Source organism: Castor canadensis, chromosome 2 (assembly GCF_047511655.1).
Source record: "Castor canadensis chromosome 2, mCasCan1.hap1v2, whole genome shotgun sequence".
Taxonomy (NCBI): Eukaryota; Metazoa; Chordata; class Mammalia; order Rodentia; family Castoridae; genus Castor; species Castor canadensis.
Genome location: NC_133387.1, coordinates 282,002 through 397,539, shown reverse-complemented (window position 1 = coordinate 397,539; position 115,538 = coordinate 282,002). Strand labels below are relative to the sequence as shown.

Genomic DNA, 115,538 nt, shown 5'->3' with positions numbered 1-115,538 from the left:
TCTGTTTGTGGCTGAAAAACTGACACAGGATGCTATGTGAGGCGAATTGCCGGATGGCTAGAGCTAAGACTGATACCTTGCTTGGCACAGATGCTCAGTAAATCACAGTTGTCACCAAAATTATGCTTCCTGACTTTTTTCTTTTAAATGTGCCCATGAATGGAAATGAAGATGGTAATAGACCACAAGCAAAATGAAAGGCTTATCCCATCTGTTAATTCTTTAAGGCAAGGAGCTGGGCTAGTGGCCTTTTTCTCTTGAGCAAGTATATTCATAAATTGTAAGCTGGCCTATAACAGTGCGTGCAAAGTAAATCTCCAACTGCAGAAAGACCGTGACATCAAAAGCTCAGCTGTTAAGACATCACCAAGGCACTCGTAACCCAAGAGCTGGGGCTGTACCTGGCGGACACGAGCAGGGTCTCCACCTGACGTCCGCACCCGAAGCCAAGGCGGGACCGCCAAGAGTCGCTTGCGCCTGGACTCTTGCTACTATTGGCTACGTTTGAAGCTCTAAATACAATAACTCTGAGCTGGAGAATATTTGTATGAATGTTCCTCTTCTCTTGTCCCGTGTGGTATAATACTCTCAATAGCTACTTTCCAAATACTTCCCTATCATTCGGTGGTTTTCATCAGAAGACAGTATACAGGGATATGATTCGTAAGGGGAAAAGCCTTATTCAAATTTAAAGCTCTTTTCGTTATCATCGCTCCCTCTCTTCCTTCTCGGAGGGAGGCACCGGGGCGAGATTGGAACACATAGCACCTGTTCAGCCATGATACAGCTCAGTGAAATGACCAGCTACCGCTCGGCGCGCCACTGCTTCTGTCTTCAGGTTGCTAGGAGTCGGGGACGCGCAGGCGTACTGGGAATGGCCGCGGGGCATGCCGGGTAACGACCGCTTGGCGTTCCACTGCTCTTGCCTGCAGGTTGCTAGGAGTCGGGGACGCGCAGGCGTACTGGGGACAGCCGCGGGGCATGCTGAGTGACGACCGCTCGCGGCTCCACTGTTCCCACCTGCGGGTTGCCACGAGTCGGTTAAGCGCAGGCGTAGTGGGGACGGCCTTGAGGCATGCCGGGTAACGACCGCTCGGCGCTCGACTGCTTCTGTCTGCCGGTTGCTAGGAGTCCAGACGCCAGACCGCTGGAGTGGAGGCCCGGCAGGCCCGGCTAGGCTGAGGGGGAGCTGGCGCTGGCGGGGTCGCCGGGCGCCGGCGGGTTCGTCTCCTGCGTATCCCGCACCTGGCCGGAGCCGAGGACACCGCGGCATCCCGGGCCTGCGAGGAGCGATGGAGCCTGGGAAGGTGGGTGCGCGGCGCTGTCCGGCCGAGGTGGGAAGGCGCGCCCCTCCCCTCGGGCCCGCGAGCTGCGTCCTCATCGGCGGGGGCCGGACGGGGTCCTCGCTCCGCAAGCCTGGGCTTGCGCGGGAGCGTCTGTGCTCGCCGGAGACGGGGGTGTGGGGAAACTGAGGCAGGCGGAGTGTGTCCTTGAGGAAAGCATAGGGCACCGGGAGACCCATCTTTGTAGAAATTAAAAATCCCAGTCAACGTTGGACGGTTCGTAAAATGTGCTTACACGGTAATAGCAGCGTCATAGCATTAACTGGATGTGTCTGTAAAAGAACTTAGAACAGTGTCGTTTTGTTAACATTCAATAAACATTAGCTATTATTACTATTAATTATCATTGTTTCGGCGGTACTGAGTTTGAACTAGGCGCCGTACTTGTTATTTTTCCGATGGCGTCTTGCACTTTTTTCCGAACTGGCCTGAACCAGTATGCGCATACCTTGGCCTTCTGCCTAGCTAGGATTACAGGTGTACTTCACCACCTCCAGCTTGCTTGTTGATAAGGGTTCTCACAGAGTTTTTGTCCTGGATAGAACCAAAATTCTCCTGATCTCTGCCTCCGAAGTGGCACTAAACAGCCACCACTCTGGGCATGCTAGTATTGTTCTTGTTTTCTATTGAGGAGCTTAGTTTGCATACATTTTCATCTACTTTCCCTCTTACTTTTCTGTTCCTTCCCTTTTTTTTCTCCATGCCTCCCTCCCTTTCTTTTTTGGTACTGGGGTTTGAACTCATGGCCTTCACCTGAGCCACTCCACCAACCCTTTTTTTTTTCTAATGAGTTTTTTCGAGATAGGGTCTCACGAATTGTTTGACAGGGTTGGATTCGAACCGTGATCCTCCTGTTCTCTGCCTCCTGAGTAGCTAGGATTATAGACGTGAACCACCTGGCTCTGTTGCTTGCTTTTGATGTTGATTAATTCATGTCATATCAACCCAACCATCCTTTAGCTTTCCTCTAAGTAAGATTAGGAAGTTACTGCTCTAAATTACCCTCCATTTCTCCTTAAGCCTAACACTATCCTGACCATCTTTTCATGTCTCCATGAGTTGTTTTGTAGCTAGGTTTCTGTGACTGGTTTACAGGTTGAAGCATCATGATTATGTCAGTAGAGTTCACTGTAGCCCCAGACAGTGACTGGACCAGTAGAGAGAATGCAGTTCTGGATCCCTGAACTGCCTCTCAAGGAGAAATGATCCTGCTACAGGGTCAAATGGACAGTCTTTTCTTACATTCAGTTTATGTGCCACAGTGTAGTGTACTTCATATTTGGGTTATGTCTTTCTTAAGTGGCCTGTTGGTTTTCCATTAGCTCCTCCTCCTCCTTCCCTTCCTTTTTCTTCCCTTCCTTCTCCTCTCCCTCCCTCCCTCTCTCTCTCTCTGTCTCTCTCTCTTTCACTGCTTCCACTAGTTTCTATTATCACTTTTATAGAAACATCTTTTATTTGAGTAAGATGCCTGAACAACAGACCAGTTAGGAAAATAGATTCTAGAGAATAAGGCCCTATGCATAGCCCCCACTCCCTTAAAATAACCCTGGGGGTGGGCATTTCCTTTCCTCCTTGGGCTCCTCAGGTATAAAAAAATGTTTTGGCAGCTCAGTTTACTGTCTGGACGTGGGGTACCATGTCTACCTTCTGTATCTGAGGGTGCAGCAGTGGTAGATACACCCCTCCCCCCACTCCAGCCTATCCCAGAAACATTTCTACCCCACCCCAGAGTCTGTGACCAAAATAAGAGCAAACAGGTCTCCTTCGTTGAGGAGCTATACAGGGCTTAAGAAAGCACACACTTTCTGTGCTTTCAGAAAGTGTGTGTGAGGTATTTGGCAGTTTAATAATAGAGGAATGAAGCTGGATATGGTGGCGTATGCTTGTAATCTCAGTATTTGGGAGGCCGAGGCAAGAGGATTGTGAGCTAGAGGCCATTCTGTGCTACCTAATTAGTTCAAGACCATCCTGGAAAACACATTGAGACTCTGTCTCAAAAAAAAAAAAAAAAAAAGAAATAGAGGAATGAGCAGGACTGGAGAGGCCAGAGAAATCTAGCAGAGAGATACTGTTGGGCACTGGTCTCGTGGGAGAAGGGAAGAAGGAGATAGACATAAAAGTAGATGAGAAAAGTAGGACTCCACTTCAACTGCTGGAGTCCTGGAATGGGCCAGAACCAACAGGAGACGGACTTTATGCCTTTGCCTTCCCCATATCACCGTCCCATAGCTGGCTGCCTGCCTTCAGCCTCCCCAGTGTCCTCTTATCCCTAGGTGTAGCATCTGAACTCAGATCCTAGCAGACAGGGTCTGCTCCAAGTCTAATGTCCCTGATCGTGTCTCTGGTGACTTGGCCATCTCCCACATCTGCCCACTTCCCTCTCATGGGTCACGGTCCTAGATGCTGCATCTCTACCTACCAGAGAACTGTTTTGTCCTCAGTACCTCCTTTCCCATTCCTTCCTATTTCCCATATGCTGGCCAGGAGGGAGGGCAGGGGCACTTGATAGTTAGCCTCTCCTGCCCTTGTCTTGAAGCACTCTGGGTTTGGACAAAGAGCAGGTCAGTGAGTAGAGCAAAACTGCCAGGAGCAGAATATCCATGAGGAACCTTTGCTCAGAAGTGGCCAGCTCCTGGGGTAGGGCTTCCAGGATGGTAACAAGAAGATGTCAGTCACCTTGTCCTCTAGATGGTGCAGAGGCCCAACCTACTGCCAGAGCTGCACCCAGCCCAATGTCTGGAGGTGTCAGGTGTGAGAAGATCTTACAGTCACCCATCTTTTGCCCCTGTAGGTGACTCTGGCAGCCACAGGCACAGACTGCCAAGATACCTTTATGGAGTTGCAAAGCTAGACAGCTCCATGACCTGGCTTGGTATTGCTGCAGCTGCAGCTGCCAACCCCTCCAACACTGAGTGTAGGGCCAGGGAGCAGAGCAGTACCCAGGCTCCACTTGCCTGTGGGGCCCCTGCTTGACATGTCAGTGCTAAATCCCACCATTTGCTGTTCCAATGGAGGCCCTGTTTCCTCCTGATGAGGTAGTCTGGACTGCTCCTTGTAAGGCAGGACGAGGAGGAAGCCTATGGCCATTCTTGAAGGGGAAACTGGAATGTCATGTGCAGGGCCACCAAGGCCTCATCAGTAGCAGGGGGTCAGGAGACAAGTGGACAAGGGGACATCTCCCATGCAACAGCTTACTAGGTTCAGGGCTTTCTGGTGGGAAGCTGAGGCTTCATGGTTAGCTCTGGGCCAGGGAAGCACACAGATAGCCACCAGGCCACACAGGAGGGCAAGTGCTACCAGCAGCACCTCCAGCCCCATAAGCACTGAGGTCTCCGAAGCTACTGCCACACCAGAACGGCCCCCATGGTGGCTGTGGTAGCTCCGGTGACTCAGACCTTAAAGTGGGGGGGGGGTCTTACTACATAGTGTGTGCTTGGTTCTGGCCTTGCCTATTATTACTGTCTTTATTTGGTGCTGGGGATGTAACACAGGGCCTTGCAGATGTTAGACAAGTGCTCTGCCATTGAGCCATGCCCAGGCCCCTCTTCTACCTTATTGATTATTTGTAATATATGAAGCTAGAAGTAGCATATAAGCTAGAAGTCTCAGAAGATCTTTCCCAGGGCTTGTGGACCTCTCTGTATTTGTGGGGTGGCCCAGGATAGGTCTGCAATTTCTTGGATCCACTGTTTTCTGCTTTATTGAAACTTCTCCCCTTGTCAAGGCTAAGTAGGAAGGAAACTTTATACTCTAAGAATATCTTTATTATCCTGATAATACTTGTTTAAGAGTTTGGCTTAACATAGAATTCTAGGCTCAAAATAATTTTCCTCAAAATTTGAAGGCATTTACTTTTGTATTTTAGCAGCCAGTTTATTTGGGTGATTAGGTATCTTTGTAAGTAATATTTTCCTTCTTTCCAGAATATTTAGGATCTTTATCTGTGTTATTCTGAGCATATATGGCTGTTTGCTGCTTTTTTTTTTCATTCATTTCATCCCCCATGGGATTTTATTCTGATACTTAACACATGCATACGTAATTATTTATTTTTTATTTAGCAGTGCTGGAAATGGAATCCAGAGCCTTGCACATGCTATGCATGTGCTCTCCCACTGAGCCATCCCTCCTGCCCCCATCCTTAAGGGACATGTTCTGGTAGGTAATGGATACTACATTAGACTCTCAGTTGCAAGTTGGTCATTAACTTTTTAGAACGTTAACTCACTGGTCATTAGAACATGATTATGTAGTTTTTATAGTGTTACATAGAATTCTTTGTTTAGTTTATTACATAAAGGGCTGGTGGAGTGGTAGAGCACCTGTCTAGCAAGTGTGAGGCCCTGAGTTCAAATACCAGTACTGCCAAAAAAAGAGAATAGTTTATTTCATAAAGTAAGGGGAAGATAAAAGGTTATTGCAATGAAGCTTCCGAATATTTTGGGTACTGTTTATTGTAACTTTGATTTTACACAAGCTTTTCCTTCAGTGGTTTCTGTGTACTTACTCCCTCACATAATTGGCATCTTTAATATAAGCAATTTTGTGGGGTTTTTTGTGCTATGATCATACCAAGTTTATGTAGTTATAGCAATTATTAAAAAGTTTGGATTGGCGATAGAGCTCAATGCTTGTTTGCCTAGCATGCAGGAGGCCCTGGGTTCCATCCTTAGTACCGCCAAAAAAAAAAAAAAAAACAACTTAATTGTGAGCTGGGTGTTAAATGTGGCTCATGTCTGTAATCCTTGCTACTTGGGAGGCTGAAATCAGGAGGATCGAGGTTCAAAACCAGTCTGGGCAAATAGTTTGAGAGACCCATCTCCAAAAATAACCAGAGCAAAAAAGGACTGGAGGTGTGGCTCAAGTAGTAGAGTGCCTGCTTTACAAATGCAAAGCCCTGAATTTAAAGCTCAATCGCATAAAAAAAAATCATTAATAGTGTGTTTGCAGGCTTTACCCCTGGATAAGAATGGTGAGAATTCTTTTCAATAGTAGCTCATTAAAAACACTTCAGGGCTGTGGGAAAAGCTCAGTATTGGATGGTTTGCCCTGTGTATTTTTTTATTTGTTTTGGCAGTACTAGTGTTTGAATTATGGCCTTGTACTTGCTTGGCAGGTGCTCTATCACTTGTACCAGCCCTTTTGCTTTGATTATTTTTGAGATAGGATCTCACGTTTTGCCCAGGCTGGGCTGGACTGCTGTCCAGGTACGTGCCACCAGGTACAGCTGTTTGTTGAGATGGGGTATTTTGAACTTTTTGTCTGGGCGGACCTCTTAACTTCCATCCTTCCAATCTCTACCTTCCAATTAGCTAGGATTACAGGTATGAGCCATTGTGCCCTGCCACAGTGTGTATGACTTTTATTAATTTTTGTACTCTGTGAAGTTTTTGAAATTTCTAAATTTTTCTGTTACATATTAAGCAGCAATGTGAGTTTATTATTATACAATTTATTAATCATAGGTTAAAAGATGTAAAAATATATTTTTTGTGTATTTGGGCTATCCTTAGATTACAGCAAATTTCTACCCTTTTTCTTCTGGCATGAACTATGAATGGTTAACTTTTAGGGACTGTGCAGTACCATTTCTTACTGTTTTTAGAAAGGCTGGATGTTTTAGAGTAAATGCTGTGGACTCTCCAAGTGTTGGTGTTCACTAGTCCACTTGTGGGGCTCTCTGAGAACGGCTCAGGCTCTCGGTGTCAACGCTGCAGCCAAGACCCTGTGATGAGGGTCTTGACCAAACCTTGATATGACTGTGGCAGCCTTAGGCCGAGTCCCTAGGATAACCAAGACGTCTTTTGAATTCCAGTCTGGAATTAGGGCTGTCAAAATAATTTACTGTGTGCTCTAGCTGACACCTGAGGATATGTCCTTGACCTCCTTTTCTTAAGTTTACTAAAACCATCATAAATGTGAATCCTTCCTTGACCCTTTGAGAGGTCTTTGTATCTACAGCTCAGGAGTGTCTTTCTTAAGCACCTGAGGGCCATTCCTTTGAAATGTGATGCTCAGAAGGGAAGGGCCTGTGTCTCTACTCTGGAGGACAGAATCCTAACTTAGATACTTGTTAGTTAGCAGATGTAGTTTGCCTAACCGCATTTACCATGGCTAATTTTTCACTTGAGACATCCATCTCTCTGCATTCTCCTCTTAAACCCTAGTCACCTCTGCGCAAACAGAAGTGGAGCTCAGCTCTGTTCTCTGCTGTCCTGTTTTTGCCATTTTCCTGTCCTGCTTTGTTTACCTCTGATATCTCTGCCCTCCCCATACTTCTAATCTATCAGCCATGTCTAGAATGGAATCAGGCTGAGGTTCCTTTCTCCTCTATTAACTAGACTCAGCTATCAGAATTTCAGGCATCCACTTGCTTCACATAGCAGCCCCACATGAAGACTCTAAATTTCAAATACATGTACCAAAACCAAGGCTGCTCACTATATAGTAGAATATTAGAAACAGCCTCATGTTCAACAGCCAGGGGCCAGACGAGTAAATCATGGTATATTGATAACTGGTGGTTGCAGGGAATAATCTCAAATTGAATGCTTGAAGTCAATAATCTGTTTTCTTCCTGGCAACTTCACTACCAGGGTGCCATCAGTTACAGCCGGATAATAGAGAGGATGAAGAGCAGCCAATAACCTGAACTTAGTCGTAAGGTGTGTTTCAAGTGGTAGAGTGCCTGCTTTGCAAGAGTGAAGCACTGAGTTAAAATCTCAGTCCCACCAAAAAAAGAAGAAGAAGAAACCCAATCTGATGGATTTCCTAACATTTTCACTTTTTACGTTTGGAGCTGGTGGCCAGGAGTCTTTCTGCTGTTCCCTGACTAACCTAGGCTGTCACCTCTTTGGCACAACTATGTTGAATTTGATCTGTATGCTTAGAACAGGTCATAAGGTAAGCCTCTGTGTCAATCAAGCACTTAACTCTTTGAAAGAAAAAACAGTTAAAAGTGTTGGGACTTTACTTAAGTGATAGAGCACCTGCCTAGCAAGTGTGAAGCCTTGAATTCAGACCCCAGTTCCTCCAAATAAATAAATAAAGTTTAGAAGCTAGAAGTTAGTTACCCTACTTACAACTGATCATCTTGTACCATCTGTTGTTATGAAACAAAAAAGGAACACAATCTAGTGATTGACCACGAAAAATTTAGTGGTTATGTTGCAGGAGGGCTCAGACAGAGACTGAGAGGGCAACAAAACTTTCAGGAAGCAAGTTTATTAAGCAAGCCGGACTCAGTGGACTCAAGTCCAAAGGCTGATTCCTGAGAACAAAGGGAGCTTTCCTTATATACCATTGGGAGCAGTTTACAGAAATGGGTGTTGCAGCTTGTCCCATGCACAATCACATGTCATTTCATTGGCCTCTCTAACCTCTGGGGTGAGGTGACCCTTCTCTGGTCTCCAGGTAGCATTCCCCAGCTCTGGTTTTCCTTTGTTTCACTGTAGCACTCATTAATGTCTCTTTCCCCTCCCTGACTTCCCCTCTGATGCTCGGACCCACTTCTGGGTCAAAGAGCATCACCTTAATAAAGTCTGCAGTACTAGGGGGATTAAGCAGGGTAATATCACACATGCTCTAAAGACAAGGAATGTTGTCTCTGTTAAGGTCTTCAACCCACCTAGGGTTGAGAACTAGCCCCGAATAGATTTTTGGGACTTTATCCCTTTCAGGTCTGCACAGAGATATGGGCAAGCTTTTTATCTTGTTGGTAACATCTTCACTCTTTTTTTTTTTAATCACCAGTCTATAAACAGCAGTTACTCAGATTGAGATTAATTTAGCTTACTCTAAATTTAGGGGAGTTAGCCAGTGGGTAAGGTGGGGCTCTGTGTAATTGGGAGACCCCCCCACCCACCCCCCTGGCCACTAAGTCTTCTAGTAGCATCATTATAAAACTTTTGTCCCAAGCAGACCAAATCCCCTACTGGAGTAGAGAATTGGCCTTTTGTATGAGAGATACAGTTATTTCCAATAATAGAGGTTTTTAGGAGCCAAATACTCTCCCTGAGGCTAGGGAGAGTGGTTTCATTAAAGGGCTGTTAGCTCTTTTGCCTTCCGTGGCCAATGGTCTTTCATATTTGTTCCTCCATAAGCATAACACGAACTTACCTTTTTAACTGAAATGAGAAACTCACTTTGTATCTTCTCATAAAAGGAGTGAAAGACCTGGTATGAGGAGCTCTCATGAGTGATCATGATGAGTTGAAAATGCAGCAAAGTACTGGGGTCTGTTCCCTTTCCATAGATTAAAATGCCAAACTTTTTTTCCAACTTCCCAGCCTGTTTCATTGAGGTTGAAAATAGTGAAATTTACAGGGTTACAGGCACCAAGAGTGCAGTCAGGGGTGGCTTCTCCTTTTTGTTAAAGAGTGGCAGTTCCATGTGAGGTATGGACCTCCCCTTTAAGCCAAGTTACCCACATTGCACAACCCCAATAAGGGCAGTAGAGTTGTTCATGGTACACACAGCCGGATGTTGTATTGTCATCTTCTGGGCATATATACTTGTCATCTAACCTATAGGTCCTTTCCCAGGCTAGCCCCCCACAGTTTGCCCAAGGCCCAGTGTTTTCAGCTATTGTGGCACACACATCAAAGTATATGGACACAGCTTTGTTGGGGTCATTAACCTGGTGTGGTTAGTGAGCTTCCTGGTGCTGGTGAAGCGTCGGACCTCTAGCCATTGCTCCTGAGGGCAGTAGATGCGGTTGAAACAGATATACTGACCATCATGAAAGCGCACTGAGTAGGTGGTATGGTTATGGGCGCATGACCCAGCAATGGTGCCTGCACAGTAATAATAAGTATGGAAAACCAGAGTTTTGGTAACAGCACTCCCTGCTTGGATGGTATGCATACATGAGTCACAGTCCAAAGCCTGGGGGTCCCAAGGTAGAGAGCTGACCAAAATTAGCAAGAAGAATATGTGGAATAGACTCATCCTCAAAGGTGAGATGGGCAGCTCCTCAAACTTCTGCCTAGACTAGTCAGCTTCTGGAGTGACTAGAGCAGGGCTGACATCTCATTGTCCGTGGTCTCCTGGGAAGCAGGGTCCTGTAGGAAAGGGTGATCTTGTACGGTAAGGCTGGGTCAGGGATGCACTCCCATGCAAAGGAACCTGGCTTCACTCAGCTATGGTGGATCCCGGGAATGATCTCTGCTACTTTAACTGCGGTGGGGGTGGAGAAAGCAACAACAAAAGGGCCTTTCCAGTGGGACTTTAGCAGTTGAACATTTTATTTCTTTACCCAAACAGCACCCCCTGGTTTATAAGGTGTATGGGAGGTGTTAGGATAGCAGGGAATCTCTCTCTTACCCAGTCATTGATTTCTGAGAGAGTCAACCCAAGGGCCTGTATCTGTTGTCTCAGGGTGAAGTCACCTGTTTTCTTAAGGTCCCCTCGCAGGGCCTTGACTAAAGGGGATGGACGCCCAAAAAGAATTTCAAAAGGGGAGAGACCTGTCCATTTGGTGGGGCTTGACCTCATCCTGAGCAAGGCTGTGGGCAGTAATTGATCCCATTGTAGGTGGGTCTCCTGGCATAGTTTTTGTAGAGTCCTGTTTATACATTTTATTTTTTTTGAACTCTGGGGGCAGAAGGCCGTGTGTAGCTTTTTAAGTTATTTTTAATCTCTTAGCCATTAACTGTACCACCTCATCAGGTATTTCGAATCAAGGGATAATTTCTTTTAGCAGGCACCTGGCCACATTTTGGGCTTTCTCAGTCAGCCTTCATGGAACTGCTTGACAAATGTGGGAGCCAAGGACTCAGGTATGGCAATGTGGCCATCAGTAAACTTCCACCATCCATCTGATAGAAAATTTTCTCCTTCAGTCTCAAACCAAGCCTGTTCTTGTGAAGTATACTATGGGTCCCATTCAGATAAAGGGTATAGGAATGAGGCTGAAGTTTGTCCTCCTGTGAGGGCTGCTCGCTTGGCGTCTATCAGTCTTTTGGTTTCCCTGAACAGCTGTTGTTTCTTCTTTCTGGTGCCCTTGGCTACATGACTGCTACTCGCTTAGGGGCCCATATGGCTTTTAGTAATTTTAGAATTTTTGTCCCTTTTTAACACTTTTTCCTCCAAGTTAATGAACTCCTTCTTTATATAGGGCTCCATGGACATGAATGGTAGTGAAGGCATATTTAGAGTCTGTATACCTGGCAAAACGTGTGCTTTTCCAGACAAAGCTGTTACCATCTGTGAAATACTCAATGTCCTGATGAGTAATGGGCTGGTTGGTCAAGTCTGGCCGGCTAGAGAACACCTCATTCATAATCTAAACAGTCATGCTCGGTGGGCCTGACCTATAATAGGGTGGCTGGGTTTAGAGTCTTAACAACCTCTAGTCTGATACATGGGTTTTTCCATAACATGCTTTGATACCTGACCATTCGGGAGTTTGTTAACCAATCATTTCCTTTATATTCTATGAGAGTCAGAACAGAGTAGCAAACTCAGACTGTGAGTCTTATCTCAAACAAAGTAAGTTTGTCTGCTTCAGCCACCAAGACAGCAGTGGCTGCCAGGGTGCACAGGCAAGGTGGCCAGCCTCGGGAAACTGCATCAAGTTGCTTTGATAAATAGGCCACTGGGTGGTGCCAGGAACCTAGCAGTTGGGTCAAGACTCCTGCAGCTGTCCCCAGTCTTTCATGTACGTATAGGAAGGAGGGCTTCATCACATTTGGCAGGCCCAGAGCAGAGGTGTTTGTGAGTGCCCTTTTAATTTCTTTAAAGACCTTTTTTTTCTCCCCATACCATGGGTTCCTGTTCTTCCTTTGTGGCTTCATAAAGGGGTTTTGCCAAGGGAGAGTAATTGGGGATCCAGATCTGGCAGAAACCTGCAGCTCCTAGAAATTTTCTAATCTGTACAGTGGCACATAAAGGGGGGTAGGGACTCCACTAATTTGGGTTTCTCTGGCTTTTTGCATTTTTTCCTGTACTTGGAATCTGCTGCCACCCTGGCTACCATAACCCTACATGCTTTCTCTAGGCAGGGCTTTAGCCATGTGGGCTGACTGAGGACTTGCATCCTGCCAGCAGTCAATGTAAGGAACCATTACATGACCCTTGGGTAATTTAGGCTTCCCTACAACCACTTTAAAAACTCTATTAACCTTATCTAATGACCCCTCCAAGGGCAATCCTACACCAAAAGTAGACCAGTCTTTTTCACAGAAGGTCCTAAGCATGCCTGGAGTCAGCTTGACCCCATAATCTCCATTAAATCCCCTCTTAAAGTTCTAGGGGGGTGTTCTTACTCTGATCTCCTCCCGTTCCTCCCGTTTGCCAGACATCTAGACAAAGGTAGAAGGGCTAAGGACTGTGGAGAGGAGGTAAGGGGTCCTCCTCTCTAGCACATGGGAGAACAAATGACACCACTTACTTCATCCATCTCTGGCCACTCCTCTCGTGGGGATTTAGGCGTCTCTTGGCTGTAGTGAGTCTCATATGAACCCTGGACCAGAGGCCCTGTTAAGGCTCACCCTAGACCATATGAAATCCGTGGACCTGTGGATTGGGACTCTGCACTCACCTCATAACCAGGCTACATCTCAGGCTCACATTTTCACAAATTCTCACACAGCCCAGTACTTCCACTCTGCTCCCTAAACCTGAAAGACACGGTTTTACCCACCAAAAGGCAGTTACTAGGGTGCCTTTTGAGAGTTGATCAGACTCCCCATTCTGCCTCCTGAGGCACGCTTGAATTTGAGCTCCCATTCTTCCCAGTCTGATAAGCGGGGCTCCCAGGTTGGTTCCTGAGCCTTTCAGGTTCCTTTGTGCAACTGGAACTCACCTCCTCAGCTTGCTGGGAAAGAGGCTCCCTCCCCTGGATCGACATAGTCTGATGGCGCCTGGCAGGGGCAGCCCTCCTGGCAGGCTGGGGATGCTGAGCCAGTGACAAAGAGGTGAAAACACCACCTTCCAAATCCTGGACGAGTCCCCAGAAATGTTGCGGGAGGCTCAGACAGAGACTGAGAGGGCACCAAAGCTTTTGGGTGCAAGTTTATTAAATAAGCCGGCACCAACTTAGAGGACTTGGGTCCAAAGGCTGAGCCCTGAGAACAAAGGGAGCTTTCCTTATATACCACTGAGAGTAGGTTACAGAAGTGAATTATGTATGCAGCTTGTCCCACACACAATCATATGTCACTTCATTGGCCACTGTAACCTCAGGGGGAGGTGACCCTTCACTGGTCTCCAGGTAACATTCCCCAACTCTGGTTTTCCTTTGTTTCGCTGTAGCACTCATTATCTTATTGTGGGAAATGGCAAGGGGAACAAAGTCACTGAGACTACTTTGCAGGAAGCAGGAATTTTTATTACACTGGTGGACTCAGGGGAGATAATTTCTCAAAGCCCTGAGCCCCGATCAGTGTCAGAAGATGAGTTATATAAACACCCCCCAGATGGTTTATGTAACCAGGGTTTTTTTTGCAGTAGATGGTTCACAGGTGGTCAGAAAGACCACCAGTTATAGAGAAACCAGTTGTAGAGAAACAAGCTGGTACAGAATTTCTCCTCTACCCCCCCCTACAGACTGGTCACAGTTATATGAAACCTTGCAGAGCCTAGCTGAAGGTCTGTGACACTTTTGAGCTTTCAGAAAGCTGCTTGTGGCCCCCAGAGTAGGGAATTCAAGGCAGATTCTAGATACACAGTAAATCCCAGAAAAATAGCCACGTTGGCTCCAACAATCTCCCTTCCCCCTCCCTGCCTTCCTGCCACAGTTAGATTATTTTTTTAGGTTCTTTCAACTCATTATTTTTTAATTATTTCTATTTGGTGTTATGTCACATAACCAGGAAGATTTTTAGTGATTTACTCAGTTTCATTTACACTATTTCTGCTTTTCATTGAATACACTTAAGAAACTCTTCTGCTACTTACACCTTTAAGGCAGTGCTGCTTATGTTACGAACTGGCTCACTGGATCCTTCTGTTCTATCTGGACAGGGATAGGCATTGTGGGTAGGTGGAGAAGCTCCTCCAGCTACTCCAGACACTTGGTGGGTGCTGCCCTTTAGGGTTGCAGCTCCCTTGCCTCCAGGTTGGGCCAGGCCCTTGACAGCTCTCAGCTACAGCAAGTGTCACAGTTCTCACGCTTAGGGGCTTGGGGCCCAGAGCATTAGGCAGCCTGCCCACAGTGGTGGCAAGTGCTACAACTCTCTTCCCACAGCCAGGGTCCACACTTTCTTCTCTTTGGCTCTCCTTGTCACTGCTGGCGGCTCTGATTGTCTGCTTTCAGGTCTAATTAGCTGCTGTCTGCTCTGATGCTGCCACCGCCAACATCAGCACTGCTCCTGTCACTGACCCTGGAAGGATGGTTCTGGCTGTGCCCCCCACTGCTGACTCCTCTGCCACTACTTTTCCTGTCTTTTCTTCCTGTTACCAACCCAGCCACCCTACTGGTGATAAAAATCAAACATAGGCAAAGAAGACCACTCTAGAGAAGTCTTCATTAGGCCTAATGCTGCAGCACAGGAGGGTGTTTCTAGGCTGACTCAAGTAAGCTGAACAAACCTGCTTATCTAGTCAGAAAAGGGTGTGGCAAGGTTGTCTGCACCAATAATGGCAGTCCCCTTGTGCAAATGAAGGACAGTGTTTATACCAATCACAGGTCTTCTGTTGGGCTATCAAGGAAGTGCTCCCTCCCTGACCTGGGAGGAAATGGCTGCAGGATCATCTAGAATTCACTGAGGCCATGATGAAAAGAAGTCCAGCACAATCCATATGCTGGACAGTGTCTTCAGGAATTGGAGTCATGCCCCAGCACAGTTTCCCCCAGGTGTACATGGAGGGTTTATTGCAGCTAGTGCTGGCATGAGGACTACCAGCTGCCTGGCTGACAGTCCTTGGCACAAGGCAGCCAGGGCACTATCAAAGGGTTGCAGCTGTCAGTTAGGGAGTCAGATCACCCCATCCCCCAACATCCCAGCACACTCAAAGGAAAAAGTATAAAAGGTGCTCACCATAAAGGCTTATCATCATTATTAACAGGGTCTCACAATATCTAGACTCCTCCCCAGTACCTCAGGGAGAGTCAGTTTCCAACCCCAAACCATGTGTTTCTCTTAAGGGGAAAGTTAAAGTAAGGATAAACACTGTCTTGTTCTTCACAGGAAACCGTCCTTGGTTGGTTCTCCTTAGTTGAGACTACTTTTATCGTACACTTGCCTGGGGAGATGGGCTGAGTTACAGGTGGCAAAGGGTACGCTTTCTGGGCAGTTAGTGGCTGTGTCAGGGTAGAAGGGGTACCACAGAAGGAGAAGCTGAGCCTCTACCTCTAAGGAGCCTATGCTCAACTCACTGGGAAGTCACATAGCATCTTTCACCCAGCTCTCTCTAGAAGTGAGGCTTTGAACCTGGCACACATTCCTGGGAAGGAGAATGGGTGGAGAATTAGTGGAACTACTACAACACCTTGTTTTTGATACTGGGGTTTGAACTTAGGGCCTTGCACTTGCTAGGCATTTTGCTTTAGTTTGCATATTTAGATGGGGTCTTGCACTTTTGCTTGGGCTGGCCTTGGACTGAGTTTTCCTATCTTCGCCTCCTGAGTAGCTAGCATTACAGGTTTGTACCCTCATTCCTGGCTGATCTTTATCTTTGTGGTGCTGAGGATCAAACACAGGGCCTTGTATATATTCTCTACACTGAGCTGCATCACCAGCCCTCATGGCTGGTGGTTGTGAGGTGCTGTAGTCCTAGGGGACTAAGACCCTCTCCACACTGGAGGTTATCATTAGTTGGGGAGGTGTGACTGGACTAGGGTATAGCTCAGTGGGAGAGCACTTGCCTCGCATGTGCTGGGCTCTTGGTTCCACTTCTAGTACTGCATAAAAAGAAAAAGACAAATGGAGAGATGTGGTCTATGCTTGAGGGGAGGTGTAGAGGTGTGATCATTCGCAGAAGAAAGATGGAGAGGATGCTAGAAAGCTGATCCAAGCAGGAGTGAACACAGTGATAGATGGCTGGTGCTGGGGATGGACGCAGGTTTCTGGAAAATGGGTGCTTGTCTTCTGTTTCGATCATCATTGTTATTTCAGTCTGCATGGTGCTTATTTGCTTGGAGCTCAACAAGTATTTGCTGAATGAGCACAGGTACCCTTTTTTTTTGTTTTATTATTCATATGTTCATACAAGGCTTGGGTCATTTCTCCCCCATGCCCCCACTCCCTCCCTTACCACCCACTCCACCCCCTCCCTCTCCCCCCCACCCCCTCAATACCCAGCAAAAACTATTTTGCCCTTATCTCTAATTTTGTTGAAGAGAGAATATAAGGAATAATAGGAAGGAACAAGTGTTTTTGCTGGTTGAGATAAGGATAGCTATACAGGGAGTTGACTCACATTAATTTCCTGAGCACAGGTACCCTTGTGGGACTGAGAGACCCCTGAGGTTGGGGCTGCACAGTTCTCCAGTACAGAGGTCAAGCTTGGGATGTCACTCAGTGGGCCCAGGCAGGCCTCTTCCATATTGGCCCAGTTTTACTATGCACCTTGCTATGTCAGGACTCTAGAGATGAGTGTATGTAGCTGCTCTTTGCCTCAGTGTCCTCATTTGTAAAATGGAGCCAATGACCTTCTTAATGGGACTATGGGATCAAATTGTGTACTTGACTCGGGGAATCTGGAAGCCTTAGACATTAAGTCCTCTTCTGTTTGTCTACTTGTACTTTCCAGATACTAAAAATACCAGTAGCATTTTTATTTTTATTTTATCCTTGTGTATTCTTGGACTAGGAGTTGCAGAACACACAGCTTAGGTAGCTTAGTTCTGCTCCCTGGCATCTTGGGCCTCAGCTGGCTGATGTAGGTTTTGGGGGTGGTGTCTGGTGACTCATTAGGTGGAGTCTCTCAGTCTGGCCACCAGTGCTAACTGGGGCCTCGGCTGGTCTTGGCCAGATGTCTGCATATGGCATCTGTCCCCTGTGGTTGCTTCTCCTCCTCACACCTAGGTTCCTGAAGTGGGTAACCCAAGGAGGGCCAGTTGGGAACCACATTCTCACAGTGTTCCTGTGTCCTAGGATGGCCAACTGCAGCCGGAGGAGCACAGACACCACCTGTCTCTACAGCATTTGGGATAAGAGGGATTGCTGTGGCCAATTTTGGAAAATATAATCTGACAAAATATATCTTAAATCCACAAAATACTGTCCTTGATCTGTTGTTCAGCTGCCATTATAAATTGTTTTCTCTCTGTAATATTTAGTAGTAGTCAAAGGAATACATTCTTAAAAATTAAGCATAGTTTTTGATTTGTTTTTTTTTTAGATAAGGTCTTTCTGTATAACCTAGACTGGCTTTGAACTCATCATCCTCCTGCCTCAGCCTCCCACATGTGCAGTAGGTAAGAAATTATTTTCTAGGATATCAAAAATTAATCACCATTGATTCAAATAGTGTAATGTAAAAGTTCACTAGCGCTCACGCATTTTTATTTTAAACTTTAAAAATTCTAACTGTATACTTTTCTTTTTAGAAAAGAAATAAAGATGACACTTGGAAGGCAGAGGACCTCAGAAAACACCTTTGGGTAATTATTTTAGAGACTTAAATTGGGATCCAGATGGCACCCATTATGGCTTTCTTGGACGGTTTTACCTGGTGCACACCACTGCACAACTTTGATTCCATGAGGTGCATTTCAGATATTTTGACTCAAAGATGAAACGTGACCTGTTTGTCATCCAGCCTGACATGCCCACCAGCTCCTGGGCCCTGCCATGGTTTAAGATATACCTGTGCCTTTCTGGGCATGCAGTTCTTAGTTTCAGGGGTTGGGAGAGGGGCTTAGGGATTGAGACCAAGTCCTCCAAAGAGTTTTATAGTAAGGTCTTGCTCTGTATATAGCACCAAGGCTGTTCATGTCTCAGCAACTTTAAAATGCAGCTTCATTATCTCTCTGCTACACGTACTATTTCTTCCCTCCCTCCCTTCTTCCCTCCTTCAATTCCTCCTTTCCTCCTTCCTTCCTTCCCTCCTCCCTCCCTCTTTCCCTCCCTCCGTCCCTCCTTCCTTCCTTCTTTTCTTCCTTCCCTCCCTCCTTTCTTCCCTCCTTCCTTCCTTTTTTGGCAGTAATTGGGGTTTGAAATTGGGACCTCATTCTTGATAGGCAGGCACTCTACAACTTGAGGTACTCTGCCAACTCCTTTTTTTGGGGTGTTTTTTCGAGATAGTGTCTCCTGAACTATTTGCCTGGGCTGGCTTTTGAACCATGAGCCTCCTCATCTCTGTCTCTTGAGTAGCTAGAATTATAGGTGTGAACCATTGGCTAGTATTTCATTTTTTGCAGTGCTGGGGATTAAACCCAGAGTCTGTGTATGCTAGGCAAGTGCTCTACCACTGGGCTCCATCCTAGCCTATCTCCAGCCTCCATGCATTTTTTAAAATTTGATTTGCCAGTGAACATGGCTGTCTCTGACACATGGGTGCCAGTCAGCAGTTATAGGACTGCTAAGTGTGACTCCAGCATATTAGTATTCTAAGAATATTCACCCTTTTTCCCCACATCCTGCTGGGACTGGAAAGCACTTGGGGTCAGTGTTAAAAGGTTCTTCAGATGAATATGATTTCCCAGATAGTCAAAGTTAGAGAAAATGTGCTTTCCTGGTCAAGGAACACCTTTTTGTTGTTTTAGGCTGTTCAATCAGGCAGTCCCAAGGAAGAGAAGAAGCACAGAGAAAAGAAGCTGCACAAGGAGTCAGATGTGGATCTCATCGAATGCAAAGAGCACAAGTACAGGGACCCAGACCGGGATGTCCGGCACAGAGAAAGGATGGGTGAGAGAGACCCACACACCTCTAAGGAGAATCCTCGTGGAGAGAGAGACCGAGATAAGCACAGGGAAAGGAGAAAAGATACAAAAGACCGGGAAAAAGAAAAGTTGAAAGAGAAGTATCGGGAACAAGATGCAGAAAAGTCTTACAGTCGAGGAAAGGACAGGGAAAAAGAGAAGGACAGGAGGGCGAGGAAAGAGGAGCTCCGGCAGACCACCACCTACCACAACCTCCTGGGCCGGGAGGCGTGCGATCGGCAGCTGCCAGACCGGGTGGAGAAGAAGAGCCACTCAGGTGTGTCTCTGGCTGTGTACCAGTACGAGGGTTGCCAAGCTGTGTTAGCATCTTGTCAGCTGTATTGCTTCTAAAAGTCCTTACTGTTTAGACCATTTTCCTTTTTACGTGGGTTCAGTCATCATTTTGCTTTCTCTTAGAGTTTTCATGAATGTTTTAGCTTTGGATTTGAATTCCCAGGCCCCTATTCTCTCTCTCTCTCTCTTTGTGTTTGCTACTTTGATATTTTAAATAATTATTTAGTCAATGAAGGAACAGTTTTCCCAGTATTTGATAAGTTTTCCCTTTGAAATGTTATTTATTTATTTGGCAGTATTGGAGTTGGAACTTCAGGGCTCTCTACCACTTGAGCCACTCCACCAACCCTGGTTTTTTTTTTTGGAGTGTGTGTGTGTGTGTGTGTGTGTTTGTGTGTGTTGGGTTTATTTGCTCAGGCTGGCTTCTAACCGTGATCCTCCTGATCTCTGCCTCCCAGGTAGCTAGGATTATAGGTGAGCATCCCTGGTGTCCTGCCAAAACGTAGTTTAGGTTTAGTAGCTCAGTAAATGTTAGTCCTCTTCTGTATAAACAAAAATAATTCTCTTTGATAAAAGATATTAAGCAATATTCAAGTATTTGTTTTCAGTGGTATTTCAAGTATTATTTGTACAAATTCATAGGAATTCTAAGGTAAAGATGTATACATTTTCTGCTAAATGGAAGTTTCTTCACTATGTTTTGGTTGTACCGGTTATACATATGTCATACACATTCAAATTAGCCAGCAGAGGTGAAAGGAGCTCATTAGAATAATGAGCTGTAACTCTTGGCTTCAGCAGAGGGTTGGCTGGTGGGCCTGGCTCAGTCTGCACTGGCTCAGTGTACACAGTTCTCGTTTTGATGTTCCTTTTTATTTCTAATAAAATCTTTCTCAGATCACTTTCTTTTTTGCCCTTATTTTGCAATCCATTATTTAAGATACATTGTGCTGGAAAGACTAATTATGTAATTAAACTCTTTGACTTTCTTTCTGTCCTCGTTCGTAGGCCTGTTTCCTCACCCCTTTTCCTTCTGCATCTCCATGGGTAATGGAGCTTGGTCCTGGGACCCCTTCTCCAGCTACCTTCCTCCTGCCCTGACTGGTTCCAGTGTCATGGTTTTAAATAGCACTTACCCATTAGATTTCCAAGTTTTAATTCCTTGGGCCTCATTCCTGAGTCTCAGGCTGTGCATCTCCCTATACTGCGATGTCTGCTGTTCAACCCACGTTGAACTTCTGGTAGCCTCCTTGCTGCAGTGTCCTCATCTCAGCTGGCAATACATCCTTCTGCTCCTCAGGTCAGAAAACAGGGACTGTTCTGACCGTGCACTTTCTCTTTCCGTTTCTTGGAGAATCCGTGGGCTATACCTCTGCAGTACGCCTAGAACCTGACCCTTCCTCTGTGTCCCGGGCTCCCAGCAGAGTGAGCAGTGGTCAGTGGATACTTTCTGAATGGATGAACTTTGTCTCAGTGATCCCTGAGTGTTTTATTTTAATTTTGCTCTCATCTTTTGATTTTCTCTTCTCCTCCTTCTAACAGTATACTTTAAAAAAGTGTTTTGTTTTTGTGATCCAATCTCAAAACAGTGCAGCCTAGGCTCTGACTCATGATTCTCCCACCTCAGCTTCCTGATAGCTGGGATTACGGGTATGCACCACCATGCTGGCTAACAAAATGCTCTATAAATAGTTTCTTTTTGATTACCATGTAGTAGTTGTATGCATTAACAGGGCTCAGCGTGCTATTTTAGCACAGGCATAGTGTGCTGAAGGGTCCAGTTTTCCTAACTGCAAGCTACTGACCTGTTGCTTATGCAGATGCAGAGGTGGAAGCTGGTTTTCCTTGTTTGGTGATGCTTTGCAAGGAGTCACAGTACCAGGGTGATTCTGGTCCACCCAGCCCTGTCTGCCACCCCCACAGCCAATGCCTCTGCTTCTTGCCAGTGGGGTGACTGCACTTCACTTGGCTTCCTCAGTTGTTTGGCCCTCATGTCTTCTCTGTTTGCTCTGTAGTGGGGATGCCAGAAGGCTGAAGGAGCTGTGCTGTTTCCTCAGCCACCTCTAGCAGGGATGTCCTTGGGGGTTCACAGCTGGTTGGGACATTGGCCCCTGGCTGGGTTTTCTTCTCAGCCAACTCTGCTCCCCATGTGACCCTCTCTGTTTTGGAGCACAGAAGCCCTGCGGGCACTGTGTTGGGGCTAGCACCCTCTTGATTTCCAGGGTTGCTCACACATTTGCCAGCTTGCTGCAGAAGTGAACTGGGAGAGGGGAAGAATTAATTATGTATTTCCTAGATTGCCTTTTTATCCCCCTCTTTATTCCATCTTAAGTTTAGAGCCTGCAGCTTGTCACTCTCAGGTTTGGAGAGTATGTTTAACATACATGTTAGTAAACATAATACTTGCAAGTAAAGTCTATAGCAAGGTGCTAGATTTTTTTGATAAAATTTGGGAATATTAAAAATGTTTTTTTGTTGTTTTTAGTAAGTAAAGTACGAATTGAAGAGAAAGAAAGGAGGGATGAAGATTCTGAAAGAGGAGATGAAGACAGGGAGAGACGATACCGAGAAAGAAAGGTACGGAGGCTAGGCCAAGAGGACTTGCGCTGCGGTCATCCGATCACCAGGTGCTGCTGTGGAGTCTGCTGAGAAGGGTGCTGATGCAGCATGCTGAGTCCTGTTATGTGCACACGGTGCTCGGGTTTTCTCCTCTCACTGCCCAGGTTGTTTCTAATCCTAAGGGAAAGCCTTGGTTATTTTAGAAAGTTTAAGAGATACAAATAAAAATGCGAAAATAAAAGCTATTTCCCACCCAAAGGTTATTAATGAAAAATTTAGATATGTATCCTACCAAGTTTATATATAAGTGTGTACATGGATATATAATTTTTTCTTAAGTTGGACTTTTATTGCTTTATAACAGTTTAAATGAATACATCTTGAGTGTTTACCTGAGTTACCATGTTTCTTTATGGTATTTTCATATTCAGTGATACAGATGTATCAGTTCTCTTGACATGTCTGCTGCTTTGAACACTTAGGTTTGAAATTTTTATTATAAAGACATCCATAGGGTAAACTTTTTACATTTATTCATAATTATTTGCTTATGATTAATTTCCAGAAATGAACTTGGTAGATCAAAGTAAGTGTAAACTTGCCCCATTTGCTTTCCATCCAAATTATACCATTAGACTGTCATTCCCTATCTCCTAGGCAGGAATTGGGCACTATTCATCATTTTCAATCTTGTTAATTTGATTCAGAAGATAATGAAATTTCAGAATTTTTTTTTTTTTTTTTTTTTTGGTGGTGGTGGTGGTACTGGGGTTGAGCTTAGGGCTTGTGCTTGCCAGGCAGGCTTTGTACAGCCCTGAAACATACTTTTGATTTTTAATTGACACCTAGTAGTTGCCCATACTTACAGAGCACAGTGTGACATACAGTGTGCAGTGACCAGAATGACATTTGGCACATCCATCACCTTAGGTATTTATCATTTCACTGTGTTAGGAATATTGAAAACCCTCTCACTGGCACTTTGAAATATTCTTTTGTTGCCAACCTTAGCTATTCTGTGTGCTGAAGAACATGACAAGCTATCCTCCTGCACAGCTGCCCCCTCTGGGCATTTTCCTTTTGTTTTTGCCCTTTTTGGTGGTATTGGGGTTTGAACTCAGGGCCTCGCACTTGCTATGCAGATGCTGTACCACTTGAGCCATGCCCCAGTTCTTTTTGCTGCAGTTATTTTTTAGGTAGGGTCTCATGATTTTTTATTAGCATATACTAGTTGTTCAAAGGGGTTTCATTGTGATATTTCCATGGATGAGTACAATGTGCTTTGATCAAATTTACCTCCCCTGTTGTACTGCCCTCAATCCTTCTCTTCTCCTCCCTTTTCAAATAGTGTTTAGTGGATTTCATTATGCCATTTTTATATGTATATTTAATGTACTTCAGTCACACCACCCCACTGCAGTTCCTCTTCTTGCACCTACAGGTCCTTCCTACAATAGTCCCCTTTTATACTCATATCCCATTATCATTATTATTATTATTAGTAGTAGTAGTAGTAGTAATATTTTAGGTCAAGATTCTGCATATGAGTGAGAATGTGTGATATTTGGCTTTTAGAGCTTGGCTTATTTTACTGAACATGATAATCTCCAGTTCTATCCATTTTCCTACAAGTGACATGATTTCATTCTTCTTTGTGTCTGACTACTACTCCATTTTTCTTCTCCACTTATTGGTTCTTGGGCACCTAGACTGATGCCACACGGCTTGGCTGTTGTGAATAGTGCTGCAGTAAACATGGGTGCAGGTTCTCTATTGTATGCTGACAACACTCCTTCAGATATATGCCCAGGAGTGGTTTAGTAGGGTCATAAAGTAGTTCTATTTTTAGGTTTTTTTTTTACTTTCAGAGTGGTTGTACTAATTTACCTTCCCTTCAACAGTGTGTTAGGGTTCTCCATCCCATGCATTTGTTACTGTTTTTTTTTTTGGTTTTTTTTTTTTTGATAACTGTGATTCTGACTGGGGTGAGATGAAATCTTAGTGGTGTTTTGATTTGCATTTCTGTTCTGTCTCAGGTTTTTTTTTTTTTTTGCCTGGGGCCACCAACTCAGTTCTGTTCTTCCTCCATTGTAGCTGGCATTATGGGCATGAGCCACCACACCAATCCTGGGATTTTTCTCAGAAGAATTTACTGCCCTTTTGTTAATTACCTCCTATGTTAACTTGCTTACTTTCTAGTGACTTGTCTTACTGGCTTTTAAGCACACTGTAGAAGGCTGTTTTGAATTTGACTTGTGGGATCTTTATTTTGTGAGAGCATACTGTGAGGCAGACAAGTGTGTCCTCTTGTTGATGGCGTTCTTGGAGAGCCCTGTCCTCACTCCTGAGTTACACAGGTAGTTGTCTGTGTTTTCTCCTGGGTCTGTAAATTGTTTTGTTTTGCTTTTTGAAAGCATTTATTTTGGCAATGATCTGAATCAGTACCTGACTTTTTAGAGCTTGGCCAGAACATTCTTTTTCTTTAGGAGATTACCACGTCAAAGATGATCAGGGTGGGCTAGGTAGGGAGAGCTGAGGGAAGGAGATGAAGGAGACTTTTGGGGTCCCAGAAGGGGCAAAAGGATCACAGGGAACAAGACATGAGGAAGGGGTGTGGACTGAGTCTAGGGGCCCTTGCTGGGATGAGCAGAGGGGACCCTATGGGAGGGATCAGGTCAGGTATGTCCTGGGGTCTGATCGGGCTGCCCCGCTCCTAGAACTGAGCCTGAGCCAGAGCACTGATCATGATGGTTGTGGTATGGCTTGCAGAGGGGTCTCTAGTTGCTTATGGAGCCTCCATGGCTTGGGTGTCTCCAGTTTACAGAGCCTCCACAGTGGTTTGGGGATGTGGAGATGATTAAGGGTCCCTTGTCTTCAAGACTCCACCTGGTGGGCATGTGAGGGAGAGATTCTATATTCATTACAGGAGAGTAGCTGCATAGTGCCGTCATCCTTATCAAAGAGACACCTTCCTGGAAGAGCCACAGACATCACAGAGGAACTGCAGGGCTGTAGAACTGAGGGGCACAGGGCAAGAATAGGAATGTGATGGAGGAGGAATGACCAGATGGTGATGAGGGACCGTGTGGTGAATGCTGTACTTGCTTTGCTGAGTCTATGAGTCATCTTTCTGTCACAGTAAAGGAATACGCAAGATACGAATTTATAAAGCATTCACAGTTCTGGAGGTTTCAGTCCACGACACATTGGCCCCATTGGGGCCTGTGGAAAGGTGGTATATTGTAGGAGTGCATGGTGGAGCCAACCACTCCCAGCCCAAGGCAGGGAACAGAGAGAAAGAGGAAGAGGATAAGATCAGGGTCCCCTTGAGGGCATGCCTCAGTGACCTAAGGACCTCCCACGAGGCCTGCCTCTTGCAGGTCCACAGCATCTCCCAGCAGTACCACCAGGCCTTTAAGACATGGGCTTCTGGGGACATTCAGGAGCCAAACCAGTGCACTGAGGAATTTGGATCTTGTCTTCACATTGGAGTGAAGGCAGCTGGGCTTTGGTGTCTCTGTTACATTGTAGGGCTGAGTGACCAGCAGTGGTGTGAATAGGGAGTTTTCTCTTTCCAGAAACACAATGGGTTAGGTTTTGGGGAAAACCTGACCTCAGGATAGAGGAGTGAAGGGGGAGTGGTGGGCGTGTCATTTCCCCTGCTTTCTCCTCATAACACGTATGAATGGAAGACATGTTCATCTGTGATTTGCTCACACATGTTTTGTCTGTTGTGTTTCAAAGCTGCAGTATGGTGACAGCAAAGACAATCCTCTCAAGTTCTGGCTTTATAAAGAAGAAGGTGAACGAAAACACAGGAAGGCACGAGAAGCAGATCGAGAAAAGAAACATGGAGAGAAAAGCAGCACAAGGGAGAAAAGAGAAAAACATTCAAAAGAAAAGGGGAGCTCACTCACTGCCAAGGATGGGGAAGAGAGACACAGGGAAAAACGGCACAAAGAAGGCCTTCGTCTCGATGATGACAGGCACCGAAGTAGCACGGATAGGAGAGAGAGATCATCAAAAGAAGAGCACAAGAAGAGGGATTCCAAGGTATCATTCTCCATGCCTGATTGTATTTATGTCATCCTGAGGTCAACATTCCAGAGAACAAGTTGTATCTAAATCTAGCCAGATAGTGTTAACATTGTTGCCTTATAGTTGCTGTTGGTCACACCTGACAGAAACAGCTGAAGGGAGAGTGATTCTTTTGCTCACAGTTTTAGAGGTTTCAGTCTATCATGTAGGAAGGTGTGGTGGAGCAGAGCAGCTCACTTTACAGTGCTTGGGAAGCTGGCAGCAAATGCCTGCCCTGCAGGTTTTCTCCTTCTCTGTCTTGTTCTATCCAGGCGCACATTTAGGGTGGACCTTTTATCCTTAGTGAATCCTCTCTGGAAACACCTCACAGACACACCTAGAGATGAGCTTTACTAATCTCTTAAGCAGCTCTCAAGACAATCAAGTGACAATCAAGATGAACCATCACAAGCAATGTTGCTAAAAATGTGTTTCAAGTCTATGCTGTGTGATCAGTAGAGGGAGATTATTGGTCTTTTAAGAAATGTGAACTCGGGTCTTTTGGTTATGTCATGAGTATACTTTTTTTTTTAAGACAGGTTTTGCTATGTTGCCTAGCTGGTCTTGAGCTCCTTAGCCTCTTTAGGAGCTGGGAACACAGGTGCATTACGCAGCACCCAGCTGTAAATGTCGTTTTAATAGATGAAATCTATCATGAAAGTTTGAAGTTTAATTAAAAAGGCTGACACTTTAAAACAGAAATTAGGCAAACAACTTATAAAAGTTAGTTTCAACCAGAATTGGTAGTATAAGTTTGCAGAAAATCAGAACCAGAATAAAAATACGTGAGTATTGATTATAGAGGATCTAATTTCCTTTCATATGTACTGACATCATTGCTGTAATCATTTAATGTTTTACCAGATGCCATTTAGTGACTTTTGCTCTCACTTGTGGCCTTTGCTGCTCTGCTTTCAAAGAATGTCAAACTGTTGTGAGTTTGCTGTCCTGTGTCTTGGAGATGCTTCCTTTATTCGGAAGCAGGTCTGCTCAGGAGGTCAGGGAAGATTCAGACCTGCATGGAAAGGCTGGATTTTCAGCCAGTGCTCGGGACTTTGGGTCTGCTGATGTGAATACACACAGTTGATGGCCATAAAAGCACACATGTGTTTATTGTATGAGCCCCAAACAACTGGATTAAAGCCAGAAAAGGTCTGTGGTAGGGACAGGTTGTTAGAGTCCCAGAGCCTGCATGACCTCTGCCCAAGGCCTTTTCTTGCAGCCATTCTGATGCTTGCTCTTACCTGAAGCCCACAGCCTCCTTCTGGGTCAGGATGTCAGTCAGTTTCTTAGCAGTTGTAAGCAGTGCCTGTCTGCCCCTGTGTATAAGGCATCTAAAGCCACAGGCTTCTCTACTCAGCCACACAGGGTGTTCACACCCTCGAAAATCAGAGCAAGGTAACGATTGGGAGGGAGGTCCCCAGGCTACATTCTGCTGCTGTTCTTTTTTTTTTTTTTTTTTTTTTTGGTAGAACTGGGGTTTGAACTCAGGGCTCTGTCTGCACTTGCAAAGCAGGCACTCTACAGCTTGAGCCACACCTCCAGTCCACTTTGTTTTGATTATTTTTGAGATGGGGGTCTCATGAATTATTTGCCTAGGCTGGCCTTGAATGGTATCCTCCTAAGTAGCTAGGATTACAGGTGTGAACCACTGGTGCCCAGCACATTCTACTGTTTATAACGCCTCTTTACCTAGACCAAAGCTTTCTAATTTCCCCCAATGTTTCATTATGAGCATTTTTAAACATACAGCAACTTTTACAGTGAATAACGCTATCTGTGCTACTTAGACTTTGCCACTGACTTCTCACTCACCTGCCTGTTGTTCCTTCCCCAGATCACATATGGTATGTTTAGGTCTGGGCTTTGTTAAGCATGCTGAAAGAAATGGCCCATTAAGAACATTATTCTGCATCTTTATCCCACCACTGCTTCAGAATTAGTCCCAGGAACAGGTTCTTCCTTCTTTACACAGCTAGATGTGTCTGTGTGGCCGCTGTGTACCAGGCTGTCAGGTGCTAAGGTGCATTTGTGAACAGATTGAAGTTTGTGTTCTGATAGTTGGAGCATCTGTGTACAAAGAAACAAGAAGTGCACAGTGTGACACAGGAGTGATTGTTAATCGTCATATAATTTACATTTTTCTGTGCTGACCTCCAGGTACTTACTTGGCTTAGTTACTGTGTGAGCCCAGTGTTTGGTGTACAGTAAGCCTGTCTTAAGCCTGTCTTGTCTGTGGTTTTAGTGCATGCAGTTTTGACCATGCAAGGTAAAAAAATTTCGAAGACAAATGTTTTGGATTCTTGCATATACTTTATGCAGCCCAGTTGATGTAGAGAAGCTTTCAGTCCTATGTTATCGTGTACTGTGCTGTTTCTCTGCCCTTAATTTTGTGCAAATCTGCCTCCCTAAAAGCAGGGTAAAAGTTATATGCTTAATTGAAATGATAAAGTGAAATGTTAGATTTATTGAAAGGCATCATGTCTTTAGTGGAAGTTGGGTGGTGTTGCAGGGAAAATGAGCTCTGTGGGTTCTGAGTATTCACAACTTTTCCTCAACAGTGGTCTTCTTGGAGCCATGGGCACTAAGGGTCTACTGCACTTATTGCAAGTAATGTAAAGTTCAGGGGGCATCACTAATAATTATCTAGGTCAGCAGATGTAAGCCAGGACTGCTCCCAGGTCTGTGTTCTCCTTGTTAACACTCACTTTTTCTATATGATGGTTTTTTGTGCTGGGGCTGGAACTTAAGTGTTTTCTCGATTTTTTTTTTTTTTCCTACAATAGTTTCAAAGTTTCAGGTCTTATATCTTTGATCTACTTTAAGTTTATTTTTGTACAAGGTAAGAGATCAGGGTCTACTTTCAGTCTTCTACATGTGGATATTCAATTTTGGGAAATGTTTTTTGATATTGGATATTTAATAGCTATCCAGTATTTCTATGATGTGGTCATAACCTCATTTTTAAATTAAGTAAACAATTATTGAACATTCAGGTTAACATTGTCTGATACTATAAATTATTCTGGGATGATCAGGTTGAGATCTCACTACATCTTTGTTTTTTAGAATAACTTCTTAGAACTGGTAGGTCAAAGTTGTAAATACTGCAACTCTTCCAAAGCTTTGATAATGCTGCTGTCATCTTCCACACTGAGGGGCCCAGCCCTGCCCTTCTGCACTGGGTCCCTGTGGACCTTCCCAGGGCTGCGGCTTCTATGACCTCTCGCTGTTGCCTGCTCCCCCAGGTGCCTCCTATCAGGGACTGGCCTCCTACTTCACCCCCACCAACATGCTCCCCTGGGTGCCACATGTTGAGGACTTTCCCCTCCCCCCGCCACACTGCACTTCACTCCTTGTGCCTCAGCTCAGACTCTTTCCCATAGTCCACCTGCCTGCATTGATTTACAATTTAATAGTTTTAATTTTATGTTTAAAATTCACCTAACTTGAGAAGATTTTAAGTTTTTTTATGTCAGTTGTGTGTTTGAAAGTTCACAACTGTGAACATTTGAGGAACTCATCAGGTTTGTCACTAAATAATGTGAAATGGATGACTATAATACTTGCAGTTACTGAGGCGATAAATAGACACCTGTTAAAATACTTCATCCATTTCTTTTACATTAGTTATCTAATTTTTTAAAAATACCTATAAAATAGCTACTTTAAAATACACTTGTAGAGTAGGTTAAACTTTGAGTCCATGCTTGTTTTTCAGAGTTTAGTAATTGTACTTTGTATGATATACAACTTAGTGATTATGGAATTCTTTCTTTCTTTGATAGAATGGTGAACACAGAAATCAAGGTGCACGTTTGAAAAAAGATGGGACTTGCAGCCAGTAAGGAGCATATGTTCTGTTGACTTAAGTTTAACACAGTTCTCATAGAATGCCTTAAAAACAAAATTTTCTGTTGGGTCTAAGTATAGATGGTAAAAGGAATAAACTATAGATGTAACTCCTCCAAATTATATTCCAGGTATTCGAGAAGGACTTGCCAACTCGTTACACACTCTAGTCCTGTTTTGCTTGTTGTTTTAGTGCATACAGACTTAGAAACTCAATACTCACTTTGGGGAGAATAATTCATTTAGGAGTCTCTTACTGCATGGGTGGGCCCTCTTGACCTCAGCCCCCTTCTAGGGACCAGCAAGCCCATTCTGATTCACAGCTACAGAAGTCACCCCGTCTAGTGTTTTTACATGGTGAGTGAGGAGGAATGTGCAAGAGCTGGCACTGGACTAGCCAGAACTATGATACCAACACCTACTTTATGAAGATTAGAGATTGTAGTTTATGCATAAACTAATTTTGTGTACAAGTTCTAGATTTTATTTTATTTTTTTTGTGGTGCTGGGGACTGAACTCATTCTCCTAGGCAAGTGCTCCACCATTGAGTCACCCCCCAGCCTGAGCACTAGATTTCAATTTGTTGTTCATGACAACCATAGTCATCAAGTTTATATTTCTTTTTCATGCATTAGGGAAACTTTTACAAGTTTGAACAAAGCTAGGACTTAGACCTAGGGGGTCAAATCCCTAGATTTTAAACTGCAGATCTGCTGGCATATGCAAGGAGGCTTTGCTCCATTCTATGATTGCATTAACCCACATCATGTTGAATTGGTGAGTTGTAAAAACTGAAAATCTTTATTTTAAGTACCAACTAATGTGTAAGATATAATTAAAAATAGAAAATGTTTCTATTGGAAATATAAACATTATTGTATTAAACATAACATAGTATTCAGGATTGATTACTATAAATTATAATTTCTAGAATTTTTAAAGAACAATACAAGGTTAAAATGCATAGACTCTTCTGTCTATTGCAGATATTTTCCATCTTGAGTAACTGCTGAAATGGTAAAAATGTTAGGGATAGTGTAGCATTCATAGTCTAATACAACATGGTTTTCTAGCCTTCAGTACTTCTTAATCATATCAAAATATTGGTAAGAATCTTCACTGAGACTGAAAACATTTTATTAATTTAATTTAACTTTTTTTGGAGACAGGTCTCTCTCTGTAGCTTAGGCTGACCTTGAACTTGAGATCCTCCTGCCTCAGCCTCCCAAATGCTGAGGTAACTAGCATGTACAGCCATGCTTGGCTGGAAAATGCTTTACTCATTAAAAAGTATGTTTTGATTTTGATCATGTTTGTTTTTCAGGCATGCAGATAATTTAGTGAGGAATAATGGAAAAGATAAAGATTCAAGAAGGAAGGTAAGACAGTCTGTGCTGAGAAATGTAGGTTTTATTATTCAAGGTCAGCTCTGGGTCTTAGTTGGGATCCCTCGAGAGCAGAGCCTGAGACAAGGCTTGTGTGGGTGGCGAGACCCACCTTGGATTAGAAGATTCACACAGATTGAAAATAAGAGAACGGAGTGGCTGTGCCAATGCCAGATAAGATAGATATTGAGACAAACACCTCACAATGATCAAAAAGTTAGAGCAGTTCACTTTAATTGAACACAAACCTAGCGAAAGCCCCAACATATAAGAAGCAAAAATAGTTCATGATAGAGACGTTAGCACTGCAATTTGAATAATGGGTGGAACAACATTTCATGCTAACAAATTAGACAAGTTAGATGCAAGGCAGAAATTCCTAAAGGCATAAATAAGCAAAACTGCTTCAAGACGTGCTGGCTGATGGGTCTAGTTTCCCACATTGCCTTGCCCCATGGCTGCTCAGATGCCGGTAGTTTAACACTTGTCATTGCACCAGCACCCACTAGTGTCCCCTCTCCTCATGGAACTGCTTTCCCCTTTAGGTTGCCTGTGGAACATATTTATGCACAGTGGAAATTGAAACCTGTGCTGCTTTTCCCCACAGTCTTCACTTTTACGCCACTTAAATAGTTAGCACAAACGTTGTTTTCATAATGATTTTTTTTTTGATTCAGGGTCTCACTGTGTAACCCAGACTGGCCTCAAACTCATTATCCTCCTGTTTCTATCACCTGAGTACTGGGATTACAGGCATGTGCCACCACACCCAACTCATGATTTTTTAATAACTATAAAATATTACACTGTGGAGTCGTGATTATTACCAGTCCCTTCTGATTTTTAGTTTTGTTATTGCAGATAATGTGGCAAATGTATTTTGATTTCCATCGAGTTATTTCTAAAGAGTAATTTTTCTGTCTTTGAGGTTATCTGAAAAGCTCATGAGAGAATCCATGTTTCTGTGCAGCTCTTCATTTTATGTACTTCCACACACACATGGCTGTACGTGAAGTAAGTCATGTAGTCATGTGGCACCTGATGTCCTGCTGTGGGCCTGTTCTCTTCACCCAGTTTAGGGGAGGTGGTTGCCCACAGCCCTTACCACAGGAAAAAGTGAGCCCTGTAAATATTTCTTCTCCTGTGATCTTTTATGATCAGACATTATGTGTATTTGGGAGGGTTTTTTTTTTGGTGGTGATTAGTATGAACACATGTGGAGCTGCTGTTTTTCCCAGTTCATTGTGGAAATCTCTCCAGTTTGAATGATGTAGATCCACTTCCTTCCTTTTGTGGATGAATTTCTTGAAGTAGAATGTGGAATTATTGGATGGAGACAAGCAGATTTTTTTCCCTCTCTTTTGTTTTCCAGTTTTTCTAAGCTCCACATTGGCCTTATTCACTAGAATTATAAGCCACAATTATAATTTAAAATTTTCTAGTAGTCACATTAATAAAGTAAAAAAGAAATTATTTCAATAACATAATCCAATCTAAGATAGTATCCTTTTAATAAAGCCAGTATAAAAGTAATTCATGCCATGCTTTATTTATTTTTAAATTTTTTTATTAGGATGTATTCGTTGTATAGGGGGTTCATTATGACAGTTCCAAATATGCTTTACATTGATTAGATCTTCCCCACCATCTCTCCCCCTCCACCCTTCCTGCTTGAAGTGGGCTTCAAGTAATTGAAGAAGTTTAATTGTTCTATTTCATGAGTATTTGAAGTTCAACAACCACTTCCCTCACCTTAATCTCCTTTGTTCACCCTCCCCCGCCCACAAGTACCTGTTTAGCAGCCCTGTTTTTAAGTCAATGTTCAAAGGGTTTCTTCATGTATCCCTGCTGTGAGTATTCTTTACTGTGGTCAGTTCAACCCCTTTCATTACTCTCCCTTACTCCTTCCCTCCCACCTCCCATTTTTAAACAGCTTTCAGTACATATCCTTTTATCCTCAATGAGGTATTTTAAATGGTCTTTTTCCAGAGGACTGAAGTGTGTGGTGTTTTCTCAAGAAAGCTGGCAGAGGGGATCCTGAGTCATCTCTCATGGTTAGATCTTGATTACGGCATGGTTCCATTTTTCTGCAACATCCAGTACATTTTGTTTTCAGGGTGTTGTCAGCAGCATATGCCCTGTTTAGTTTGGGGCCCTGCTTACTCACAGTGGGTGTTGGGCTTCTCCTTTGTCAATGATTGGTGGCTTTGATCTGTGCAGTCTCTCACTGGTATGTGAAGCAGGGTTGTGACTTCATGTGGCAGAGAGGTTAAATCATGCACTTCACAACGCAGTTCCTGTTGTGCAACCTGTGGTCCTGACTCTGAGCGCAGTCCCTCTCTGTCCCCTGCCTGACTGTGCTGTCCTCTGTCCTCTAGCATAGCCATGATGATGGCTCCTCAGTGTGGAAGATGGCTCAGCGGCAGGGAAGTGAAGAGTCAGTGGTAAGCCTCTTTATTGTTTCCTCATGGTCACTCACTTTACTCACTTATTAGTGCCATTATCATTCCTTTTAGACAATAGAACAAATAGGAAGGGAAATGAGATTGTGATGTCAAATTTGCATTCACTTGTTTGAAGCCCTGGTCATGTGGAGGTCAGTCTTGGTGACAGGATTGCTGTGCACACAAGGTGCACAGCCTGCTCATCATGAAGGAAGGAAGTTATGGGAGTAGAGCCAACAGCTCAGCCTTTTCAATATTGTGCTGTGTTTACATGGAAGCAAGGTGAGAGTTTTGAAGAAGCAAAATAAACCATTAGCTGGGCATGGTGGTGCATGCTTGTAATCCATGTACATGGGAAGTGGAGATCAGAAAGATCATGGTTCAAGGCCAGCCTGGACAAAAAGTTAGCAAGATCCCGTGCATCTCAACCAATAGGCTGGGTGTGGTGGTGCACACCTGTCATCCCAGCTATGAGAAGCAAAAATAGGATCATGGTCCAGCCCTGCCTGGGCATAAATGTGAGGCTCTACTGGAGAAATAACTAAAGCAAAGAGGGCTGTGGGAATGGTGCAAATGGTAGAGTACCTGCCTAGCAAACCCAAGGTCCTGAGTTCAAATTCCAGTACCAACAAGAAAAAAAAAAGAGGGAAAAGCCATAAGTGACATCACTCAGGCTACTGTTGGAGAGAAACAGACAAGGCAGCAGATGACTTTCAGAAATACATGTGATACCAGAAGATCAAGGATGGGCTAGAGTCCTCCTGTGTGAGGGAAAATGATTCCAGGTGCCTTGGAAGCCTCCTCTCTATAGAGCAATGAGGGGCAAAGCAGCAGTGCCCTCATGCAGGTGACGCCCAGAGGGCAGCACTTTCTTCTTCTTGTTCCCCAGTGTGGCTTAGCGCTGCATAGCAGTGACAGTGTCTGCCCTGTGCCCCATTCTGTCCTTACTGGCTGAATGCTTGGACTATGACCCAGTGTCACTGGGTCCTACTGAGCTTGGACAGGAATAAGAAGTGTGATTCTGGGCTGCGGGTAGGGGTGTGTGTGTCTCAAGTTGCCTAGCAAGCACAAGGTCCTGAGTTCAACCCTACAGCACCACTAAAAAAAAAGGTGTGATTCTGCTGGTTTTTGTGTAAAACTTTTGTACAGTATTTGTTTTATTTTTCTTATCCATCAGCACATGTTTACTGAAATAGTAAATGTGACATCATTTAACATAATGCATGGTGGCTTTACATGACAATACACTGAGGACCTTGCATATTTTTATGAGTATTTTTTAGAGCAATTTAAAGAGCGGAAGGTATAGGACTTCCCTTATCCCCAACCCCAGTGAATGTGCAGCCTTCCACCAGAGGGCAGCATTTGTCACGTTACTGAAGCTATGTCGTGGTCACGCAGATTCCTTGGTTTACATTGTGGCTTCCTCTTGATGTAGTGCATTGTGTGAGTTTGGATGAGTGTGTAATGACATGTGTTGTTAGAAAAGGAGCCCCGTCGGCCCACACGCTCCTTTTCAGCAGCAGAAGAGTGTCTTGAGAATGCCTGGGAGTGAAGCCGCACTGGCCAGTTTGTGTCCACCTAAGAGAGCTTGTCCTGCGGCAGCCGGTGTTTGGCAGTGCACGGGTTTCCTCTCTGGTTCACACTCTGTTCTCAGTGCAGCTCTGGTTCTGCAGGTCGGCTGCTCTCCCAACTGCAGGCCTGTAGGACGCTGTCAAGTCTGTGTCTTCTCTGTCCCTAGCTGTGTTCCCTGGCAGGATGCAGAGCAAGACCCTGTGTCACGGCAAGGAGGAGCCAACACTCTGCTCTCCTCTCCTTCCTTACCCCGTCCCCAGTTTTTAAAAGTTAAAAAGCCCATTCCAGAGTGTTAAACACAGGACACCAGGCAGGCGAGGTGGAAAATAAAAATCTCTCTTCCAAATTCTCCTGACCATTGTATGCTAGTAGTGATCTGTGTTCACATGGAATACCCTTCAACTCAAGTGTTTAAGGTATTTAAATGTCTTCTGCGACATCTCACCTCAAACAAGAACAGGTGACTCTTAACCTTTGCTTTTTCCTTGGTTTTAAAAGATTTTATTTCAGAGAAGTTTTTGTGTTTACAGAACAATTGAGCAGAAACTGCAGAGTCCCCATGTACCCTGTCCTCTTCACCGTCCTTCTGTTAACCTCAGCATTGGTGTGTACATTTGTTGGATTTGATGAAGTCACGTGGACCCGTCACTGTCACAGAAAGTCCACATTTCCACTAGGGTTGGCTCCTGGTGTTGAACATTCTGTGGGTTTGAACCAATATATAGTTGTATCCGTCAGTACAGTCTCATACAGAATAGCGCCACTGCCCTCAAACCCCCTGTGCTCCATCTGTCCATCCCTCCCTCCCCCAGTCCCTGGCAACCACTGAGCTTTTCACTGTCTCCACAGTGTTGCCTTTTCCAGATGTCACAGGTTGCCATCCTCCTGCGTGTAGCCCTTTCAGACTGGATTCTGGCACCTAGTTGTGTGCCTTCAGGTTCCTCTGTTTTCTCAAGGCTTGACAGCTCATTTCTTTCGGTGCTGAATAATATTCCTCTGTCTGATCGGCCACATTTATCCATCACCTACCAAAGGGCACCTCGGTCGCTTCCAGTTGTGGCAAGTGTGAATAAAGCTGCTGCTAACATCTGCTTGCAGGTTTCTGTGTGGACAAAACTATCTTCTCACTTAGTGATGCCAAGGAGCATGCTTGCTGGATTGTGTGTGGGGAGAGTCACTTAGTGTGTAAGAAACCTCCAAACTGCCCTCCAAAGTGGCTGCACTCCCCCAGCAGTAACTGGAACTCCCTGTGGCTCGACGTCCCCCCAGCACTTGGTGCGGCCAGTGTTCTGGGTTTGGCAGTTCTGACAGGTGTGTGGTGGAATCTCATTGTTTTGTTTTGTATTACCTAATGCTGTAGGATGTGGGGCACCTTTTTATATGCTTACACATCATCTGTACATCTTACTTGATAAAGTGTCCGATAAGGTCTTTGGCCCAATTTTTAAATTGGGCTGCTTGTTTTCTTACTGTTGAATTTTAAGAGTTCTTTGTATTTTTGGGTAACCATTTTTTTTTTATCAGATACACCTTCTATAATTATTTTCTCCCATCTGTGGCTTATCTCCTCTTTCTCTTGATACTGTCTTTCACAAAGCAGAAGTTTTTAATTTTGATGTTATCAGTTTTTTCTTTCAAGGACTGAGCTATGAATCCACATTTCATATGGGTTTTCCCTATGTTATCCTCTACGAGTTTTACATGAAGATGTGATCCGTTTTGAGTTAACTGTTGTGGAGGTGTGAGATCTCTGTCTAGATTCATTGTTTTTGCTCCATGGGATTACTCTTGCTCCTTTGTGAAAGATCAGTCGACCGTGTTCCTGTGTGTTTACGTCTGGGCTTCTGTTCAGTTTTCTTGATCTGTATATCTGTTTTGTACCAATCACAGTCTTTTTTTGGTGGTGGGGGGTACTGGAGTTTGAACTAAGGACCTTGTACTTGATAGACAGGCACTCTACCACTTGTGCCACACTTCCTACTCCACAAGGTCTTGTTTGCTGTAGTTTTGAGGTAAGTTGTACCAGGTGGTGCAAAAAACGATTGTTCTTTTTATCTCTCCAAATCAACTTTAGAGCCAGTTTGCTGCTCTAAAGTAGCATATTTGAAAGTAACTTGTTGGGATTTTGGTTGGGATCACACTGAATCCATGGAACAAGTTGGGAAGATCTGACATGTTGATGGTGTTGAGACTTCCTGTCCGTGAACTTGGGAGAGCTCTTCATTTCTCTAGTTCTCTAGTTGTGCTCAGCAGAGTTTTGTAGATCTTGCAATACTTTGTTAGAGTTACACCCGAATATTTGATTGGGGGTGGTAATGTAAATGTTTTTAATTTCAGGTTCTACTTGTTCATTGATGGCATATTGGAAATTGATTGACTTTATATATTGAACTCATCCTGGAAGCTTGCTCTAATCACTTAATAGTTTTTCTTTCTTTTTGTCCGATCTTTGTCCTGCTGCATTAGCTCAGATTAGTGAATGGGGACATCCTTGCTCTGTCCCTGATCTCAGTGGAAAGTTTGGGTTCCTACCTGAATGTGATGTTTGCTGGAGATTTTTTTTTTTGGCTCTTCTTTGTTCAGTTAAACTGTGCTCTCCTCATGGTTTGCTGAGTTTTATCATGAAGGGGTGCTAGATACTGTCATATTCTTTTTCTACATCTATTGATAAGGTGACTTTTTTTTTAACCTGTTGATTTGATGTGTTATATGTGTTTTTGAGACAGGATCTTATTACGTAGTTCAGGCTGGTTCTGAACATGTGATCCTCCTTCCTCAGCCTCCCAAGTGCTGGTATTAAAGATGTGCACTACCACAGCTAGCAGATTATATCAGTTTTTGCTTTTTTTTTTGGTGGAACTGGGGTCTGAACTCAGGGCTTCAAGCTTACAAAGCAGGCACTCTATCACTTGAACTGCACCTCTAATCCTGTATTGATTTTTGAAAGTTTAACTAGCCTTGCCTACCGAGGATAAATCCAGCTGATCTTGGTGTATAATTCTCTTTGTAAATTGTTGGGTTTAACTTGGTATACATTTGTTGAGGATAATTGTATCTATATTCATGACAAATGTTGATCTTGTGATGTCTTTTTGTGGGTTTGGCTTTAGGGTAGTGCGCCCTCTGCTTCTGTCTTCTGAATGGCTGCAGAGAATTGTGTACTCTGTTCCTGAAACCTTGGGTGGAAGTCAGCATGCGAGTGCTTCTAGCAGCATCCAGGCCTGGTGCTTTCTGTGGCAGAAGGCTCTTAACTGTGGCGTCCCCTCGTTTGACACATGGGTTGTCCATGTTGTCTCTTTGACACATGGAACTATCCATGTTGTCTCTCTCTGGTGTGCATCTTGGCAGCTTGTTTCTTTCAAGGCATCAGTCCATTTCACCCATCAAATTGTGGGCACAGAATTGTTCATTGTATTCTTTGGGCATCCTTCGGGTATTCATGGGATCTGTAGTGTTGTCCTCTTTTTTTTTGTTTCTGACACTGATCATTTGGGTTCTTTCTGTTTTTTCTGTAGTTAGCCTGGCTAGATGCTTATAACTTTATTGATATCTTCAAAATCCACCTGGTCCTAGGCAATGAAGTATGCTTTAATCTTTTGGTCTTAGGAGTGTAGATGGGAAGAGTAAAATATGTTTATATTTGGGAAGTTGGAGCTGAATGTCCTAATTCAAGGCACTAGACATTTGTGGCATAATAAATCAATTTCATGGTACTGTTTACTATTAGGTGCTAGAGGTAAAAGATCACATTCCTAGTTGGTGGGTTGTGTGATAGAACAGTTAACTGGCTTCTTTCCAAGTTTGTATCTTCATCTTCTGAATCTTCCTCTCTATCACACTTACTGCACTACATCCACACTGACTTGTCCTCTTTCCCACCCACCCTGAAATTGCTCTCCCTCCCGTGTCTATTTACTGTGGATGACACAAACATCTGCCCATTTCTAAACCTGGATACCTCAGGGTCATTTTACTTCTTATCTTTAAGCCCCAGTCCCTATTGTTTTCCTGGACTCTTACAGTGGCCCTTTGACTTCTAGTTCCACCTCCTTTGCACCCTGCGTCTATCCTGCCCAGGAACAGATGATTCTATCACAGACTCCCCAACTCCAGGATGAAGCCGCAACTCCTTTGGTGGGACATGGGTGGTGTGAGCTTGCTCTCTCTCCTGGTTATTACTGAACCTAACTGGGCCTAACTGGACAGCGACAGGAGGTTCAGAAAGGACCAGGATAGACAAACAGAAAGTTGGGGCCAGGTGTGTTGGGCGCTTGGGTGTAGATGCACAACAGCCTCATTGCTTCTTTTCTCTAGTAATCTCTTCATTTACTCTGCTTCTTTTCTCTATCTTTATTCCTTAATGCCTTACTCCTTTGCTATTCTTTAAAACCTTTCTTCTAAAGTCTTTCTTCTTTCTATTCTTTAAAACCTCACTTCTAAAGTCTTCTTTTCTGTTCTTTAAAGTCTCTTTCCTTAGACTCACACTGTCCCATGTTTTCTCTTAGCTGTTCTTTAGAATAATCTCTTTTAAAGTCTTTGCCCCCCAACTTGCACTGTTCCATGTTCTCTCTGCAGCTTTCTTAAAGCCTCAGTGCTCAGACTTGCACTGTCCCATGTTCTCTTTGGCTTTTCTTTAGCTTAGCTTTTCTAAAGCCTGTGTATAAAGTTCTCAGTGCAGACTTTCTATCAACCCCTCTTTAGCAATTCTCCTTCAGCAATCCTTTTCCCTTCAGCAATTCATTTTCCCCCTTCAGCATTCTCTCTCCAGCAATTTCCCTTCATTCAAAAAGCCTTCCCCCTCAAAAAGCCAAAAGCCAGAAAAGTTAGAAGCAAAAACCAAAAGCAAAAGCCTTGCATCCTCCTTCAGTCTTTAATACCTGGTGGTAAACAGGGTGGAGCAGCAGTTCTTGGGGAGGGGTGTGACATTGTAACAAGAGGAACCTGCACAATTTAGGAGAAACAGCTGTTCTGCATTTTCCTCTTCTGTGGCTGGGGCTATGCCAACCTCAGCCTACAAATAAACATCTTAGGAAGAGCAGTGAGCTGCATCTCACCTTGCTTATGTCCAGTTCTCATAGGTGTCTCATAATCCACTCTCCACACATGGGGTGTTGTTATGACTGTCTGCTGTATCTGGTGGGAGGTTGTAATCTCGTGTGGGGATGGGCAGGAGGGGCTTAGAAGATCCTGGCATGTGATGTGAGCGGATCACCAGAGAACAGCATGGGAAGGGCAATGCAGATAGGAATAAGAACCTTTTGGAGAAAACTAGTTTTCTTTTCTTTCTTTCTTTTTTTTTTTCGTATTATCCGGAATTGCCAGGGCCTGCTAGGCAGGCTCTCTTCCACTTGAGTCATGCCCCCAGCCCTTTTGTGGAGTGTCCTAACTTTGCTGGGCTGGCCTGGACACTTGTGATCATCCTGACTCTGCCTCCTGAGTAGCTGGGTTACAGGTGTGTGCCACCCCACCTAGTAGAATAGGAGTTTTCTAACTGTCTGTTGCATTTCTGCTTCCTTATTGGCCTGGAATCCTGGAAAGAGTTGCTTCCCTATTTTCCTGGCAAACTGTTTCCCTTAAGATGTTCTGTGTTGCCTCCAAAAACTTCCAGAGCCCGTCTGTGCATGACTCCTCTACAGGACTTGGAGAATTCCTCTGTTTTTACTGGTAGAGTGATGAAGTGAGTGGCCCAGCACACTGGTACTGAGTGCCAGGCCAGGGTCTGTGTTACTTGCCCTTGATTCTCTCTGTGGGCCTTTCAGGGGTGTTCCAGGCATGTAGTGTCCATGGCAGAACTTGGGCTGATGCTGTGCTTGTGCAGTTTTGTCTGTCTGCTCTTAACAAGAGATATGTGCACCACAAGTGGAGGGGTTTCTGGTGAGAAGTGGTGCTGAGTGTTTGCAGTTTAGTTGTACTATTCAGGGGCTTGTGTCCTGAGAATTTAAGACATTCCCCCCAAAAGGCTGTGTTTATCAACCATTTCTCTTTTTGGTCACATCTCTAAGTTAACAAGGTTATTCCTTCCTTACCTCGCTCCCTCCCTCCCTCTCTCCTTCCATCCCTCCCTCCTCCTCCTCCTTCTTCTGTATACTTGAAATCTTCCTTTGGCTACATTTTTAAGAACTTATTTTTAACTAGTACAAAAAAACATAAAATTGTACATTTTAGTGGGGTACCATACAATCTTTGATACATGTATACGTGGTGTAATGCTTAAATCAGGTTAACACATCTATCTTCTCAAACATTTATCATTTGTTTATGGCTTTCAAAATCCTTGTAGTTTCAAATCCTTGTAGTTTTGAAATGTACAGCATATTCCTGTTACAATGGTATTTCTTATAAGAATTCAAGTTGTGTTAGTTTTATAAATATGTTTTAAAATAGCAGCATTGAATGAATCTCAGAAAACATACACATTTTCTAACCTTTTTGCAGTATTCAAGTTTATGATTGAATTTGTTTGTTTCCTGTTTGATTTTGACCTCTAGGAGGTTGAAAAAGAGGACAGTGATGTAGAGAATGCTGGAGCCGAGGAATACCCAGCTGGTGCTGAAGACGACTTTGTAGTATGTATAAAGATTAAAGTGTTCTCAGCTTAACAATAACTGATTCTTACACATCGCTTAGGTACAGTACCTTAGCAACCCTTCTCTCTTCGGGTTGCTCTGAATGCTCTGTGTCTGATGAGGTTTGATTCAGGTTAGTTGTCACCTATAGAAAGCTTGCTGTGCTTTCACTGGTGACAACAATATGATGTGATTCAGTGACTTGATCACTGCACTGCATCCAAACACGTGTGTGTGAACTATAAACACGATTCACATTCTTAGCAGGAATGATTGCACATTATTAATTGCTTTTAGTGTGCATGGTTGTATTTAGTGGTTCACTTTCAGAGAAATGAATGAGTGGTCTTCACAGATTTATGATTTAATAAGGTTAAACCAGTGAGCTATAAAGCCTTCCTTAGCTGTGATGAGAACTTTGCCCATCTCAGATTACACATTGTAATGTTTTTCTCTGCATGAGTGTTACTTAGCTCATTTGTCTTAAAGGTCCCAAAAAACATTGTTTGTAGGACTATGAGGACGACTTTGAGGTTTGTGATGGAGATGATGATGATAGCAATAATGAACCTGACTCTCAAGAAAAAAGTGAAGAACTTCTTCCAGCCCAGAAAAGGGAGATACAAGAGATCCAAAGAGCCATCAATGCAGAAAATGAGAGGATTGGCGAGTTATCTTCCAAACTGTTTTTGAAGACAGGTCGAATGGAGTCTGAAAAGGAATCGTGGGCAGGTATGTGAGTAAACAATAGTCACTGCTCGCCATGTGCGATGGACCATGTAGTGGGTTGCTACAGAATGTTGGTCAGGGGCACGCAGCACAGTGATGCAAATACCTTGTTCCTCTGACTCCTGCAAGCCTCTCCTGGGAAGGGATTGTGTGGATTATGGGTCATCTTGTGCCCAGCACCGAGTCCTGAGGTGTTTGGGAGCCGACAGTTACTGTCCTCAGCGTGCATCTGAGCCCAGACACCTGTGCTACCTTGTGTTACCTGCAGGCACAAACTTTGCTTCTTCCTGGTAGTGCCCTCCTTGAATTCCTACCAAGGAGCAGTCACAGTTGGTAGGAGGCTCAGGCCACGTGTCAGAAGAGGAGAGCACCTGGGCAGGCAGCAGGCCGGGTCAGTGCCACAGAGGCTTAGGGACACCAGTAGAGCAGAGGAGAGCCTCGTGAGGTGGGCAGCAGGCCAGATCAGAGCTACAGAGGCTCAGAGATGCCACCCGACTTGGTCTGTGAGGAAGCACACCTCGACAGCCTTTTTACCAGGAATTTCCCTTAGGAAATTAGGGCTATATTTTTCCTAAGTTCTTGGCCTCCAGGCATGATGTGCCAGCTACTTGGAAAAGTAGGAGTAAATATTTTAAGATGACTTAAAGGGAAAACTGACATCTAATAAAGTATTAACTCTAAGAATAGTACTAAACTTAGAATAGGACAATATGGAAATATGAGTGGATGATAGATTGCTTTACATCACCTTGTAAGGTCATCAGTAATGAATAAAATTAATTAGTAATTAGTTCCGTGTAGTACTATGGATGAGAGTCTGGAAGAGACCATCACTTATGTTTTGTGCCTGCTATAGAGGTAGTGAATCTGTCGGGGATGGGAATATTTGCAGTGTTCTTTAAATTTGTATCTAGCAATTTCTTTGAGGCAGGGGTGCCAGCCCTGGCAAGGTCCTGCCTCATTTTGGCTCTGTCAGCTGACTGAGGTCCAGGACTGGCTCCAGATCCCTCTGTGAGGCAGCAGTGTGCCCGGACCCTATATCACCATTGGGCTCATGAGCATTTGCACTCACCTTCCCTGAGCTGCTGAGGAGGGAACAAGATTGCATTCTTACAGTTCCTCATTTTCTTAGCAGATTTGTGAATAACCTTTTTGTTGTTGTTCATTCCCTACGTTTATGCTTAGCATGGTATTCTATAAGCCTGATTTACAAGATAAGCTTACAGTCCCAGTATAGGCAATTAATTAGTTATGCTCATACATGTTGTGACCAGACAGAGCTGCTGTCCTGGCTCTGTTCAGTGTTGAGCAGTGCACATGACCAAAGTGGAAGGAAAGGTTGGCACAGAGTCCTTAGTGTGCCTGTGAACATGGTAAGTTAGCCTAAATAATAATCACTTTCCCTACACTTGTTTTAGCTATTTTGTATTTAAGCCCCAATTCCCTTACTCTAGAATACAACAGTCTCCCCTCATCCATGAGGAATGCGTTCTAAGACCCCAAGGAGATGCTTGGAACCATGGATAGTACCAAACCCAATGTGTACTATGTTCTTTCCTCTACACACATACCTATGATAAAGTTTAGTTAGTAAATTAGGCACCGTGAGAGGTTAACAACAATAATAATAAAGGCAGCAATCGTAACCATATACTGTGATAAGAGTCAGGTGAACATGGCCTCTCTCACTCTCATGTGTCCTGTGGTACCGTGTTCACCCTTCTTGTGCTGATGGGAGATGATGCAGTGCTGCCTGTTGAGCTGAAGTGAGGTGAGGGACGTGGACACTGATGAAGCCTTAGCTACTGTTGACTTCTCACGAGACAACCAGGAGGACTTGCTTTGGGTGGCCCTGGATCACTGAGCTGTGACGTTGATGGTTGGATGTCAGGGGCAGACAGTGTCGATGGCCAGGGGTCTCGCATCGTTGAAAGGTTTTTTTGTGCTTCCAGAAGAGGCACGTCATTGCAGTTGAAGACCTGCTTGAATGGTGTCTCTTCTCCTCACTCTGCTGGAAGGCGGCAGCAGTGATTTTTACATTTTCCACTCAAAACCTCTCTCTGAGTCTGGGTAACCATCCTCACTTGTAGTGAATTGTTGGTGCCTGTCATTTCAGGGGATCCCTTGCTTCCTGAAGTCTTTGTAGGCTCAGTGCTTAGTGACACAACACATTGCTGTAACGGGGAACCATTTTCTGTTCATGTCTTCCACCCATAAGATTAATGCCTTTCCAGGTTAACTAGGCCCCTGTCATGCATGTGCTGGTAACTTTTGCAGCTTGAGGCACAACAGCAAAAGTAGTAGGGAATTTCTTTTTCTTTTTCACATTTTCATAGCTAGATTCATCCCAACTGGAGTTCTTAGCAACCTCAGCTTAGGGTTTTTTTCTTTCCTTAAGTTGGAAACTTTATTTTCACTTTGAGGAAGCACTTCATATGCTACTGCTCTTATGCTTTGGAGCTGTTATTAAGTAAAAAAAGGGTGACTTGAGCACAAGGCTTCTGACACCAAGACAGTTGGTCTGGTAACAGCTACTCAGTGACTAAGCGTGTGCAGCATACAGAGGTTGGATGTCTCAGCTAGCACAGTGGGAGGCTTCATTCTGCTACTCAGAACAGCATGAAATTTAAACTGAGGAATTATTTATTTTAGAAGTTTCCATTTAATATTTTTGGAACAGTTGACTGCAGGTAACTGAAATCTCAAAAAATGAAGCCATAGTTAAAGGGAAATTATGTATAATCTTTTCATTTTTATTTCTTTCACAGGTTGGGTGGGGTGGAGGCAGAGGACTGCATTCTTTGTGTACATTCTTGAATATTTCTAAAACTCAGTAGTGTGATGGTACATAAAATAGATGGTCAGTAAATTTTGCTTTGTTTTTTGGAAGTGTTAGATGTAGTCAGCATGAGAACACTCTGGTGCTCATGGAGGCTTCTTATTGTTATTTGTCAATTTCAGGTGAAAACTTACTATGATTGTCATATATGCCTCTGAGTTTTTACTCTTGATTTTTTTTGGCTTGAAAGAAATACTTCATTGTCACAAAAAAATAGCCTTTTTTTTTCTTGTACAGATGCAAACAATTCCCCTTCCAGAGCCCCTGTTTGTGGAATTTTTGTGGATTTCGCAACAGCCTCACACCGTCAAAAGAGTCGGAGTCAGGCCCTTAAGCAAAAGTAGGTATATTTGGAAACTTTCCAAGGCATTATGGGTTTGTGTGTGTGTAGTGCTGAGGATCAAACCGAAGACCTGTGCACACTAGGCAGGCACTGTACCTCTGAGCCATCTCCCAGTCTTGCAGTGCTTTTTTTATGCTTTTCTTTGACATACTTTTCAAACAGAGCTTTTCATTTCTTGCAGTATTGACTGCTCACATATATTCTTCAATTTGCACTATAGTTCTTTGTGTTCAGATGTTATGCAAGTGTGTGTGTTTTGTAGTAGGGGCTTGCATGTAACAACTGTGGTAAATTCCAGGCTGACTGTTGAGGAGACACCTTGGGAGTCCATGGCCTGGTTTAGCTGAAGCAGAAACACAGTCACACATTTGCAAATCTGGTGGCAAAAACCCACTGAGTGCAGTGATTGCAGTGATTCTGGCTCATGTTGCACTGCAACTCTGTGTGGTGGTGAAGGGAGCCCTGAGGTAGAACATCACTGCATGAGATATTCAGATGAGGAAGCATCTCATCTGAGGACTATAGCTATTAGTGACTGAGAGGACTATAGTTAGCAAGGACTGAGAGCGCTGCAGCTGGCAATGAGTGAGAGCAATGAATGGGGTAGAGCACGTGTATTGAGTAACTGCTTTTATTTTTGCCACCAGGCCCTTGCTTCATGTGTATTATCCCAGAATCTTACCCTGTCCCTTTTTACAAATAAGAAGAGAGGCTCAAAGTCATCATTTGTTGATCAGTTGTGCTAGTCAGCCTTTTGTTGATGTGCCAAAGAACCTCAGCCAAGCAACTTAAGGGAGGAAAGATTTATTTGGGCTCATGGTATCAGAGGTTTTAGTCTGTCATGGTGGGGAGGACATGGTGGAGTAGAGTAGCTCACCTCATGGTGGGCAGGAAGCAGAGAGAGAATATATGTGTTAGTGGACTTTTCTTTTTCCCCTTTTAATCCACCAAGGACCCAGACTATGGGATGTTGCCACACCTTCAGGGTGGGCCAGCCCCCTTAGGAAATCCTCTCAGATGTATGCAGAGGTGTACTTTACTGATCTCCTAGGTCTTCTCAAACTATTGGAGTTGATGATTGAGATTAACTATCATAAGTCCACCCCTTGTCAGCCTGACACTCCAGACATTTTCTGTAACCATAACATTCCACTGCTAGCTCCAAAAGGCTGATGTCTGTCTCATAATGCAAAATGCATCTAATTCATCTCCAAGAGTCCCCATAATCTTAATAGTTCCAACATTGTTCAAAAGTCCAAGTTCAAAGTTTCTTATTACTTAAGACAAACTCTTGCTGTGAGTACTTGATAAGTTTAAAAAGCAAGTTGCATTTTTCCAATACATGCTGGGACAGGGCAAACATTCCCATTCCAAAAGGGAGGAAAGTGGGCATAGATAGGAGGGGTTGGGCCACAGCAAGACTAAAGAATAAATCCCCTAGCTCCATGTCCGGTAGTGGGGGCACATGGAGGCATGGTATGCACTCCCAAGGGCTTGGGCAGTCTCACCCCTGTGGCCTTGTTGGCCACCCACATGGCCTCTCTCTTGGGTCAGGTCTCTTTGCTGCCTGTGGCTTTCCTCAGCATATGTTCCGTGTTACTGTCATCTCCAGCCTCTTGGTGTCTTCACTGCAGCTCACACATTGCACCCTCCAGGGCTGCTCCAGGAATCCTGACCCAGCCACACATTGCCTGACCTCCCAGGCCTTCCTTAGAAACCTGGTAGAAGCCTCTGCAACCCCATAACTCTTGTATTTGTAGTTTGCCTGCAAACCTAGCATCATGTGAAAGACGCCAAGGTCTTCCACCAGCTCGAGCAGTAGCCAGGCCCCTTGGACCATGACTGAGGCATCCTCTGAGTGTCTGTGGCTGAATGTAGGGGAGCCCTGTGTGAATCCCAGAGCTCTCTTCTCAAAGCAAGGCTTTGCAATGAGTTAAACCTCTACATCCTTGGCCTGTAATAGGTGGGTCTCACTGATTCCTGAGAGAGAGAGAGAGAGAGAGAGAGAGAGAGAGAGAGAGAGAGACCTACATCTCTGGGAAGGCCCTCACAGGCATCTGGGAAGGCCCTCACAGGCATGCCCAGAGGTGTGCTCCACCAGCCTCCCAGGTGCTTTTTAGTCCAATATGACTGACAGTGAAGACTGACAATTGCAGAAGTAGGGGTGGTTTTGGACCCAGACTTGCTGGATGCCAGAGCCCAAGTCTGCAGATACTGAAAATTGGGGAATCTTTACTAAAGACATGTTCTCTAGTCAAGTCTATTACATTAAATAAGAAATGAGATCGCAGCACAAATTGAAAGAATAAACTTTCAAAATTGGTTTAAAATCAGTATCATCTAGCTCCATTATAGTCTTACTAGTCAATATTACTTGTTAAGAAGTACATATTAATGATTCATTATTAATGAATGGAAAGTTAAATGTTTCACAGCAGTTTTTGTCGCTTTTATATTTTTGGCTTCCTATTGAGGTTGTAAAACTAAAGTTTCTAACACTATGACTAGATTTTTTAAAAATCTGATTTAAATTCTCGGAAAGCTACATATGGTTAAATAGTTTTTATTTATTAATTTCTTTTGTAGTGGTACAGATTAAACACAGGGTGTGTGCAGGTTGGGTGAGCACTCTACTACTTGAGTTGGGCCCATGCAGTCTTCTCTTTTTTATCTTAAACTTTGAGACAGGGTCTCATTACAGGTGTGTACCAACATGTATGACTTTTATCACAATTTTTAAAAATCCATAAATGATCATTGTTGTCTGTTGTTTAGGCATATATAAATATGAGATAAAATTTTATTTTAAGAAGCAAGAAAATAAGCAAAAATTCAATATAGAAATTGCTGTTGGCAGTGGGGACTGGGATGTTTGAGGAACGAACCCTCAGTAGACAAAGCCCCAGTTTTCTAGTCCTGGGTTAAGCAAGTCCAAGGATATTGGTTATATTGTGGTATGTCATGTATACATCTATACCTAAGTTGTATTGTTTTTTTGGTTCAAAAATTATATTAAAGATTTTAATTGGGCAATTTAAGAAATCAAAGGCTGATTTTTGTTGAGAACGTTGAAGATGTTGGAGTACTTTACAGCACAGTGAATGAGTTCTGACATGTGTATTTGTGTTTTTTAAGGAAACACAGGTACAGATAGGAAAAGACTGCAGGAGCACTTATTCCACTAGATACATATTTAGTACATTGACTTGAACTTTGGGAGGAAATAGATACCTGTTTTATAATATACCAAAGATAAATTCCAAATGATAAAAATGAGAAATGAGCACAGATAATGTAAGTCATGATTTCAATACAGGAAAGGACTTCCTCAGAATAAAAGCAATTTTTAAATATAAATTAGTGGATTGTACCTCAAAAATTAAGTTTCTGAAAGTTACACTAGTCTATGGATTTGACAAAATTTAATGATAATTGACAAATTGGGACTATTTTTGCAAAGTTTATGATAGAGGTTTACTATCACTAATGCATAAAGTGTTATCATAATTTAGTTAGCCAAGATGAATATCTCTCTGGCCATAGGTCATATAAACTTGAGATCCAGTCAGGAAAGCAGAACTGTTGTGGGTATTGAGTGGCTGTCAGTAGACAAATGATCTGTGTTCTGTTTAATGAGCAGTAGAGAAATGTGTGTTCACACAAAGGACGGATGCTTTCTTTGTGGAATAGGCATGGTGTTAAAAGATGAGAATGATTAAAGTGTTGATGAGGCTGTAGAATGAGGTCGTGGCCCCATCTCTGTAGTGGCAGTTTTCTTTGATGGATTGATCATCTTCCAGAATGGTGGATACTGTTCAGGAGCAAACAGTATCCTGAGACTGTTCCTGTGATGTGAACGAAAAGAATGAGGACAGGACTTCTGCCTCCTTCTGTGATGCAGCAGTTTGTATCACAGAAACCTCCAGCTAGAAATGACTATAAAAGCTGGATTCAAAACAGCAGTAGCCTGCAATCCCCCAGTCAGTGGATTGAATACACTAGTAGCACCAGGGCAGCTGAAGTTGCTGATCCTGAGAGAAGTGAGCAGGCCACATGGACCACTCCAGGGACTGCATATGTCTACAGGCAGCAGAGAGTGACAGCAGAGAAGTTGTGATATTTGTGCAGGGCTGAGGAGACAGAGCTGAGCTTAGGATGTTCAAGCAAGAGAATCCCTGGTGAAACCCCAGGCTTTGGTTGAGGAAGAAGGACAAATCTGAAATCAACCTCAGGTCATCCCAATGCCTACTAATCTCAGCGTGACCAACCTGTCTTCTGCCTGCCATGAGGAAATTAAACAATTTGTGGAGGAAAAGTGCAATATCCAAAGTTTCTAGTTTTTTTTTCTATAGAGTGTGATGTTCAGTAAATTACTAGGACACACTAGGAGTTAGGATCTGAGACCTAAATAAAAGGCCACGAATCGAAGTCACAGACTGGAAGTCCTAATATGGCAAAGATGTCAGTTTCTTCAGAATTAAGTATAGGGTCAACACTGTTCCAACAGAAACCTCATCTGTGTGTGTGTGTGTGTGTGCATGAACAAATTTGTGCATTTTAGGGTGTTTATAAACTTTCTTTAGAAATGCCAAGTCAAGAATAGTAGAGACAGTGAGAAGAACAAACATAGAGGCCTGGGAGTTACACGTCAAGGTTAATTGTGAAGATTGGTAGTTGGCACGAGGAAAGTCAGATTGAGTTCAGGCACAGACCTAGACACATGTGGTCACTGATTTCTGTGCTGCTGCAGTGGTGCAGTATGGAGAGGATAGCTCCATAAGTGACACTGGGGCCAGTAGATGAATGTATGGCAACAAGGCGCTGATCTCCTGCCTGTGCCACATGTATGGAGAGAGTGTGATGGGCCACTGTGAGTGGAATGCTCTTCACTTGTAGGTGCCATGTGGTTGAAGTATTTTAGGAGATAGAGGACTGGAGGCAGTAAGTTGAGAAGTTGGGAGGATAGTCAGGAAATAAGATGTTGGAAGGGTGACAGTTATTGGTGAAGACCCCGAGAGAGAGGAGGAGGAGAGGGCCAGAGCAAATCAAGTTATTGAAACTGGACGTCAGTAGCTCATACCTGTAATCCTAGATACTCAGGAGGCAGAGATCAGGAGGATGGTGGTTTGAAGCCAGCTCAGGCAAATAGTTCATGAGGTCCTATCTTGAAAAACCCTATCACAAAATATTGGGCTGGTGGAGTGGCTCAAGGTGAAGGCCCTATTAGGGCTCAAGGTGAAGGCCCTAATACTGAAAAAAAAAAGTTATTGAGATGCCTGGATTTTTGGAGGAGCATTTGTTCATTCACTTGTTCAGTATATGTTTAGCAAATGAAAGAGACAAAACCCTCTGCCCTTGCAGAGCTTGTGTCTGGAGAAGAGGAGAAATCAGCATAGGCGATGAGCAAGGAGTTGTAGGTGAGGCTGGAGGAGGCTAGTAGAGGCCATGTCTTGGAAGCCTGTGGCCAGTGGGTTATTAATGTGTCAGATGCTGCCAGAAGTGAAGGTTCTGTGGGAAATACAGGCTGCTGCAGCCTCGGGGACAGTGTGGGCTGAGAACCTGGACCATGTGCCTGTCACAGCTTGGCTCATGTTACAGAAATGTCACCCTTGTAACCAAGACACAGTAAAGCAGTGTGGATTGCTGTTTGGAAATTCTGGGCATATGTATATTATAACTCTACTTCATGTCAGCTTCAGGCAGTGATCCATGTGCATCATTGATCCATGTGTGGCTGTCTTTTAGTGTGTGTGTGTGTGTGCGTGCGTGCGTGTGTGTGTGCGTGTGTGCGTGCGTGTGTGTGCGCGTGTGTGTGTGCGTGCGTGTGTGTGCGTGCGTGCGTGTGCGTGCGTGTGTGTGTGCGTGTGTGTGTGCGTGCGTGTGTGTGCGTGTGCGTGTGTGCGTGTGTATGTGTGTGTGTGCGTGCGTGTGTGTATGCGTGTGTGCGTGTGTATGTGTGTGCGCGTGTGCGTGCGTGCGTGCGTGTGTGTGCGCGTGTGTGTGTGCGTGTGTGTGCGCGCGCGTGTGTGTGCGTGCGTGTGTGTGCGTGCGTGCGCGTGCGTGTGTGCGTACATGCGTGTGTGCGTGTGTGTGCGTGCGCGTGCGTGTGTGCGTGCGTGTGTGTGTGTGCGTGCGTGTGTGCGTGTGCGCGTGCGTGTGTGTGCGTGCGTGTGTGCGCGTGCGCGCGCGTGTGTGTGCGTGTGTGTGCGCGTGCGTGCGTGTGTGCGCGTGTGCGTGTGTGTGCGTGCGTGTGCGCGTGCGTGTGCGTGCGCGTGTGTGTGCGTGCGTGTGCGTGTGTGTGCGTGTGCGTGCGTGTGCGTGTGTGTGTGCGTGCGTGCATGCGTGTGCGTGTGCGTGTGTGCGTGTGTGTGGGGCTGGGGTTGAACCCAGGGCCTCACACAAGCTGAGCACTCTACCACTGAGCTCCACCTCTGGCTCCTACTTAGTTATTTAAATAACTTTTAAGTACCTCAAACTCCAAACAAAAGTTAGTTTTTGCCAATTACCTACGTTTATTCCTAAGATTCCTTTGGCCCCCTTCCCACCCACCACACTTTGCTGAATATTACTCAGTTTAGCTTTGGTCTCACTTCCAATTTGTTTTAAAGGACACGAAGTGCAAAACTACTCCGGCTTATCGATTTAGATTTTTCATTCACGTTCTCTCTCTTGGATCTGCCTCCAATAAATGAATACGACATGTATATCAGGAACTTTGGGAAAAAAAATACCAAGCAGGTAAGTACAACATGTGCTGAGCACATGACAAAATGCAAGTGAAGTACAAGAGGGTTGTGCCTTCTTGTATCGTTCTAGAATGTTAAAATTTGGGAGTGGTCTGTGATGTTGTTAGAAAGAGAAATGGCACTCATTAATGGGCAGTGGTGTAAACGCAGTCTAGAGACGCCCCAAACCTTTAGGAGCGGGAATAAATGTCCCATGTGATGGGGTTCAGTGGTTGGGCGGCAGTTCCAGCCTTCAGTGCAGCTTTACCTAGTAAGATGATTTGTTTAACCCCAGACAGAATGCCAACTTTGGATTTGTTGGGTTCCATATGAGTACGCAGCAATCACACTTACCTATATAAGTCCTTATAATTCGAGGATCTCAAAGTGTGTAACACTTCCCGTGCTCTTCCTCAGCTGGACTCTCTTTAGTTTCCAGTCACTTCTGTGTGATTCTCTAGTGCCTTTCGATCCCTGGTCTTGCCGTGCTAGGCCATTCTCTGTCTTGCTTATGCTATTCCTCCCTGCCCTCTCTCCAGCCTACCTGACACTCCCCAATGTCAGGGCCTGTTTTCCAGGTCAGTCCCTCCCTACACTGAATTTCCTGTCCTTTTCCAGAGTGATTACAGTCTAACCCATAGAACTGAGTACTTCCCCACAGTGTTTTCAGTTAGTCATGAGGTCGTCTAATCTCACGCTAAAGCTATAAAATTTGTGACATCAGTTGTCATTTCTTCCTGTTTTTCTTTGGTTCTGAGGTAGTCTCAGTCTTCATGCTGTCTATTTGTACACTCAATGTCTAATAATTTTTGCTGAGAGGAAGGTCACAACATGAAATGGAAGTTCATTTTCAGTGCTAGTTCTGCAGCTGATTCGCTCTGACTTTGAATAGATATCTAGTTTCTTTACTTGTTTTCCTCATTTTAAAGCTATTAGTAACAAAACTGTCTTTACTGAAGCACATGCCTTCTTGAAATACAAAAATTAAGTTTGCTTTTGCAAAATCAGCATGTTAGAGAAAACAGCATGTGGGTAGGCTCAGGGCAGTCCTTTCAAACTAAAGCTAAGTTGTTTGGTATGACTTTCAGGAAACACTTTTGAAAGGCCTATAGTTATCAAATTTTTCTGGCATAAGCAGTCTTTGCAAGATCATTATTTATGCCATGGTACTTATGTTGACACAAGCAAAAGACTGCTTAACTTTTAAACTTTATTAACTTACAAAATTGTAACTTTTTATTTATAGTAAACAAGTTGCTCTGAAATTGAAACCAAATGTAATCCCAGGATACCTTTGTTTTTAAGGCATATGTTCAGTATAATGAAGATAATGTTGAAAGGGAAATTCAGACTGAAGACATAGAGACCCGGGAAGTATGGACCCAGCATCCAGGAGAAAGTTCCCTTGTTTCGGGAGGTAACACCTTCCTGCTTGCGAGTGGCAAATGTCAACTATCTTTACAATGTTTTTGGTTTCGTATTTACTTCCTTTCTTTTTTTTCCTCATTGTGTGTTTCTCTTTGGTGTGACTGTTAGTATAAGACTATGAAAATGCCCAGTATTCCTTTAAAGAAACAAACTAGCTTTTGCCAACAACCAAGATTAGAGCTGCTGAAGTACAGGAAAGATTGAACTTGCCCTTGCACCCTGGTCTGGGCCAAGACCCAGATCCGTAGCACAGAGGGAAAGAGTCCACATTCCAAACAGCCACCTTTTCAACTAGACGTGTGGGACACGTCTGTTCTTATCAAAATACAGTTTTCATTTTTTAAGTTCATTCTGCAAGTATGCCCCATCAATATAGACCATAGGTCCCTGGAGTGCATGGAATACCTGCTAGGTACTCTGCTAGGTACTCTGAAGCTTTTGCCTGTTAAATACTTTTCCGGTTGTTTTTGTTTCTCTATGGTGGGAATTCCCTGTCCTTAGGTTAAGCCTTACCTTAAGAAAGTGATGAGTCTCCCTGATCTGAATGTCTAAACACTTAGATAATAAATGGGTTCATTTAACTGCTTTCCTAACACATTTAAAATAATATCAGCTGATAGACTTGTGTAACTGAATATGCAAATAGATCTAGAGAACACAGTGCATTTCCTTTTAGGACTCTTCATACTTATCTGTAAGACCTCCGTGAACTCTAGACGTGTAAGGCATGACTATTTTAGAGTCAACTTTGTTGGTTTAATTTAACTGTTTTCTAGGTAGTGAAGAAAGAGTTGTCTCTGATGCCACAGTTGTACCAAAGATCAATACTCCAAGGTTATCTAGCTTTCTCCGGGCAGCATGTCAGGTACAGTCATGTTACATGCTTATTTAAGTGCTCAGAGTTGCACTATTTATAGAAACTTAGTTGCTACTAAAATCTTAGAGCCTTTATAGCTCAGGTAAATCCAAACTAGTTATTCCTTTTCAAGTATTATTTTCTTACAACTTATCAGTGGTACATTTATTAAGCCCTTGTCTGCAAGATGACACTGGGTAAGTGTATATCACTGAAAGCTGTGAGTTTGGGTTAATAACTGTTAACCCAAACATATTGTTGACAAAGCAGGCCTAGACCTGTGGTGTTTGAATATAATAAATTCACTATTTTTAAAACTGGTTATGGAAGTTTTCAAAATACTTACAGAGATAAAGGGACTGGTATTGTGAGGCCCCAGGTACTTCAGTTGATATCAACTCATGGCCAATTCATTTCCTCTGACATCTCCTTTGTTACTTACCCCATTATCCTACCATCCACATGATAAACTATTATTAAACTTATCTCAATCATCGTAACTTTTCCTGCATAATATTTCAGTATAAATACTAAAAGAAAATAATCGTTAAAAATATTATTCATAATAATTTTGAATATATTAAAGTATGAAGTCAAGGTTAAAATCTCAGTTGTCTCATAAAATTTTTATATGAGCTCAGAATTTAAATACAGAGCAGAAATAAACATTGTTAAACTTTCACATGTTGAATTATTTTGAGCCTATGCATCAAAGTCTGCTGTGAACACCTGATAGTTGCTTTGTCCCAATAATACTCATATGTAGGGATCTGTGGTTTAGAAGTATAATTAAAACGACATAGCTCTTTATTATTATAAGATTTTGATTTAAGGTAACACTCTTGGGAAATGAGAACAGACAGAACCTGGTTATAATGTAGGTGGAATGGGAATATTGGATGGATAGGGGATGAAAGAACACTAGACAAGGGTCATCCAGGGGACATCCCTGATTTCACAGGCCTCAGTCCATACTAAAGGCCTATCTTTCTTATACACAGTCCTCTCAGTCCTCTCTAAACCTTGTCCACTTCTCACACCAGTCCTGTCAGTTGTCACTAAACCTTGTTCACTAAGCCCTCTCAACTTCCTTAACACCAATCCTGTTGTTTCTCTGACCATTGTCCACTTCCTCATGCCAAACCTGTCCTCACTAAACCTTGTCCACTTCCGCACGACAATACTGTCAGTTCTCACGAAGCAGTTCTTGCCTTCCTCAAACCGTTCTCATCAGGTTCCGCTTCCTTACCACATTCCTGTCAGTTTTCAATCCTCTTTCTTCCCTCTGCACATCCTAAGGATATACTCTGTTAGTTGCTGTGGTTTAACACTGACTTAGGATCCCAATGAGAATGAAGGTAGTGTTTTCCTAATGCTTCTCTATGACCATGTTCATTTAAGGGTTTTGGATATTCAGCCCTTTTCTTTCTCTGGACTTTCAACAGTATATATTTGGTGAAAATAAATTTTAAGTGAAATAATGGCTATCCTGTGGCATTTATTTTAATTTTTCTTCTTTTATTTTCTATTACTGTGCAGCAAAGAATGCATTCATAAGTTACTTTGATGTGATGGAGTTAAGCATTATTTGCAGAAATAGAGACCATGAATAGGTATTTTTTAAAAAAAGATAGCCTTCCCACTTGTCTTTGAAAGGTGGTGGCTGTTTTGCTGGAAGAGGACCGCTTGGCAGCTGAACCCAGCTGGAGTCTCAGGGCTGAAGACAGCACTCTGTGCATTAGTGACAGCTCCTCTCAGTTGAACACCAGCTTGCCATTCCTTCAAAGTAAGAGGCCTTTCTCAATGTGGTTTTAAATCAAGCTACTAAACATTTAGTTGAAATAATGATCTTTAATATGGGGTTTGTTGTACACAAAACAGAAAGATTCAGTTTCTGCAGAACTGCAAAGTGAATGGCCATGTTTCTTGTTAATGTGTTTACTCAATTCATGATTAATGATTTGCATAAAAGCTGATTAGAAGAGGGCTGAAGTGAAATTATTTTAAATGAGTGAAACTGAGGTTGTCTGTATTTGTTTTAAATCTTTTTTTCCAGTTAGTCAGGTTTTTTCTGACTTCTTAAAATAGAAGAAAGAGTTGGAATAGCAGTTTAGGCCGAAGTTGCATTTTTATGTAGATATAGGTAAAGAGCCTTTAACACAGATCTGCTCAGTTAGAGTTCTACGTTAATGCATGGTTATAGACAGACAGTGCTAGACAAATGCACTGTCTAGTATTGAACACAGATTGTAACTGCATGTAACTGTTAAACTCAGTTTAAGCAAACTGCATTTGCAAAACTAAATTTAAATTTCTTTACCTACTAACAACAGCTTTGCCCCTCAATAAAGTGGCCAGTGAGGCAGCTTATAGCAGTTGTGGTCCTGGTTTGTGTGAAGCCAAGACAAGATGGGGGGCAGGCCCATCAGTGAGCTCTTCCTCAATGGATCAGGGCATACATGTGCATGTGTCTCGTGTGAAACCTGGGCAGTCGGTCCTGCCTGCTGTTTAGACACTGACTCATGTACATTTCTCTATACAGCAGCAAAAATGACATTGCTATTTAAAAAAAACTTCATATTCTTTGAGTATTTTGTTTATCTTGAACAAAAGCATCATTCTTTAGAAAATAATAAATCACTGTACATGTAGCCCTGGAAATACTGACTTCCACAGTCCCACAGCCACCAACTCAAATAAACAGTGGATCATGGACTGTTCTCAGGAGCAATGCAGAGCAATGATAGCGGATATACCTAGAATCTTTCATCAAAATTAATGTACATTTGCTCTTAAAGGATTTCTTACATGTGACAGGAGAGGATTCTTGTTTGCTTATTTTTGTGTTTTAGTAAAGTAAATATTGAAATAAAAGAAGGAAAGTGAGATCAGAGAGAAGAGAAGGAGCTGTCAGAGCAACAGCTCATTTTCTCTCTGTGAACTGAGAGTCGTCTCACATTATTTCCAATCTGTGGTCAAGGGTACTGGCACCCCAACCTTCATAGCACCCACTCATTACCGTCACCCCTTCTGAAACATGTCATGATCCAAGGCACCAGCCATGCCTGTTTTTCTTTCATTTAGGCAGCCAGTGTCTCTGGTACTCTGGCCCCACTGTTGGGGCTGGGATTCAGGAGTGAATATGTCAGACAGAAATCCTGGAACTTATATTTTGGTGGGTCAGATGGCTTCAAACAGTAAACATGTAAATTACATGGTATTTTACAAAGGGATAAATTCTAAGGAGAAAAGTGAGGATGGCTTGTGGTGGAGAGGGCCACACTGTGAGAACCAGAGGGGATGAGGACCCAAGAGATGGGGGTGGAGGGAGCAGGAAGGGGAGCTTCCTGCAGAGGGTGGTAGCAGTGGGTCCCATTTGTGGCACTGATACTGAACATGATGTGTGTTCCTAAAAATCACCACACTCTAGAAAACTGCCAGTGAAACTTACAGAACTTGGGGAAAAGTCTTCCTAGTGTCACATTGACAATAGGAGCCCAGTGAAAAAGACAGCAGACTTTTGCACTTGCTAACTGGTATAGAAACACTCCACTGGTGGTCCTGTGCATGGAGAGGTCCTCCCATGTGCTTGAGGGGGGGTCTGAAACCTAGCAGTTGTGTCTGTGGGGAAGCAGTGGGGGTTCCCTGATGTGTGAGGAAAGTTTGACCCTGAGGTGGATAGTGTCAAGAATTGTATGCAGCAAACTGAAGAGCTGCTGGGTGTGTATAGTGCTCAGGTCAGCCACATATAGCCATCAGTTGCTGTAATGTGTGAAAGCTCTTGGGGCAAGGCAGCTCTGCCAACACTTAAGTCCTAGAACCTGTTTTTGAAGTGCTGTGCCATACTTTGAGGATGTTGTAAAGAGAACTGAGCATTCTAACAGTGAGTCAAGGCAAAGGGTTGCCACCCTGAGCTTCTGACTCTCACACATGTGTTCAGGGAGCTTAGATTTTGTACCAACGGCTGGCAGATGAGAGGAAGCAAGTAGTCCTGGGTTGCACTGTGCCACATTTGAAGGATTTCTCTGCAGCCAAACCCCAAGGTCAGGGTGGACACAATAAATGGCTGTGGCCATTTATAAAAACCCAGATTCACATCTGTTCAGCTTCATTAAGTTAGAATTTATCTGAATGTTCTGAAGTATATTAATTTTATATGGATTCCGTCAGATGGTTAAAATGCACAAATGTTTTTCTTAACTCCAGATCGGAAAGTATCTTGTTTGCATGCCTCTCGAGTACAGAGGCAGATGGTGGTTTCTATTCATGACTTACCTGAGAAGGCTTTCGCCCCGTTGCTGGACAGCAAACACCTTCTCTGCGTGTGGGACATTTGGCAGCCTTCAGGGCCCCAGAAGGTTCTGATATGTGAGTCCAAGGTACACAGAGGAAGACAGTTGTACGCTTGTTGGGAGGAGGGTGGCATGGAGGTCATTCCCTGTTTTTCAGTGGCCTCAGCTCTACACAGGTGACAGATATAGAGATATGTTTTTTTTTGACTTTAGAAATTCCAAGGATCAACTCAGACTGAGGGGCCAGGGTTATCACAGAGCAGCCTTTGGGACCGCTGAGAATCAGGAAATGAATGTAGTCACAGGTGTAATGAGCACATTGGCCACCTAACTATGGCTCTGGGACCCCAGAAGCTCACTTTTTGCTTGCACTGCATGGGTTCTGGTGTTTCTGAGTTTTACTGTCCTCCTGATTTCTGAAAGGCACTGATGCCAAGCCTTGCCTCTTTGTATGTCTCTGGTCCTCAGTCCCCAGCAGGTCCAGTGCGACTGATGCCTTTCACATTTGCTTCCTTTTTGGTTGGTTTGACCTCAAAACCACTGATTTCTCCAAGTGTGGAGGTCATCTTTTCATGTGTCAGCTGTAGGGGCTTGAAAATTAGAACTTTTCAACATAAGATATAAATAAAATGACAAGGGATGGAATTCCCATTGTTGAGGCACAACTAGTTGTGTTGAGTGGAGATATCATTGAGCATGTTTTATGTACCCCACTTTATGGTTGTGATCATAGCAGTCCTACAGGCGGCTTTGTTATCTGGCTTTCCACTTGAGAAAACCAGCACTCAGCAACTTAAACTTTATTGATGTGCAGCACTCCATGTTTTACTCATGCCTCACAGCTTGCTGGAGGGAAAATGTTGGTATGAGCATTCCTCTATGTAAAGTGTTGAACACCATGCTCAGTAGACTTAACTGCTGTCAGCACTGTTGTCAGGTTTTTCAGCCATCAGCTCTCTGCACTTTCCTTCTAGGTCACGTGCTGCTGCTTCAGCCCTTTCAAAGCATTCCTGCTGTTTGCGGGAACTGTGCATGGCTCCGTGGTCACATGGGACTTAAGAGAGAACTCCAGGATACATCATTACATCAGGCTGAGTGATTGCTTTTGGACGTTCAGGACACCAACATTTTCCACAGGTCGGTGTTCTCTGCCTGCCAGTCCCATGTCTCTTGACAAACCATAACAGTTCTGAAGTTTTAGCTATTTGCGTTTATTCTTTTGCACTGTCCAAGAGTGGGATCTGATCCATGGGCAAAAGAGGCACTTGATGAATAGAAAAAAACAAAATCTACCCACGTAATCCTTACCAGTTATCTACCAATTAATCCTTACCCAGTAGCCAACACTGATTGGAATTTTCCTTCATTTTAAATTTGTGGATTTCAGAAAGTCTGCAGCAAAATTCATTTATTTATTTATTGACTGACTGATTGATTGTGGTTCTGGGGACTAAAAATATCCAAGGCCTCCTGCATGCTAGGCAAGTGCTCTGCCACTGAGCTATGTCCCCAGCACTGAATTTTAGTCTTAAATTAGCTTAAGCAATATCGGCATGTGTGTTTTTTTGTGGCATCGCTCACCAGTGCTTGAAGAAGTAAAGTAAAATAGTTCTGTGCAATGAAGGGAAACAGACTAGCCTGCTGCCTGCCAGGATCCCTGTCCTTCCAGCCACACAATGAGCAGCTTTATATTCAGCAGCTCCTTTAATTCTTACAACAGCTTTATGTCCCAGGGGCTCAGAGGAAATGCCAGTCAAAAGGCCAAACTGACTATATGGGCAGGACAGCCCCTCCCTGTGGGCACTGGAGGATCTTCACTCACTCAAGCTCTCCTCTGCTCTGTCCCTTTCCCTGTTCACACCCGGGAGCAAACCACTCCGAGCTCACACTTGCTTTTTTCTCCTTCCCAAAAGCACTGGTCTGTTTTCTGGCCCATAGTTTTGCTTCCCGAATGTCAAAGAAATGGAGTCCTGCAATACCCTAAGGCCTTTGGCACTCCTGTATTTTGCTACATGTTGCTGAAGCTCCTTCTCTTCTTTGTGGGGTGCTGCTTCTCTGTATACATGCCCCACGGTTATTCACTCACCTGTTGATGGACATTTCGTCAACCTCAGTTGCTGGTGATTATGAATAGTAAGTTTGCTCCGAGGGTCTGTATCCAGGTGCTGGTGCTGTGTTGCACTCCCAGCAAGTATGACAGTTTCAGTTACTTGCATCTTCACCAGCTCTTCGTATCGTCAGTGTTGGTTTTTATCTTTTAATTTTAACTCTTTAGTACATGTAGCAGTATCTCATTGTGTTTTTTTTTTTTTAACTTTCCCTCCCTTAATGGCTGATGATGTCGAGCGTATTTTCATATGCTCATTTGCCAACCATGTATCTTCATTGGTCATGTGTGCTCAAGCCTTTTGCCCACTGTATTGGATTATTTTCTTACTAAAGTGTATGTGGTGCTGGGATTGAGCCCAGGGTCCCACTAACCCTAACCACTGAGTTACACCTCCAGTCCTTTAAGTTTTAAGAGTATGTATTGTGGATATATCTGACATGTATTTTATATTTTCTCCCAGTCTGTATTATCCTTTCCTTTCTAATAACATCACCTTTGAAACTTGATGAGTCAATTGTCAACTTTTTTCTTTTATTTTCTGCTTTTGGTGTCATGTCTAAGCAGTTTTTGCTTAACTGAAAGTTACAAAGATGGCTTGCTGTTCTTGCTTCTAGAAATTTTGTAATTTTAGGTTTTATATTTAAGTCTGTGAGCTATGTCTAGTTAATTTTGTGCCTGATGAACTTTTCTTTCTTGAGGGATGATTTGGTGGGCATACAGTTCTGAGTTCACAGTTCTTTCCCTTCCTCTTGCTTTTCTGACTGCCATGGTGTCTATCTAGTAAGAGGTCAACTGTTAGTCAGCTCATCTCTCCCTGTATCACGAACCATTTTCTTCTTACTGCATTCAAGATGTGTGCTGGATATATGGCTTTCATCAGTTTGATTACAATGTGTGTTATCCCTCCCCTCCCCTCTCCTGCTCCTGGACACTACTGATCTTTTTATTTTCTTCATAGTTTTGCCTTTTCAAGAAAGTCCTATAGTTGTCATCATATAATATGAACCTTTTCAGATGGACTTCTTTCACTTTTTATGTGTCCATAGGTTTCCTTCATGTTCTTTCATGACTTGATAGCTAATTTAAAATTTTTCTTTCACATTCTTAAGTTTTTATTCACCTTGATGAAAAATATATCCTTGTATGGATGACCCCCAGGTTTTTTTTTTTAATTCATTCACTTAAATAAATGCAGGAAGCTTATTGCTGGCCTGTATTTATAAGAAACTACAAAACCATCTTTCTAGGCAGCTGCACCGTTTTGCATTCCCACCAGAATTGATTGTGTCCTTGCCAGCATTTATTGGCCAGTGGTCTGGACTTCGGCAGTTCTAATCGCTGTGCCTTGTTGTTTAATTGGCATTCCCTGATGATACATGACCTGGCATCTTTTCATTTGCTCATTTGCCATCTGTGTATTTTCTTGGGTGAGCTGTCTGTCAAAATCTTTGGCCTGTTTTTAATTGGTTGTTTGCGTTCTTGTAGTTGAGTTTTAAGAGTTCTTTGTATATTTTGAGTAAAAGTGCTTTAATCAGGTTTTGCAGATATTTTCTCCCATTCTGTGACTAATCTTTTCATTCTCCTATCTCAGTAGCCCTTTAAAACTTTCTTTTCCTGTTCATTCTTCCTGAAGTTTTGACACCACAAATATATTGCATATCCGCTTATGTACTGTATTTATATCTGTGTTATATGTAAAAAGACCACTTTTTTTTTGTTTTTTTTAAGCCCCACCAACCAATTTTTTCCCTTCTGGGGAGAGTATGTTTATGTTTATAGGCACCATATGGGTTTTGATTCAGTTATAAAAGATACCTTTTCTTAGTAAGGAAAAGGACACACAGAATTTATTAACATGCCTCAGGCAAATGAGTATTAGGCTCTACAGATATCTTTTAAAACTTCTCATTTTCCATGCTTATTAAGTCACAACTGCTGATGTTGCTAATAAACCTTTGAATCCAGCAGTCTTTTCAAAAGACTAAACTTCTAAGGCATGTGCATTTGTCCCTGCATATTGATGGAGTTGGCTCAGGACCGTCAGGTACCAAAATTCCAGGTGCTTCTGTTGTACAAAAGGAGACGGTGTTTGCACTTTAAGTCTCCTGTAGATGACTGCCTTATGATCCTTGTGGCTTAAATGCTGTGTGGCTAGCTGCTACACTCTACTGCTGAGAGAATGAAGACAAGAGCACTGTTTATATCCAGGGACAAGTTTTTCCTGAGTATTTTTAATTCATAGTTGGTTGAATCCACAGACGAGGAACCCATGGACATAGGCCAATTGGGTAAAATGTTACTCCATGGCAATGCTCCCTTTGTTTTCTTTTGCCCTCTAAATGTAGTCAGTAAACCCACAAAGTTAAATGTGCTCTCGGTAGTGAGAGCACAGGTCCTACACAGGTCCTGCACCAGAGGCCTGTTCCCCTCCTGGAGCCCAGCCCCTCCGTGGTCATGTGCCTGTCCTCCCCAGGGAGCCCTGAAGTTCTTTGCCTCAGTTATCCCACTCTCATTTTATTTCTTGCCCTTTTTTTTGGTCTGTTTCTGTTCTTGAGTTTTGATTCTGGGTATTTTTGTTTTGTTTGCTGTCTGTTTTAATCACATTTTCAAATGTTTTTTGAAGAGATTTGATTCAACTTAGACTGTTGTGCTTGGTTTTTTTTTTGGGGGGGGGATGTTTATCAGCTGAGATGCTGTGATCTCTATTTTTTCATTACAGTAGCTTTAAAGGGAATTTTCCTGATCTTTCCTGCTCCTGGGTGTTTTGCAGGTGGATGTCCTAGATGAAAAAAGGCTTTGTTGTACTGATGTCTCTAATGGAGAGTGTGGCTCATGGTGATGCGGTGCAGAGTCCCTTGGCCTTGGTTTTGCCTGCTCCTGGTTTTCCTACCTGGCAGTGCCCTGAGTCTGGTGGGCTCCACTCTTCCCTGTTGACATCCTTCTTCCTAAGTAGTGGTGCCCTGAGCCCCTCCCCGTGTCCTCTTTGCTTCCCAGCCCCTTCCCCAGGACTCCAGACTGAGTCTCCTCAGTCTTTGTGATACTCTCGCTCCAAACCTGTCAAGCTGGCAATGATGGGGCAGCCTCATGCTTTGCTGTTTTTCCCTCTGGCATCTTGAGGTTGTGGTCTCTGTTTCCTTGTAATGGGCATGATTTTTAGACCCAGAAACACCTCTATGTTTGTCCATGTATAATGCTGATTGTATTTCTATGACTTATTACTTGTATGTGGATACTCTAGATGGGATCCTTACTTCAGTAAACCACCGAAGTCCACTTCAAGCCATAGAACCTGTTGCCACGTCTGTCTACAAAAAACAGAGCTTCGTGCTTTCACCCTTCTCTGCTAAAGAAGGTACTGGTTCCCCATTCCCTGAAAACCCTTCAAGCAACAGTTAGGAAATGTGACTTCCTCACTGAAAGTCAGCTCCTTCATGTTTCTGTTTTCCTTAGAAATGTCTGGTTTGTCATTCCACATTGCTTCCTTGGATGAGAGTGGGGTGCTCAATGTGTGGGTGAGTAGGAGGTCCAGGGTCACATGCATGGGCAGGGGTGGGTGTCTGGGGTGGAGAATAGCCTCTGAATTGGGGGAGGGGTCAGGGAAGAATAGGATGGTGAGATAATTATCTAAGATGGGTTTATTAGTGCTGTGAAGCAGGTATATGAAATTTTATGCATGGTGAGTTTGGGACCTGACTGACAGCTCAGTGGGATCCTCCCATGGGCCTTTGGGAATGGAAGGGAAAGTGGAACAAGGAGTCAGTGCTGTGAGGCTACTACAGAGTTCATGAGACCATGGCTATTGAGGAAGTCAATGCAATTACATTTTTAGGACCTAATAAAGTATGCTATCTTAATTAGAGCTACGCTTTGCTTAGATGATTTAATAATGATACAACATACCAATATTCATTTCAACATTGTATTTTTAGGTGGTTGTTGAATTACCAAAGGCAGATATCGCAGGTTCAATGAGTGATTTAGGTAACTATTATATTAAAACATTAACTTTAGTCAATATTTGCTAAAATGAAGAAATTAAAGATATCAATACCTGCTTTGAAAAATATGTAATTAGCTACCTGAAAAATGATCATTAAAGTTGTGCATTATATAACTTTGTTATTATTGGACAGGTACCTCATTTACTAAAGAGGTCAAATGATGTCTGATGGATGCTTCTCTCTGTAGACGGATGTTGTCACTTCTGTTCACAGCTGAGGTTCATTCTGCTCTGTGAGATAGGCTGAGGACGCCTGCCTTTCATGCCTTCCCAACACACTTCAGGTGTCTGGGTCCTTGAGTCCTCATTTGCTTCTTTGGGATTTTTTCCTTGTGGCTTGGATTTACCCAGTGCATACTAGTGGGCCAAGTGTGGCTCTCCAAGGCCACTTGGAGTGGGTGATAGCTCAGTGGGCTGGCATACCTTGCTCAGAGCAGAAGTGACTAGCAGCAAGGTATCTCCCACAATTTTTATGTATGCAGTACAGTTTTTAGTTGTGAGAAGGGCTTGGACATCCTGGAACAGTTCAGTCATGCTTCATCCTATATCCCCACACTTGGTTCTCACTTTGTTTTTGTTAGGGTGTGTTCCCAGGTAGATCTGGGGGAAAGCATGGCTGCAGTGATAATGGTTGTGCCCCTCCTGCCCAGACTCAGGGAAGAGGGTTCTGTGTGGTGTGGACAGGACCTTGCATGTATCCTGTTGGGATGTGGTCCTAGTATTGTGGTTTTTGTGGATGTGGGCCAAGACGAGGGGCAGACCTGCTATGGGTGCAGGGCGGTGCCACATCTGTGCGTGGCAGCTTAAATGGTCTTCTATGACAGCTGTGATGGTGACAGCCATTGCAGGCCTTCCCAGCTACAGTTTGAATTTGTTCCTACATGCGTTTAAGTCAACTGCTCCCAAAATGCTAGGCAGAATTTGGATCCCAGTATACATAAACTCTACTTCTCCCTCTGCAGTCATGAGAAAAAGGAACCCGGTGCTGGGACAGGTATGGAGGCAAAGCCAGCACGTGGCTAAGGGGCGGCATGTGGTTGCACACACTTGAAAAATAGTTAGGTCTGGGAACCACAGCTCTGTGGGGTTTGAGGGAGGAAGTTAGGCAAGTGGGTGGAATGGTGGGGAGGTTGGAGGAGAGAGGGTCCCATGTCCATTCCTAGGAGAGGCTCCTTATGGACATTGGCAGCACAGGGCTTGCTGTGAATTCGAGGTGTGTTAAGTATGCAGACTGCCACTGCCTTCTCAAATCTGAGATGCGAAAGCTTTGGGGTCTCCATCCACTTATCTCTCATAAAGCTCTCCGCAGGCAAGGCACCTTGCCCCACTCAAATCAGGGAGGGAATTTATATTTTAGCATTGTTTCTTAACATAGCTATGTAAGCAATGAAAAATGATTCCACTACTGTACTTAAATTCTTGCTTAACTTCTATTACAAGGTACCTGTGTTTCTGGCTTGTCTGTTTCTAGGTCTGATACCTGGAGGGAGGATCAAGTTGGTACACAGCGCTGTGATCTACTTGGGTGACAGGTGAGACTGGGCCACTATGAACTAAATCACTTCCTGTCATCTCAGAAAGACCTGTTTCTGGCAGGAAGAAAACAGCATTCGGTAACTGCATACATTATAAATACAGTCAGTTTTTGCAAGAAAGGTGCATTTTCTCACATCCTATTTTTGTTATTTATTAGTAATGAGTCAATGTAATAAAGGCAACTTCCAGGTATAGAGCTAATTCTTTTTGATAAAAAGTGTTTTATAGCTTATAAACTGATACTACTTGACTTCTTTTTTATCCCATTTTAATACAAACAACGTTAAACTTCAGTGAAGTTATAGGAACCAGAAACATTGGTAGAAAGTTTAATTAAGAAATTTATGTTTCTACTTTTAGTCATATAACAACATGGGATACAAATTCTTAATAAGTACTCTTAAGAAGTGTTTTTTGTGGTTTGTATATGTGCCATGTGGATTTATTTCCAAAGCTGTCTTTCCTTACCATTTACTGGGAGATGACTGTCAACATGTGAATTACCCTTGAGAAACCCTTGAGCCTGGTTTCTTCTCATCTCTGGTTCATCTTTAGCTCTGAGTTGTGCTTATCAATTCCTACCTGCTTAGAGATTGCAAATCACTTGTAGTTGACTTAAATATAATTGTGAAAGTGAATCAATTAGTTCAACTAGTTGTCTGATACATTACAGAGCCAAATACATGTGGGCTAGCCCCAGACCCCCAGTCCGGATCTCTTTAAGGATCTTAATACCTCTGCTGTGACCTTCACTTCATACCTTGCATTGCATTTTTTTTAAGCTATAGATTTCTCCAGGACTTAACTACAAACTCATCAAAGGAAAGTAATGTATCTGTTGCTGTATTTCCCCTAAAACTCTTAGCTGTGTCTTCTGAGATCTATGAGAAAGAAGGACTAGGCATGACTGGGCTGTGAGGAGTGCCCTGACTCAGTGCTCCCTGGCTCTGAGACCCACACTGGTGGGCCTTTGTGCCCTCTTTCTGCAGTTATGGGACGTCCCCAGGAGGACATGTCACCCTGGGTGAAGTAGTTTTAGCTGCCATCCATCCTCATTATTCCTTGTGGGCCCATTGCTGCAGGTGCACCTGGGGTGTATTTCCTCATCCATGTGGTTATCACACAGTGTGATGTGTTCTGTTGGGGTGTACACAGCTCAAGGTGGGGGGACAGGTTGGCGCTGGAGTGAAATGGTGACTTCTTGGGGAGGTGATGACTGAATTTGGCTTTTGAAAGGTAGAACAAAGGAGCAGGTGGCCTGAAGAAACAGTAAGTGGAAGGGAGGGCCCAGGGGTTCGATGAGAGAGGTTCAAGTTGGTGACAGACTCTGACAAGAACACCATTGTGCTGACAGTTTAGGCATTATTGTAATGGTGACAGGAAACCATCTAGGATCCTGAGCCAAGGAGTGGCATGTCTGCTTTGTGTTATAGAAACAAGTTGGCAAAAAGCATGAGTTTGGGACAGAGGAAGGGAGATTGGCTCATGTAGTGACTGGTAGGAGAGGCCTCCTGTCAAAGGGTTGGATATGAATTAGAGAGGAGGAATTGGTGACAACGGGAGGGAAGAGCCTGGTTTGGTCACTAGGTGCCACTCTCCAGATGAAGAAAGTGGAGGTAGGGAGGAGGGATAGGGCAGGGTCCCCAGGTTAGGACGACAGAGCTGTGGAGCTCATAGACTCAGGAGTCATTAGGACATGACGAGTTAGGAGAGGAGCTGAGGCAAGTAGGTTCCCAACCTTTTTTTTTTTGCAGTATTGGGGTTTTGAACTTAAAGCCTTGTCCTTGCTAGGCAGGTTCTCTATCCCTTCTCTCTCTCTCTCTCTCTCTCTCTCTCTCTCTCTCTCTGTATCTTTCTTCAGATATTTCTGAATAGGTCTTGCACTTATGCCCAGGCTGGCCTGGACCACTGTCCTCCTATTTATGCCTCCCACAAAGCTGGAATGACAGGCACAAGCCATCACATCTAGCTTTTATTGGTTGAAATGGGATCTCACTAACTTTTTACTCTCAAACCATGATCTTCTTTAGCTCCACCTCCAAAGTAGCTAGGACTACAGGTGTGAGCCACTGTACCCAGCCCAGATTTCTAACTTGTGACAAAGGCAGCATAGCAGATGGAGCAACTGTGGGCTCTCTTCCATAACAGACAATGCTGTATAAAGGGAAGTTTCTTAAAAGAAAAAATCTAAATGCTAGAAACAAGGAGGGAAGTGAAGTTAGAGTCATAAGATTTTATTCTGATGGTGACAGTCCAGAAGCCAGGTTATCAGACCTGGGCTGACTGTCTTAGGCCTTTACTGTGTACCTGCAGCTCAAGCCCCATGCAGGACCAGTGATGCCTTGAGCTTGCTTGATTCAGAGAGCTGAAGCTGAGGCCCCTTCACAGGACTCTGGGACCTATTGCCCCTTCAGTGTGAAGGCAATTTAGATAGCTTTTCCCTCAAATGAGGGCAAATGGAAACTTAGAAGAAGAAAATCCCAAGCTGGGTGCAGGTGTGGGAACTTGGAGTTGAAAGGTGAGCATCAGTGCTCCAGACCAGTGGCTTGGTGGGTGTGAGGACAGCTGCCTGGTGGGAGGGGACCCTTTTATGAGCTGGGGTTCACAGAATTCCCACAGGTGCTCTGCCAAAGATGAGTTCACAAACAAACGTTGCAGGGGCTACAAGCATGAGGAAACAGTCCAGCATGGTATGACAATCATGGAATTGGAATTGATTAGCACACTGAGCACTTGTACACCCCAAACCTGTTTGGAAAGAACTGTTGAGTGTGTTGATAGATCAGTGGAAGTTATTACACAACCAGGAACAGAAATAGAAACAGGAAACAGAGTGGTTAAAATCACCAGGGAAGTGCAGCATGGAGGCTCCACTTCTGAGGCGGTGCTGGAGTGAGTGTTAAGATGTCATCGTCCTTAAGGTTTCAAAACAAGCCACGTACTCATCTTTGCCTTTTCTTTTCAGTATTTCCCGTAAAGACAGTGAATTCTGGGGGGACACGCAAACACTGAGTTTCAAATTTCTGCCTTCAGATCCTAACCACTTTATTGTTGGCACAGACCTGGTAGGTAATGTTTTACTGCTATCCCAGTGCTTGTTCTTCTCTCCCAGAGTTACCTTATAAATTTCTTTATATAAGATTTGTTTACTGTTTGCTTTTATTATGATTTATATATTGTTCCGAAATTGTGTCTAATATTTTTCTTTGGTCTCTCTTGGTCTTCTTATTACTAGGGTATTATAAGCCATGGCACGAGACAAGACTTGAGAGTATCTCCCAAGCTGTTCAAACCTCAGCAACGTGGTGTAAGACCAGTAAAAGTCAATGTGATTGATTTTTCACCATTTGGAGAACCAATATTTTTGGTAAGAAAGCCACTTTTTCTTTTCTTGCTATATAGAAATCCATCCAAGACTTGTGTATGCACGGCAAGCATGTACCCCACACTGAGCTACATTGCCAGCCAGAAGTCACTTCTTAATGGTGTTATTTGCCTATTTGAGTAGCATAACATAGTGACCCAGTGGAAAACTTGACAGTTTATCATTTATTGGGTGACAAATGAGTCATTTATTAGCCTTCAGTGGTCTTAATAAGAAATGTGACATTAATGACAAAGTCAGAACAATTCAGAAAATTGACTCTCTTAAGAAATAGTTTGTTCAGCTGCAAACATTTTAGAATTGAACACCCAGCTCTCATGGTAACTAATGTAATCCTGAGAGCTAACGCATTCCTGTGGGGTGGGTACCAGTCCCTGATGCAAGGCCACGACCCAGTGACCTAATCACCTCCTGTTAGGCCCTACCCTTTAAAGGTCCCACCACTCTCTATACCATTCTGTTGCAGACCAAGCCCCTGGCACATGAGCCCTGGGAGACAAGCCTTATTCAAGTGATCTGTGATATGTCTGTTTTTATGTGCAGCCCCAGAGTTCACACTGCTGAGAAGCATGTGTCTTGGGGCTCTCTGTGTCTGACTCAAAAGGTTCCCCACCCTACTACATGTGCACAGATGATTCAGCCTAGTTCTCATCCCTCCTCCCTGTGTGGTTTTGTGATTTATTTGAACATAGGTTTTTAAATTTGTTTCTGCTTGTATTTTGTTTTAGAATTTGACTTCCATTCTTGATTTTTTCTTTTTCTTTTTTTTTTTTTTGAGTATGTGAAGGATTAAAAAGAGAAACAAGGAATTAATCTTTTCTTCATAAGTTAAAAATTTGGTTTCTTACTAAACCCACTAAGTTTTGTTTTATTGGAATTTCAATTCAAGAGGGATATATAACCATACCATGGAATGTATGCAGCTCTTTAAGACGTACTGTGGAAGCAGCCTTAATGGCCTGTGCTTGAGCCAGCAATGCCCGGCTATGTTAAAAGTAAACATTACGTACCCAGCAGATGCACAGGTAGCCTCTTGGGAGTGGGAGGAGTGCTGCGAGAGAGTCCCCAGGGTGAGTGTTTACTTTATAACTTGTGAGCAGAGAGTTAATGATTTAATTTTATGTTCAGAAAACAAAAATAAACCACATTCTTATTGTAAAAGTGAAAGAAAGCTAATGCACTGAAAAGTTTCCCTTTTTCAACTAAGATTTAGTTAAAAAAAGAAAGAGAAGCTAATAGTTTCCACACCCTGGTGGCAGGCCGGCTGCGCAGATGGGAGCATCAGGCTACACCAGCTGATGTCTGAGTGGCCACTGGCACAATGGGACGGCAGCACTGAGGGCCACGCTGTCACCAGCCTGCAGTGGTCCCCGACGAGGCCCGCCGTGTTCCTGGTCCAGGATGATGCATCCAGGGTCTACATCTGGGATCTCCTTGAGAGTGACCTGGGCCCTGTGGCCAAGCAGCCCATCTCTCCAGACAGGTGAGCCTGATGCCCAGGATGGCCACCACCCTCACCCATGGCCTTTCAGTCTATTTAATGTGTAAGGTTGCACCCTCACCCATGGCCTTTCAGTCTATTTAATGTGTAAGGTTGCTCTACTTTAAAACATGCCATTTAAGTTTAAATTAAATTATATTTTATATATCATTTATATATTTAAAAGTAATTAAATGTTTGTAGAGAAGTTTTAAGTTCACAGCAAAACTGAGAGGAAATTAGAGACCTCCCATGGCCCCTCTATCCCCCAACAGCAAAGCTCCCCTCTGCTGACACATCACAGTCACCCAGAGCCATTTCACACAAGGCTTCACTCTCATTGGTGTTCTTCTGAGGTATTGGATGGAAATCTTACATTTAACCCCAGATAGTCCATTGGATCAAAAGATTCATAGTGTAATCATCCCCATCACTATCATTCTAGAAGCAAAGGAAGAAACTCTTTGTGACCTCCTTAATTACGTTCATTTGCCAGTCTTACAAATTTAAATTTGTGTCTGAGTGATTTACAAAATATTCCTCCTAGCTTCTAGCCTTTTTTTTCTTTCTTTTTTGAAACAAGGTCTTGCTGTATATCCCAGGCTGGCCCCAAGTACTCAATCCTCCAGTCTCAGCCTCCCCAGTGCTGAGATTACAGGTGCACCACCATGCCCTGAGAGGTGTACACAGGACTTCTCAACTCACATAATTTCACCCTCATGTCATCCTCTGCTCAGACCCTCCAAGGTGCTCCTATCTTGGTCACGTAGTCTCTGGCCTTTTTGTTAGTTCATGTGAAATTCATTCATGTGAATTTGAGATTTGTAAATTATCACTGATACTATGGTTAAGTAATTCTTTGTCTTTGTGGGTTTTATTTCAAAGTAGCAGTATTTCTAAAGGTTTTCATTATGAAGGGTTCTCTCTTGACTATTCACCTATGTTTTACATTTCTTGAATTTATTTTTTGTCCATGAATTCTCCTATTCTAAAGGTTTGTGATAACTGGAAACTAAATCTCACTGCCCCTTTGTAAAGGAAAGAGGAGGATAAAAGTGCTCAAAAACAGATTAGGGTTTGATAGAATGTTAGAGATATAAAGAAATTTAAGAAGTACATTGATTAAGTTCAAGTGATTAACATGCTGATATTATCCTAATCATTAGAACATGTGTCAGGAGGGCTGGGGGCAGAGCACCTGTCCAGCTAAGTGTGAGTTCAAACCCCAATGTTGGGTTCCCCAACAGCGGTCAGCACTGTGTGGTGCCTAACCCTGGCCATTGTTGAATACCACTGTGTTGTATTACACATGGTTTCCACCCTGGTGGCAAATCAAGCTGAGTTCAGATATTCCCAGAATGCCTTAGGAATCCTGATAAGGACTGTGGCCCAACTAGGCACAGCTGGGGTGATAACTCCAGGTTCTCTGTGGGGATGGTGCCAAGCCCAGCATTACAGGATAAACAGTAGTGAACCAGACAAAGGTGGGTGGAAAGAGTCTCCAAACAGCAGGAGGGAGGAGGCCCTGCCAGTCTCTGGCTACAGGCACCCAGCCATAGGAAGGTAGAACAAGGATTGGTTTGGAGAGGTTCTGGTGCCAGCAGCAGGCCCAGAAAAGCCATTTAGCGGGCCTGGACACCTTCCTGCTGATCACAGGAAGGGTTTAAGAAGGGACAAGATCACCCTCTGATGTATGTTTCTGAGAGTTGCTGCTGCAGGAAGTAAGCTTCCAGATGGGGCCTGTGGTCATGGGGATGTGGTGTGGAGAGGGACGTTCAGAGGTGTCAGGTGGCCTGGGTTTCTCACTAGGTCACCTAATGGGTTGAAGGGGTTGCTATTCACCAGAGTAAAGTTGGATGGAGGTGTCTTGTCAGGGACAGGTGTAGGCTGGAAGGCACATTTTGTGAACATTGGCATTCAACTGTGGTTGAGATCCGGAAACAGGGAACTGAGGTGCTGGGGACCCCCACACTGGGGACCCCACTGCCAGGGCTCTGGGGTAGGGGAGGGCAGCCTGGTCCTGCTGGGAGGCCCTGCTGCTGGAGGTGTTCTTTTCCAGCAAGGGGAGAGTTCACCCTTTACTGGGGCAGCTGGAGCCCCTCAGGCCTATCCACCACATTGTGCCCTTGTCAGTTGCCTTCACAAGTGGTCAGGCCATCAGACCTCAGACGCAGAAATGTTTGAAAACATTTTCTATAGACTTTCATATTACTATTTCATTTTACTATTTTTACATTTTACTATTTATATAACCTTTCATTTTACTATTGCTTTCTTTAGAATTGCTTTTCCATCCTTCCATCTCACTCCTCTCTTGGAAGACAGGCATTTTGGAAGACGCAGGTAACCAAGAGTCCCGCACTATGCACTGATTTCCCTGCTCACGTCCTCTCTTGCCTGCAGGCTGGTGGCCATGACTGTCATGGGAGAGCCAGAGAAGGCTGGGAGCAGCTTCCTGGCCCTGGTGCTGGCCAGGGCCTCTGGTGCCATCGATGTTCAGTACCTGAAGAGGCAGTGGACAACCCCAGAGGCAGATGAGCAGAGTCGGCTGCGTCTGCTTCTGCAGGAGGCCCTGTGGGAAGAGGGCTGCAGCAGGAGTGATGAGCACTGCCAGAAGAGTGTGTTCACGTGACATGCCAACTTAAAAGTTGCCATCACAGGCACCCGTGTATCTGTGTACGTAGGATGTGTGCATTCTGTACATAATTTATCTTATGGGATGTTACCATGACATTCCCAGTAAACAAATCACTATTTTTGGATGGAAACAAGTTCCCCTTTAGAATATGCTAAACTTCAAAGGAAATATTGAGTCATGTCCAGACGCCTTTTTCTGAGAGTATTTCAAGTTATTTTTGGAACAGCTTTAAAATACTGTCACATTTATTACTAGATTTTAAACAGTCCACGATGAAAATGTACTTTAATGGACTATTTTCTTTTCATGCATAAAATGATACACACATGTCTAAATGAAAAGGAATCCTCCACTGAAACGATGTCTGCCAACTGTGTTTCTTAAACTTGTCCTGGGCACTGTCTTGTGGTTGGAGTGTCATCTGTGGAGTTGAGTCAGGCGCATCTATGTATGCTTTAATACTGACATTGTCTGTCGAGAAATCACACAGGCGAAGAAGCTCTCCTGAAGGCAGCATCACAGGTGCAGCACTGGGAGAGTCCCTTAGTCCGCCCTGTGCAGCTGTGCAGTTTGTAGAGGTAGAAATTGCTGCTCACAGTTCAGAGATGGGACGTCCGAGGTGAGGTTCTAGTGAGGGCTGCTTTCTGCCTCCGGGATGTGCCGGGTGGTCATGTTCTTAGGGGGCGGGGCTGGGGGAGGGCGGGGTGTTGGTGCACTCCCTCCCACTCTTTTACAGCATCACTAACCCTTTCTTGAGGGCTCTGCCTCCCCAGAAGCCCCATCTACTAATACCATGGCCCTGTGGATACTGGCAGGACACCCACCTTGAAACCCTAGCAGGAGGAGAGGAGGATTAGGGTGAAATGGGGGAAAAGCATAGAACAGTGTTTCTAGCATCCCCTGTGCCCCTGCCTGTGCGGGGGTCTGTGGAAGAATGTGGGCACTTCCCAGCCAGACATGGAGCATCGTGGATCTGGGAGGTGTCTGGGAAGCTGCCACCTACGTATTACCTGACGTGGATGTAGCTGGCTCTACCCCCGGGATGACTTCCCCCTTCAGCCCCTGTTCAACCACTCAGCAACCCATCAATCAGCTTGTGCCCTCTTTTACACTGTTTTAAACCACATGTGTTAATCATGAAAACGACTGAGCCAGACTAAGTGGCCTTCCCTTCCTGGTCCACCCCACTCATAGAGCTCCTCGTGTGCAACTGTGCAGGCCTGTCTTGGTGTGTACACGCACACAGTCTGCACACAAGCACACATGCATAGGCAGGGCAGCATGCACACACCATAGAGGACTAATGCTGCATTTGGTGAGCTTCTCTTCCTAATGGTTTGGAGGCTTTGCCCTCTGCTTTAGAGGTCACTGAATCCCATGAAGCAGTGGACAACCTAGGCAAGCCCAGAAGGTGGCCTTGCTTTTGTAGGAAGCCCTGTGGGAAGTGTTGCTGGAGGACAGTGTTCATGTGATAGCCCCTGTACTGACCACAATGCTGGGCACATGAATAGATGCTTAGCAGAAGACTGGAACTCACCGCCCAGGCGGGAGGGGTGAGACTCTGCACTGGCCCCGTCTCTGCTCTGCTTCCTCCTTTTGTGACCTGCAATAATTGGTCTAGAGTGTTCGAGATTTATGTCATAGGTTTTTAACTCTCAGATCCCATCTTATTTAGAATTAGAATTAATAGTCATCCTTTTTATTGGGACCTCTCCCTGTGTTCTGGTGAAGTATGACAAAGTCAGCCACACGGGGGCAGCAATGTCCAGTCAGCGCCTCAGGTCCGCTTCGTGATGGCTAACACCTGGCAGGCGGCCTTAGCCTTTCAACTCAGAAACATGAGTAAATAAAAGTGATGTCCCTCTTCGATCAAATGTGGAGAAGTCCTTTTCCTGAGCATTGAAAAGACTGGCTCATGGTGGACATTTAAAATGGTGTTTCTCACAAGAGTTTTTATTGAAGTCCGCCCACTGCTGCAATCCCTCCTTCTGGGCCTCCTGCTGCAGTCTTACCCCTTCCCTGCTGCTACAGTCCCTCCCACCACTTCAGTCCCCCCTGCTGCAGTCCCCAGGCCTCTTGAGGGCAGCATGGATTCACTGAGAGTCACTGCCAACACCCATGTGACAAGGAGAATCATCACAAGGTCACACGGGAGTCATGGAGACCAGGCCTCAGGGATCCTCCAGCTTTCTGTGGGGTCATGGCAGACAAAGCTTCAGAGATTCTCCAGCCTTTGGTGGGGTGGGTCTCAGCCTTCCCCCTAACACAGCGAGCAAGCTTTGCCAAGCTAAGAATCACATGTCCTGGTTTTACCTGCAACACTCAAGAGAACCAGCCTTGGGCTGACAGTGTCCCTTTCTGGAACAGTGCCTGGCCACCGCTCCTGTAAGCCTGTGGTCCTGCTGACAGATGGCCAACCTGGGATGGCATGGCAAAAGGAGAACTGGGCAGCAGGAGGGTGTGTGGGCAACTTCCTCTTCCGGGTCAAGCCCTCCCAGTCTGTGTTGCCCAGCAACCATTAAGCCCAACAGATCACTTCTGCAAAGTGTGGGGCAAATTTAGGGAAAAACATTTGGCTTTCTGGAAGTATGGGCAGTGGTCTGCCTGTTGACTGGATTCCTACCATGCTGTAAGTTCTGCCTCTCACAAGGCTGGAAACAACCAACTACAGGGAAATGGTGTTTAGTGGGTGACCTCCCTCCACCTGTTACCCCTGTGCACTGCAGGGTTCCTGGCGTGCAGCAGGCATGGGATGTAGCATTCAGAGGTTACACAGGACACAATTTGGAGTCTTTTCTGCTAAATGAGAAAAAGTAATAGTTCTTGACGTCTTAGGGTTTTAAGGGTGCTCTGCCTCCCCCCTTCTCTGCTGGCGTTTGGAACCAATTGCACAAAACAGGCACAAGAGCCAGACCGGTGTGCTCAAATACGGTTTGGGGCTCATGAAGCTACCTGGAGAGTGTGCCTTTTGGTTACTGCTCTCCGGGCTCACTGACTCAAACCCCAAATCAGAAAGGTCTCCTGAGTAGCCATGCCAATCCTGGGGCAGTCTACTATGCACAGCACAGAAGCATGGAACCCATGCCCTGAACACAGATGACCCTGAGGAGGGGACAAACCTGCCTGCCCACTTCTGCAAAACTCGCCTACCACCAGACCTAGCAGGGAGGGGCAGGGCTCATGATGTCCATTTAGAGTGCCTCAGACCCTTGACAATGTCACCAGGGACCAGACTCTTGATCACACATGCATTTTAATGTCACATACATGCTTTGAGCTGCTAATTAAAGTCCTTGGAACTTTTATGAAATGCACAGCAGGGCTCATCCCTGCAGCTGGGACCTTATTTTTTAATGTACAGCAGGTTTTTCTATGTTGAAGCCAAGGCTGAGAGCCACTTCCTCTGCTTCTCTGTCTATACCTATCTCCTATCATGTATTTATCATGTATCTATTGTCTATCTGTATCGACCATCTGTGTCTGTCTTTTTAATTTGTCTGTCTTGACTTTGTATCTATTTGTCTATCGTATTTATCTATGACGTCAGTCTGCCATCTATCATCTGTTACCGATCATCTATCTGTGTATGTAATCGTATCTCACCTTTCTCCCTCATCTGTGCATTTGAGACATTCTTACATTCTCAGTGTCTAGCACCTACTCTTGGGAGACCTTGTGGAGATTTAAGCAGCTGGGCTATGGTGTACACCTCTGCCTGGATTAGTCCTACCTGCATCAGAGATCTGAGGTTGACAGTTTGGGTCTTGGACTGGAGTCCTCCACTGCAGCAGAGTGATTCTTTCTCTCACACACTTTCCTGATATGCTCTGTGACTTAAAAGAGGGACAGATGAGGCAGATGAGCAGGGCACAGGGTGCAGCTCAGCTCCGCTGCAGACCAGTAGTAGTCTGTGAGAGAAGTAACCATTTTGCAGATTTCTCTGATTCATCAGTTTTCAGTTCTTACCTGGACAATTGCAATATCCTCATGGGAAATCCCCGGGGACCCTTCCTCAGGTGACCGTTGTATACATCTGAGGCCATGGTGTGAGAGTCAGCTGGACTGCGGGCTGGAGCCAGGTGGCTCCCCTCAAGCCTGGACAGCATATACCTCCTGAGTCTCTGCCTGGACAGCCTTCCTGGGGTCTCCTTGTGGAGCCCACAGTCTTGTTTCACTGTTCCCACAGGATCCCCACAGCCTGAGTCCCCATCCCACCTAAGAGCACCTCTGTCTTCCATAGCTGTGGGGACATGGAAGTCATCTCTCTGACCTCTGCTAGAGTAGGAAGCAGGTGACCAGGTAGTGGGCAGATGGCTCTGGGCAGCAGGGCAGCCCTGGGGTGTGGTCCTTTGGGTTGCTCCAGCCCCTGCCACAGTGCTCAGCCTCTCTGGCGGACATGACTCTGTGGGGGCCTCTCAAGACTGCATCTCCTGCTGTGAGCTTCCAGTGTGTCCTGTTGTCTGCCTTTGGCCATGTCTTCACAGATGCCCCACCCTCTCTGAGTCACCTTTCCAGCTGCCCCCCACACACCTCCCAGGGCATCCTGCATCACTGCACATTGTGACCCTCAAACTGTGTTTGTAGGTTTGGTTATTTGTTAAGGCAATCCATTTTTTAAGTTTTCACAGTACTGGGGTTTGAACTTGGGGTCTTGTGCTTGCTAGATGGGCATTCTACTACTTGAGCCTCGCCCCCAATAAGACGATGTTTTACTTTGACAGCTTTCCATTCAATTCTGTGCCATCTAGATAATTGAATTACACAGAATATCTGATGCTCTGGGCATTCTGCTTCCCTACTTTTGTTTTGCTGCTCGGCAAACTGGAAGCTGGAAATGCATCTTACTTCGTCTTCACTTTGGCCAAGTTCATATCCAGTCTTCGCTGATATTGGAAGAACTGTGTGTGTTTTGCTGCGACCTGTGGCCAGTTCCTGGGTGGCACATGTTCAGGGGGCAGGTGCTCTCCTTGGAGTGTGGCACTGCTGTGCCGTGGCCAAGGAGAAGCATCTGCTGGGTGTCAGGTGAGCAGGTCACCTTGATGGCCTATGACCTGGGAAGACCAGGATGGCTGGTCTCTGTTCATGGCACCCACAGAGCTGGACACACCTGTGTGGGAAATCTGTGGGTGGTGACGGGTGTTGTGGGTGGTGTTTTCAGGCTGGGAACCAAGCAGTGCACCCAGGTACTCCTGTCACTCTTAACAGCGGACGGGTTGTCAGAGGTGGGGTTGGAGGAGGTCGAGGTGAGCTCCCCTCTTGCCCTCTCTGCCTGGCTATCTGAGAGCCTCCTCTGTGTCCTACCTGTTTTAATGACCAGGCCTGGCCTGCATCCGGGGTGCCTACACCTCAGGGAATGTGAACTTGCAGGTGGTGGTAAGGGAATGGCTAGGGCCTCTGTTCTCACACCTATTTTAATTTTTTGAGCACCCTCCACACGGTTTTCCCTAATGGATGAACTGATTTATGTTCTCACATAAATCAGCATTTGCTGTCTCTTGTATTGTTGATAATAGCCATTGTGATTGGACTGAGATCCCATTGTGGCTCTGATTTGCATTTGCCTTTTGATTAGGGAAGTTGATAATTTTTCATGTGCCATTAGTCATTTGTGTGTGTCTTTTGAGAAATGTCTACGTAGACCTGTTGCCTGTTTTTAATCGGATTGTTATTATTTTCATTATTTTACTGTCAAGTTCCTTAACTATTCTGGAAAGGAATTCTTCATTGGATGAATAGTTTACAAGTTATTTCTTCCGTTCTGCAGCTACCTCCTTCTCGCTGACTGTGCCTCTGGCTGTGTAGAAGCCCTGTGGTTTGAAGGAATCCCATGTGTCTATTTTTGCTTCTGTTTCCCGTGCTTTGGGCACTTATGCAGAAAATCCGTGCACATCCCAATGTCCTAAAGCATTTCCCCTGTGTCTTCTACTTGTTTTAAGACTACATTTAAGTCTTTAATCCATTTCAAGTTGATTTTTGTTAGATGCTTTTAAAAGACTTCCAAGGGGATTAAAAAGAGCTTTAAACTGCTAAAAGGAAGAAAGGGGGGGGGGAGTGTACACCAGAGATCTATCCCAAAGCCACTGCTGCACTTTTTATGCAGCAGAAAGTGGTGCAGGCCCCCCCTCCCAGAGGACTCTTCTCGGCAATTTGCCAGAGCCATACTTCCCACCGCACCCATGTCTTCCCTCCGCCATCCCAGCTCCAGGATGAATGTCTGCAGACGTGGGCTTAGGCCTGGCCCACCCTCCTGGCAATCCTGGGCTCTGTGGACTTCTCTGACTGACCTCATCACTGACCAGCCCTCAGGTGAATAGTTTATGAATATTTCTTCCACTTTCCCCTGAATTGAGTCAAATCGAACTGACCTGCATCTCTTGAGTTTGCTGGATTGCTTTCTGCATGGAGGTTAGAATAGAGCAATGCTTTTCAATAGGATGGTGTTACTTAAAAACTGTAAAATGAGTACAAGGTTCTGGCTCATATCACTACTTGGATAAGATGTAAGCTGTCATGCATTATGTACTTGTTAAGAGCAGTGCACTTTATATATATTCTTAAATTATGTTTGCTTTTTAGTTGTAAAAGTCATATTTATACAATGATAGCTATAGTTATATTAAAAATATAAATAAAAAATTACAGTCCTCTCCCCAAAGGAGAAATACAGATATATAAAATCAGGTCCTGTCCAGTAAATCTACTATGATTTGAAAACTCAGCCTCCTGTTCAGTTTTGCTGTTGTTGAGATGCTCTGGTCCGTCCTTGGTGAAATGTGGTCCTGCCTCGTCCCAGCCTGTGTGAAGCCTGGAGATAGCTGCGCTAGCCCCGTCTTCCTCCTCCTGAGACTGAACTGTTCTGTGCTGCTGACACCAAAGTCTCCCTCTCATGGGCCAGGAAGTTCTGCAGTGGCTGATATTTTGGGGGTGATCTTAGAAGACATTTGAGAATGGACAGCACACCTGAGGGTGCCGTGACCCCCTCATGAGGGGTCACTCATGAGGTCCTGAAGGAGTATGTCAAAATGTCAGAGGCCACTAGGTAACACCTGGGCCATATTACTTAGGACCTGATGGGGCATTTTTCTTCAACATGCTCCCAGTGCCCAGTGCACTGCTCAGGACTCTGGAAGGACTCACAGCCCTGCCCTGAGCTCTTCCCAGAAAGGATAGGTTTGCATGGACCCATCTGTGCTGACCCAGGCTGTGGCATGTTCTGAGACTTGAGTCTGTATGCACCTTTAACAACCGGATTAGTCAGGCCTGGGCACAGGGAAAGTCTCCCTGAGTCCTCACAGGAGTGTGTGTTCTAGTTATAGCTGTGGGACAATGTCCCATCTCTCACTTCTGTCTACCTCAACACACAGTCGCCTGGTATGTGATGTGAGCAGGTATTCAGGGAAGACTTGGGCACCAAAGATGGATAAGAAATGGTCCTGCCTCACGGTGGGGTGGCTGGATAAACCAACTCCAGCATGAATCAGAGGTCCTGCCTTCAGAAGTATTTTGTTTGACCTTTGGACTGTTGCATAAACGTTTGAATAGTTTCCACAAGACAGGGCCCTGGCTCCGCACCGGTCTCCCACGCTCTCCAGGATTCTGTAAGCTCTGGGGCTGCGACCTCTGAAGTCTGCCTCTGTGGCAGTCTAAACACTGTCCCAGGGGCGCCACAGAGCAAAGGGCTGGCCCAACTGGAGACTGGAGGTGCAGGCATGGAAATAAACATGCACTATTGCTCTGAAGTCTGGTGTCACCTTGGGGACTTGGGTGGCTGCAGCAGGTGTGGCAAGCGTTTCCTCCACATATTTCACTGATCTGAAATCACCCATCCCTGTACTTAGGCTTGTCAGATTTGGCCTGTGTCATGGGGCTGTGAGATGATTCCAAGTCTGTGGGTCCAGGCAGTAGCAGGGATTCTGCTCAGGTGTGGGATTCTTGCAGGAAGGTACTCAACATCTCCTGATTGTGGGGCAACTACTGTGGATGAGCTACTTTTTCTGTATTCGTTTTGTTCTCCTGTGAATATTCATTCATGGACCATTAAAACAAATCTGCCAAGCACCTCCTGAACAGAACATGAAGGCAGGAAATGGCCACAGAGACACCCCGCTACCTCTCGTCTGTGGGATTCCTCCTTGCAGCCTTGGCTAATCTGTGCCTGGCTACTGTGCCCATTTCATGTGCTCCATAGTCAACTCCTCTTCCTCATGCGGGTCTGACTTAGCCAGGAGATGGAGGATAGGGAGGGCCTCTGCAGTCCCAGTCACACCAAACGTGGTTGGTGACGGACAAACACTTTCCCTCCACCTTGTATCTGTGATCCTAACATCCCTTCCAGAGACAGAAACATTACAGTGTGTATTTTTAAGACTGGCATTACTCTGCTCACCTGTGTGCAGGACTCCAGGTGTGGGAACACCTCCATGCCCCAGGGGTTGTGTGTGTCAGTCACTGCCTCTCCTCTGTCTTTTGCTCCTTGGTGTGTGGGAAGTGCCCAGTTTGTTCAGTGTCACATCATTGAGCAAAGGAGGCTCTCCCACCATTTGCCCCCAAATATACCCCTGCTGGCATCTAATGAAGCCCTGGTGCGCAGGGCTCTCTTCAGCCTCCTCCCATCTCGGAGTGAAGGATTCCTCTGTCTGCCTTGGATAAGAGGGAACCCTTGGCTCCTGCACGTGCCAAGGAATCTCCAGGAAGAGATTCCAGAGACTTGTTCTTCAGGTAATGTTCCTCCCATGAGCTAAAGCCCCTTCCAGTGTCTCCTGAACCACACTAATTTTGAGGATATTCCTAAAATTCCCGATTTCCAACCTGACATCCTTAGCATCTGCAGGATGCAGTGCCATGGCACACCCTTCTTATCCCCATCTCATTGCTTCTGCGTCCATTCTGCTGGGGAGGAGAGGCTCTGGTCAGTCAGCAGTGAGCTCTCACGGCTGCCCAGCAGCCAAGTTACAGTCTGTTACATGAGTTTGTCCTAGGAACTTTGTGACATATTTTGAGATATCTGGAGAGGTCCACCCTACAGTTTTATTGTGAGCCATAGCCAGGCAGTCAATTGCATAACCAGTGACTCTAATTTTGATGCATCAGATGGAAGATATTTTGAAATTGGTCAAAGTCCTAATTAGGGATTGGAATTGGGATTACTGTGTGAGACTGTGTGGCACCACAAGGGCCAATCATCCGAGTAGAGACAGGTCCAGGACAGGGCCCCGTCAATGCACCATCCATCCACCCCTCGGGCAGCACCTGTACCTGCTTGGTTTCTGTTGCATCTATCATAAGAAGCCCCTTTATTCCAGAGGAAGCAAATATTGTTCTTTATAGAGCTCCCATTATTCCACCTGACGTCCTGGATTCCAGCCACTTACTTACAGGAGGTCTCCTCGCCTTGACGCTTTGCTGGCTCCAAGGTCAGAGCCCTGATCCATGCATTGACTGGCTGTTGGTTCCTGTGGAACACTGGCACCAGACTGGTCTGTGAATTGACCTGGCTGCATCGGCATCTTGGCTCCACATACTAGAAAGCTCAGAGTAATTTAGACATGTGGTTTGGGGTTTAAATATTAGACCCCCCGCCCCACAGTAATTAAGTAGAGCGTGTTTCTACTTCACCCCACCTCTTGCATAAATGTTTATAAATAAAATTTTTCCTTAAAGTGCTCAGAGTTCAATCTTGCCAAGGAGGGCAGATTGGTCCCTGTCATTGTGGTTTATCCTGTGGTCAAGATGGCTTTCCTGCATGCCTGAGGAGTCTGCTGGTGCATGTGGACCCCAGCTGACCTTCAGCTGCAGGATCATGGCTGGGTCCCTCTGACCAACCCAGGTGGGACAGTTCCATACAGAATCAGCAGAATTGCTCCCACCTTTGTTTTCCTAGCTGAGACCTGAGCAAAGTCCTGGCTTAAACTGAGACCTGTCCTTGTAAGAGCTTAGATTTGGGGTGATTTATAAACACCTTGGGTCCTAGAAGAAAAGTAAGACGTAGAGAATGAAATGAAAGAAGAAAAAGGCGTGGTGGAAATCTGACATGACAATAAACTTCCTTTACCATCATAGCAGGCAGAACTGTTTGTATTTATGTGCAAAGTACCTAGCATTGAACTGATGGCAGTTTTGTTAGTGGAAGGAGCCGGGAAAGCCAAGAGCACCTTTCCCACCACTTGAGGGTGGCATGGAGTCCAGTGCTAGTTGGTACCTCTTATTGCTCTCACAGCTTTTCTGGTTAACAACTGTGCCTCTTTAGCTGTTTCACAGCAAATTATCTATGGAAAGGGGTTTTCCCTGCAGAATTTATACAGGCCTTGGGTTATTTGTGGGTTTTTGGAGGGCGGGGGTGGGAATTCCCAAAGTTCTGAGTAGTACTTCCCACGTGAGAGGTGTTCAGCGTGAATGAGTCTCTGGTATCACTCAGCTATGTTGATAACTGTTCATTAAAAACCAATTTTTCTTCCAGGTACAGTGGTTCATGCCTATAATCCCAGCCACTTGGGAGGCAGAGATCAGGAGGATTGGTGTGCCTATAATCCTGGCTATGTGGGAGAGCATATAGTCTGAGGCCAGACCTAGTAAAAAATTGAGACCCTGCCTGAAAAACAACTTGGGCAGACAAGAGCTGAGGGTATGGTTCAAGTGGCCGGGTGCCTACCTAACAAGTGTGAGGCCCTGAGTTCAAACCAAACAATTTTCCTCATCGTGCTGTGTTAATGTGTCTTTTACCAACAACGTGCTAAATGAACCAGCCTAAACAAGGAGCCATGCTCATTTTTTTGGGTGTCTAAAAGGGATGTTCTGTTGGCCAGTGCCACATAAATGGATGACTGCAATTTTAACTTCTTAGCGTTTTCTTAACCAATTGTGAACAGAGCTCTTTTCTTCTGAATTGTCTTAATTTGTGCACAAATGGTCCTGGCTTAACCAGTGGATACAAACTATGCTTTTCTTAGCTGGGGTTTCAGATCTATTTCTTCAGCACTAACATCGGGGTCCGTTCATTGCAGACTTGACCCCAGGGAAAATTCCCAGTTAGGAGGGGCTTGTGGGGCGGGGAGGAGGTATCATTTGAAGAAAGGTGGCTTGGAGATGAAGCACAGTAGGCAGGGGGTTGGGGGTGGTGATGAGTACAGGGTGGAGGTAGGAAGGAGGAGTGGGGGCCCATCTGCCCCAAAGCCACCCCTGTCTCTTCTCCCAAGCCACTGATGCTCCACACCCCTCTTGGTTGTCCTGTCCCCTGGGACACAGCTCCCAGGTACACTCTCTGTGGACAGACATGGGTTCCGGCTTTATCTCATCTTCTGTTGTGTGTTTGTGTCCAGTGACATGTGAGACTCTCAGGAGGTAAAAAGAACAAAGAGCAGAGGGAGTAAGTTCAGAGAAATGCCAGCCTTGTCCCTCATGCCCAGCAGGACAGGACCCTCAGGAGCTCCTGCCCCACTCTGTGCCTTAATTTCCATACTCCCTAACCCACACAGCGCCACAGGGCTGCAGATGCTGTCCCCACATTTGAGCTGTCTTTGGTGGTGGCTGTCATAGAGGTGTCAGCTGCCCTCTGCTCCTGGCCACACAAAAGTCTTCCTAATTGGATACTCCCTCCAGAAGAGGTGAGGTCCCCTCCCTGGGCTGCTAGTCCTCCCTGCTGGGTGGCCCCTGAGAACCTGCCCTCCTATGGTTTGAAGACAAAGCACATCCCTCCCCAAAAGGCTCATGTGTTGAAGACTTGGTCCCCAGTGAGAGGTGAGCTAACCCAATGATGAGTTCATCCTGAATGTGCTGTTGGGAAGGTGGGCCTGGTTGGAGGACATGGGTCATGGAGAGCAAGTGTTTGAAGGTCACCTCTTCCCATGAGGTGAGCAGATTTCCTCGGTCGTGCCCTGCCACCATGTTCTGCCTTACCAGCAGCCCATGGCAATGGAGCCAGCCAATCGTGAGCCAAAACAAGTCCTCTCTTGAGTTGCTTACCTCAGGTATTTCATGACAGTAACATGGGTTCAGTTTGACCATGAAGTTGCTTACTGACTTGGCAAGTCTGCATTTTGAATGGCCTGTTTCTGGGCTGTTTTATATACGTATATAGGGTGTGTGGTATGGTGTGTGTGTGCTGTTTGGTATGTGTATATGTGGTGTATGTGTCTGGTATGTGGTGTGTATGTGTGGTGTGTGGTGTGTGTGGTGTGTGTGTGGTGTGTGTAGTAAGTGTGTGTGTGGTGTGTGGTGTGTAGTGTGTAGTGTGCGTGTGTGGTGTGTGTGGTGTGTGTGGTGTGTGGTGTGTAGTGCGTGTGTGGTGTGTGGTGTGTGTATAAGTGTGTGTGTGGTGTGTGTCTGGTATTTATGTAGTGTGCATGCATGTGTGTGGCGTGTGTGACGCTCACATTCTTTTCTGGTCACTTTATAATGGGGCAGAATCCCTGTTGTCTTCTGTATCCACAATCTCACACACCCTTCTGCCTCAAACAGTTCTTGCTGCTACGCTGACTGAAGAGGCAATGTGGTGAGGGCAGTGGAAGAGGGCTTTTGTTCTTCCTGTAAGCTCCACATCGGGGTTCTGTTCCAGGCCACCCATGAAGAGCCTGGTGCTATTGCCCACAGGGCCCACCTTGGACGCACTGGTTGTCGCTGGCTGCATTTCCCTGATGACGTACATGAGAGCCAGGCTGGGTAGGTCCTCAGGCCACTTTCACAGAAACCACAGCACCCCTGAATTGTGGCAGCTGGCTTTGTCCTAACAAACCAGGCTGTTCCTCCAGGAGATTTACACAGGACAAGACCTACCAGAGTTGATGGAAATGAACAAGGACCAAGATGGGCTGAACTTCGGCTCAAATTAGTCCTGGCAGTGTGAAAGATCAGACTAGCACCTTCAGGTCCTCATACGACAACACATTGTGGTGATGACAGAGTTTAGATGACCACGTGACCAGGCTGAAGGCGCCCGGGTGCTGGGAAAGCCTCTGTCTTGGGTCTGCATGGCATTTGTGCAGATTGGCGTGTGAGCCTACTGTGATGTAGCTCAACGGTGTGGTGGGCCATCCAATCCATTGACAGGCACCAGACCCAGCAGGTGAAGGAAGGACAGATGCCCTCTCTCTTTTCCAGCCAGGACTTTGTCTTCTGCCCTAGACAATGGAGCTCCTGGTTCTCAGGGAGCTGCCTCTGGCTGCTCACAGATGGCAGACTATGGGGTTTTCTCACAGTCCTAAGAGCCAGTTTCTGCAGGAATGTCCACCTGTTGGCCCAGCTTCCTGAAGGTCCCTGACCTATGTGATTGTTGACACAGCAGCGGGTACTCTGAGTCCTAAAAGTTCATGTTATGTCTAGAACCGTGAGTTGACCAAAGGGAAGTTCAAGCAATGGTTCTCTGGGTCACTGAACAACTTGCTGGTCTCATGTGTGCACAGGGCATTTGTATGGACAGAGCAACAGATCTTCTCACCCCCAGAGGGGCTCCGCTGTCTTATGTATGTACCTCCGTGACCCAGAGACACTGAGAAACTGCTCAGTCCTCCTACTCAGCCTGTTGCCTTAGTACTGCCTGGGTGCCTGGGGCCATCTAGAGCCTCATTCCGAATTTTCTGCTCAGAAGGTTTCAATAATTCTGTCCCCAGGTGCTAAGTGGTCTAGAAACACTTTGTGCCTTGATTTTTTTTTTCTTTGGTAGTACTGGGGTTTGAATTCAGGGCTTCACACTTGCTAGGCAGGTGCTTTATCACTTGAGCTCCTCGTTAGCCTCGTTTTGTACCTTGAGAGAGCAGTTGATATGTGCACTTGTGCACACGTGCATACGTGCATGTGTGTGCATGTACAGAGCACACACATGCAGTGCACACAGTTCATGCATGCATGTGCTTACATGTGTAGGCACTTGTGTACACATGTGTAGCATGTATGCAGACGCCTGCACACAACATACATTGCATACATATGCACCGTTATCACACACATGCACATTAGTGTGTGCATATTCATGAGTGTGCATGCATCTGTGAGTGTGTGCACACACATGCATGCCCCTTTTTGGTTTTTCTGAAGTCCTTTGTCCTCACCTTGTGGCAGAGCTCAACTCTAACTGCTGGATGTGCTGATCACTAATTCCTGTTGGTTTTTGTGAACAGGGATCCCAGCCTTTTTAGCAGATCCTTGATCTCAGCAGCATTGGGAAGTGGTCTCCTATTCCAGCTACTTTTCTCAGGTTGGCACTTGCTCAGTCCCAGTGAGTCTGTGTTTCCTTTGTGGATTTATGCTTGTGGATCAGTGTACACATGTGAGTGCGTGTTTTATTCAAGTCTGATTGATGGAAAAACTCTGGAGTCTTCAGCTCATATAAGCACCTGGCAAGTTTTCCGCTGACAAAGTTCTCAGCTCTGGACATCAACCTCCTCCCATTTCTTTTCTCCTGATGTCAATGGACAGAGCCACTTCTCTTGTTATGCTTTCTAAAAGCACAGCAGACTTTCACTTCTACTGGAATCTGCAAGGAACATGAACTCAAGGGATTTATTAATATGGCCTGTTCTGGCCTGTTTTCTGTCTTGTTCCATCTCCCCATTCTTAGGAAGAAGAGGGGCCAAAGGATATTTAGGGGTTAAGGGTTAGAGCCGGGGGTCAGATACGGTGGGGTTCCAATCTTAGTCCTGGCCTGGTCTGGCTGTGAGTGCTGGGCGAGGTCTAGCCTCTCTGTGCCTGGGTCCCCTCTGTCCTTGGTCCCTCTGAGTTGCTATGTAGGTTAGATGTAATGCTTTAGCACACTCTAGGCCTCGGATAAACACAAGCTTTAATCTGTGTCAGCTTTAAAGAACAAAGGTGTGTCTAAATATGGTTATTTAACTTGAGAAAGCAAGGCTGAATCTATTAGCATGTTTGGCTCAAGTTCATGCATGAGAAATCTACGTATTATCCAAAAGCAACCCAGGGTTTGGTGTTCCCACATCAACAAAACAACAAACACTGACCCTAAAGGCAGGAACAGCCTAAAATAAGATTTTCCTTTAAAGGCTTCCTTGGTGGCCTTCTTGGGGCCAGCGAGCAGAGGTTGCCTTCCCAAATGCTGCCCAGAGCACGGCCTCAGTACTATGGCCTCTTTCACCTGCAGGGTCTCTGGCTGCTGTTGGTTTGTGTTCTGCCTCCCTTGGGCCCAGAACAGTGTCTGGCCCTCAGCAAATGACTAGAGAGCAAATGCCTAGGTATGGCCTTTCCCCTGACTGCTGTCCCTTCTGGGGCCCAGCTGAGGGTCTCAGATGTCATGTGGCCACCATAGGGGAACAAGGGAACAGAGAGGAAGGGAGCAAGTTCCCCTCCCAAAGTGGCACAAGGGGGAGGCAGTCACTCTGCTCTTCTGGAATCTTGAAAATGGGGTGTTGGATGCTGAAGAGGGCGCTGTTTCTCGTGTTCCCTCCCTTGCTGGAGCGAGGTTTTCTCTCTCACTCCTTGGTTATTACTGGACCTCACTGGGCTTAACTGGGGTCGACTGGAGATTTTACAAAGGACACAGAAGAGACAGAAATTTGGGGTCAGGTGTGTTGTACTCTCGGCTGGAGATGCACAACCCTCATTGCTTCTCTTGTCCATCTTGATTCTTTAAAGCCTTGCTCCTTGTAGTTCTTTAAAACCTTCTTTTAAAACCTTGCTTAAAACCTCTTTCCTTAGGCTGGAACTGTCCCATGTTTGCTCTCAGCTTATCTTTATCTCAATTGCTCTTAAAGTTTTTTGCTCCAGGCTTGCACTGTCCCACCTCTCTTTATCCCTCACTGTGCACTGTCCCGGGTTTTCTTTGGCTGTTCTTTAGCTTAGCTTTCCTAAGGCTATGTACGAAGTTCTTTCTCAGCTTTGCTTTCTGAAGGCTATGTTAAAGTTCTCGGTGCATATTCACAATAGCCAAGTTATGGAAACAGCCAAGATGCCCCAGCACTGACGAATGGATTAAGAAAATGTGGTATCTATACACAATGGAATTTTATGCAGCCATGAAGAAGAACGAAATGTTATCATTCGCTGGTAAATGGATGGAATTGGAGAACATCATTCTGAGTGAGGTTAGCCTGGCTCAAAAAACCAAAAATCGTATGTTCTCCCTCATATGTGGACATTAGATCAAGGCCAAACACAACAATGGGATTGGAGTTTGAGCACATGATAAAAGCGAGAGCACACAAGGGAGGGGTGAGGATAGGTAAGACACCTAAAAAACTAGCTAGCATTTGTTGCCCTTAACGCAGAGAAACTAAAGCAGATACCTTAAAGCAACTGAGGCCAATAGGAAAAGGGGAACAGGTACTAGAGAAAAGGTTAGATCAAAAAGAATTAACCTAGAAGGTAACACCCACGCACAGGAAATCAATGTGAGTCAATGCCCTGTATAGCTATCCTTATCTCAACCAGCAAAAACCCTTGTTCCTTCCTATTATTGCTTATACTCTCTCTACAACAAAATTAGAGATAAGGGCAAAATAGTTTCTGCTGGGTATTGGGGGGGGAGAGGGAGGGGGCGGAGTGGGTGGTAAGGGAGGGGGTGGGGGCAGGGGGGAGAAATGAACCAAGCCTTGTATGCACATATGAATAATAAAAGAAAAATTAAAAAAAAATAAAGTTCTCGGTGCAGACTTGCTATCAACCCCTTTAGCATTTTCCCTTCAACAATTCTTTTCCCTACCCAAAGCCCCCCACACCAAAAATCCCAAAGTAAAGCCCCAAAAGGCAAAAGCAAAAGCCCTTCTTCCTCCTTCAGAGTCTTTTATAGCAGCAAACAGGGCGGAGCAGGGGAGGGGTGTGACATTGCAATGGGAGAAACCTGTGTCCCTGCTTCTGTGAACACAGCTTAGGGGATGCAGCTGTTCTGCCTTTCCCCGTTTGTCTCTGGGGTCTGTGCCTGTTTCAGCCTACAGGTGAAAGCAATTAACTGCATCTCACCTTGCTTGTGTCCAGTTGTCATAGGCTTTAATCCGCTTCCCACAGGATGTGAGAACTAAGAGTTTGTTAGGGACCTGGAAATTCCCCCATGTTTCGATAATAAAACGCAGCACAGGTTAAAGAGTAGCTATTGCTCCTGAGAGGGAAGCTTGAGTTCTAGACAGCTTCTCTGTAGGATTCCTAAAGGAATATTTTGTAAAAATTGGGTGGGCACTGATTTGGGGCACCTTTAAGTGGAGTCTGGAGTACCACATGACAGCCTTGCACAGCTCTGACCACGTCACGCCAATCATGGAAACAACGGTGCACAGAGTCCTCAGTGTATTCTGGCTGTTGTGCTCGGCGTGAGTGTGTGTGTCTAGTGTAATTGAGTGACTGTCCTCACCAGTGTGTGTACGAGGCTGTCAAGGCACAGAGGCGGCATTGAAGGCTGCATGACACAGAGCTGCCCCTCGTGGCTGACTGGCGTGATTCTAGGGTGACTGGCAGACTCCCCCTAGCTCCTGTGCCTGTGGCAGGGCTGACACCTGCTAGGAAGTGGATCAGGACAACTCTGTAGCATCTGTTCTGGTGACAGTGGCCTGTTTGCATGGGCACAGCCATTGTGCGCCTCAACACTGCTCCTGGTTCTGTTACTAAGTTCTGTTAGAAGTCCCCACAGAGCTGGGGACAGTGCCCCTCAGCCTTGATGGGTGTCTCACAACACTGTGGAAATGCTGCTTCTGACTGACGCAAGTCAGTTGCAGGGTTGCGCAAGGGCTCAGTCCTCCCCCATTGTAGTTTCTGTTGTTTCCTCAGCGTACTTCGTGAACCTGTGGTATTGGACACAGAGCATTCTCTAAGGGGGGCTGGCCAGTTGGAGCCTGACTTAGGGATGATGTACCCCACATATTTTGAATATAATGCAAGAGTCTGGGCTTCAGACACTGAAGACGTCCTGCAGAGGACCTGTGTTATTTACATAAGTGAAGTGTGATTGCACTTCTGTGGCGTTTTAAAATGAAAAGGTCACTTCCAAGAGGCGTTTTCACTAGCATTACCTGGGACCGTCTCACACTGGTCAGAGGGTGCTGTCCCTACGTGACTGGGGCTCACCATGCACAGGAGCAAGGCAGGGACCCTTTCACTCAGGAGATGCCGTGAGTGTGGCTCTGACCACTGCTCCCCTACCTAGGGGCCATTGCCCTTCTCCCGGCCGCAGTGTGACAATGACATTGCCATGCATGTTATGTCACCCTCATTTTGAAAGGCGTTCTGAACTGACATTCCAAACCTTTGAAGGTGTCGCTCGATGGTCTGCTACCTCAGTGTTTCTGATAAGGAGAAATTTGCTGTTTCTTGGGTTTTTAGCAGTTTGATTATGGTGTGACTAGGTGCTTTATTTATTTTTTGTACTTTATTTATTTGAATTTTTTTATTCCTTTGTTGTGCTGGCTGGGGGTGCATTGTGGCATTTATGAAGGTTCTTACAGTGTATCAAATATATCATACTTGAATTCACCCCTTCCATGCTCCTCTTTATCCCCCCATTCATGGAACAGTTTCAACAGGTATCATTTTTGCATTTACACACACATGTACACATTTTTTTGTACCATATTCACTCTCCTCCCTCTTTCCCACTGATGCCAACCCTCTCTCATGGGCAGGACCTGTTCTACCCTCCCGTTCTCTGATTTTGTAGAAGAAAAAAGAGAAAAGATAAAAGGAAAAACTTGACATTTTTGCTAGTTGAGCTAAAGATAGCCATACAGGGAGTTTGCTTGTGATGTTTCCATGAATATATATGTTATATCCCAGTTGGTTCATCTCCTGTATTCTACATTCTGCCTTCGTCTCTTTCTTAGGGTGGTTTCAGCTGGTTCAAGATTTCTATATTCATTCTTGTATAGAGAGCACATCACCCATATTCAGGTTCTTAGTTTCCTTCTTTTACCCTGCTCCTCCCATGTGTGACCTCCCCTACTGTGACCAGTGTTTCATAATATTACTATGTTTATATTAGATCTATATTCCCCATATGAGGGAGAACATGTGACTTTTGGTCTTCTGAGTCTGGCTAACTTCACTTAAGATGATGTTCTCCAGATCCATCCATTTACCTGCAATTGACAAAATTTCATTCTTTGTGGCTGAGTAAAATTCCATTGTATATAAAACCACATTTTCTTAATCCATTCATCAATAGTGGGGCATCTTGGCTGTTTCCATAGCTCATCTACTGTGAATAGAGCTGCAATGAACATGGGTGTGCAGGTGTCTTTGTAGTGACCTGACTCACATTCATCATCCGGGTACATCCCTAGGAGTGGTGTTGCTGGATCACATGGCAGATCTAGTTTTATTTTTTAAAGAAGCTTCCATACTGTTTTCCATAGTGGCCATACTAGCTTACATTCCCACCACCAGTGTATGAGGGCTCCTTTTTCCCTGCATCCTTGCCAACATTTGTTGTTGTTTGTGTTCTTGATGATAGCTATTCTAACAGGAGTGAGGTGGAATCTTAATATGATTTTGATTTGCAGTTCCTTTATGACCAGGGGTGGTGATCGTTTTTGCTTTTTTTAGCCATCTGAACTTCTTTCTTTAAAAAGGCTCTGTTCAGTTCATTTGCTCATTTCTTCATTGGGTCATTGATTTTTTTGGGGAATTTAGTTTTTTGAGCTCCCTGTATATTCTGGTTATCAGTCCCTTGTCTTATACATAGCTAGCAAAGATTTTTTTCCCCATTATGTGGGGGGTTGCTTCAATTTAGAGACCATTTCTTTTGATGTGCAGAAGCTTTTTAATTTCATGTAGTCCCATTTGTCTATCCTTTCCCTTAGTTGCTGAGCAGTTTGAGTTCTACTGAGGAAGAAGTCATTGCCTAAACCTGTTGCTTTCAGAGTATTCTCTGCTCTTTCCTGTACTAACTTCAAGGTTTTGTGTCTGATACTAAGGTTTTTAATCCGCTTTGAGTTGATAATAATACAGGGTGACAAACATGGATCTAGTTTCAGTTTTCTGCAGGCTGATATCCACTTTTCCCAGCAACGTTTGTTGAAGAGGCTGTCTTTTCTTCATCGTAAATTTTTGATGCCTTTGTCAAAAATCAGGTGGGTGTAGCTGTGGAGAGCAGGTTATGAGAGCCAATGAAAACTGGACATAAGCAAGGCAAGATGCAGCTCAACAGTTTTTCCTAAAATGTTTTTCTGTAGGCTGAGATTGGCACAGTTTCAGTCACAGAAGAGGGAAATGCAGAACAGCTGTTTTTCCTAAGTTGTTTATGTTCAGAGAAGCAGGAATGCAGGTTCCTCCTGTTACAGTGTCATGCCCCTCCCTGAGAACTTCTGCTCCACCCTATTTACCAGTGGGTATAAAAGACTCACTGAAGGAGAATGCAAGGCATTTTTTGCTTTATGCTTTTTGGTGTGGGAGTCTTTTGGAAGGGAAAAGAATTGCTGGAGGGAAAAGAATTGCTAAAGGGAAATTGCAAAAGGGGAATTGCTAAAGAGGGGTTGATAGAAAGCCTGCACCGAGAACTTTATTCACAGGCTTTAGAAAAGCTAAGCTAAAGAAAAGCCAAAGAGAACATGGGACAGTGCAAGTCTGAGGGCAAAGACTTTAAGAGTTATGCATATGCAGTTTTTAGGCACGGCTGTTGTTGTCTGCAAGTCTGAGCACCAAGGCTTTAAGAAAGCTAAAGAGAGACCATGGGACAGTGCAAGTTTGGGGGCAAAGACTTAGGAGAGATTATGCTAAAGAAAAGCTAAGAGAAAACATGGGACAGAGAGAGTCTAAGGAAAGAGGTTTTAAAGAATAGTGAAGCAAGCTTTTAAAGAACTGTAAAAGAGCAAGGCCTTAAAGAATAAAGATATAGAATGGAAGCAGAGTAAAATGAAGAGAATAATAGAGATAAGAAGCAATGAGGGTTGTGCGTCTTCACCCGAGTGCCCAACACACCTGATCCCACTTTCTGTCTGTCTGTCTATCCTGTGTCCTCTCTGAATCTCCAGTCGCCACCGATTAGGCCCAGTTAGGCTCAGTAATAACCAGGAGTGAGAGAAAGCTTGCTCCAACAAGGGAGCAAGAGAAAACGCTCATTCCACATAGCTGTGTGGATTCATAGCTGGGTCCTCTATTCTGTTCCACTGGTCTTCATATCTGTTTTTGTGCCAGTACCGTGCTGTTTTTATTGCTATGACTCTGTACTGTAGTTTAAAGTCAGGTATTGTGATACCTCCAGCATTGCTCTTTTGGCTGAGTATTGTCTTGGCTATTCGCAGTCTCTTGTGTTTCCAAATGAACTTTAGGGTAGATTTTTCAATGTCTGTGGTCAGTGTCATTGGGATTTTGATGGGAATTGCATTGAACGTGTAGATTGCTTTTGGTAGTGTAGCCATTTTTACTATGTTGATTCTACCAATCAATGAGCACAGGGGATCTTTCCTCCTTCTGTAGTCTTCCTCGATCTCTTTCTTTAATGTCTATAGTTTTCCTTGTAGAGGCCATTCACACCCTGTGTTAAGTTTATTCCTAGGTATTTTACTTTTTTATGGCTATTGTAAATGGAATTGTTTTCCTATATTCTTTCTCAGTGTCTTCATTGTTGGTGTATAGAAAAGCTACTGATTTTTGCAAGTTTTGCTACTTTGATGAAGCTGTTTATGGTGTCTAGAAGTTTTTTGGTGGAGTTTTTCAGGTGTTTTAGGTATAGGATCATGTCATCTGCAAATAGAGATATTTGACTTCTTCCTTACCTATTTGTATTGCTTTTATTTCTTCTTTCTGTCTTACTGCTCTGGCTAGGAATTCCAAGCCAAGACTATATTGAATAGGAGTGGGGATAGTTGGCACCCTTGTCTCCTTCCTGACTTTAGGGGAAATGGTTTCAGTTTTACCCCATTAAGTACAATGTTGGCTGTAGGTTTGTCATATATAGTCTTTATTATGTTGAGGTACATTTCTTCTGTTCCTAGTTGCATCAGATCTTTTATCATGAAAGGGTGTTGAATTTTATCCAAGGCTTTTATTGCATCTATTGAGATGATCAAGTGTTTTTTGTCTTTGCTTCTGTTAATGTGGTGTGTTACATTTATTGATTTGCATATGTTGAACAATCCCTGCATTCCTGTGATGAAGCCGACTTGGTCATGATTCATGATCTTTTTGATATGCTGTTGAATTTGATTTGCCATTGTTTTATTGAGGATTTTTGCATCTATGTTTGTTTATTAAAGAGATTGGCCTGTGATTCTATTTGTTTTTTTTTTTTTTTTGGTGTCTTTTTCTGGTTTTGGGATGAGTACAATACTGGCTTCATAGAATGAGTTGGGCAGTGTTCCTTCCCTTTCTATTTCATGGAAAAGTTCAAGGAGATTTGGTATTTGTTCTTCTTTAAAGGTCTGGCAGAATTCAGTGGAAAATCCATCAGGTTCTGGACTTTTCTTTTTTGGGAGACCCTTTATTTCTGCTTCAGTTTTACTACTTGTTATAGATCTGTTTAGGTGGTTAATATCCTCTTGGTTCAGTTTTGGATGATCATATGTATCTAGAAATTTGCCCATTTCTTCTAGATTTTCCAATTTATTTGAATATAGGTTTTCAAAGTAGTCACTGATGATTCCCTGGATTTTCTTGGTGTTTCTTGTTATCTCTCCTTTTTCATTTCTGATTTTATTAATTTGTGTCTTTTCCCTACTCCTTTTAGTCAGATTTGCCAGGGGCTTGTCGATCTTGTTTAGTTTTTTTCAAAGAACCAGCTTTTTGTTTTGTTGATTTTTTTGTATTTTTTAAATCTCTATTACATTGATTTCAGTCCATATTTTTATTATTTCACTCCTTCTGCTTGTTTTGGGTTTAGCTTGTTCTTGTTTCTCTAGGAGTTTGAGATGCAGCATAGGTTATTTGAGATATTTCTGTGTTTTTAGTATATGCAGTCATGGCAATATACTTGCTGTGTCCCATAGGTTCTGATAGGTTGTGTTTTCATTTTCATTAAATTCCAGGAACTTTTTGATTTCCTCCCTTATTTCTTCTGTAACCCACTGATCATCGAGTAATGTTTTGTTCAGCCTCCAATTATTTGAGTATATCCTGCTTCTGCTTTTTGTTGTTGAGTTGTAGTTTTATTGCATTGTGATCAGATAGTATGCAGGGGGTTATAAATTTTTTTATATTTGTTGAGATTTGCTTTGTGCCCTGAGATATGATCTGTTTTGGAGAAAGTACTGTGGACTCCTAGGAAGAATGCCTATTGTGTTGCTGCAGGGTGGGATACTCTGTAGATGTTTGTCAGATCCATTACATCGATGGTGTCACTCAATTCTAGTCATATATTATTTTAGTTTCTGTTTATCATGGAAGACTTTTATTCCACCATCAATTTTGAATGATAGTTTTGCTGGGTAGAATATCCTAGGGCTGAAATTGTTTTTCTTCAGTGCTTGAAATGCCTCACTCCATACCCTTCTTGCTTTTAAGGTTTCAGTTGAGAAATCTGCTGTTATGTTGATGGGTTTACCTTTATATGTTATTTGATTTTTCTGTCTTACAGACATCAAAATTCTTTCCTCGTTCTCTGTGGTAGTTGTTTTAACGATAATATGCCGTGGGGAGGTTCTATTTTGGTCATGTCTGTTTGGTGTCCTGGAGGCTTCCTGAACCTGAATGGGCATCTCTTTCTCGAGATTTGGGAAATTTTCTGCCATTATTTTGCTGAATATATTGCATATACCTTTGGTTTGCTAGGTGCTTTATTTTTTATTGGTTTATCCTTGCTTGGGATTTGCTGAATTTCCTGAATCTGTAGACTGTTTCATTTGATGAAATTTGGAAATACCTTTGGGCATATCCAAAATATGTTTATATCCCTCCCTCTCCTCTCCTGGGACTCCTGTTGTTACACATGAGTCATAGACCACTTGGTACTGTGCACAGGTCAGTGGAGCAGTGCTCAGTTTCTAAAAGCATTTTTTCTCTGTTTCAATTGGTATAATTTCTAGTGAGCTGGTTTTTCTTTTTCCTTTTTGGTAAGATTGTAGTTTGAACTCAGGGCTCTATTGACCTATTTTTAAGCTCACAAATATTTTGGTGTGTTTAATCTGATGTTGATTCTGTCAATCTAAAAAAATAGCAAGAATAGAGAGGGAGTCCAAAGAATGCTGACATTTACTTGGGAATAGCAGAGTGTCCTAAAGGGAAGGTGATGCCATTATAAAGTCTGAGTGTATCCAGGGGGGTCTAGGCAAGGGAAGGTTTTTAAAGACAATTCTGACACAATAGTCTCTGGCCACAAGGACTGATGACCAGGGTGGCGTCAGTCTGAGTGGCACAGACAGTTCCTGGGCAGACATCCCATGGAAGGGCTTTTTGTAAGGGAACAAGAGATGTGGTGGCCTCTGCAGGCCTGGCAGGGTCTTTACCATGGACAGTTGTCAGGCAACACACAGACCTCTTACAGGTCTCCAGTCTTCATTCGCTTTTTCACTTTTTGTTAGGGTTGACATGTGGCCCCATTTTGATTTTTGTAACATTCACCTTTCTTTTACAATAACATTCCATGAATTTTAAAAAATATTCAGCTACTGTACTTTTCATTTCTAGTCCTTTAAAAAGGTGTCCAAGTAGCTTCTAAAATTTCAGTCATTGTGTCCATATTTTCTTGTAGACTCTTCACCTCATTTATCATTGCACTGATTTTAACCCCTTTTCTATTGGTTGGAGTGTCTTGTTCATTAGAAGGTCTCCTTCTATTGGTAGATTTTTCTCTCAATCAAGTCACATTTTCCTATTTCTTCCAGACCACTTTTATTGTACACTGGAGTTAGGATGAATGTTGCAGAGACTCTGGGTTCTCTCACCTTCTTCCTGAGAGTTGAGTGTGTTCTAGGAGGTGTCTGTTACTGCCAGAGCACCTTGAAATTTTGGAGCCTCGGTCTTTCAGTTCGTCAGGACAAATCTGTTGTAGAGCAAAGCCCTGGACACTGGTTTGCAGTCTCAACCACCAAAGCTCCTCCGGAGTTTCCAGGGCCAGTGTTTGCTATGCTTGGGCTGAGACTGAACTACAGAGCTTCCTAGTCTGCACAGACAGTGCCTTTCCCTAGCCCTTCCAGCTCCTTCCAACCACTGTGCCGCTCAGGTTTCAGCCCAGGACTTGGGTTTTGGGGCTCCTTGTGACTCTCTGACTCCCAGAATTTCCCTGGATACCCTTAGAGAGGCAGTTGTTTTCATTCTGTTTCTCTCACTGGAGAAGCTGGACAAGTTAACTTACTGTCTTGTGTTTTCTCTTTCAGGATCAAATTTCCAAAACCTTCCTGTGCCTGGTCACCCTTCAGAGCTTTCTGCCACCTGTGTACACATTCACTCAGAGGAAGCCGGTCAGACCTGGGTCCGCACAGGTCAGATCTGGGACTTGAGTACAGGCGATGGACCTGACTCAAGCCCACACATGACTGCATGGAGGGGGATTTGACAGTGAAGGCCCTGGCCTCTCTTGTGGCTGTTATCAGTGTCTATGAAGTCTCTAAATACCCACCTACCTTGCTTGGCCTGTCTGTGGACTCACTCTGCAAGTCCTAAACTGCAGTGCGAATGTGAAAAGTAAAGAAGGTACACGTGTGGAAAAAGGGCAGCCACGATTCCTGCAAACTTGTCCCTTTGTAGTGGGACTGCCACTCTGCCCTACAAGAGGCAAATATCTCCAATCCTGAATGTGGCTCTAGCTGATGTGATGTTAGCAGAAATGACTTAAGAAAAGCAGAGCTTGGCCTGTGATGGTTTCCTTTTCCTGCTCACATCTGGAGCCCTGACAGCAGGATGTGAACCGCCATGAGCTTGTCTGCAGGAGAGGCCACTAGAGGACACAGCTCTCCACTCACAGCTGGCCAGAGCCCATATCCCAGCAAGTCGTGTCTGCCTGCAGTTGTGAGAATGTCTAGCTAAAGTCCAAAGGAGCCACCAGCCGAGTCCAGCCCAGATGGTGACCCAGAATTATGAACAATAAAGTGTTTTATGTGCTTCTGGTGCATTTTTCCCCAGTGGATGACTGAGGTATGATGAGTTGACACATTTCAACCGATCCAATGTTGAGAGGTATTTGAACTTCTTAATGTATTCATACTCAAGACATATCCCAGGATCCATGGCCTCTCATGGTTTATTTAGAAGTGGACATTTGTTCTCTCTTACTTGGCACACAAAACAGTCTTGCTTTTCAATCACTTCTCAGGTTGAAAGAGTTTTGGAAATATGGGGCTAGAGGTATATTAAAGAGCTTTGTGTGCTGCAGGACTTCTCAGAGACGTTAGAGGGTTAATGTAAAGTGTGATAGAATAAGAATGTAATTTATTACATTCATGTAGCTCACATGTACACATCACTTGTACACATACTTCATATAGAAATAACTTAACAAGTAATGAAGCAAATTTAAATTCTTTAAACCCATTGCTACCCTACGCCCTCCCCTTCTGACACCTTGGGACCAGACATCTGTTGAGCTGTATTGATTTCTTGACTTGACCTAAAATGTCAAAGAACATATTCTAAAACAGAGTGCAGGAAAATAAAACAAGAAATTAAACTGAAACAGGGAGGCAACGCCCAGCTTAGGACAAGTTCCGCAGGTCTGTAAGGAAAATGCTGGGCCAGTGACTTTGCTGTGAGGTCCTTCGCTACAGTAACTGGGACTCTATGTTAACAATGGCACCAAAACCTGTATGTTCTCCAGTCTGGAGAGGAAGTCTTTGCTATTATTATTATTATTATTATTATTATTTTATAAATATTGTATCTTGCCATAAGGGAAATGTTCATTTTCACAGTGGAAGAAAATTAAAGTTAGCTGCTGGAAGAGAAACCCCAAATTAAGCACATTTATATTATGGATTTGTGGAGACTTGAGTTTTGAAAAATGTCCCTAATCACGTTTTCCATGACCCAGAAATGGCGTTTCTAATTTACAGTCATAGTTTTCAGCATTGAAGACCCTGGTGATAATGGGAAAAAAAGCATATTAAAACTTCAGCAAATTAGACTGGATCTCTTCCAGCAAACCCAGGGCACTTTCCCTGAGGCCCCAGACTAGAAGTCACCACCTCCTTGCAAAGCAAGGGTCTTCACTGAGCCAATTTTGTCCTTATCACCTACCTTGTGTTTCATGTGGTTCCTATTCATTTTCCATCATTAAAGTCATCCATGGTTATCGATTTCGAAGGCTCAGATGGCAGCTGGACTGAGGCCTCTGCAGTGAGGTGGGTGGGGCCTGTTTTCCCTGAATGATGCTCTTGGGTGAGTTCATGATCACACCCAGTGTGTACCTAGGCTCACTGATCTGCTCTGACCCCTCTCATCGTAGCAGACACTCCCTGCTGTCACAAGCACCTTGTCTTCCATGACTCTGCACATGTGATGATTTCCCAAGGAGCTCGGAAGTTGCCACCTCAGTCCCTGCATGCATCAGTCATCTCGTTCTACCCTAGGATATTTGCTTTGTGCATATTTAGGGTGAGGACTATTTTTATTTCAGCTCCGAGGGGACTTCTTTCAGCTTCTCCATGCTGCAGTCTAAGTGGCCAGTGGGTCTTGTCCACCTTCACTCTGTCCTGCCATGTGCCAGATTCCACAAGCCTCCCTGCTGTCTCCCTAAAGTAGGAACCACCCCTTTGTGGTGAGGAGATGGTGGCTGTGGAGGGTTTTGCAGGGCCCAGGGTGAGGCTATCTATGAGGCAAGGCAGGGCTCCACTGCAGCTGTGCCTGGCTTCAGACAAGCCATGCTGGCCTAGCTTCCTTGTCAAAGCTCTCCTGGCCTCTGCTCCTCCCACTGTGGAGCAAGCCACTGCCATCATGTCCCCATGGGAGCTATAGGAAGGGGCCCAAGTCCTTCTTCAACCTGGGTGTCTGCCCCACACATGTAGTGGACACTGGGGGTCCCTGCAGAGGAGCACAGTGGCACTCTGCTTCCTATGCTCCCAGGAGCCCCATCATCTCTTCCATGGGCGTCACAGCCAAGGCTGTGTGAGGCTCCAGGAGTAACATGGGGGTGTTGGGCCTGTCCTCGCACACCTCCTGGCAGTTTCCATCTCTGTGTATCTGCCAGGCTTGTCCTGTGGAAGGCACATGTTCTCCTTCACTTTGGAAGTACACTTTGGTAGTGAGTGTTGGGAGGAACCTTGGAGTGTGGCCTCTGAGCTGGGTTTGACCAGTGAATAGGAAGTGGCCTGGGACAGGACATTCCAGAGTGAGACATGAGGCAGATGCCTTGGGACAATGTAGACCCTGGTGTGGCCCCAGTGCAGAGAGCGGGGAGATGAGGTTGAAGCTGAGTTGTGTGCCTTGCCCTCGTGCTGGGCCTGACTGTGAGCCAGCTGGGGGAGTCGGGTCAGCAGATACTGCAAGCAGGGTAGAGTCTTGGTGAGGTGTGAGCAGGTGAGGGGCACGGGGCTACTGTAAAGGACAGAGCAGGTGAAGCCCAAACAAGGAGTTGCAGAGTGATCAGAGGTGATGCAGAGCAAGCTCACGGGAAGCTCTGCGGTGGTGGTGTTGAGATGGCTAACGATATCTGGACACAGGGACAACACTGTTGTGCACTGGGCCTCCCGAGTCCTCAACTTGAGTAACCTGTGGAGAGATGAAGAAGTCGAACGAAAACTCGAGACACCCAGAGTGCTGATGGGGCTAGAGGGGGCCTAAGCACAGATGGACACAGAAGGAAGGACACTGGCCAGTGGTAGTGACAAGTCCCAGGTTAAGGCAGAGGTGGTGGATTAGGACTCACTTGGCTGACTTTGGACACTGGAAAAGAAACCACCAGGGCCCAGGGATGGGAGTGGGGGTGGCTGTTTGCAAGTGGGGTCTGTGGACACCTGGGAAGGACTCACAGATTTAACTAAATGTGGCCAGCGAGGCAGACACACAAGCTGTACCAGGAAACAGCTGTGGGGATGGGTGGACGGGAAGTACCTGCGAAGTTTTGGGTCCTTTCTCTTCAGTGGTGGGGCCTGCTGAAGGTGGCCTCTAGGGCACTGTAGCCTCCTCCCCATGCTAGCCAGTGAGGGCTGGAGTGACCGTGAGTCTCTCACCTGGCTATGGCAGAGGCAGTGAGCAACCCAGCTGCTTTCCTTGGAGGGCTTTGCCTGGGGGCAGGGTCAGTTGGTTTCCACTGAAGCTGCAGACATGAAGATGGGTGAGTTGTGTTTTCAAGCAGCAGCTCTGGACTCACTTCTGTGCTGATGCTGGACTGTCTCTGTGAGAGCTGTCCCAGGAACCACACATCTTTTCAGACACTTCATCTCCGCTCTGAAATCTCTTTAGTAGATGCTGGAGGTTTCCTGGAGAATGTCCCCCAGGACAATTTGCAGAGAATGTGGCCCCTCCATGCCTTCCCAATGCTGATCTGTCAGCGGGGAGCCCCAGGCCGTGTGGGATTAGAGATGAAGGCCTGAAGGGGGCACGTTGTGGACCGTGCTCTCTCGGGGAGCTGTGCCGTAAGAGAACAGTCCTCACTCCCTTCTTGACTTTTTAACCAAGAGCCGACAGGGTTCCTGGGAGCTTTGGGCCCTGGCAGGTTTGCCTGTGGGGGTGCTTGGTGTCCTGGTGGGGCATCTGCTTCCTCTATAAATCTCTCCTCATTCTCCCCCCGTGCCTCCATCTTTTCTCAGCCTGGCCAGAGGCTCCTAGTAGCTGTTGCCAAGGGTTACGCAGAACAAAATCTCCTCTGTCATTAGCAGGCGATTTGTCTTTATATACGAGAGCAGGCGAATGGTGAGATTATGAAAATGCTGCTTCACCCACAGTGCAATCCATCTTTTCCTCAGCTGCCCTTTTCCAGCCATTTAAATTCCCTCTCTCCTGCTTCAGGGAGAAATTGAAACCTTTACTCAGACAGAGTGATGTGGCCCTGTACACAATTTTCCAGTGGCACTTGGGCTTGCCCATTAATCTTTTCAATCACGCACGTCCATCAGTCAGGGCTGGCATGGAAGGTGATGTGTGGCCACAGAGGGAGGCCTGAGGGGCTGGCACTGGCTCCCCTGGGTCCAGCAGCACAGTGTGCTTACAGCAAACGTCATCTCAGGAGGAGTGACATGATGCTCTCCTCACAGGGCTATTGTGAGGACTGAGGGAGTTAGCCATGACAGCAAGCACCCATTGAAGGGGTCTGAGCAATGTGCCATTGTCTGGAGGACCAAGATGCCTACCTCAAGTGCCCTCAGCAGAACTGAGTTTGGGGAGGGAAGTTTTTCCTCCCTGCTGCTCCCTGATTAGGCTCCAGTTTACACGTGTATTAACCCCACTTCATTATCTTAACAGTGTCACAAAAGAAATCTGTCCCTGTGGCTAGGCACAATTATTGTTCCACTTGTCAGTGAAGACACAGAGGCCGGGGTTGTGTGCCTGGTCCCCAGGTCACATTACATAGCAGGTGGCAGAGCTTGGACTAGCTGTTTCCCAGGCAACTCTGCCTCAATCTAACACACTCATACTGGAGCCAAAACAAACATCTGGCCAGAATCCAGGTCTCTGGAACGCGGGCCTTGGCCAGTGTGTTTTATCAGGCACTGAGCCCAGTGTTAGCAGGGCGAGGTCTGGGGTGGGTAGTGCTGGAGAGTAGAAAACGACTCTAGCCAGAGTTCCGGGCTTTTCCAGCACCCCAGACATCACCTGGGTCTTTCTGCTGCCGTGCAGCCACTGGGGTGGCATGCCATGGAGCTCCTTGCTGGATAGCTTCCTTCTCTCTTTCAAAACCTCAGCTTTTGCCCCTTTCTAAGCACACTGATCTGAGACCCCAGAGAACCTGTTAATGAATCGTGCTGGGTGCTCAGATAGTGGACATCTTTAAACTTTAGGTGTGATCTTGTCACTCCTTTATCCTGGACAGTTTTCTGCTGTCTTCAGGAAAATCCTTCCTGAGTCTCATGGCCTTCTTCCCTTCCTTGAGCATGTGAGACTCCCCCCCTTACAGACTATGCTCAGAGATTCCCTCAACATACATGAACACACATGCACCCCACGCATGAGAATCACACAACACACCAAATGCATACTCAGCATATGTGAACTGCTTGCAACTCTGGTTCCTTTGCCTCCTTGGCTGTCAGCCTGCCACCTGCTCTGAGCAGCATTCTCCGTTTTCCAAAATATATGAAGAATACTTAAAATTTAGCAATAAGAAAGCAACCTGATTAAAAATGGCCAAAGACCTTACCTTACCGAATAAGATGTACAGATGATGTGCAAACCTGTGGAAAGGTCCTCTATGTCCTCTGTCATCTGGGAATGTAAAACAAAACAACAGCGACATTCTACCACACACCCGTCAGACTGGCTAGAGTCCACACACTGGCCGCACCAAGTGCTGGGGGGACGTCGAGCCACAGGGAGTTCCGGTCACTGCTGGGGGAGTGCAGCCACTTTGGAGGGCAGTTTGGAGGTTTCTTACACACTAAGTGACTCTCCCCACACACAATCCAGCAAGCATGCTCCTTGGCATCACTAAGTGAGAAGATAGTTTTGTCCACACAGAAACCTGCAAGCAGATGTTAGCAGCAGCTTTATTCACACTTGCCACAACTGGAAGCGACCGAGGTGCCCTTTGGTAGGTGATGGATAAATGTGGCCGATCAGACAGAGGAATATTATTCAGCACCGAAAGAAATGAGCTGTCAAGCCTTGAGAAAACAGAGGAACCTGAAGGCACACAACTAGGTGCCAGAATCCAGTCTGAAAGGGCTACACGCAGGAGGATGGCAACCTGTGACATCTGGAAAGGCAACACTGTAGAGAGGGAGGGGTAGAAGGGTGGAGCACAGGGGTTTTAGGAGAAGGAGTTCAGTTTGCCTCGCTTTTACCCACTGGTGTGCTTAGGTGTCAAGGGCTGCTGCCCTGCACCCGAGCACATGTCTTCACCATCGGGTCTTCCCTGAGGTACAAGACGGCTCACAGATCCCATCTTTGACTCATCTCGGGGTGATGCAGCTCACCCCGAGACCTGCGTTGAAGCTCCTTTTCCTTTAACTGTGGAACAAATGAAGCATAAAATCTATCCCATCAACAGTTTAAGTGTACAGCTTTGTGGCATTACATACATTACTGTCCTCTAGAACTTTTTCGTTATCACAAATGGAAGCTTGGTCTCCATTAAACAAGAACTCCCAGCCCCTGGCCATCACCACTCTCCTTTTTCTCTCTTTCATCCTTTTGTGATGACTTATTTCACCTAGAATAATCATCCATGTTGTATCAGGTGGTAGGACCTCATTTCATTTTAAGGCTAAATAATAGTTTGTTGAATATTCTTTATGCATTCATCTGTGGACTCGGGTTGTTTTCACCTTTTGCTGTTCTATTGTATGAACACCGTTGTACAAGTTTGGGTCTCTGCTGTCAATTCTTTTTGGTATGTACGCAGAAGTGGAACAGGTGTCTCACTCTGTTTTCTTTTGCTATAACAGAATACTTGAGACTAGGTGACTTATAAAGGAACAAAAGCTTATTTTGGCTCACAGTTCTGGAAGCTGGAGGCTCCAAGATTAGTGACTGCACCCGGTGAGGACCTCATGTGACTTCAACTCATGACAGAAAGTGATGGCCAAGTGGGGCTGTGTGAAGAGGGACCAGGGGAAGCTCCTGGGAGGCCAACCTATCCTCAAGAGAGGGGTGTCAATCCACCATGAGGCTCCAGACTCACCACTACCCCTTTCCCCTACTCCCACATGGTGAGGAATTAAGGTTCTGACACATGAACTTTTGTGGGACACACAGAAGTAATTTATTTACATATTTTTTGGGTTTTGTTTTTAATGTATTTTTATTAGCATATATTACTTGTACAAAAGGGTCTCACTGTGATATTTCCATATGTGTGTAGTACGTTGATCCACCCCTCTATTACTCTTTGTTATCCCCTTCCCCCTTTTGAAGCAACTTTTGATAGGTTTCATTACTCTGTTTTCATACATGCATATGAAATGCTTTGATTATATTTACTCCCCTTCTCTTGCTGGCTCTTCCTGCCAACAGTACCCCCACTTTAACTCAAGTCATCCTTTTTAATGGTTATTTATTTTTAAGGGTTTGAGGAATTGCCACACCATTTCCCTGGTGGCCCACCATTTGGCCTTCCCGCCCCATGTCTCCCTGATTCGGGATGACCCCCCACCTGCCTGAGCCCTTGCTCTGCACTTTTATGGGCTGTGGAATGACTCAACTGGTAGAGCGCCTGCCTACTAAGCATGAGGCCCTGAGTTCAAACTCCAGTACTGCCAAATATAAAATAAAATTAAAAAAAAACACACTGCATTTTTTTTTCGAAAAGGGCTGCTGGATGTCAAGCCACAAAAAGAACATTTATAATCAGCCCAATGATCTTAACATTTTTATTTGAAATTGCTCTGGGGTGACTCCAGAGAGGTTATGTAAACTCAGTGAAACCCATAAGCTGCTTTGTGGCCAGTCCTTTCTTCCAGAATGCTCATCCCAGTCCCGAGGGAGAAACAGAACCAAGAGGCCAACAGAGAAAAATAAAGGAGCCTAAAGAGGAAGCCCTGCTGTGCTCATGGGGACCCGGTTCCTCTTGGGCCACTTGGAGTTCCGCACTAGCTCTCCAGTGAGCTGGCTGAGGCCCTGTGATGTGAGCCCAAGAGGCTCCAGGTTGCAGTAGCTCTCTGTCCAGGTCTGCTCAGGCCCACATGATTGGCCTGAGGACATGGGGCCCAAATCCTGCTAGCTCCATGCATTGTTCATGCACCAAACAAAGTCCACTGATGGACTACAGCACAGCAGTGGCTGCAGGTGGTGTGAGAAGGGACAGGCAGGGTACCCACTAGATGACCTAGGAGCACTGTCTGTGTTGCCTGGCCTCAGGCCACGTGGGCCATCCAGAGACACTAGTACAATTTCTGCCAGTAGCCAGGGGCCAGCCGAAATAACAGCCTGAATTGCTTAACCTGGACCACTCTGCATCTCAGAGCCAGCTGTGCCACTTGGGGGCACCCCAGACCTCATCTGTTTCACCCCAGGCTCCTAGGTTCTTCCACAAACCTGCTACTGATTCATCCCATGAAATTTCAGTATTATTTTTGCACCCACATCTCCGCATAGGGCAATGTGCAATCTCCCAAGGGCCACAGCCATGGAGAGGAGAAACAGCAGCACCTGCAGCCAGGATTCTGGGCACTGGGAGGACATGGGAGGCATGGTGGGTTCATTAGGGTGGGAAGAGGCTGTCTAGGGGCCAAGGCCTTTTGAGATGGGACCCAGGATGACAAGGACATACTCAGGCAAGAGGAGCAGGACCACATGCAGCATAGGATGGAGCCATGAGACCTCCAACACAAGGTCTGTGAAGACACAGGACAGGTGGGTAGGGACAGGAAAGGGTTCCAGGAGAGGACAAAGGAGGCATGTTGTCCTATTGAGGAGCTTGGGTGGGACTGTGTCACTCTGTGTTGTGCTGTTAAGGGCCTGGGGGCTAGCTGGCACCAGTTGCATTGGCCTATGAGGACAGGAGTTTGGCAGGTGTGTAAACAGGGCCATGCTGTTGCCAAGTGTGCATTCTAAGAGCACCTGGTGAGGATACTTTCAGTATCAGTGGGCCACACATACAGCAGGGTCTTAGAAGATCATGAGGGAGCTGAAATTCCCCAAGGCCTCAGTGACATCATAGCATCATAAAGTCCAGAGTAGGTGATGCTGGGTGAACACCCCTTGGCGGCTGGTCACACACATTGGTGTGTGGCACACGGTGTACAGCGTGTGGCAGGGTGATGGAGGTGGTCATGTAGTTACTACACTGTATTTTTAATCGTTATCTTAGTATAATTCTTTTACATGATAAAAAGTTGTCTGTAAACCGTGTATGGTGTCACGCAGCCACTGCTGGAGTGCCTCATGTTCCTTAGGTCTCCTGATGGCATCAAGAGCCCATGCCCAGGTAGTGACCTGTGCACCACCACTCCATGGTGACCACACAGCAATGCAGTTGCCTACGATGCTGTTCTTGAAATGTATCCTTGCCATTAAGTGACATGGACTTTCTTGTTCAGGTAAGTCCCAGTCCTTTGGAGACTGTGGAGACTGAGTGATGCCTGTGTCTCCATTCCTCCAGCTGTGGTCTTGGCTCGTTGGGTTGGTGGATATAGTGCAGGACAGGCTCTGGGCCTTTTGTGCTTCTCTGATGGCCATATCTTAGGGACCTGAGAGTCCAGAAGAAGAGTAGTCTGGGATGCTTGAAGTTCAGGGAAGAGGCTCTTTCAGTTTTTCCACTGGGGCCTTCTTGATGGCACCTGGACCATCACAGTGACCTCTCTTTCCTCAGAGACCCACAGGGCCTGAACCCCTCATTGTTATACCTCTGGTCTCTGAACATGGCTGGCTGGGGCTGTCAGTAACAATGCCACACAGGCAGGAGCAGAAGAAGAGCCAACTTATCAGTGGAAGTCCAGGAATCCAGAGTTGGATCCATGCTCTGGGGAGCAGGAGAAAGATTCAGGTTAAAGCTCAGGGCTGCTGTCCCCACAAAGATGAGATGGAGATAGACTATTGGAGGACACCATGGGTATGTTCCTAGCTGGGAGTGAAAGAGAACGAGGAGGAACCAGGGGTTCCAGAGCTACTGACTACAAGAACAAGGTTTTCAGCAAAGGGGACTGGATTCTCTTAGCTGTGGACAGACCCCAGTGTCTCATGCAGCTGTCCTGTGATTGTCCTATGAATCCCGGGTGACTGTCCTGTGTAGTTGTCACATAAGGTTGTCTTGTGTGGTTGTCCTGTGCAGTTGTCCTACTGGGATTGTCCTATATGATTGTCCTGTGTGGTTGTCCTGTGAGGTTGTCCTTTGTGGTAGTCCTATTGAGGTTGTCCTGTGAGGTTGACCTTACCTGTGAGGTTGTCCTGTGAGGCTGTCCTGAGGGCTGTACTTCTAGTCCATCCCCTTATCTGACTCAGGTGCCTCTCTTCCTCCATAAGTCTGATTTGGTGTTGAGTGTGGCTCTGCTGCCCCCACCTTTGTCCACTTCTAGGACACAGTCTACTCATGCCCTTCCATGAAAACTTGACAAGTGCATCTTAATCAGCAAGGATCTGTCTCACCTAGTTCCTGCTTTGCAAAGTTTCTTAAAATGTTTTTAGATGGAAATGTTTAAAAACTGTAACAAAATTTAAATTTCTGGGTATGCAAAGGTACTTGCATCTTACAGGGTATTGTGTTTAAAATATACATTTCTAGAGGTGAATTTCATGCGCAGAGATAATAGCTAACTTTGGATGGTTGTCTTCCTCAGTGCCCAGGTACTGTTCTTTGGATGATGCCTTCTGCATCCTGGTGAAGCAGCCCTGAGCCTTGCTTCCCATGTTGGTGGCCTTGGGTCTGCAAGACACCTTCTCCCCTCAGCCTCTGCTGCCTGCCAGAGGAAAAGAAAAGAGGCACCAGGGGCTATAAACACTTCAACCCCAGGCAGTTTGAGGGGAGAGGAATACACAGGCTGATTAGAAATAATATTTTCCACAATTGCGTGGTTGGCTGGAATTGCTGGTGTAAGTGAATAGAATTCATGGAGTGAGGGTCACTAGACCAGAGATGTATAGCTTCTCTGAGATAATTTTTACAGTTTACTAGGAGAGAGTGCATGAAATACGTTAGCAACTGTTTAATCAAAAAGTTATTCATTAAGAAAGACAACCAAACCTTCAGCAGCTCCTCAACAGGCCTTGAGGTCAGGACATAGTTGGCCAGGCTGCTCATGGGGCCTGAAAGTCCACGTGAAATGCAGCAAAGATCCCCATTCCTCCTTGGGGTTATATCCATGAGGTAGGGTGCACAGCCCCACCCAGGCAGGAGCTGGGCCCCTAAACCTAACTATACTGGCTTCCGTGCTGGCTTGCACCTCTGGGTTTGTCCTCCAGAGCTGACATGTGCGCAGGCACTATTCCGGGTTCTGTGACCGCCTGAGGCAGGCGGTAGCTACAGGACTGTAGCTGTAGTTCTATGAATCTCCTGGCTGGTGTGGTCCATAAGATCCAACCACAGAGGGGTTAGGCATAGGGGATAACCATGGCCCTGCCTCTGTTTCTCTACTTCCACCATGGGCTGCCTGCTCTTCCCCCATAGAGGTCACTGCACCCCATGAGGTGAGAACTGCAGTCACTTTTTCCAAATGGGACTTAGTCAGACAGACAGATCTTGTAGCTTATTGATTCACTTATTGGGGTTCACCCCCACAGTGGACACTGGAACAGGCCACTGGAAACCTCTGCCTCCTCTGGTTCACATTTGTGTTTCCTTCCTGATGGCTCCCTCCCCGCTTCTCCTAAGCACCAGACCCGAATTTCCTATGGGACAAGCTCCCTGGATGTCCCTAATGCTCCCCTAGCCCAGCATACTCTAGAGGAACTTGTGGTCTTTTCCAGCACTGGGCTCTTGCTCCAAGATTCCCAGGTGTGATGGATAAACCACTGCCACCTGTGAGCCTAACCCATGGGGACGGGACTGTCTGACTTCTCTCATCTCCTCCTCTAGATGCCCCCCATCACACCTGAGTCTGTCCTCTCTGTGGACTCATCTGTGTCTGGGCTTATCTCTGGTTCTATAGGTCCAGTGGCAGTGCTATATTATGTCACTTACCTTGCTTAAGCTCTTCAGAGGTTCTCAGTAAAAATCCAGACTCCTGGCAGCTAAGTTCAGTTGCTGCACAAGCATACCCCATCTTCACCATCTGTCACCTGCATCTTGTAACCTGTTCACTACACATTAAATATTTTTGAATCTCAGTTATAAGCCAGGTGCTCTCCATGAGCATCAACTTGCCCTTCAGAAGCCATGTTCAGGTGTGGCCATGTGGGAGCTCATAGTTGCTCCTGAGCAAGTTCTTCATGTGACCAGCCTGGAACAAGCCCCAGGCTCTCTCTCCTTCCTGGCAGCAACTGCTTGTCTTTGTGGCATTCTCCCTCCCTGTGTGTGTGACCGGCAATTCCCACGGGCTCCAGTAGCTTCCAGCACATACATCCCAAGTATTAACATTCTAAGTTTATATTTATCAGGTCATTTTGGCACAAAGCTTCTCATGAGAGACTTACTGGTCCTCTGAGCTTTGATTGGAAATTTGTCTATGTGAGGGATCAGACCAAAGATAAGCAAAGTGGCCCAAGAGACAAAATGTCCCTCAGTGGAGATTTGCTGGATTAAGGGTGAATGCAACCAAGTAAAGCACTCAGCAGTTAGGGAGGCGGGGGTGGGAAGGCAGGGGCTCCTTAGCAGTTAAAGCCCAGAGAAAGGAAGAGACCCTGGTGTTTTGCATTGTCCCTAAAGATAGACTGAGTCTACCAACCTGGTCCCTGGTTCTCAGACCCAGCAGGCCCCCGAGAGGGTTTTGCAGGTTGTTGTTGGTGACACCAGTCAGCAGGCATCACAGGGCCCCAGGCTTAGTTCTCATCCACATCCCCTGTCCTCTTGACTCCTGCTTCCTGTTGGAGGATTAGCTGTGCAGGGGAGCACACTATTATCAGTTAGGACATTTGCAGTCTGGCTAGCGTGATCAGCTTCTTCTGTTTCCTCCACAGGTGTTCCTGCTTTGCTTTACTTATGTGCGTGCTGTGGGCACAGGAACACACCCTCTAGAGGGGAACAGCTAAAAGAATAGCACCTGTGCTCGAGCCCCCTGGGTCTCCTATAGCTCACCCAACACTTGGCCACTTTTCCTCAGCTCCTACTTACAGCATCTCTGGCTTCATCTATAATTCTGCAGATGTCCTCTGGCTCAGGGGTCCATTAGTGCACTGCCCCTTAAGGGGCCTTTGAGACCCTGTTGTGTGGACATCTAGCATTTCTTTTACTACCAGAAAGTATTTGTTTTCCTGCATTTTTCTGAAGTCTTCATGAAAAATTGAAGCTTTAAAACTTGGGTTTTAGATAATAACTGAAAGAACAAATTCCCTCGGTATTTTAAGACCAGGCAAGATTGCTTGCTTGCTAGCCTGAAATTCTTTCAGAGTATACACATGAAAAGAAAATTCTTCTCTGACCTAGAATCTCAATGCAGTTAAGCTAACTGGCATTTCAGATGGCCAGTCAGGCATGAAAGGTCTGCATGTGACTTGGTCCCTGCTGTCTCATGGTTTGCCACCTTGATGGGGGCTCTCTTCCGCGTGTCTTCCAGTGTTGTGTGCTGGGATGGTCTTGAGATCTAGAGCTACACTGTGTGCCTCTGAGGTGCCTGTAACCTGTTCCCATGCATGGCAGGAGGAAAGAAAGGGATGTCTACACAGAGTCCAAGAGCACAGACTCTTGGGATCATAGCATCTGGACATGAGCCATCTAGCTGCTTCAGGAGCCAGGCTCAGGCCCCATCCTTCAGCCTGGCATAATGGGGCTGTTGTGAGAAGTCTGTGAGACAATGCCTGCAGTGGAATTTCTGACCAGATGACCAGAACTGTGTGCTGGCTTTCTTAAATGATTCCAGAACACCAATGACTGGCAAATTCCTTCTTCCCACCTCTTCAGCTGGATCTATCACCAGGCACCAAACCTGTCATTCGGATTCTGTCTTGAGGTGGACTTGTTGCTGCAGGTTGTGCTTTTTTGTGTTTTAGATGGTATTTTAGGGACCTCCATTCCCTGCTGTGCTTAACCAGTCACACTTTCAAATAGACTCTTGGGGGCACATAATTCCTGGAACATTCCTTGCTAGTCACAAACATCACACTTGGACTCTTGTTAGCTTTGACTTGTTTTTAGAGGTAATATTTCCTGTGTTTTTCATCTATATGGTTCATTCCTTTATTTTATAAATATTTGTTGAACACTTCTATGGGACTAACCCAAAAGACAGACACTAGGCTAGAAAACAAACAAGGAAGATAGAACTCCAGATTTCTAAAGGGTTGAAAGAAGAGCACTGATCTGGAGGCCATGATACTACCTATGGATTGGGCTTTTTAGAAAGTGTCCCAACATTTTCCCAGAAAGACTGACTGTTGAGCACTGGGGAGTGTGATGAGTCACTACCCAAACACCTCAGCTGGTGGAGGGGCCGCCTGCTTCCTCTGGGGCTGAGATGAAAAGCAGCACCCTTGCGGGTGTGCACAGATTCATGGAAGCTGCAAAGTTTGGGGTGGGTTTTCTCTACTAACTTTTTCCTCATCACAACAGGATAAGGCTGTAAAGTATTTCGGGACATGCACTTGCTAGTTAGTGTAGATGAGGGGGAAGTTGGTGCCCTGTGTCTCCCTTTTGGCCTTTTATATCGCAACAGGACTGGACTCAGAATCAATGCAGCAGGGAGCTGCCAAGCCATGCTTATCCTTCCTTTGTAAGGTTTCCAGGTAACTTGTTACAAAAGGTAGGAGGCCAGGGCAGGCTCTCATGTTTCCTTGGTGCTGCTCAGAGTAAGGAGAAAAGGCAGCAACCACTTCCCAGCTCTTGAAAGTAGAAGCCCATTAAAGTTTCTTGAATTAGCCTGCCGTGTGAAGAAACAAGGCAAGAACATCAGAGCCTCTGCAGGGCAGGTGTTTCCTTCTCTCCTGTGACCCCGACTCTCCTGGACAGGATTCAGGTTGGAAGTTGGTCTGAGAAAATAGCCCCACTCAAGTGATTTCCTGGTCTGTAAGGTGAGGTGTTTGTACTAGGTCTGTTCTGAGAGGTTAGGAATGGCTGCCTTGGAACACCCTGATAGGCTTCAGCGGCTCTACAAGCACCGCTCCTTCTTGTCAGACTTCCCAGCATGCTTCTGAAAAGGACTGCACATTTTATCATAGACAAATAAGATATGTCTCCACTCTTTCCACACACACCTGCTTCACTTCTGAAAAGATTATGTTTCTATTTTGGAACAGATACACTTTTAGCAAGGTACACTTTTGACAATGTGTGCCCAGTGGCCACTGAGAGGCCTCCCTGAGAGATGGGACATGAGGCTGTGGTGGCACCTGTGTCTGGCTGGAGGCCTCGAGTGCCTGTCCCCTCTGGTTCCATTCGGGTGTCCCCGAGACTCTCCCAAGCCAGCTTTCTGGCTTAAAAGTGGACTGTTGTCAAATCAGGTTCCTCAGATAGTGCCCTGCTCTTGACACCAGTCTTTGATGGCTGCTTATGGAAGTGACTGTCTGAGGCTGGAGACTTTCCTGGGGCTTAGTTTTGTGAATCCCCAGGCCCTTCATCCCTTTTGTCAACTTGCACATCTTAGTCTGGTCCTTGCTGGGTGATAGGGAACACTCCTCAGTCTCAGGACTTCTTTTCCATTGTGTAGGGTGGGGTGGGAAGACGAACTCTCCGTCTGGTCTAGCCAAGTCTCTGTGACCCCATGATTCAGCTGCTCATGCTTTGTACCCTGACCCTTTCACAGTCTCCATTTCACCTCCTGACACCAAGGGCCCCTTCCCTAAGGCACCAGGTCTGAATTTCTAT

The 115,538-nt window shown here is 45.0% G+C and overlaps 1 protein-coding gene and 1 pseudogene across 10 annotated transcripts; one reads left to right on the top strand and one right to left on the bottom strand.

Annotated features, from left to right (window-relative positions):
* The first annotated feature begins 975 nt into the window (after window positions 1–975).
* Window positions 976–74,624, top strand: Dync2i1 (dynein 2 intermediate chain 1). Of its 10 annotated transcripts, XM_074059798.1 has the most exons (26): window positions 977–1,307; window positions 17,631–17,706; window positions 17,839–17,892; window positions 18,997–19,429; window positions 21,932–22,023; window positions 25,750–26,058; window positions 29,871–29,926; window positions 31,260–31,314; window positions 33,699–33,764; window positions 41,828–41,905; window positions 42,418–42,637; window positions 45,711–45,813; window positions 52,425–52,554; window positions 53,847–53,958; window positions 54,746–54,834; window positions 56,482–56,611; window positions 59,032–59,204; window positions 60,092–60,254; window positions 64,466–64,579; window positions 64,678–64,739; window positions 65,157–65,208; window positions 66,699–66,759; window positions 69,729–69,828; window positions 69,999–70,130; window positions 71,408–71,631; window positions 74,032–74,624. In XM_074059798.1, exons 4-26 carry the CDS (start codon window positions 19,135–19,137, stop codon window positions 74,258–74,260), a joined length of 3,045 nt encoding a protein of 1,014 aa, XP_073915899.1. In that variant the 5' UTR covers window positions 977–1,307; window positions 17,631–17,706; window positions 17,839–17,892; window positions 18,997–19,134; the 3' UTR covers window positions 74,261–74,624. The 10 variants fall into 10 exon arrangements, 8 of the variants coding, with proteins under 8 accessions (XP_073915899.1, XP_073915879.1, XP_073915885.1 ...); XR_012443219.1 differs by lacking the exons at window positions 17,631–17,706; window positions 74,032–74,624 and adding an exon at window positions 71,742–73,976 and having other exon boundaries at window positions 976–1,307; window positions 71,408–71,697; XM_074059778.1 differs by lacking the exon at window positions 17,631–17,706.
* On the bottom strand, window positions 3,806–4,661 carry LOC109700152 (zinc transporter ZIP1 pseudogene; annotated as a pseudogene).
* Window positions 74,625–115,538: the final 40,914 nt, after the last annotated feature.

What these genes read in the sequence shown, in the direction of transcription:
- Dync2i1 (XM_074059778.1), top strand. An exon ending in TTCTGATATGTGAGTCCAAG is followed by an intron (nt 59,205 to 60,091) that starts GTACACAGAGGA and finishes CTTTCCTTCTAG; the next exon opens with GTCACGTGCTGCTGCTTCAG. An exon ending in GTGATCTACTTGGGTGACAG is followed by an intron (nt 66,760 to 69,728) that starts GTGAGACTGGGC and finishes TTTTCTTTTCAG; the next exon opens with TATTTCCCGTAAAGACAGTG.